The 144,179-nt window shown below is 44.1% G+C and overlaps 5 protein-coding genes and 1 pseudogene across 7 annotated transcripts; 3 read left to right on the top strand and 3 right to left on the bottom strand.

Moving 5' to 3' along the window:
• Positions 1–5,518: 5,518 nt before the first annotated feature.
• LOC146062510 (phosphatidylethanolamine-binding protein 4 pseudogene) lies at positions 5,519–6,497 on the bottom strand (annotated as a pseudogene).
• A 10,426-nt stretch (positions 6,498–16,923) lies between these two features.
• PET117 (PET117 cytochrome c oxidase chaperone) lies at positions 16,924–24,693 on the top strand. The gene is made up of 2 exons (XM_083175951.1): positions 16,924–17,083; positions 24,375–24,693. The coding sequence occupies exons 1-2, from the start codon at positions 16,988–16,990 to the stop codon at positions 24,498–24,500; spliced, it is 222 nt and encodes a 73-aa protein (XP_083032077.1). The 5' UTR covers positions 16,924–16,987; the 3' UTR covers positions 24,501–24,693.
• A 140-nt stretch (positions 24,694–24,833) lies between these two features.
• KAT14 (lysine acetyltransferase 14) lies at positions 24,834–55,966 on the top strand. The gene is made up of 10 exons (XM_083175950.1): positions 24,834–25,102; positions 30,784–30,905; positions 32,092–32,213; positions 35,053–35,234; positions 38,101–38,523; positions 43,601–44,148; positions 44,789–44,925; positions 51,365–51,540; positions 52,454–52,644; positions 54,464–55,966. The coding sequence occupies exons 1-10, from the start codon at positions 24,850–24,852 to the stop codon at positions 54,635–54,637; spliced, it is 2,328 nt and encodes a 775-aa protein (XP_083032076.1). The 5' UTR covers positions 24,834–24,849; the 3' UTR covers positions 54,638–55,966.
• A 2,750-nt stretch (positions 55,967–58,716) lies between these two features.
• DZANK1 (double zinc ribbon and ankyrin repeat domains 1) lies at positions 58,717–115,901 on the bottom strand. 3 transcript variants are annotated; one of them, XM_083175945.1, is made up of 21 exons: positions 115,656–115,901; positions 114,849–114,974; positions 112,760–112,913; positions 111,878–111,995; positions 108,499–108,595; positions 106,773–106,897; positions 106,134–106,219; positions 99,115–99,232; positions 98,141–98,254; positions 97,756–97,848; positions 96,577–96,699; positions 96,252–96,416; positions 94,328–94,547; positions 89,099–89,202; positions 86,652–86,726; positions 83,208–83,307; positions 71,576–71,673; positions 70,710–70,790; positions 69,648–69,775; positions 61,359–61,433; positions 58,717–59,048 (listed from the first exon to the last, which is right to left on the bottom strand). In XM_083175945.1, the coding sequence occupies exons 2-21, from the start codon at positions 114,955–114,957 to the stop codon at positions 58,883–58,885; spliced, it is 2,349 nt and encodes a 782-aa protein (XP_083032071.1). In that variant the 5' UTR covers positions 114,958–114,974; positions 115,656–115,901; the 3' UTR covers positions 58,717–58,882. The 3 variants fall into 3 exon arrangements, 2 of the variants coding, with proteins under 2 accessions (XP_083032071.1, XP_083032072.1); XM_083175946.1 differs by lacking the exon at positions 86,652–86,726; XR_014471590.1 differs by lacking the exons at positions 58,717–59,048; positions 61,359–61,433; positions 69,648–69,775 and having other exon boundaries at positions 71,450–71,673.
• Positions 115,902–115,991: 90 nt separating this feature from the next.
• POLR3F (RNA polymerase III subunit F) lies at positions 115,992–128,250 on the top strand. Its single transcript, XM_083175948.1, has 9 exons — positions 115,992–116,295; positions 119,619–119,736; positions 122,030–122,097; positions 122,416–122,483; positions 124,519–124,631; positions 125,849–125,992; positions 126,159–126,266; positions 127,403–127,594; positions 127,812–128,250. Exons 1-9 carry the CDS (start codon positions 116,240–116,242, stop codon positions 127,887–127,889), a joined length of 945 nt encoding a protein of 314 aa, XP_083032074.1. The 5' UTR covers positions 115,992–116,239; the 3' UTR covers positions 127,890–128,250.
• Positions 128,251–129,664: 1,414 nt separating this feature from the next.
• Positions 129,665–143,591, bottom strand: RBBP9 (RB binding protein 9, serine hydrolase). Its single transcript, XM_083175949.1, has 5 exons — positions 143,432–143,591; positions 136,861–136,903; positions 135,934–136,039; positions 131,999–132,084; positions 129,665–130,216 (listed from the first exon to the last, which is right to left on the bottom strand). Exons 1-5 carry the CDS (start codon positions 143,546–143,548, stop codon positions 129,990–129,992), a joined length of 579 nt encoding a protein of 192 aa, XP_083032075.1. The 5' UTR covers positions 143,549–143,591; the 3' UTR covers positions 129,665–129,989.
• Between the last annotated feature and the right edge of the window lie 588 nt (positions 143,592–144,179).

Raw genomic sequence — 144,179 nt, 5'->3', positions numbered from 1 at the left:
GCCAAAATGCACATGGAATGTCGTAAAATTCACATTATGCCTAGGGTTACCACCTCATCCCTTTAATTCCGGACACATATTAATTACACAGGTTCTGTGGCAGTTTAAAACCAAGAGAAACGGAATTTTGAAGTCAGCCAGCCACAGAACCTGTGTTATTAATATGTGTCCGGAATTAAAGGGATGAGGTAGAAACCCTAATTATGCCACATGGAATGACACAAAATTCAAATTATTCCACATGGATTGTGCCAAAATTCACATTATGCCACACAGATTGAGGCAAAATTCAGGGACAGTGAGAGGAATGGTGGGGATGCAGGGAGAGAGATGGCGGGGACAAAGGTGCATAGAGCGGGATGGCGGGATGCAGGGACAGAGATGGTGGTGACGAAGGGCCAGAGGGTGGGGACAGAGATGGTGGGGACGCAGGGACAGAGACAAATTAGGTCTAGAAGGTCATTTCTATGTAAGGGATGGCAACAGAAATCTTGGGGCCAGTACACCAATATCACTGGGATTGAAAAATGCTCAATCCCGGGATCCTGGGATTGGCATCCGTAAAAGAAAATTGCCCCCTGTGCCCCCACACTTACTTTTTCTGAGCTGCGGAGGGGGACAGGCGTCCGCAGTGCATAGGCAGGCGTCAGGTAGACATGAGCAACGTGGGAGGCCCGGCGCCGAGCAGGTTCCGGCGTCGGGTATGATGTGGGAGGCCCGGCGGCAAGCAGGTTCCGGCGCTGGTGCTCAGCGCTGCAGCCTGCGTAGCTTGACCTATTATAGAGACACGCAGCGCAGGCCGCACGCCGGGTCGGGAACAGCCGGGCAGTGTCTGAGCGAGCAATACATTATGCCACACACCGCCATTTCTCTGAAACATGATGCAGCTCACCACAATGCCTATGATACTATGCTGCACACTGTAATGGCCCTGACACATTATGCCACACATTGCAATGCCCCTCACACCTAATGCATACCTCCCAACTTTTGCAGAGGAGAAAGGAATATATTTGCGTGCCAGAGGCACGCTGCAAAAATTTTTGGGCCCCGTTTTGTCTCTGTGAGGGCATGGCCAGTGCTGTGTGAACTGCTGGCCATGCCCTCAGCCTCCCTGCCTGCCTGCCTGCCTGTCTAATTAGACTCATGCAGTGTCTAATTCCCGCAGGACCGTCCCAAAAAAATGGGATGTCACACAAAAGTCGATACACACTGACTATACCACACCACATTGCCCCCCACAGTAAGGCTTCTAATAAATTATAATTTACCGGCTTGTTGCCAAGGGGGTTAATGTCCATTGCCAAGGGGGTTAATGTCCGTTGCCAAGGTGGTTAATGTCTGTTGCCAAGGGGGGTTAATGTCCGTTGCCAGGGGTTGTTGCTCGTTGCCAAGGGGGGGTTAATGTGCGTTGCCAGGGGTTCTTGCTCGTTGCCAAGGGGGGTTAATGTGCGTTGCCAGGGGTTCTTGCTCATTGCCAAGGGGGGGTTAATGTGCGTTGCCAGGGGTTCTTGCTCGTTGCCAAGGGATTAATATGCATTGCCAGGGGTTTTTGCTTGTTGCCAACGGGTTTATATTTGTTCCCAGGGGTTAATGCTCATTGCCAAGGGGGGGTTAATGTCCGTTTCCAGGGGTTCTTGCTCGTTGCCAAGGGGGGTTTATTGTCCATTGCCAGGGGTTATTGGATGTTGCCAAGGGGTTAATATTTTTTGCCCGGGGTTAATGCTCGTTGCCAAGGGGGATTTCCTTTGCCAAGGGTTCTAGCTCATTGCCAAGGGGTTAATATGTGCCCGTGTGTCCTGCCACCCACCCATCAGCTGTAGCTGCCCCTGCTGTACCCTGCCTTCCCCTGCGCACAGAGAGACAGACGCTAGAAGTCATTTTTCACTTCCAGCGTCTCTGACAGGAAGCACAGCTCTGCAGCGTTACCAGGAAGTGCAGAGCTGTGCTTCCTGTAAGACGCTAGAGGTGAACTATGACTTCTAGCATCTGTCTCTCTGTGTGCAGGGGAAGGACAGACAGGGGAAGGCTGGGGCAGCCGCAGCTGACGGGCGGGTGGCCGGACACATGGGCGGGCGGGTGGCCGGACACATGGGCGGGCGGGTGGACAGGTCCTTGTCATCCCGACGCACCCGCAGCCCAATAAATATTTTTTTTAAAGTGTGTGTCCGGACCCGGGCCCAAGTAAAATGTACCCGCCCCCCCCCTGCCTCTCGGCGGCCCTGATCACATTGTGGGGACTGGAATCTGTTAACACGGTCATGTTGTGGGGACCAAAAACCTGGGCCCTATAAAGGAAACCTTTTCAAATTAATACAGGGGGTATTCTTAATGTGCCATTGTGGTTTTTAGCATTGGCCCAGAATGCAGGTCTACTAGTCCGTTTGTGTGTGTAAGTGTGTTGCTTCATTGTGTCCCCTTATACAGTAGCTTCTGGCTGCGTAGTATGTATTAAATTTTTTTCATTTTTATTTTCTTTTTCTTACTGCACACCATGGTAACTGTGGACTGTGGATGTAATTGAGGATAATAATAATAAATTCAGTGATTTTAGCTGTTTTTAAGATTTTTTTGGTACTCTTTACCTAGAACGGCGCCCGCGATGCTAATCGGGGGTAAAAAATCACGGGCATCGCGGGTACATAAAAAACAGGTGCGACGCGATGCCCGCGATTTTTCCATAGGGATCAATGTTAAAAGTCAGATTGGACGCGATTTTAGTGTTAAATGCCTCAATGCCCGCGATTTTTACATAGGAAACAATGTTAAATGGGTCACAGAGCCCTAATAGTCCCCCTGAAGTCTTAAATGGCCCCCACAATTTTTAACGCCACCCCACGATCAACGTGAACCCGAAGCGTGGCGAGCGCAGCGAGCCCGCGAGGGGCGGCGGTACGCGTCCTCCGACCTTTTCATACCCCCACTATCCACGTCGGCGTGGAGTTGAGAATAGAATAGTGTGGCGAGCGCAGCGAGCCACCGAGCCCGAAGCGTGGCGAGGGGCCGCGGATACCTTCACAGTTATACGCGTCCCCTCGCGGGCTTCACAGGTGTCCGTGGCGACGCGGACACCTGTGAAGCCCGCGAGGGGACGCGTTTACCTGTGAAGGTATCCGCGGGGCTCGCCACGCTTCGGGCTCGGTGGCTCGCTGCGCTCGCCACACTATTCTATTCTCAACTCCACGCCGACGTGGATAGTGGGGGTATGAAAAGGTCGGAGGACGCGTGGCCCATTTAACATTGTTTCCTATGGAAATATCGCGGGCATTGAGGCATTGAACACTAAAATCGCGTCCAATCTCACTTTTAACATTGGTCCCTATGGGAAATCGCGGGCATCGCATCACACCCGTTTTTTAGTGCATTCGATGGTCGCGATGGTCGCCGTTCTAGGTAAAGAGTACCTTTTTTTTATAATATAGAACTAAAACCAGAAACACATTCTCACAAATGCACTATTGTAGGTGAGAGGTTGTGATTGAATCAACAAACAACATGTCTGGTCAGTGCTGAAGTAATGACAGTCTGCTGCTACTGTTTGTGTGTATATACAAGCATAGGCGCCAATTCTGTGGGTGCTCAAGGGCTTGAGCACCCTCGGAAATGGATAAACACCCACGGGGCCTGAGTCGTGCTCATACTACTCATACCCGCTATATTATACAGCACACTTCCGTCCTGCACGCCAATAAGCATAGCAACCCGGTCCCCACCACACCCCGTGCACTCTTACGTGACCTCAAGCACAGCCGCCGGGCGCCAGGGCAGACCTCCCCCCTCCCTCTCCCTCCACTGCGCGACCACCCACCGCCGGCGTCCGTCCAGTTCAGTGGTGCAGTGCTGTGCTGCATCAGTGTGGGGGTGACCTGTTGGGGTGACCTGCGATAGTCGAGGGTTGTTCCCGCGGACATTATGCTGGTGTGAATGGGGTATTACATACAGGCAAAATCCCATTATGATTTTTTACCACCATGTAATCTGGCTTTTCTCTAAGCTCAACTCTACACCAATAAGGTGATATCATATCTACAATAAGTACAGCAGACTGGGATAATCACCTTTTTAAGGCTCTGTTGAACGTAGGTTACTCCTGAAGAGCTATTACTTACTATTACCAAAAATTATGAGAACCTTACTATACAGGCCAATTCCAAACAGGTATTACTAAATGGCAGTCACGCTTCCCCAATCTAAACGAAACGACTATCTTAAAAGCTCTGCTATACTCCACTAAACAATATCAGCCACGTCCTACAAAGACATGCTTTTCAAAATATTTTACAGGGGCTACTTTTCTCCCCATCGCTGCACTTTAATGGGCCTAACCAACTCTTCGGTGTGTCCTTAATGCAATGGCTCTGATGCAGATTTATACCATTGTTTATGGGAATGTTCAGCTATTCAAAAATTTTGGACGACAGTCAGAAAATCATTTGGTAAATTATCTACTATTGACACCAGCATGGGCCATCTTGGGATATTTGCCAACCACCCCAAAAATTTCAGTAGGATGCAAAAAATTTTGTTGTACCTTTCTGCGGTAGCAAGAAAATGCATATTACCACAATGGATATCCAACATACCTCCCTCATTTCTTATGTTCGAAGAAAAATTATTCCAAATATTTAAACGTGAATGGACTGAAACAACATTACCTAAGGAATCTCAAACACAATTCTTCTTTGAGGTATGGGAGAGTTATATAGACGCCTTGCCAACGGACATCAAACAACAAATTCATAAATGTTTCCGTACAACTCTCTGGTATGAGACCAGAATACTTTTACAAGACCCACCAATAGCTTAATCAAAAAAGGAACGGATGGCTTGGACACGCATGGATTTCCCCTTCCCCCTCCCCCCCCCCTCTTTTTCTCTCCCCCTCCCACCATAAACTCCCCATTCAACCTGTTTTTACACTTATTTGACACTAATTATCTTTTATTCATCTGATTAATAATAATAAGATGATAACATCAATAATTGACAAATACAATTCTTTTAACCCAAGAAAAAACAATCAGTTACGCCAGGAGCTCAATTATAGATCTCATTTATTGAAATTTGTATTGAATAGAATATTGTATATTCTTTTGAAATAATTTCTTCATGTGTTCAAATGGTTTAATATTAATGTATACAGTTGACATATATACATCATCTTTGCTGTTTGATTTTCTAATCCATAGACATATCAATAATATTTCTGATGAATAGGAAATATAGAAAATGTTTGCAATACATATTGTTATTAATGACATTTCACATTGTAATGCTTATATTTTGCAATAAAAACAATTTGGAAAATTATTTTCATTAATTCATTAGGGGGTAGATATATGAAGCAGTGATAAGGGAGGAGAAGTGATAAAGTGTCTGGTACTTTATCACCAGACAATCGGCATCTAACTATCCCTTTTTACACCCAGTCCTGTACAGACTAGGTTTAAAAAGGGATAGTTAGAAGCCGATTGTCTGGTGATAAAGTACCAGGCACTTTATCACTTCTCCTCCCTTATCACTGCTTCATACATCTACCCCTAGATGTTTTATCATTAACAGCCTTCCAAACATTTGAATCTGTTTCTTGCTTCAGTTTAAAACCGCACAGTTATGGAATCCTACTGGAGCGGGTGAATGACCATGAATTGAGAGGTGGCTACAGGATCACCTAAGGCAGACCGTTGGACAAATTCGGTAACATCCCAACTTGCACGAGGCTCCTCCCCCGATAGGAGAACGGGAGAATATCCTGGATTTTGCACGTAGAGCAGGAACTGGTATCTGTGAAATCCTGTTTGTGTTGGTACATTTGGTCGATGGTAAGATGATAAGACATTTCCAGTTACGTCTACGTCTTCGCCTCTGAGGAGAACATCACCTGGTATATCAGTGACGAGCCAGTGTCTCCAGAATCTGTATATTGGCTTGAGTCTGTTTGGAACGTCTGGATCCACCATAATCAATGTATACATCATTTCTGGCTTGGCGTTGTCATATTTGATCAATGGAGGTCCCCAATTTTGTGTCAAGCCACTATGATATCCATTACATTTTGGTATATAAATACAGGAGGCATCACCCATCTTGGGGTATATAACATGAAGATCGTTACTGCAGAAACTGGTGTCATCTCCAAGGATAGGCTCAAAGTCGCATGAAATAGGCCTACAAGAAGTGATGGATAAGAATGAAAGCAGGAATCCAACCTGAAATAATAACCTTGACATATTAGCAAGTCTTGTCAAGAAGTCACCACTATGCGTTCTGGCCAGTGCTTGTCTGCAAACTCTTATGCTTTGCCCGAGTTCTATGATTCTATATCTGTGATGTCATAATTACTCAAATTTGAATGAAGCTTCAGTTAGCTCTGTCATTCTGTGATGTCATAATTACTCAAATTTGAATGAAGCTTCAGTTAGCTCTGTCATTCTGTGATGTCATAATTACTCAAATTTGAATGAAGCTTCAGTTAGCTCTGTGATTTCCCTGAGCTTACTATTTCAAGTGATGGTGGGTTGCATATTGGAATGCTATGCTATTATTCCAAGATGATGGAGGGGTCTAATTTTTTATATCCTTTCTTCCATCTAGTTCTGACTCGGGGGACCAATTTAAGGCCCTCCATCACTATGTCTTTCAAGAGGTGGTCACAGAATATGTCCAAAGCCACAACACTGAGTAATATTCATTGGTGTTTTTAAACTCGCCTTATTTTAATATGTGTTTGTTAATCACACTTTTGCTAAAAAAAAAAAAAAATTGTTTACAGAATAGTAATGTCCTTACAATTTAAGTACAATCTGACTTTTTCAAATATAGTATTTGGATGATATTGACATTTCTACAATTATTTCACCCAAACACACTCCATGGGCAGTGGTCACATTCCAAATGTTATGGTTTACACCTTATTAGCTCACTGCAATTCAGGACTGTCTCTTAACTTTAATGGTAGAGTCAATGATTGATTGTGTATTTATGGTATTTTTAAGTGTAATGTTATTACTTACACAAACTACTGGAACTGCATTTTGTCAGCACATTTAAAACTGCAAGACTCTATCATGACTGATGCTTGTATCGCCATCACATGTATTTATTTATACAGTAAGTAGGACCAGTTAGTGGCATTGAATAATTCAAACGGTACTTATATGTTAGTTGGGTGCCCACTAAGCTATTTGCTTAGTGGGCTATTCTGCGTAGGGAAATCGCATCGCATCGCATGGGCCATTTTAGTGTCATGTGCAATGCGATGGGATTTTTAATGTAATTTATTCACATCTCTGTGTACCCCCAAGGTATCGCATCGCACCTGACGCAAAATCGCATGCGATCGCATGCGATTTTATAGGGTGTGCGATGCCATTACATTAGGTATACAATAATATGATTGTATGTCCTAAAAATTGCTTTTACGCACCCCCCCACACTATCCACACCACCCCGAAGCATGGCTCGCTACGCTCGCCAAGCGACCTCCGTCCTTTTCATACCCCCTCTATCCACGTCAGCGTGGAGTTGATTTTATGTAGTGTTGCGAGCGCAGCAAGCCACCGAGCCCGAAGCGTGGCAAAGTAATCCGCGTTCGCTCGCCACGCTTCTGGGTCGGTGGCTTGCTGCGCTCGCCACACTATAGAAAGTTGACTCCACACTGACGTGGATAGTGGGGGTATGAAAAGTTTGGAGGACGCGTTCCGCTGCGCTCGCCATGCTTCGGGGTGGCGTGGATAGTAGGGGGGTGCGTAAAAGCTATTTTTAGGACATACAATCATATTATTGTATACCTAATGTAATGGCATCGCACACCCTATAAAATCGCATGCGATCACATGCGATTTTGCGGGAGGTGCGATGCGATTTGATGCGATCCCCCAGGGCTAAAAGAGCAGTGAATAAATTATGTAGGAAAATCGCATAGCATCGCATCGCATGTTAGCGTGTACATTGGGGACAACCCCTTTGGTAGCGGTGTGCCGGGGTGTGCGGTTTAGAAGCTCCGTTTGTGTCCTGTTTACACGGTACATTTCATTACATTACAGCTAAAGTGGCACGCGCAGCGCTACGTTACATTACATTACATTATAGCTAGAGCGGCACGCGAGCCTCTGGCAGGCTGCCAAGTTTCAGAGACAGACTGTGCGCGCGGCGGCGCCGTGAAACTGGCTGGGGTGGAGCGTTTGTGGGCTAAAAATTGTCACAGCTCAAAGTGAAAGTACATTGCAGAAGCTGTAATTCTGACTGGTTTTGAACTAGTTCTTTGATAAGATCTGGAGCCCCAGGCTTGCTTTTCAAAACTCTACCTATCAATTTGCATTAGGATCAGATTTCTCATCATCTAGATTGGTTTACTCCCATCCAGGGGCAGATCCAGGAGAAAATGACAGGGGGGGCACCATGATAGGGGAGGGGATGGGAGGGGGTGTTAGTGGTTCAAGTGTACATGCTCAGAGAGCGGGGAGAGAGAAGGAGAGCAGAGAGAGGGTGGGAATGGGATTAAAAATAGGCCCTGGCATTTAAAGTACACAGGCCCACCTTGGCATCGAAAGTGAAGGATGTAGTTCTGCACGCGCCATCGGCGCGCGCTTCGGATAAGGCGGTGTTGTCACTCAAAAGGGGGTGTGTAGTGTAACACTCCATATACCACTTCTACACATTATGCAACAAAATGACTCCATTATACTTGCCCCTTACACATGATGCCAAACGGAATGAGCCAAAATTCACATAATGCCACACGGATTGAGCCACCCCCCGTGATTCGCAGCCCCCCCTGCAAGAAGGAGGGATGCCATGCCGCCCCCAGGAGGTGCCGCCTATAGGCACATGCCTAGTAGGAAATCTGGCCCTGGTTGCATGCAACCGACGAACAGTTTGTTTGCAGTGGCCGCACGCACCCTGTGTCTGCACATATGCAGAATGAATAAGCCGATGCAAACAGACCACAATATGGTTTTAACTTTTCTTCTCAGGCAGAATAAAACACGAAGGCATAAATCCCTATTTATACCCCTCCTAATAGGTCTCAATTCCTGGCTAGATTTATTTATAGTATACTAAAACCAAGGACAACTTCATTTTAATTAGACAAGAAAAATTATCTTGGTGTCTCATCCTAAAGCAAACACAAATACAAAGCTATAGCTGAAATATACATACATTACACCAAAACATGTTCCATTATTACTTAATGTACAATCCAGGTCCATTTCACAATGAGCATTTAGCAGTCAGATATTCTAGCAGATGGTTGAAAACAATCTAGGTTGTAAGAAAAAGCAAACAGATAGCAGGGTTCAATGTCCTGTAACAGATAAATACATGATTGGAATTGATTAGTTTAATTGCTTCCCAACTACAAAAAGTGACCAGGTTATTTGCACTTGTAGCGACAACAGTCCATAAACTTAGTACTAGTGCTCAGTGGTGCACACATTGGGGGAAGGGTCTGAGTACCCTAAAATGCTACTTGATGAGGTGATGTTTATGTTTCTGGAGATAGAGACAGTTGGGTCTTCATCTCCGCCCAGTGTGCAACCTCACCCCAGGGCCGGCGCCACCACTAGGCAAATCTAGGCATTTGCCTAGGGCGCCGGCCACTGGAGGGCGGTATTTCGCCCCCCCTTGCCGCCCGGGTACCTGTCCTGCGGCGTATATGTGCGTAAAAGCTGGCGGCGGCGGCAGCGGGGGGTCCCTGCAGTCAATAACAAATAACGAGCGCTATCCGCCGGGCTATGCGGAAGCGCTTCTGTTTTGGAAACACTGGCCGCACGCTGATTGGCTGAGATTAGGGATGCCAATCCCGGGGCATTTTTTCAATCCCGGGAATCGGGATTGAAAAATGCTCAATCCCGGGATTCCCGGGATTCCGGGATTGGCATCTCTAATCAGTTTAGGCAAAAAAAATGCTACAAAGAAGCCCAGTCCCCCCCGCTACAGCCGCCCCGCACATTCATTTACTCACACCGGCGGCCGGGAGCAGGGCAGACAGGGCAGGAGCAGGAGGCGTCAGCGGCGGTAGCAGCAGCAGCAGAGCCGCCCGGAGGGCGAGCGGCCGACGCTGCCAGGTCCGGTCCAGGTCAGAGATGATTCTGGAGCGGGTATGGGCAGTCCGACCTGCGCAGCGTGATGGCCAGAGGTCACGCTGCGCAGGTCGGACTGCCCATACCCGCTCCAGACTGCAGTCTGGGGATCAGGAACTCCTGGGTAGCGTCTGAGCACTCGCTCAGACGCTGCCCGGCATTAGATATGCGCATGCGCCTATAATCCCGAAATCCCGGGATTGGAAGATCCAATCCCGGGATTAATATCCCAGCGTTTTTTAGGCCAAATCCCGGGATCCCGCCGATCCCGGGATTGGCCACCCTAGCTGAGATTCAGCCAATCAGCGTGCGCCGTGCGGCCAGTGTTTCCAAAACAGAAGCGCTTCCGCATAGCCCGGCGGATAGCGCTCGTTATTTCTTATTGACTGCAGGGACCCCCCGCTGCCGCCAGCTTTACAGCGCCGCAGGACAGGTACCCGGGCAGCAGACACCGGGGCGCCCCCACCCCGACTTGCCTGGGGCGCTCTGGTGCCTTGCACCGGCCCTGCCTCACCCTCTGCAGCCGGGGCTATAGAGTTCTGATTGGCAGCTCCCAGTGCCCCCATTTCTGTGGCCTCCTGTTTCCTATCATCCTCTCAGTCTTGGTGTATATATATATATATATATATATATATATATATATATATATATATATATATATATATATATATATATATATATATATATATATATATATATATATATATATATATATATATATATATATATATATATATATATATATAGACACTCGGTGCTATTTTTCAGCAGGCTCCAGCAGGAACTGAGGCCCTTATTCTAGTTCACTCTTTCTGACAAAATAGTTCTTAGATGGACAAAACCATGTGCACTGCAGGTGAGGCAGGTGTAAAACCCCACCCAAATATAATTATCTCTGCACAAGAAACACCTGCCTCCCCTGCAGTGCACATGGTTTTGTCCATCTAAGAAATATTTTGTCAGAAAGAGTGAACTAGAATAAGGGCCTCAGTTCCTGCTGGAGCCTGCTGAAAAATAGCCCTGTAGACACTTATCCATAATTGTAGCAAAATCAAGCATCTTGTGACAAGGAGCACTCACCAGTAATAGTAGTACAAAAATTCCTTTTAATTCAACATCTTAAAAAGTCGACGTTTCGACTAGAGATGTGCAGACTCGGATTCCAGAGATCCGAGCCCCCACGGACGTCATCATTCCGAGCCCGGTTCCGAGCAGCGTTCGGAGATTCCCGCCTGACTCGGGTCCGTCTGCGTGGTCAGAACGCCATCTCCCGGCGCCGGATTTCGCGAGGCTTTAAATAGCGGCTGCTGCGCCCGCCATCTTCACTCCAGTCTAGTAGTGGGTTGGGAGAGGGTGTGTTGGTGCTGCTGCTGGGGCTTAAACTTGAGCTTGACCTTGAACGCAATATTTTTTATTCGCTGGGGCTGTCTCTCAGTGCTGCTGTGTAGTCTAACTGTGTACTTGTAGTACTACTGTCTCCTCTGTGCGGTCTACCTCTGGTGTGCTGTGCTGTAATTATTTTATTCGCTGGGGCTGTCTCCCTCAGTGCTGCTGTGTACTCTGTTCTCCTCTCTGCTTAGGGTGGGCTCTCCCTAGCAAGGAGGACAGTCTAACTGTGTACTTGTAGTACTACTGTCTCCTCTGTGCTGGGGCTTACCTCTGGTGCTGTGCTGTTATATATATTATATGAATAACTAATTATATATATATATATATAGTCTACTGGTGCTGCCTGCACTGAATCTGCCAGTATTATTTAGTTACTCAGTCCACTGTTGCCACTGGCAGTGCTACTGCCTACCTAGTGTACCTACCTAGTACATACTAGGCTGCTATATCTAATTTAATTAAAAAATAAGGTACTTGTGAGTTATCTGGACGCCCGATTTTTTGATTGTATGCCTTAAGTTAAGGCATACAATCAGATACGATGCGATGCGATATCGCATCGCATCGCATCGCATCGCATGCGACCATCGGATGCGATGACCCGATTTTTCCATAGGAATCAATGTTAAAATGATTCCTATGGAAAAAGGGGTCCTTTTCATACCCCTACTATCCAAGTGGGCATGGAGTTGGATATAAACCTGTGGCGAGCGTAGCGAGCCACCGAGCCCGAAGCGTGGCGAGCGAAGCGAGCCCCGCGAGGGGACGGTATTCCGTGTCCCCTCGCGGGGCTCGCTACGCTCGCCACGCTTCGGGCTCGGTGGCTCGCTACGCTCGCCACAGGTTTATATCCAACTCCATGCCCACTTGGATAGTAGGGGTATGAAAAGGACCCCTTTTTCCCATTGAATTCCATGTTAAAATGGACTCAGTCCATTTTAACATTGATTCCTATGGAAAAATCGGGTCATCGCATCGCATCGCATCGCATCGCATCCGATGGTCGCATGCGATGCGATGCGATGTGCCCGATCCGACCCGATTTTGAAATCGGGCGTCCGGATAACTCACAAGTACCAAAAATAATACTTGTGAAGCGTGGCACTGTAAAAAATAATTCCATGCTGCTGGTGCACTGACGTGTGCCACTGACTGCCACTGCCAAGCAGTACCTAATAATAAAATAAATTATTATAAATTCTGCTGGTGCACATACTAGTATTGCTGACGTATCCACCTATCTGGTGCCTAGTACTGCCGTATCTACCTGTCTGGTGCCTAGTACTGCCGTATCTACCGCTGCAGTGCCACTCTTACATGTGTGGCTTAGCATAGTTATCCAGCTACCTCGGTGCAACCTTTTGCCCTAAAAACAATATTGTGAGGTGTGAGGTGTTCAGAATAGACTGGAAATGAATGTTATTGAGGTTAATATAGCGTAGGAGAAAAAAAAAAATCTGTGATTTTAACAGTTTTTATACTTTTTTTAACAAAAAAATCAGAACCCAAAACCCAAAAAATCCAAACACTTAGGAGGTGTTTTGCCAAAACCCATTAGAACCCAAAACTTAAGGTAATCAGAACCCAAAAAGAGAAAAGTGGCCGGTGCACATCCCTAGTTTCGACCCCATCAAGGTCTTTGTCAAGACAGCAACAGAGACAACTCTCGTGTTCCACTTGACAGAAAATGGGTGGCACCTGTCCACAGCTGATTTCTATGTGTAGAATAATTGTGCTGTGTATAAGGGAGTGAGGAGGCACATGTGTCAGTATTCCTATATTCTGCCTGATACATTAGAGTTGTCGCTGTTGCTGTCTTGACAAAGACCCTGATGGGGCCGAAACGTCAACTTTTTAAGATGTTGAATAAAAATAATTTTTGTACTACTATTACTGGTGAGTGCTCCTTGTCACAAGATGCTTGATTTTGCTACAATTATGGATATTGATTGGTGGCTCTGAAAATGGGACTACTCTATGGATGCACCCCTTGCTCTTTGACACCAGCTTCTGAGTGTGAGTGCGGATTACAACAAATATATATATACTTATGTATGTTGGTGACAGGGGATGCGGTCACTAGGTCTACAAGCATTAGGTCGACCTGTATTAATGTCGACCTGCATTAAGGTCAACATGCAGGAAGGTCAACATGACTGAAGGTTAGGTCAACAGGTCATTAGGTCAACACAAGCATTATGTCGATATGGAGAAGGTCGACAGTCAAAAGGTCGACATGGGGTTTTCACTTTTTTGTCTGAGCGGGCATGTGCCGACAGGCGGTATTTCATGCCCTACCATCCACTAGGGCGTGGTGGGAGAATAAAATAAGTCGACATGGACACTAAGTGTACCACGTCCCCTCACTACACTCGCCATGGTTTAGGCTCCGTGGCTCGCTGTGCTCGGCAAACTATTATATACTCCATCTGCGCCGTAGTGGATGGTAGGGTATGAAATACTGCCTGTCGGCACATGTCGGCTCAAAATTGCTCAAAAGAGCAATCCATTGACAAAAAAATAAAACTGTACACCAGACGTTTGGAGCTGGAGCAGGGACCGGCTGCTCGAAGGCTGATATCTCTGGTTCTGGGCAAGACAGAGACAAATCGCTAGTGTCCACAGAAAGGGGAGAGTCCCAGCTTTTGGTATACACTCTCAGAAAAACTCTATGTAAGAGAAAACCTGAGAAATATGACTGGGAATTACAATTAACAGGTCGGATGGGGACTGCTGCTTTGAAGTTGGATATCTCCAGTTCCCCAGGGCCGATTTTCAAAATTCTGGTATCCCTGGAAAAAGGAGATCCTCAGCTATCAGCATAGTGATTCCACTGGCCTAGGGGGGGGGGCGACCGCCCCGTTCGCCCCCCCCTTAAATCCGCCACTGCCTCACGGGAATAGCGGTAGGTATTACAAGGCTTGTTCAGACCTGGGGCCAAATGTAATAGTGTGAGTTAAGAAAGTGAGAGATTTTTCCCATGTTTTTTAAAGCAGCAATCAATTACATGGCAAAATCAACCTGGTTTTACAGTGTAATTGATTGCTGCTTTAAAAAAACATGGGAAAACTCTCCCAAAATCTCTCACTTTCTGAAACTCTCACCCTATTACATTTGGCCCCTGATTTCTGCTCTGCTACATTGCCAGAGTTAAATCCTGCCCCGTTCAAGCCTGCAAATTGCAAATTATCTGTATCGGTAATTCGGTGCAATTCAGTACGCAAGCCGCTCACTATTGAAAGATTTTTCCAGTGCTTGCAGTCTTTACTTAGGCCATGAATTACTAGGTGGCTGCGATAGAAGCAGTCAGATAGGGTCTGGAGCTGATGTCACATGACTTCTGACCAAACACCTGAGCACGTCTGTGTTTTTACTGGCGTGGTATAGAAAAATGGTATCCGATCCCTGGATACCACAGTGACTAGGTTGACACCTATAAATGGGCGGCATATCCTACGTTGTTTAGACCGACTCGGTTCAAAAGCTTCACTTTTTTTTTTTTAGTTTGGAACATAGGAATCACATTGTTATCCCCCTCATAATAATGGGGAGTGACGAGTGTGCAACCATTCCAAAAGCTCAGCCATTCTTTCCAATGCCCCTATTAGCAGCTGACCCATCTGTACTCTTATCCAGGCTGCTGGTCAGAGAAGGACCGTGAACTCCTGTCACCTGCACCTGCAGCGTGTGATGGAAGGGAGAGAGGCCCTAACTGCCTGAGGAGAAGGGAGGAGACCATGCTGCTGCCCTCCCACTACTACACACTTCCTACCGGGCAAGGCTGGAACAAGCAGCCTACTTCAGGCTGTCCCAGACAGAAAAGCAAAGCATCTACACATTAAATAACTTAAAGTGGGCAGGCACCATGTCAGATGCCCCCCTGCCCCCCACTGCAGATAAGTGTGGCCCAAGTGGCAGGGCCCCTGAAAGTCAAAGACGTATGGGAGGTGCCCGACATTAGAGAGTGCCTGTGCGCAAGAGGCACCATCCTGTGCGCACACCTATATCTCACACTTTTTTGCTTTCCAAAAATGCTAAGGGTAAAGCCCCCCATGCTCTACTGTGGTCTACTGTGACTTCTCCCCTAGAGAAGTTGCAGCCAATCTCCATTGAGCTGCCCTGGGACCTCCCTGGGTGACAGGATCGCATGCATGCAGTCTATTTGCATATACCATTGCCCTCTGCCAGGAAGCTGTCTGAGTCAGAGGTTGGACTGCAAACAGGTCCGATCCGCACAGGAATCCGATCAGATCTCAAACACCTGCGATTTCGCTACCTTTAATCCGATTTCTTGAACTGGTATGTGAGAAAGTGGGCAAACCGGACAAGTTTATTACATACCCCCTAACTTGGCTGTGGCAGGAGGAGGGGCACTCGCACGTCCGCTGGAAATTTTGGGGGCCTGGCCTATATTCACGATGCTTCAGCAAGGCCATGCCCCCCGTTTTTGCCACTGTGGGGCATGAATAGACGGCGTCTATTTGTGGGCAACAGGGGGGACTCCCAACTGCTCCCACACCGCTGGCCCCGGGCGGGATGTGGGAACATCCCCAAACACCGGGACGTTCCTGCGGAAAGCGGAACAGTTGGGAGGTATGGTATTACAGCTTACCATTATAGATTTTATTTTTATCATTGATTATTGTGCAGTATTGTGTTCCTTTTCTGTGGATTCTAAGCATTTTTCCCACTCTTGTTGCTCTAACTGTTGGTCAGTTTTGTATTGTTCTAGAAAAGTATCTACTACTGCAAAAAATTGTTTCTTGTGGATTAAGACTATGGGCCAGATGCACTAAGCATCAAACACAGTCTGTGACATGGCAGGTAGGAGCTGATTGGCTGGTGGTTTATCACTCTCCCTTTTATCACTTTTGAAGCTTAGTGATCTTTTATCCATGCGGTTCTGACTTTATGGAACTCACTTCCTTGCACAGTTCGAGAGTCCCCCATTCTAGAATGCTTCAAAAACAGACTAAAAACTTTCCTGTTTACTCAAGAATTTCCTTAATTCCCTTAATGGTCTCGACACAGAAAATGTAAATAAAAAACGTATGTCGATCTTTTCATATATCAACCTTTTTTCCATGTCGACCTTATCAATGTCGACATCATTGTGGTGTTTGACCAAAATCGCCCAGTGTGTATGGAACTTTGTAGAACAACTTTCGGGGGGGGGGGGGAAATCCCCCAAACACTCAATTGTAGTACCATATTGGTCTCTTGTTGACTGAACATCTTAGATAAGTAACTTGTGGCTATCTAGCTGTTGTTGAGCTACTGTAACTGTACCACTAATATGCCACGCTGCCAGTAACAGAGACAACCAGTGAGTTGCTACAGGTTTGACAGTAGCCGTGTAACCACGCCAGTAACCAATATGGCGACCTCAGCTTCCTCCCAGCATAAGCACAGATTTGTCTCGTGGCGTCTCCTGCTTATGTAGCGCCGCGTTCCAAATCCTCACTGCTGCGTTCCATGCCCATTCCGCCCCATCCGGTCGTGCCACAGTAGGCATGTCCGCCCGATCCAAAGTGGTCTTGGGCCTTTCGGTGGTCCTGACTGTGGGGACGGTAGTTGGGGTACACGCGAAGCAGACCCTGGAGAGAGAGGTCGGTGTGTGCGTCGTCCTATTGCGTTTCTGCCCGCTCTCCTGGGGGCACGGCTGAAGGTCATGCACGTGTTTTACTGCCAGTATGGTGCATGCACTGCTATTCACTTATAATATGCTTTTGGTTTATTGTAAAATACAAGTTGTTGTGAGTGGGGTTTTTTTCTTTATTTTTTTTTTAGTCGACTTTTAACTTATTTGTTTGTAAAGTGTTTTTTTTTTTTTTTTTTTTTATCCTGCAGATTACATTGCTGATACTGTAATTCTTTGTTATCTGTTTACATTTGTTGTAAATGCAAATGAATCTTAATTTTGACACCTGATGAGGAAAGTTATGATGTTGGTGCAATTCAATGAGAGAAGAATTGTGAGGATGCTCCCAATGCAATGTCGATACTCTAAACTGCATATTTTCATCTGCAGACCCATAGTCCCTGGGTCTACCAGTAATGGTCCGCAGTGACTCGGTCGACACCTATAAATGGTTAACATATTCTAGGTCAAAACAAGCAATAGGTCAACATTTACATTGTCAACACGGGTAATTCACTTTTTTTTTTTTTGACCGACTTGGTTCATACTTTACCATCCAAGTGGGAATAGAGTTAATTATAATCGTGTGCTGAGCACAGCATGGTGAGCTATGTGAGGAGATGCGGTACACTTATACAGTGTCCCTGTCACATGGACACCAAAAAAGTGTCCACCTTTTGCTTGTGTCAAACTGTCAATGTCAACCTATGGTATATTGTTCATTTCTAGGTGTCGACCCACTAGACTATACCATAATGTAAAAAAATGCAGCTATGTGCTGCATAGACGAGCTCTTAATCCTGGGCATCAACCCCTTTACCTTCTGTTGTTGCTGCCGATCTTACATCTTCATGCTGTATTTCTCCTACCGCAGCAGGGGACACTGCAGTACTGACGTATGAGATAGAGTGGGTGCATAGGAGGAGTCGGCACTTAAGTGAAAATTTTCGTCTGTGGCTGGCTCCTCCCCCCTCTATCTCCCTCCAGACACCAGTCTTAAAAAAGTGCCGGAGGAGTCGGTATCCTCGGCAAGGTCTCCTCAGGAGACTAGGTTTTTATTTGTGTTTTTTATTTTGTGATCAGTTTTTAGTGACACAGGCATCCCTGAACAGGGTGCCTGCTTCGTGGGAGGCTCTGGAGGGTCTGGTCGGTACTGCGTGCAGCTACCTTCCAGTACCCAGCCACCGGAGCATCGGCTCCGGGGACCCGCCGCAGCTGCTTGCGGCTAGCGTTACGGGTCCACGGCGGTTTTCCCCCTCATCCAGAGCAAGGTGCGTTGCACCATACAGGGGGCGGCCAGAGAGAGCGCGCTGGCCGGGCAGCATCGTCGCGGCGTCAGCGCGACGATGACGTCATCAGTCTCCGGCGGGCGCGGGAAGAGGTGGCTTGTGGGAGGTACTTCTTCCGCGCGGACGCCATTAAGAGAGGTGACTGCTGCTATTGAGAGGTTCTGCAGGCTGGTTTACTTTCCGGCAGTCTTCATTTCAGCGCTGTCCTCCGTTTTCTACAGGGGTACTGTAAGTAGCGGAGGTTTTTTACACACACACGCATTGGGAGGGTTTGTGGCTCCTCTCTCCCTGTTTGACACCCAGACTCTAGACTTTCTCTTTTGGGGGACTGGTCTCTAAGGGGTGTTTTTTGTGTGTGTGTGTGTGTGTGTGTGTCTGTAGGTGAGTTGTGTGTCTTTATATATACTGGGTCACCTGTACAGTTATGGCTGGAAAGGGTACTTCTTCCAAGGCAGCTGTTAAGCTGTATGCTTGTAAGAGCTGCAAGGGGCAATATACTCAGCACATGAAGGGTGTTTCACTCTGTGCTCCCTGCTATGATTTATCAAAGGCTTCTGCAGCTGTCCCTCAGACTCCTCAGTCTGCTGTGGATCCTATTCACAGTGTGTTAGCTAATCTTACTGCTGAATTAGTGGCCTCTAGGAAGGACAGGGAGCTGATGCAGTCTCAGCTTTCTAGCATGGCTGCAGCAGAGCCTGTTTGGGCCAGGACACTTATTTCTTCTGTGGATTCTCTGTCTCAGTCGCTGGCTGGCACTTCACAGAGGATGCCTACTTCACAGGTAGCTGCCAAGAGGAAGGCAGGGGTGTCCTTGGCTATCCCTCATCATTCAGATGATGATGATGGGCTAGAGGATTTAGAGGATGGTGAGTATGTAACGCCTCAGGTTCAGGAATCTCCTCAGGAGTTTTTGGAGGAAGAGGACGCTCAGGGAGTGGACGGCCTTATCAGGGCCGTTAGGTCTACTTTAAATCTAGAAGAGACACGGGCGCCGCCTCAGATTTCTATCTTTGGTCGGGTACAGAAGACGCCAGTGTATTTTCCAGACTCGGCTGAGCTGGATAACCCGCTGTTAGATATATGGAAGGTGCCGGATAAGAAATTTCAAATTTCTTCTCGCATTAAATCTCTCTATCCCTTCTCCCCTGAATCCAGGGAAAAATGGGAGGCTCCGCCTTCGCCAGATGTGTCTCTTTCTCGGCTTTCAAAGAAGTCGACTCTTCCAGTGCCGGGGGCGGTCGGCTTGAAGGAGGCGCCAGATCGGCGGTTAGATACTACCTTAAAAACTATTTTCTCCACAGCGGGGGTTTTGTTGAGACCAGCGCTGGCCTCTGCCTGGGTGGCTCGGGCCATGGAGGTATGGGCTTCTCAGCTGGTGTCTGGTTTGGAGCAGGACAGTCCTAAGGAGGATTTATTGTCCTTGGCTGAGTTTATCAGGGACGCTTCCACTTATATAGGGGAAGCATCTGCAGACGTGGCGTCTCTTGGAGCTAAGGTTTCGGCTTCAGCGGTTGTGGCCAGGAGGGCCGTTTGGTTGCGGCCGTGGCAGGCTGAGGCTGAAATTAAAAGGGCGGTCGAGGCTCTGCCTTTTTCAGGTGATGTGTTGTTTGGTGCGGAACTGGACAAACTTATCGCCCAGGCTACGGGGGGTAAGTCTGCATTTTTACCTTCCGCAGCTCCGCCTCCTAAGCGCCAGTTTGTGGCGCCGTCCTTTCGGGCCTTTCGTGGTCCATCAGGTTTCAGAGGTAAGACAAGAGGGGGCTTCTCTTCTTTCAGAGGCCGTAGAGGAAGAGGTGCCAGAGTGGCCCCTGCGGCACCCGCCACTGCCCGCAGGCCAGATCTCAAGGCCACTGACAAACCAGTGGCATGACGGTCTCGCAGCCCACATGGGGGATTCCATTGTGGGCGCGCGTCTGTTGCAGTTTGCAGGAATCTGGAGGTCCCACTGCAGGGATGCATGGGTTCTGGACAGCATTTCCCAGGGATACAAACTGCAATTCACGTCGACCCCCCCTCAAGATTTTTTCGGATAGCTTTGCCAAGGAAAGAGGAGGAAAGTCAGGCTCTGCGGGGATCCATCCAGGGTCTTTTAGACGCGAGAGTAGTGGTTTTAGTTCCGCCCTCACAGCAGGGCAGAGGTTTCTATTCCAGCGTCTTTGTGGTGCCCAAGCCGGACGGCTCGGTGCGGCCTATCCTGAATTTAAAGGATTTAAACCTCCATGTCTGTTATCAGCGGTTCAAGATGGAGTCCATTCGGTCCGTGGTGGCGTCCCTAGAAAAGGGAGAATTCTTGATGTCGTTAGACATCAAGGATGCTTACCTGCACGTGCCAATTTGGGAACCCCATCAGTGTTTTCTGAGGTTTGCAATAGACGATTGCCATTACCAGTTTCAGGCTCTTCCTTTTGGCCTGTCTTCGGCTCCCAGAGTCTTTACAAAGATCATGGCGTGTATGATTGCAGCTCTCAGGCTCCAAGGAATAACAGTTATTCCGTATTTGGACGATTTGCTAATCAAAGCGCCAAGTCGGGAGAAGCTGGTGGAGCACGCCATGGTAGCTTGCAAATTCTTGATAGACCATGGTTGGATTCTAAATCTCAAAAAGTCTCATCTAACACCGTCAAGGAAGTTAAAGTTCCTGGGACTCATTTTGGATACAGAAAACGAGACTGTCTCGCTTCCTTTGGACAAGGTGCGAGCAATTCAAAAGATGGTTAGACTCGTTTTGTCTTTACGAAGGGTGTCAGCGCACACTTGCACGCGTTTACTGGGAATGATGGTAGCCTCTTTCGAGGCTCTACCATATGGTCGTTTTCACGCAAGGACCTTTCAAGAAAATCTTCTGTCCCAGTGGTCGGGATCCCACTTGGAGATCCACAAAAGAATCCTTCTTTCAAGGGAAGCGCGTCTGTCTCTGAACTGGTGGCTGTCAACTTCTCATCTTTTGAAGGGCCGAAGTTTCAGACCATGCATTTGGACTATTCTGACGACGGATGCCAGCCTGAGAGGTTGGGGAGCTGTGACCCAAGGTTATACTTTTCAGGGCCGTTGGTCTGTCCAGGAGGCAAAGTTATCGATCAACATTCTGGAGCTCAGGGCCATCAGGTTGGCACTCCTCCAGGCCCAGGACCTGCTCAAGGGTCTGCCAATAATGATCCAGTCCGACAATGCGACCGCGGTTACTTATATAAACCGTCAGGGCGGGACGAAGAGCAGGGCAGCAATGAAGGAGGTTCGTCCAATTTTGCAATGGGCAGAGGCTTATGCGTCAAATCTCACAGCAGTCTTCCTGCCGGGAGTGGAGAACTGGCAGGCGGATTACCTAAGTCGCCAGGATTTTCATCCAGGAGAATGGGCCCTAAATCCGGAGGTTTTCCAGCTCATCACGCGGCGCTGGGGGACGCCTCAGATCGACTTGATGGCGTCCAGACTGAATCACCAACTTCCTCTTTACTGTGCCAGATCGAGAGATCCGGGAGCCTGGGCAGTGGATGCATTCTCGATTCATTGGAATTTCGACCTCATCTACATCTTTCCTCCGTTTCCCTTGTTAGCACAGGTACTCAAACGGATAAAAAGAGGGTCAGCTTCAGCGATATTAATAGCCCCAGATTGGCCGAGAAGGGCTTGGTATTCGGACTTGAAGCTTCTTCAGGCCGATGTTCCGTGGCGTCTTCCTCTCAGGGAGGATCTGTTGCAGCAAGGACCGTTCGACTACCCAGGCTTGACGCAGCTACGTTTGACGGCGTGGCTGTTGAAGCCGACCTGTTAAAAAGGCGGGGTGTTCCAGTGACAGTAATTCCCACCATGCTCAGGGCTAGGAAGGAGGTAACTTCCAAGCATTATCACCGTATTTGGAAATCTTATGTGGCATGGTGTCAGAGGAAGAAGGTGGAGAGAGCGGTTTTTCAGCTACCTCGCCTTTTGGAATTTCTTCAGGCAGGGCTGGATAAGGGCCTTCGGTTAGGTTCTATTAAGGTCCAAATTTCCGCCTTGTCTGTATTTTTCAACAGAAAATTGGCACTCATTTCGGAGGTTCAGACCTTTTTGAAGGGAGCTTTAAGGTTGCAGTCTCCATATGTTCCTCCGACTGAGCCTTGGGATTTGGGGCTCCTGTTGGAGTTTCTCAAATCTGAGTCTTTTGAACCACTGGATTCAGTAGACTTGAAATGGTTAACATGGAAGACTCTGATGCTCTTGGCATTGGCGTCAGCCAGGAGAGTGTCAGAGCTGGGGGCTCTGCTTTGCCGTCCTCCGTTTTTGGTTTTTCACAGAGACCGTGCAGAGCTAAGGACTAATCCTAAATTCCTTCCCAAGGTAGTCTCTTCCTTTCACGTGAACCAGCCGATCGTGGTTCCGGCCTTGTCTGGGGCTTCTGAAAGTTTGGATGTTGTAAGAGCTTTACGCATCTATGTGGATAGGACTGCTTCTTTTCGGAAGACGGAATCTTTATTTGTTTTGTTTGGGGCAGAAAAGAAGGGTTGGCCAGCGTCGAAGCAGACTCTGGCCAGGTGGTTGTGCCTTACTATTAAGGAGGCGTATGCAAAAGCCTGCATTCAGGTTCCTCCAAATGTTTCTGCCCATTCTACCAGATCGGTCAGTACTTCCTGGGCGGCTGCCAGGGGAGTATCACTGACTCAGGTTTGTAGAGCCGCCACGTGGGTAGGCTCCAACACCTTTGCTAGGTTATACAAGTTTGATAGGTTTGCCAGGGAAGATTCTTCCTTTGGCAGAGCTGTCTTACAGGATCCTCAGCGCTCGCCCTCCCGGGTGTAGTGGCTTTGGTATCATCTCATACGTCAGTACTGCAGTGTCCCCTGCTGCGGTAGGAGAAATAAGGAATTTGGTACTTACCGATAATTCCCTTTCACTGAGGCAGCAGGGGACACTGCACGCCCGCCCAGCGCTTTGGTTATTTTTTAGCAGTACCTTTCCTGCCGTGATTGTTTGGGGGTCCTGCTAGTTCTGTATTTTGACAGATTGAATTATTTATCTGTATTGTTTGGTTTCATGAATGTTGGTTGAAGGGTTTACCTAATATTCTTTGTTTACAGTCTGTGGCTCTACTTTGCCTGTCCCCTTCCTCTCTCGGTCACGTTTTTTAAGACTGGTGTCTGGAGGGAGATAGAGGGGGGAGGAGCCAGCCACAGACGAAAATTTTCACTTAAGTGCCGACTCCTCCTATGCACCCACTCTATCTCATACGTCAGTACTGCAGTGTCCCCTGCTGCCTCGGAGAAAGGGAATTATCGGTAAGTACCAAATTCCTTATTTTTGAAGCAAAAAGTTGCATGATAAATCTGTCGTTTTTCTACGATGCTCTTAAAAAATTGTCAGTAGTGATTTATTGACTACTCTATTACTAAAGATAGGAAATACTTTTGTGGCCTACCTTGCACTTTACACATGTTTCTTCCAAGGTCTCAGAACATTTTAACATATAAGGCATGAACATGCCGAAATTATTTTTGAATATATTATTTCTATTGAACTGTGGTAGTAAATAAAACCTGCTTTATGCATATGCTGACACTCGGCCAGACATTTCATCTGGGCTGGCATTTCAATTTGTATGCCCAGTTGTGATGTCTGTCAACAGTTTCAGCAACCAGGTAACAGGTCTGTCAATGGGTCGCTCATACACAGAGGCAGATGTACAAATATATAGGCCTTGGCTGTGCTGCGTTCTGACTTAATACAATGCTGTACACACATTAATATACTAGGGATATATCTGCTGTATGAATGTTATTGCATAGTGTGTACCTACTGTAGCCTTAGTTAAAGCATGCAATGAGACATGTCTGCAAAGAGAACCCGCCCAGGGAACTTGTAGGCATAGTAAGCAATAGGTCACCTTACTACCCTGCTGGATACGTATGCATGCTATAATATATATTTTTTATGATCAGGTTGGGTATTTGGAAATATGTCAGCAATCGGTCTAATCTGGATATTTTTCTATTTCAGAGACTGCGAGAAGGTGTTATCCATGACTTGGAGAGGCAGAGACGGAAACAGGATAACTTGCGTGTCCTGCAGGAGCAGATAGAACTGACCAAGCAACTGGAATCTGAACGCGATAAGAGTCTATAAGCGGTGAATCAACAAAACTTAAAGCCGAGAACATCTAGAACATGGGTTCACAATGTTTAACCTTTAGAACTTCTCATGAGTATATTTGCCCTTATCTACGTCATCACCTTGGCTGCTGTTTTACACCGTGGTCACAATCGGAACTTTCATTGTGAGAAACCTTGACTTAATAATAAAAGTGACTTAACCTATACTGAACGTTTAGTGTGGTCTCTACTGGGTGATCTGCTTTGATTGTTGCAAGACTGAATGCCAAATGGCACCTGCTGTTTATTCTTAGCAGCCAGATTTAAGTTAAAACAGACTTGATTTTTTCCCCCCGACAAGTATCTGCTGCTGTGTATAGACAATGGATACTTCTGCACATATCACCCCCGCAGATGATGATGCCACAAGGATGTCCGCCTCCGAGGGTTTGGAGGAGGGGGAAGTGGAGGGCGAGACTCTTCTATTGGTAGAATCTGAAGATCAGGCTTCTATTGACTTGTCTCATGAGCAGAGTGGTGATTCATTGAACAGTGACGTTGGTGATGAGATAGATCCACCATGGATGGAGGAGATGCCTTTTCATTGTGAAAAATGCCAAAAGTGGATTCCAGCAAGTAAGCGGTGGCTGCATTATTTCCTCAATGGGGTGAATTCAGTTCCCAAACATTGGTGTAGTGTGGTGTTCCTAAACAGCACATTGTGCCTGCTGCTGGCATTGCATGTTTTACCTTATGCCCAACAAAGGTGCCATGTTGGCGCTACCGTAAGTGACCTCTTTGTGCACGGCTATGGCCGTGAATTATTTCCTATGTTTAGTGTTTTTGTTTTCAAATTTAAACTCTTTAGATATGTGCAGCTGAATTTTCAAAAAGCATGTTCCTAGGGTTTTCCCCCAAAATATGGGATCTATAGAACTCTATACATTATACAACTAACTAAAAATGTTTATTTAGTTACAGCCATTATTCAGGATTTGTAATTGTCAGCTTTCACAAGGGGTTCAATGTGAAAGGTACAAAAACGGTAATTAACCAGTAATATACCGTTTACTACATGCAGTGGGAAAGGGGTTAAACCTGCTTTGACCTGTTTAAAAAACCGGGTCAAAGCAGGTTTGGCAGTGGGAAAGCAGCATAAGGGATCAGAAGCTGCTTCAGGTACCTTGGTCATGTTGAGTTAAAGGTTTATGTCCTATGGTGAGCGGTTCTGCCCGTATGTCCTTAAGATTTGGATAGAAAGCTGTCACTCACTTTGATTGAGGGAGGGGGTAGATCATCTGGGATGGGCTTATGGCCATGGTGATGGTCCTATTTGGAGTATGTCTGTATGTTCGTACTCAAGCGGAAACGACCCTATATGTTTGTCAATAAATGCAATTAAGTTTTAAAAGGTGCCTCAGATGTTGCAGTGTATTGTAAAATTAATATGTTAATGATAGTTAGGCCATTGGAAAATGATTGTGAGAAAGATATGAATGGGAAATAAAAGGTAGAAAAAATGGAAAAGACAGAAATATGAAGGATAAATAGAATATAAATAAAAATAAACAAATACAAATTATAAATATAAAAATATATGAACATAAAACAATAAAGGGTACTTGTTTCCTAGCACGGCCACACCGATTTGTATCGGGGTGATTGTGTCGGAAAAATCGCGTCGGTCGCATCGCATGCGACGCGACCGACGCGATTTTTACATTGAATCAAATGTGAATAGGGCCCCATGGACCCTATTTTATATTGGATTCAATGTAAAGTATTCCCCAGACCCCCAATTTTACCCCCTCAACGTCACCCCACGATTGACGCCAACCCGAAGCGTGGCGAGGGGCGGCGGTGCGCGTCCTCCGACCTTTTCATACCCCTACTATCCACGTCGGCGTGGAGTTGAGAATATAAAGTGTGGCGAGCCACCGAGCCCGAAGCGTGGCGAGCGTACGCGTATAACTTCACAGGTATACGCGTCCCCTCGCGGGGCACGCTGCGCTCGCCACGCTTCGGGCTCGGTGGCTCGCTGCGCTCGCCACACTTTATATTCTCAACTCCACGCCGACGTGGATAGTAGGGGTATGAAAAGGTCGGAGGACACGCTCGACACGCTTCGGGTTTCGGCCAATCGTGGGGTGACGCTCACAATGGGGTTGCGTTACTTTTACACCATGACGGGGCCATATACAATGTGAAATGGGTCATATTGGCCCATTTCACATTGTTTCCTATGTAAAATGGACTTAATCAAGTCCATCTCATCTTGTGCCATTATAATGGCACAAGACCGACGCGATGCTCCCGATTTTCAATGTTAAAAATATTTTAACATTGAAGCCTATGGCAAAATCGCGTCGGTCGCGTCGGGGGACATGTTAATGCACGCGACCGACGCAATGCCCCCGATTTTGCCTTTGCCGGCAAAATGGACCTGATTTCAAAGGAAATCGGGTCCATCGCATCAATCGTGTATCTTAACTTTAAGGTACACGATGGCCGCGATTGTGGCCGCACTAAGAAACAAGTACCCAATAAAGAATTGGATTATTGCCAGGTTAACCTGGGTCTTTGCTTTGGGGAGGTCACAGAAAGAAATAGCTGGTCCACTGACCCGGGAGTCCAACCCGTGTAGTGCGCAGGACCAGGATTAAGGTCCTGCTCACAACACAGCTAAATGTGTGACCTGAGAAATTTGACCCAGATTTACTTTACAGCATAACCTTCCAAAGTATTCATATCTAACTATGCTATAGATAGCTGCAGTGCCTATCCTTGTGTAGCCTTCCTGCTTCCTTTATAGATTGTAAACTTGCAAGCAAGGCCCTCCTACTCCTATGTCTGTCTGTGATTACCCAGTTTTTGTTATCACTGTTGATACCATTTGTAGCGCAATGGAATATGTTGCCCTATATAAGAGACATAATAAATAATAGTGGGAGACAGATCCATGATGTTTGCAGATGATGTCCTCTCCAAGCGCCAGCAGAACAGTTAATGCTGCACCTGTGTGAATCCACTGCATCTATCCCAGTTTGGAACAGCGTTCCTAAACCTGGGTCGGTCCCAGGATTTCGGTGTGAAAGGTGTATAAGAGGTGGGCTCTGGGAGGGTATATATAATCAGCCATATATTTCTGTGTGTCTAGGAAACACTGCCATCTGTTAGTGCTGAGTGAAACTACATCTTTCTCACACACATGCACAAACACAGAGGCAAGTGTTTGTACAAGGTAGCAGACTAGCTTTTAAAGGATTAGCGTCAAGCGGGCTTACTAGTTATTTTAATGTGGATACAGAAAGAATGGCAATCTACTGAATGTTATAATCTGCTAGAAAATTCGGAACAAAACATTGTTAACTTTCTATAAAATGAAATGCAAATAATGATGCAAAGTTACATATATTTAGTCAGAGTAAACAAAAAAATAAGCGCATCTTTAAATATTGGTATGTGCATAATGTTACACACAGAAGTAAGGCAAAATAGACTTGGGGCTAAATTAGTTAGGTATGAGTTCTGTATTACCAAGTCATCAAGTCATGCATTGCATTTTGCACATATCTTGGGATATTTTTACCCCCCCAAAAAAGACCGCTTTCACAGGTCATTTGAAAATGGACATCAAGCCACTGTTACGCATTAATTCTGAAGTGTGACAACTGTCTAGAGTTCATGCAAGAGTGTGGAAATCATTGTTATCCTCCAAAAGTGGAAAATAAGATAATAAGATAGGGGAACAGTGTGTGGGCTGTTGGGAGCCAAACGCTAAGTATTTGAGGATTTTAATAGTTGTCTAGTAGTTCATTTTTACCTCTTTTTATTAATGAATGAGCAATGGTAGACCGCAATTGTAGTTTAAAAAAAAAAGGGTGTTTACAGTATATTCTTTTGGGATATAATTTAAAGGGATATTTCAATCAGCTGTGCTAAATTTACTGTGGGCTAATTGACTTCCCCAGACTATCAAATTAGCTCTTAAGCCAGGTGTTAATGGAGTTATTTTATTTTTTGACCCGCCTCAGTTGCTCAAAAAGAAATCCTCTATAACTAGTGGTTTAACAGGTGCCATGACCCTGATAATACGGAAATCTGTGAGCTTTTCGCAGATTCTGAGTGTAAACCCTTTTTCACGTCTAGTTGAATCCCCCCACTAATTGTCAGCTGGGCTTTTAAGTTTGAGACACTTTGATAAATAAAAATGTAAAGAAACACCTGCAATGACCATCTTCCAGGTTCAAATCTAATTTCTCATCAATAAAGCATTCTTTATATATACCCCACATAATTAAACCTGTTTTCATGCTTTTCAGACCTATTGCATTAAAAATGACTTTACTATTGAAATACTTATAAATCCTTTAATATACCTCAAATGGGGGATGCTAGAGGTACTGCACTATGTTCACCAATTTTATTTTTTTATATTAAAAGGAGTACTTTCTTTAATAGTCTGGAGGTGTAAACTAAAAGCCTCAATTTCTACTATTGAAACTGCGGTACTTGTGTAATAGCACGGCGCCTGGCTACGCTACGTTTTCAGCGTAGCCCAACGGTTGCCTAGCGTACTTAGCGTAGTGACTCCGCGGCAGCCCGGCTCTGTCCACGGCTCTGTCTCCGGCGTCCATGGCAAGCCTAGTGAGCGCCTCTCTCACAGCGCTGGTAACCGCCAGAACCCCTGTGCTGGCAGGTGCCGACGGAGAGGTGATCCAACTGTCTGAGACGCAGGTGCGTCTCAGAGGCTCCTGCGTCTCAGTAATTATAGCGGCAGGGTATGGCAACCCTGCCCGCGTCCGCTTCAGGGAGAGCCTCCTTTTCTAACACCCACTATCCACTTCAGCCTGAAGCGTGGCGAGCGGACGTGGATTACTTTACATGTATTCCGCGTCCCCTCGCGGGGCACGCTTCGGGCTCGGCGGCTTGCTGTGCTCGCCACACTTTATAAATTCAACGTCACGCCGACCTGGATAGTGGTTGTATAAACCGGTCGGGGGGGAGGGACACGTGAAGTGTAAGGCATCTCCTCGCGGGGCTTGCCACGCTTCGGGCTGGCGTGGATAGTGGGGGTGTTTCAGAAACACATATCTGACAGGGAAGCTGACTACGCTAGCCGCGGGAACACTTCGCTACTTCTGACTAACTACGCTGGCTGCGTGAATACTACGCAGGGCCGCTACGCTAACTACGTAACGGGTGCCGTGCTATTACACAAGCACCGAAACTTCCAATAAATGTACGTCGATTTCTAATAGGCTACAAAAAAGACGTGGCAGTGGGTTTTAAGTTGCACAACTTATTTTGTTTCTCATTGAATCTGCCCTGAGTCTTATGTAATAGTCTTTTATGACATGAAAACAAAAGGTTCACCCTCCTTTTCAAATGTCATGACATCACCAACAATCATCCAGTCCTCACCAACTGCTTTTTTAAATCTAATCTCTTGACAACATTACAGATTATACTTTGGCGTTATGTACTCACCGCCACCTGGTACCGAAGAGCAACAGGTGGCTTGGGTGGACACTGACACTGCAAGGCCATGGGCCTTGCTCCTCCTCCTGGACATGAACCATAGGCCTTGCTCCTCCCCCTGGCATGGAATGTCATTTAGCAACTGCCATTTGGGGAAAGGTGCTGCTAAGTAAGGTAGCTTCCTTATTTGTCATTAAAAATAAAACCAACTCAATGTAAAAGCAGGACTTTGTTCACATCATCCCACAGAAATAAAACCATCTACAATGACTTGAAAAGATGCAATGGTTGCTGATCATCCGTCTAGAAAGGGTAATAAAGCAATTTTCATACTACAGTACAAAGAGATATTATTTACACACAGCTCCAGTGTAGATTATACAATAAAGGTACTGTACTACCTCAGTGGTGGTGCTATAAAGAGGTTTACATGGAGGGGTAATGAGAAATAGGGGGTTGCTATAAGATGATGACATTCATCAGATCGACATTGTTATGTCAACAGTAACAAAATGTTGACAATGTGGTTTTAAGGTAAATCTAGCAATAACCCTGCGGCTAAACCTAACACTTGTCCTAATGTTAACATTCTTCCTATATTAACTTTTTCTAGTTGTTGACATTTATGATGTCAACATTTTAACCATGCTAATACTGCATCATAAATGCTGACAATATGAATGTCGACATTGACCGTATGACTGCATATCTGGAAATTGAATATGTACATTTTAACATACCTGGTGCTAATGGTATGAAGGGACATTGTACTATACTTCAGGAAGCTGTATGTGGATGGACTTTTTATCTATATATGTCATATTGTCCATTTGCAGGTCAACTCCAAAGTGACCCGCCAAGTCACCTAAAAGGTGACAACTTCTTCAAGTTTGCATGCAGTGACTGTTCTGAAGATGGCAAGGAGGAGTTTGAACGTTTAAGGCTGACTTGGCAGCAGGTAAGTGAACATGCTCCATCTAATAAGTACAGATAGCGCACTGTGTTCCAGGACTTTGGTAAGAACAATTCTAGCTTGCCCTTAAATCACAGTTTTGTGGGCTGGGCAGTAGCCTGACGTGGTCTAGGGACTAGTGCATCGTACCTAAAAAGGTAGGTATTTTGGCAGTGACTTAGTGGTGTCACATGTTCCTGGCAAAGTGATGGGCTGTATACTTAATCAGCCCACATGAATGGCTCATTTGTATAAAGATCTACTTTAAAAGACCTCCTGCCCAAGAAGCGCAGATGGGCTGTGGATTAAATACAGATTGGTTCGTTCCAAAGCAGAGTTTCTGGTTTTCTGTTTATGGGAGCCTGTATAGGTCAAAAAAACTTCTGCTAATCATTGTGGGTTTATTTTGTTAGTGAAGCACTTACCCTGCAACATGGTAACCTATTGGGGAAGATTGGAGTCACTTACCTAAATATAAATGTGTACATTTATTTAATGTTCTGTATATTTGGCCTAACTCGGCGATGTGCGCTAATAGCACAGCTGCAACAGCTAAAAAATTTTCAGAAGGCTTCGTAAGTGAAGAGACTCCCTCTGCCGGATTCTCTTATGCGCTCCTGCATCTGATCAACTATGTGAGCAGCAGACAAATGAATTACCCTCGGATTACTCAGGATGTGCAGCTAAATGACACTCAAGGGCCAGTGAATACTCCCTATTGCTGACCCCAAATGTCTGTAGCATGGCAATCCATAGTGTGTCTTTTGGGGCAATGCAATCAACATTGTAGTAGGACCACATTTGTGTTTATTGAATTATTTGTGCAGTTAACTAAATAATTAGGTATGTGCATTGTCTGGTATCTGTATGCTGTACTTAGCATGTGGCTGTCATCAAGTGGCAGATATCTGCCAAGGTCCTGCGACATCAAGGCCATGCTCCCCGCTGCTTCTCTTCTGGTATAGAAGAAAAAATATGGAAGGGGCAGGAGTTTCACCTTTTTATGCTAAATGTGCACTTTGCTATGTACTGTATCTACAGGGCCTCACTGTTACTTCAGCAGGGAGATGGTGCAGGGATGGGAGTTTACTAGTTCTAACTGTTGTTGGTTATATGAATGTTTATAAAATATTAGCCGAGAACTAATGACAATGGTGGCTGAGGCCTGACGGACATGTTTGTTATATTCCAGGTGGTCATGCTGGCTATGTACAACCTGTCGCTGGAAGGATCTGGCCGTCAGGGCTACTTCCGATGGAAAGAAGACATCTGCTCATTTATAGAGAAGCACTGGACCTTCTTACTGGGGAATAGGTGAGCTTATAGAAAATAGATTTCTAATTTTGTGGAACACACGATGAGTTTCCACCAGTGGACCAAATAGCTGCATCTAGTCAATTTGATGTGGCTGCTGTTCTACCAGAGTGAAGAACAGAAACAACATGGTCATCATAGTAAATTTTCAAATACGCCCTTCCTAAAGTGTTCCTCCCATTCCTCATAGCTTCGGTCAGGAATATGGTCTGTTCTCCTCTTTTGCTGATAACCATGCAAGCATGAGTGACTGGTTGCCCCATTACTGCTCTACATTCCAGAGAGAGGGTGTTGGGTAGCAGATCCCTTTGAATCTGACTCAAACCCTGCACAACCAGTGGAGTAGGGAAAAGACGAAGCATTTTGTCTACAGGTTGAGTATCCCTTATCCAAAATGCTCGGCACAGGAAAATTTTGGATACCAGATTATTCCGTATTTCAGAATATTTTTATATTTCAATGATGTATCTTGAAGTATCTTTAATTTATGTTGTATAAACACATCAACCACATGAAATACACACAAATATATTTTATTTGTGCATAAAACAAAGTTTCAATACATGAAACAAAGTTTGTGTACTATCTCACATACTGAATTTGAATGCCAAGCAATCATTTTCTTGCACATATTTAGTGACAGTTACATATCATGTCCTCTGTAGTGCCTTTTATATATCATGTCCTCAGTAGTGCCAGTTAAGGTGCCCATACACCTACTGATTACCCAGTACTTTTTGTGCTAAATTGAATCACATGCGTTGTGATCAAAAGACAGTACAAAAAGTATGTGCAGCACATACTTTTTGTACTGTGCGATGAGATGCCACGGGAGCGCCCATCTAATCGCATAGGATCGCACCGGGAAAATCGGTGCGTGTATGGGCACCTTTACATATCATGTCCTCAGTAGTGCCAGTACATATCATGTCCTCAGTAGTGCCAGTAACATATAATGTCCTCAGTAGTGCCAGTTACATATCATGTCCTCAGCAGTGCCAGTTACATATCATGTCCTCAGCAGTGCCAGTTACATATCATGTCCTCAGTAGTGCCAGTTACATATCATGTCCTCAGTAGTGCCAGTTACATATCATGTCCACAGTAGTGCCAGTTACATATCATGTCCACAGTAGTGCTGTTACAGATGTCCCAGTAGGTTTTAGCAAGAAAACAAAACATTTTCTTCACTTTCTGGAATGTATGTTCTGAATTATTTGGATACGGGATACTCAACCTGTATATATTATGTGGTGTACTGGTACTTTAAGGTTATAAGACTTGGTAAAACACTACCTTTTTACATTTCATGCTTAGTTGTGTATTGGACTCTGGTTTTAACCAACCTGTGGCTATGTATATATCATATAACTGATTACTGCATCCTGCTATAGCATAATACATGGCTTGTACTATTGTAGAGTCCTACTCTCCCTGAGTAATGAGGTTGCGTTCACTATAAATATGTATTATGTTTTTAAATGGCCACTGTTTAAGCTATTATCTCCAATGAAAAGGTGTCCTTGGGGTCTTGTGGTAGTAAAATCAACGGTACTTGTGTATTATCATGGCACCCGATTTCATCTAAATCGCATCCGATATCGCATCCGATTTATCGGCCGATTTGATCTGCGATGCGATTTTGCGTCCGATTTTCGGCCGATTTTTTTTGCCGATTTTCGGCCATCTCCTGATGATTTGCATGTTATTCCATCCTTGCACACCCCCAGGTACTATGCGATGGTATGCGATGTGATTTTCGGGAAAATGCCCCTGATTGTACAATTAAATATCGCATAGCAACGCATGCCAGCAAGTGGCATGCGATGCGATGTGATTCGCAATGTTAAATGCACCCCCATTGTTAACGCCACCCCCACTATCAACGCCAACCCAAAGTGTGGCGAGCGCAGCGGTACGCGTCCTCCGACCTTTTCATACCCCCACTATCCACGTCGGCGTGGAGTTGATTTTAGATAGTGTGGCGAGCGCAGCGAGCCACCGAGCCCGAAGCGTGGCGAGCGGACGCGGATTACTTTACATGTATTCCGCGTCCCCTCGCGGGGCTCGCCACGCTTCGGGCTCGGTGGCTCGCTGCGTTTGCCACACTATCTAAAATCAACTCCACGCTGACGTGGATAGTGGGGGTATGAAAAGGTCGGAGGACGCGTACCGCCGCCTCTCGCGGGCTCGCTACGCTCGTCTCGCTTTGGGTTGGCGTTGACTGTGGGGGTGGCGTTAACAATGGCGGTGCATTTAACATTGTAAGCACCCATCAGGGTGATTGTACAATTACAAATCGAATCACTTCACATGCATCGCATGGCATGCATCACATGCCACTATATTGCATGCGATGCACTACGATGGAAATCGGGGGTGTGCAAGGTGTGCAATGATGGAACAGCATGCAAATCGGCCGGAAAAAGTGAAAAATCGGCCAAAAATCGGCCGCAAAATCGCATCCGATTTTTCCGTGCGATTTTCGTCCGATTTCGTGGGCGCCGTGATAATACACAAGTACCAAATCAACATCATCCACACTATACAAAATCTACCATTACTATTGGGAACAATCACTAAAAATAGATTATGGAGAATGCTGTGTTGTAATGGACAGCCTTTAGCCAAAATTAATTTTTGAGCTTGAAAATAAGGATTAAAGGACAGGTAAGACGATCCTCCAAGTGGCTCAAATGTACTTTAATGAACAGGAGTCTCTCCCCTATGTGCTGATGCACCTGTCATATACATGGTGATGTACCTCATTCTCCAGTAGCAGAAGGTTATTGATGTCCACCTCTGTAACAGTTACTCATCCTGTGCTTCCGTTTCTCAGGAAGAAGACTTCTACCTGGTGGAGCACAGTTGCAGGATGTCTCTCTGTGGGGAGTCCCATGTTCTTCAGGTCTGGAGCTCAGGAGTTTGGAGAACCAGGCTGGTGGAAACTTGTTAACAACAAGCCACCAGCAATGAAACCTGAAGGAGACAAGTATTCTTCCCCTTCACAAAAGACAAAAGGTATGGATGCTGCAGTGTTCAGTTGAGGTTCTTTTGGGACAGGGGACAGGGTGCTGATCTGATTAAGGGGCATATTTTAATTTTAAGAGCCAAATTTTTGGATTGAAGTATATTGTGCCCATAATTCACATTATATCACATAGTAGTGTCACAACTCACATTCTGCCACCCACACTATAGTTCACACAATAATACATTGGCTTTAACTGCCCATACACCAAACAGTGCCTGCCTACTTCTCCTTGTTTTGTGTGGTGTATTGACAGTATGAGAACACTCTAATGACAGGAAGGGGTAGTAAAGCATATTTAGAGATGCCCAGCACCCACTAATAGAACCATCAAGTACCCGTTAACATAGCTGCCCAGCAGAGGTACAGATGCCTTTTACCTCTGTTCTAACCGCCCAGCACCCCCTAATATAGCCACGAGAACCCCTATTCTAACCGTCCAGCAACCCATATCCCAAATCCTGCATGTCATCCAGGGTGTGAAGATCTTAAGTGAGCTGCCTTTGCCCATACTGCTTCTGTGTTATATTTTCACCCAGCAGACTGACCTGGGTTTTGGGCAGATGTTCCATTATGCAGAGCATCAGATCTGTGGCTGCTGGGAGAGTACATGTGCTAGTACTGCTACTGCTGAGGGCAGAGTAAAAGGAGACCACGCTGACTGCGCTCTCGGCTCGGGGCTTCCCACCATGGAGAATTGTCTGCAGTTGGCTCTGTCCCCTTCATGCCAACAGTAGGATATTGGTGATTATTGGATGCTCCAGCATTTACGGCTCCTCTGATGCATGCTGTGGCCCTCAGGAGCACAGATGCCAGACAGGTGAGCATGGAGGGCAAATAGGTGCTGGTAGGATGAGGGTACAGGCTCACCCCTGGGACGGCAGGAGAGAGTGGACCACAGCTGTTCAACGTCTGCTGTCAAAACCAGAGCCAACTGTGGTAAAAGTAGGAAGACCCTGCCGGTTAGTGTCCGCCTACTTATTTACTAGAACAATTAATTGGGAAAATCAAAAAGGTTTGATTTTCCTAACGAGCCAGATAGTACCGTTTTATGGCATGTGGGAGTAAATGAATGTGGTAGTAAATGATGACCAGACTGCTGTATTATCATTCAAACCAGCCTACTAGTGGGTGGTTGAAACAATATCGTTCTGGTGTAAGGCCAGCATTATACCCAGGAACACAGGAGAAGTATTATTCTGGTGTTTTTTTATAACACTATTTTGCAGTCAGATGTCTGGTAAATGTTTTCAAAACCTAATGACTTCAGTTTCTCACCAGACATTCTGCACCACGGTGCATTGTAACAAAGGCTAAATTGTACATTATTCAGAGAGTCCTTTCATCTATCAAATGGGACTACCAGAGAATATGGCTGTCACTGGTCTCCGTCACCACGCATGGAGGGTCTGCTACTCACCAGTCCGTGCGCGGGGGGTGTCTCTGCAGGCCGTGGGGCATGTCAGGCGTGGAGTCCCTGAGTGTGCGGCAGGCGGTCAGCAGATGGTGTGTGGGTCCCAGAGGTAGCTCCTGAGGCCTTATTTCTGGTCCCAGCGCAGCCATCTTGAATATGTGCAAAAGTACTCTTCCAGACTCCTTTGCTGTCAGCCAATGGCAAATGTTGTCATGGCCTTTATGTTCACATCCTAGTGCCTTCAGGTACCATTTTCGGCCTCAACCTGTTACTCTGCCCAGTTAGCCTCAGCTGGGAATCCCAGCTGGTTCTTCAGCCATACCTCATACCACCTTCACTTCCCAGCCTTCTAGTGCTTCCAGTACATCTCTGCAATCCAGCCAAGGGGTAACCCTGAGTCCTCTTCTTCTTGACTCTTCATCGGTACCAACATCTTTCAGTATTTCCCTTGGATTATATTTTTCATCACATTCAGCTTTTACAGTATCTTCATTGGACTCTCTCCGTTATTTTATTCTAAGGACTCTCAAGAATTATTGGGACAGTTCTTGTTTATTTCGGTTCCTACCCAAAGTTATTTGGAATCTATTCGTTGTTATTTATTCACAAGAGTTTAATTAAACCAGCTCATTACAATCCTGAATCCTCTGACTGCAGATCCATTACAATCCTGAATCCTCTGACTGCAGAAATCCCTGATGCCCACGCAAACCCATCAAAACCAAAATATTTGACATAACCCTGTCTCAGAATAGGATAATTAAGGTAGGTCAGACCCAATAGACAGGGAAAATGTACAAATCTCATTGGGCAGTAAAGTTACATGCATGATCACATCGCCTGTTCTCCACAGCTATGGTCATTTGCTGTCTCTCTCCCCCACCAGAGGGCTATGGGCAATTCCTCTCTCTAGACAGATCATTTAGAAATGAAGGTAAAATCACCTTGTGTGTGTGTGTGTGCACATTTAGGAAGAGACCTTCTATCCCCGTTTCTTGGGGTTGCGGATTCAGTCTACCTTCTTCTTTCATTAAGGAATTTACGAAGGTAGCTCAGAAGTGAGCATTAGTGCTCTCTCTGCAAATGAAGTGTTTGTAGCTACTCCACCAGCCTTCGCTTAACCCTTGCCTCTAATTTGTCACAGAGGTGTACATATACAATGCAGAGCATTTTGATTTTAATATCATTGTCATTTTGAATTTCAGGCTTAAACATGCTTGAAATTGTACCCCTTTGTGATTTGAATTATTGGCAAGCTTTATAGTATAGTTTATTTGTGAAAATGTAAGCTATATACAATATTTACAGACAGAACTGTGTTTCTACTGTATTTTTCCCCCAAAAGTGTTTATCTCTATACATCATAGTATTTATGAATTTGCTCATTACTTGCTCCGTGTACGCTCAACTTGATTGAATAATAATGTTCACAATTTCTCCAGCTTCTGCCAAGTCTAACCTGGACCCGGTGATCACAGTAGAAGGCCTCAGAAAAAGGTCTAGGGGGAACCCTGTGGAGTCTGCTATAGAACTAAAGGAAAAGAGATCACGCACGCAAGAAGCAAAAGAGATCCGGAGAGCCCAGAAGGAAGCAGCCGGTTTCGTGGATCGTAGCACGTCCTCTACTCCAGTGAAGTTCTCCAGCAGCCGTAACCGTCGAGGAGATGTTGTGCTTGAGAAGGGAGAAGTTATAGACTTCTCGTCCATGAGCTCGTCAGATCGTACGCCCATGACTAGTCCCTCTCCTTCACCGTCCTTGGATTTCTCAGCTCCTGGCACACCAGCTTCTCACTCGGCAACGCCTAGTCTGCTTTCCGAAGCAGATCTAATTCCTGATGTTATGCCACCTCAAGCTCTTTTTCATGGTTAGTGTTGCTGCTTGGTTTTATTGTATAATCTCTTTATGTCAAGTACAAACAATAAGTAGGTAAATTGTCTCTTCTCCTTCTATATTCCTGGTAGCCAGAATAATAGAGTAACAAGTAGTGATGGGATTTAGGGGGTATTCCAACCATATGTCAAATGGCGCTTTAAAAGCATAATACCCGAGCTCCAGTAGGCAGATGGCAGTTGGGCTCTGTATGACCTCATCGTGACCTTCTAGTGTATTTTAAATTATTGAAACACTTTGGAAACTAAATATAAAAAGTTCTTATTGTTTATTGGCCAGCTGAAAATGAAGGTTTTTGCTCGAGGCTCCAACATGGTTGAGGGAGACGACAAGGTTAGGGTATGGATATTTCATGAGTAAATTTTAGATAAGCAAATTTGTATTTTGAATGGCTTAATTCAAGCACTAAATGCATCACTCTATCTAAATTGCTTACTTTCCCTAGAGAAAAAAGCAATTGTATAATTGGTTATAAATACATTATTCAAGATTAGGAAGTAGCAGCCTGTACTGCAATAGAAAGGGTTGGCAATAAGTTTACAGATGTGCAGTACGTAGGTAGAATAGACACGTTGTGAACTGGAATCTCTCAATAAAGTTTTTGTGAAATGTCAAGACACAGAACCGTACATAAGCAGCACTGCACACTGAAGACATCAGCATGTTCACTTCCTTGACAAACTCAATAAGGAGCTCAACAGAGACCACTGGAGAACCATGATCTTCTATGACTACAAGAGTAAAATTTCTGCACTCTTTTTGTGCCCAATCAGCTGACTCAAGAGCAGAAGAAGGCTGGGACGGCTTGGTGCCACGTTATGCTGGCCAGGATTAGATTGCGGTCGTTCACACTCTTTCTGTATGATCATCAGGGATGACTAATCCTGAATATACAGCTTCAACCAAACAGTTGGTCCAGTGGACCCCAGTTGGAGGCGTAGCTCCACAGAGGTTCCAACATGAGTGCAACATGGCCAAGCAGATTGTGGCTGTAATGTAACTACCATAGCACACAATTTTTGTTCAAGCTCAGGAGGTCCTTAAGTGTGGGTCACTGGATACAGCTGCAAACCTTAAGCAGTGTCGGTATATTCAAACCAACATCTGGACTCTTAACTTTGTAGCCCACTTGAAGAAACTTTTTTTTTTTTTGTCTAAATGGTTGATTTTCCACATGAGGCACCATGCAACTAGAGAGGACTTTCAACTTGAGGATTTTACATACATCTCACCTCCAGTGGTGACCCACTGAGTCTGTTACGATGGACTTCTTGTTGCTATTGGCAAGTGTTAATAACTATTTGTGGGCTCTTGTGCAGATATATTAGAAACAAGTAAACTATACTTTATGAATAGCTAGTTTTTATGGTCTATAACTGATTATTAAAACTAGATTTACAATCATTCACTTGTTAGTAATCATCCAGTGCTGCTACCACCTTTTGTTTTGTTCATATATTCGGGAATTGACTGCTCCCAAATTTTAAGCAGCAGGTTGGTCCCCTATGGAACCATCATTCTTCTTCTTTGCTGTAGAGTCTAGATCTGGCCCCCTGCAACTTCTTTGTGTTCCCACTAATCAAGCACGAGATGTGTGGGGTTCATTTTGAGTCACCAGAAGCTGCAGATTAGACCATCATCCAGCATGTACAAATTATTCCTGCTTCCGACTGGTCTAGATGCTTCACTAAGTGGTTTCATCACATAAAACATTGCCTATACTCCTCTGGAAAATACATGTTATGCATTTCAAACTTTTTGCACACCCCTCGTATTTAATGAAGCTCAATGGCAATAGCTGGGTCAGTGAGAAGAGCGGCACAAGGAGCCAGAATCCAAGTTCAGTAGTATTCAAGTAGTACTAGCTGGAGGTGGGCTTTAGGCTTGAGGACCAGTGGAAGCTAAATGTGTGGCAGGAGTCCAAAGTAGCCACTCTATGGAAAGTGGTATCTGAGAATCTACAGCCGCTCCCCTCAAGGCAGGAGTGAAGATATCCTGGCACCTGCAGCACTGGTGACGTGACTGGACCATGGGAAGTCAGTCATATTGGCAAGCAGAAGGAGCTGTTTAGTGGCCTATACATCTGAGAATCTACAGCCGCTCCCCTCAAGGCAGGAGTGAAGATATCCTGGCACCTGCAGCACTGGTGACGTGACTGGACCATGGGAAGTCAGTCATATTGGCAAGCAGAAGGAGCTGTTTAGTGGCCTATACAACCTCCTTGTTGCTGAGGGTGGTCTTGAAGAGTCAATCTAGGCACAAAGTGTGGGTTTACTAGCAGGTAGCGGTCTTCCACAAATTTAGCCTGCAACCTCAGGACCAACATGAATGCAAACAAACGACCGCCAATTTAAGTGGCCAAAAGGCTAGAGCAATAGTAGGTTTTGGGGGTCCGTTTAACTGCACAGGTTTAAGGGAAACCATATCAGGGGGCCCAATTAGTAACATGCTAGATGAGCCATAAAAGTATACTTCTCTCTCCTTTGTCTGCTGGGAAACACACCCACCCAGTGCTTGTTTCCTTAAGCAATATATATAGATAGATCTATAGCTTTATCTGTATATACATGGAGAAATACATATATACAGGTACACCACCCATAATCCAGAACCCTCGGTTCCAGTAGTGTGCCGGATTATCTGTTTTGCTGAATTATTAGTGGTATCTGCATAACGCAGCACAACTCACCCCCTGCAGCTCGTCTCATCGTTCGCAGCCCTTTTTTTTCCCAGCAGCATGGCAGTCGTCTGCTTAATGCAGCCCCTCTCATTACCAGAAGCACGGCTTCCTCTTCCTCCCTGCTACCCCAATTAAGCCTCCCGCAGCCTAATTTCCCCAGTCATCTGATGTGTACAGGTTAAAAGGGGTTCAGGACCATCAGGTGCCGGAAAATCGGGGGTTTAGCTGTTTGTTTTATTCAAGTCCACATGTAAGTGTGGCTATATGCTGCATATGTGGTGCGGCTGGACGTGTTTTCTTTTGTTTTTGCTCTCGGCCACAAAGATCCACAAGATCTAGACTGCAATGAGGGTCAATTTTCCTGTCCTTAATGGTAGCTATAGAATTAATTAAACTGATTAAAAAAAACTGATGTCAGTGTCATTATATAGACCAGTGGTTCCCAAACTGTGTGCCTTGGCACCCTGTGGTGCCTCAGGACCCTTGCAGGGGTGCCCCAGATTGGTGGACCAAGACCAAAACAGATTATTTTTTGTCATTGTAATAGGCAAAACTAGTGCTGTTAGCTGCACATCCTAAACTGCTGTATGTGGAAGAACAGAAGCAAATCCTGTCCCTCCCTACATCATTAGACCGAAGGATGACATATAAACATAATTTTCTAAATTTAATATCCTAAGGGTGCCGTGAAAAAAATTCTGATACTCCAGGGTGCCGTGATTCCAAAAAGTTTGGGATCCACTGATAAAGACTGTGAAGATACTGATAGTGTTGTATCTGGATGCCTCAGTCAACTGTACTTATGCTTTTTTTAATTGGCCTGAACCTCCTGTATTCTGGAAGGATTATCACACACAAATAAAATGAAAAGAGAATCATGACGGATTTTCAGATTAAAGGCCTGCATTAGTAACTACTTGTTGATCCAGGGACTGGCTGAAGGCCAGACACCATCCTGGCTAAATGCACTGTGGAAGCTGGAGCATGTCTCCTCTTTGTTCACAACAAACGAGAAGTGCACTGTCTGTGACTGACCGCTCCATTGCATTGTGGCAACATTAGTAATATCCTTGTCCGCAGTAATAGCATAGTGGCTTATACAGAGGAGATAAAGGGCAGGTACAGTTTTAGGGTGGACATCACGACGCTGGTGTCATTGTAATAGTGGGCATCACAAGGCTTATGTATCATGTTGGTCTTTCAACTGCAGAAAATGTCCATAACAGTCTATGTTCATATACTGTGAAGTCATGTAGTTAAATACATCTGATCAAGCTTACAGCGAACACACAGGCCCATTAGGTCATTCAAATGAAACTGCTGTGATAACGTACTGATTTTAAGTATAGGATTGATTTAAGGGCCACAATAATGAAAGCTGACTATTCTTAAGCCCGCTATATATCTAGGGATAATTCCCAGATGCCAATCCTATGCAGTCAAAAAAGTGATCCCGTTCGCCGGTCATCAGATGCTGATGATCAGTGATTTCTCCAGGGACTCTGCAAAAGCAACTTTTTAAAAAATTCCTGACTCAACAATTTTGGTAATTTTTGTATCGGAAACAATAATTCAAGATTATCCAACATGCTGGATTTTGCTGGTCACCCAACCCAAACCTCGGTAGGCGGTGTTACTCTAATACAGTGGTTCTCAAACTCTGTCCTCAGGATCCCAAACCGTTCACGTTTTCCAGGTCACCATTACACTCATTACTGACTATCACATTTTAAAAGATCCACAGGTGGAGCTAATTATTTCACTTGATTCTGTGATCAGACCTGCAAAACATGCACTGTGTGGGGTCCTGAGGACCGACTTTGAGAACCTGTGCTCTAATAGATGCCTAATGTATGGGCCTCATTAGCAGTTGTAGTTCAATATTGTTGGCATTATGTGTAACCTAGCATTGATCTGCGAGTCAGGGGTATTTAACCATGTAGGATTTTGCTGAATCTCCCAAAATAAAACCCCATAAAAGCAAAATGCAGGTAAGAGTCCATAGATCATCTGAACTAGGAATTGCTGGTTAGATGTATGACCAAAGTGAGGTGAAGAAAGATGTGGGAGATAAATAGTTGGAGAGATGCCGGGAACAGGTAGCGATCCGGAAAATGATTGGGATAGAATTACTATATGTATACTATATGTATATGTGTGTGTGTGTGTGTGTGTGTGTATGTATATGTGTGTATATATATATATATATATATATATATATATATATATATATATATATATATATATATATATATATATATATATTTCCTTAGGCATTATTCTTAAATAATACCAATACAGACAAATGCTCCTTTGTGCAGGAAGGGTTCTCCTAGATTCCTTGCCATTAATTAATAATATCTTATTCCAGATGACGAGGAGATGGATGCAGATGGTGTAATTGATCCTGGGATTGAGTACATACCTTCACCAAATGCCCAGCTCTCTACCCCTATTTGTCGGAAAAGCTTCAAGCCTTCTGTGCATGTAAAACAGGAGATAGAGAGTGAGGAGGAGAGGTTGGAGCGGCTGGAGGCGGACATGCATGAGGGCCCATCAGTTGAAAGAGTGCGTGACAAGAGGAGGTCTCAGCCCATCGGGAGGGATAAAACCAAAAACTCTTCTTACCGCGCTTTAAGCCTGTATGAAGAAAAGTTGCTTTTAAAGCGCCTTGAAGCTTGCCCCAATGCTGTAGCCGTGATGCCGGATGCCAGGAGACTCAGACAGAAGCTGCTTGTCCATAAAGCAAAGCGAGAAAGGGGATTGCCCATTTTTGACTTGGATCAGGCAGTGAATGCAGCCCTAATGCTGGTTGGTGGGGTGTATGGAGTTAGGGATGGGTCTGTTTCTAGGCCATTAGACTCTGGCCCAGAGTATACTGCTACAAGCAAGGACCTAAGAATCCTGGACAGATATCAGGTGAGTGACTTCTATGTAAGCCAATAACTGTGCTGCTTTTATACATGACCTGCGCAGTGATAGAAAAGCAAGATTCGATGCTAATACAATTAACCGTTAAGGTGTTGCAAAGGGTTACCATAAAACATATTTATTACCAGTTATTTATATAGCGTAAACATATTCCGCAGCTCTATACAGAGAATATTTGAGCATTCACATCAGTACTTGCCCCAGTGGAGCTTACAATCTATATTCCCTACAACATATACATAATAAGCATTTATTCTAGGGTTAATTTTTGTTGGAAGCCAATTAACCTACCAGTATATTTTTGGATTGTGGGAGGAAACCGGAGTACCTGGAGGAAACCCACGCAAGCACGGGGAGAATATATAAAACTATGTAAGATATAGGGAAAAACATTGCATAATGGCAAAGTATAGTATATTAGTCCCTTGGAAATTTCATTTTTGGAAATGATTTTGATTGATTTAAACAAATTATAATGTGTTTACAGTCTGCTTAAAATAAAAACCACACAAGTTGCTTTTCATTTTGTTAAAGGTAAAATATGTTGGCATCAGCTCAACTTTACATCGTGATTTCTACACCTTTTTGAAGGCATTCTGTTTTTCTAATCCATTGTCTTGCCCAATAGAGTAGCATACCAGTCACAAAAGGAGTCCGTTACTCTAATATGCGCTTCTTGCATCGCCTGGGGGCAGCGGAAGACAAGGAAGTGGATCTTAGCATAGTGAGTCCCTACACCGCTCGCATCCTAAAGCCGTACATAAGGTAAGTTCTTATATTTGTACTCTTGTTGTGTTTCTAACCTTTTTATGGCTGTTTTATTCTACAAACGTTAGCAGAAAAATGCATTTTTTGGATATGTGTACTTTTTTGTGTGTGGCTTTCCATCTATATTAACTGTAACCCACCGTTCTCAGATGTGACCGATTGCTGTTGCCTTTCATAGTTCAATCATGAGAATTGCGATAAAGACAGAAATGAAAAAAAAATATTAAAAGTGGTAATACCTGTATAATTTATTTATTAACAGTTTTTTATATAGCGCACACATATTCCGCAGCGCTTTGCAGATATTATTTTAACATTCACATCAGTCCCTGCCCCAGTGGAGCTTACAATCTATATTCCCTACCACATGTACACGCACACACAGATAGTCTAGGGTTAATTTTGTTAGGAGCCAAATAACCTACCAGTATATTTTTGGATTGTGGGAGGAAACCGGAGTACCCGGAGGAAACCCACGCAAGTACAGGGAGAATATACAAACTCTGCACAGTTATGGCCATGGTGGGAATCAAACCCATGACCTCAGCGCTGTGAGGCAGTAATGCTAACATTACACCATCCGTACTGCCCCGATCTGTGCTTTATTGTGGGATCCCCTTAGTATTTTTTTTTTTTTAAATTCTGACAAAATCAGGATCCATTTTTAAATCATAATTAGATAAAAAATGGGAAAAAGTCCATAATCTCTCCCACTCATCGGCACTTTACCCTCTGCCTTCAAGCATGTCCTTGCCTCCCATATTCTCAACCCTTGGAGTGCCAACAGCTCTTTTGAGAACTATATTACAACCATTGCCTCTAATAGAACTTTATGGATAAATATACGGATTCAGTATTGAATCCCAGCGGTCGGGATCCCGGCGTTCAGAATCCCGACAGCCGAAATGCTGACAAGGGGGGGACGTGGATCGCCCCCCTTGCGGGCTCGCTGCACTCGCCACGCAGAGGGCCCGGTGCCTCGCTACGCTCGGCACACTAATTTATTCTCCCTCCAGGGGTGTCGTGGACACCCCAGGAGGGAGAAAGTGTCTGCATTTCGGCGGTCGGAATTCCGGCGTCGGGATTCTGAATGCCGGGATCCCGACCGCCGGGATTGTAACTGCATCCCAAATATACAGCCTCATATATTGATTTCTAAAAGCCGCAATCTAAAGTCATTATCTTTATATGTTATATGTTGTATGTCATGTCTGTCTGCTCATTGTGCACAATTGATACATATTTAATATGAATTATTTTATGTATTGTTTTAATAAATGCAATTTTTTGGGACATAACCAGTATGGACATTTAATTTACTGAGCAGGACTGCGCTTCTTAAAGTGACAGACACCTCGTTGGTTCCTGTCAGAATCCTCTAGCGCTTTTGAGAGATGTGCAAATTATCTGCTAAAAAAAGACAGCTTTGCTCACATTTGTTATATAAATTCAAATAAAAAATGTTGTGTAAAGATTATATTTCCTGTATAAGGTAAACATTACAGGTCATTATGATGAATAAAAAATGTTTGCTTGCCAATTATCACACCAATTTTGACAAATTCACTTTGCACTCAAAGAGTTAAAAACCTACCCTTAATCTTAACACACGCTCTCTCCAACTACCAGCCAGGGCCGGTGTTAGGCTCTCGGCACCCTAGGAAAAACATCAACTACAGCCGACCCCCCAAACCCCACACTATGACCAAATACTCACTTTCGAGCACCTTTATGCCCCTTTCAGACCGCACTTTTTAACCGTTATTTAGGCGTTTTGTTTTTTTTACCATTTTAAAACGGTAATTTGTGCAGTCTGAAAGGTGCAGAGTAAATTTACCGGTTCTATTGAACTGGTATTTCTAAACGGTATTAAAGCAGGGTCCTACCCGTTTCAGACCCGTTTTTTTTTTTCATCCACTGTTTTCTATGGGTTAAAACGGGTTCAGTGTTGTGAAGGAACTAAAATACCGTTTAAAGACATTCTGTGTGAAAGGGGTTTTAGCTGGCAGACCTGTTTTTAGAAACATTTTAAAATACCTGGTCAAAGCCAGTTTTGCGGTCTGAAAGCGGCATAAGTCAAAGCTTAGAGGTGTCATTTTTTAATTGAGACATTATAGACAAAGAAAACAAACAAATCAAAAAGAAGCAACAGCAAGGATAGTAAATTCACAAATTGTGGCGGTGTCATTTTAAAAGTTTCACAGCCAGCACCTGCATTAAGTACAACAAGGCTGTCTTCCTCATAGACCTTCTTAATTTTTTGATCTGCCCACTTTGTGCCCCCTCCCTCCCTAGATTCTGAAGCCTTAGCAGCTGCTTATAGCTTTCTTTGCTTTCAAACTCTTCTGGTGATTGTCTACAACCACCTCACTACCTTTCTATCCTCCAACTCGCTGGCTCTGGCTTCTGACCTTTCCACTCCACTGGAACTGCCCTCACGAAAGTCTTTAATGACTTTCATGCTGCCAAATCTAAAGGTCTCCATACATAGAGCCGACTTGTCCTAAGGACAAGTTGGACAAAATTCTCCTCCGAGCCGCCCAGCAGCTCCCCGGGAGGCTCACATACGATTAGGACTTTGATGGGCCATTTTTTACATGTGATAAATCGCATGCGATTTATCACATGTAAAAAAATAACAGGGAGCTGCAGGGCGGTGAGGAGCAGTGGGGGCAGGCGGCTGGGGAGGAAGCATCGGGGCGCAGCAGTGCGTTACCAGATCAGTGCTGGGGCGGGCGGCATTGACAGTCATTCTCCACTGTCTACTATAGCGCTGTAGCGGGCGGGCAGCCGCGGCAATTACAACTTTTAAATAACATGTCAAATGACTGCCCGGCTAATGATTGGCTGAGATAGAGCACTCTCAGCCAATCAGCGATGCGGAGGGAGGCCACTGATTGGCTGAGAGTGCTCTATCTCAGCCAATCAAATGCCGGAGAGTCATTTGACACATTATTTTAAAGATGTAATAGCCGCCGCTGCCCGCCCTCTACAGCGCTATATTAGACAGTGGAGACTGACTGTCACCACCGCCCGCCCCAGCACTGATCTGGTAACGCACTGCTGCGCCCTGCTGCTTCCTCCCCAGCCACCCGCCCCCACTGCTCCTCACCGCTACGGCGCTGGACAGTGGAGAGAGACTGACTGTCCAGCACCGACTGATCTTATTAAACATTGTATGTCCCGCCGGTCCAACCCCTGGGGCCGGGTCCGATACGCACGGGACCGCGCATCGGACCCGACCCCATGTCATGAAGAACCGATTTGGTCCGATTTATCGGGCCGATTGATCGCAATCGGCCGAAATCGGTCCAAATCGGCTCGATGTATGCCCACCTTAAGGGCCACTACTATCTGCCCATTCTTCTTGACTTCTCTGCTGCTTCTGACACTAGACCATTCTCTCCTTCTCCAAATCCTTTACTCCCTTGGTCTGCGTGATACTGCTCTCTCCTGGCTACCTCTCTGACACACTAGGTGTCCCCCCTAATTGCACCTCTTCCTGTGTGCCCTGGCTGCAGGAAATATGGGTGAAATATGGGTGTGCGTGCGCGCACACACACTTAAGGTATATGCCTCAAAGGTGTCCTAGTGTGACCAACTACTCTATCAACAACAGCCATTATTGCAGGTTAGACCAGTTGGAGCTACAATCCTTACAGCGCTGCACGCTCAAATTTTAAATAAGAAAGTAAAATAGAGCTTGGGATTGCCTCAAAACAATCCACTGACAAAACCCATGCACCAGCTTCCTGCTGGTACCAAAAAAAAAAAAAAAAGATGTCCAGAGCGTGGAGGCGGGGTTATAGGGGACACGAGCAGAGCATCCTGGGATACATAAAAGCTTTACTGATTGGTACCCAGTCCTCTGGATCCGCCTACAACCGCAAGGGGTTAACCCTGTGGAGCCCATGAATCCCGGAGAAGAAATGTGATTATTTCCATGATTACACTGCTTTTTATCTTTTGCATACAAGTTTTATATTTACTAATACATCACATTCCTTATCATTTAATTTCTACTTTACTTTTTAAATGACTAAGGGTGCATACACACTGTACAATTTTTTTGACCAATTTGGTTGAAAGACATTTCCATTGAACCCAGTGTCCTGGACTAAAGATGTTGACAAAGATATTGACGACAGACGAAAGAAGAAAGATCTAGCTACAGTTTATAGGTTCTTTTTGAAAGATATTCAAATTGAGCTGCATGCACAGTTGACGAACAATCTTGATGAACAACTGGCGGGTATGTGCATCATCATTCATCGTTTGTTTGTTGACAATATCTTTTGTCAACATCTTTTGTCCAGGACACTGGGTTCAATGGAAATGTCTTTCAACCAAATTGGTCAAAAAAATTGTACAGTGTGTATGCACCTTAAAGCTGCGTGTTGTTAATCAGGTCTGCATCAGATAGCAAAAGGTGACCTCTTTAAGATTTACATTCATCATACATGACATATATTCTGTTTGCTATTCACAGTCAAACTCATATAAAAGCTGATATTTGCACAGGCACAAAAACTGCAGATTGCATAAGGCTTTTTTTATGTTCGTTTCACGGTCTTGTGCCTTAAGATTAAATGGCTTTCGTCTTTCTGTTCTATTTTTAGCGCTTATCAATTTACAGTATGTTTGGCATCTTTCTTGATAAGCGGTTAAAGGTGTGTTTATGGCATAATGGTGTTGCCTGGTTGTATCAGTTTATGAAAAACGCATTGCGTGTCGATTTACTAGCTCATGTATTTACGCAATTTACAGGATGTGCGCAAGAAAAACCTGAATGTGTTTGTAGGTTTGTACATCGGTGCTTTCCAGTGTGTGTTAGCTTTATATTTGTATACAGGAAAGAACCTCAGCTGGGCAGTTGTCCCATAATAACACTGCTTAGATCATCGCTGTGCTCAGAATCCTCTGACACTGCGCACTGATCGCAAGACCAGCCATTGAAACTGACACCTGGAATATAACGTCACTTGGTGCTTGTAAAATGGGTGATTTTAAGGGGTCAAAACTGAAGAGGCCTACAGTATGTATGTATGTATGTATGTATGTATATGTGTATATATATATATATATATATATATATATATATATATATATATATATATATATATATATATATATATATATATATATATACATACATACATACATACATACATACATATATATATATATATATATATATATATATATATATATATATATATATATATATATATATATATATATATATATATATATATATATATATATATATATATATATATATATATATATATATACCATAGTGGTCTCTGCAATTTAACTGGTCTTTTTCCAATTGGTGACCAGTTAAATCGCAGAGACCACTATTGTATGTTTTTATTCAATTTCCATTCAATCTGTCTACATCTTATTAATTTGTATTTCATGTCACTCAATAGGTTTTTAACAATAAAAATTGTCTTATTTACTCCCATAAAGAGAGTATTGGAACATTTTTTTTATTGCGACTGCGCCAGAACAAGTGCATATTCTGCTTTTTCCATATTCCAGTATAGTAAGTCAGAATTAACTGTGTAGTAGTAGTACTAGGAGTAGATGCCGGCACATCCCAGAGTCACTCATAGGGCTTCCAGAATGTCAGTTGTGTTTGTAGTCCACTTGTCCACCCTGCCATGACATGAATGGCTGATCTCTGAATGTGTGTGGGTAACTGGCAGCCATACTTGATTGTCGCCATAAGGCGTTTGAAAAGAGATGATGATGTGAATTAGCATAGTTTCAATCTTAAAATAGGTACATTACTTGCTCATTATGGGAAAAAATAAATGACTACTGTTAGTTGTAGAGAATGCGTTTGTGCATTAGATCAACCAAAACAATTCGATATCACCAAAATAATAATAATAATCTCCCCTTAATCTCATGTGAAGTTCCAGAATCCTCTCATTATACTATAGATGCTTGTGAAGTTTGGCAGGCAGCAGGGGATATGATATAAGGGGCTTTGCCAGGTCAGAGCAGGAACAGGCAAAGGGGATGGCAGCCTGAGGGGTAGATGTATGGAGCAATGAATAGGGAGGAGAAGTGATAAAGTGCCTGGTACTGACCAATCAGCTACTGACTGTTAAATTACAGGCTGGGTTTAAAAAGGGCTGATTGGCCGGTGATAAAGTACCAGGCACTTAATCACTTCTCCTCCCCTATCACGGCTTCATAGATCTACCCCTGAGTTTGCTAATAGTCTTCGCAGTGAGATAACATAAACCTGAGCATAATGTTGACCAGCACATGAGAATCTATACTGTAGACAAACACACGTTTCAGATTTCCGTATATAATTATCTATTGCTGATTAATATGGTGCCATTTGTTTTTATTGACTTGCATAAATTAGAATAGACTATGTACATATTTAAATATATTTCCCTTATTCTGCCAGACGTGACTATGAGACCAGACCTTGCAGACTGCAGCTGTTGGCTCAGATCCGAGCGTACGCCCACAGAAATGATACCGGCTGGGAACCAGAACCAGAGTCTCCCATTGACTATTGCTATGTCCGCCCTGGACACATCCCTACAATTAATTCAATATGCCAGGAATTCTTCTGGCCAGGTAAGAAAGGATTGCTATACACATGCCGATTATGGGCAGCACACAAACAAAATGTTGCAGTAAGTCAATGTTTTTACAGATGATTTGGTGCTGCGGATCACAGAAACAAGAGGGAACTATTCACACAGAATCCATCCCTCAGCATCATCATATTCACACAGGATGCGTCCCTCAGCATCATCATATTCACACAGGATGCGTCCCGCAGCATCATCAGATTTACACAGAATGCATCCCGCAGCATCATCAGATTTACACAGGATGCGTCCCGCAGCATCATCAGATTTACACAGGATGCGTCCCGCAGCATCATCAAATTTACACAGGATGCGTCCCGCAGCATCATCAGATTTACTCAGGATGCGTCCCACAGCATCATCAGATTTACACAGGATGTATCCCACAGCATCATCAGATTTACACAGGATGCGTCCCGCAGCATCATCAGATTTACACAGGATGCGTCCCGCAGCATCATCAGATTTACACAGGATGCGTCCCGCAGCATCATCAGATTTACACAGGATGCGTCCCACAGCATCATCAGATTTACACAGGATGCGTCCCACAGCATCATCAGATTTAGACAAAGTAGCTGCATTCAGCACTGATTCAGGCCCAGAGTTGCCTTGTTCCTCTCTACTATACATTGAGAGTACCTGCTTTCCCCATCAGCACATGCCCAGCGGAATGTCGACGTACCTTTTGACCTTGTTGACCTAATGCATGGCTACCTTTCCCATGTGTCGACCAATTGCCTATCGACCAATAGTGGTCGACCTTTTGACTGTCAACCTAATTACTGTTGACCCTATGACCCATACCCCTTTAGGAAATAGGGGTCAAAGTACAGTGTATGCTTAGAATCTGTTCTGCGGTGTAGTAGTCTAACACGGTTTGCCCACATTTGCAGGCATTGACATTTCCGAATGTTTGCAGTATCCGGATTTCAGTGTTGTTGTCCTGTACAAAAAGGTTATTATTGCATTCGGCTTCATGGTGCCCGACGTGAAGTATAATGAAGCTTACATTTCATTCCTGTTTGTCCATCCGGAATGGAGGCGAGCCGGCATCGCTACATTTATGATCTATCATCTAATTCAGGTAACAGAAGTCTATTTCTTAGTATATAAATCCAGTGATGTGCATACTTATACTCAGAGATCTGCAGCATATTCATTCTGGCCCTGCAGTCTAGTTAATCAATAAGCTGATCAGTGGTTCCTAAATGTGGTCCTCAAAAATTCCCAAGTTCAGGTTTTAGAAATATCAGTGATTGTGCTCAGATGGCATAATCAAACTGAGGTACTAATTAAGTCACCTGTAGCTTAACCACTTGAGTGGTATGCTTGGAAGTTTTCCGGGCTCAGCTACCACTAAGGGCAGTATTCAATGTGAATACTGGCGACGTGCAGCGAATCCTGTTTAGGATTCGCTGCACATTCGCCACTGCTCGCTGCGTTCCGGAGCCTCGCCGGCTCCGGTATTCAACGAGTCAGGGGCTCGCTGCCCCTGACCGGCGAATTTTAGCTCCTGCGGCGGACGCCGCAGGGAGCCTGAGGACGGTGGCAGGCAGGGAGATGGAAGTCTCCCTGCCTGCCCCAGAACGTTTGTGGGGGGGAGGTGGGCTCCCCGGGTGCCAGGCAGCACAGGCTGCCCCCCGGGGGTGCCAGCAGGGGACTGGGTATATTCACTACACCCGATCATGCATATGTAATGATCGGGTGAAGTGAATATATGAATATGTAATGAGCGGCTCGGCTCCGGCCCCCTGCTGGCTGGTCTGTGTAAAAAAAAAAAAAATATATATATATATATATATATATATATATATATTCATGTGCTTACAGCACATGAATAAAAATAGCATGCCCCTGCTCAGAATAAAATTCCTGATTTTTTTACAGCAATTGTAAAAAACAAAACACTTTATTTTAAAAGTTCACCTTCCACTTCACCATAAAAAGATAGCGATTGCTACTTGGTGAATCATGGCGAAAGAAACCTTGAAATGTATTCGCCATCTGGTCATTGAATAGGGTGATTCACCGTTTTAGTCCGAAATTCGCCTTACAGCACAAAATCGCCATAAAAGCCTGGCGAATCAGGCTCATTGAATACCGCCCTAAGATGAATGTGTGCGGCTGTGGTGCCTGCAGCTGTGCATCACTGGCGCATCACCTGTCCGGCACCCTCCCCAGTGGCCGCTCTCCCCTCCCATCGCTCCACCTCACCTCTCGTACTCCCTTGCCCCCACCGCTATTAGTTCTAGTAAGCAGGCGGCAGGCTTGGGGATGTTCGGCACAGCTCGGGGGACTCGGGATTTCAGGCACCCGAGATCTCCCGAGCCGCCCAGAACATCCACGAGCCTGCCACCTGTTATGAACGGCTGCTGGGGAAGCAGCAGGTCTCGGGAGCACCGGCGTACAATTGCCGGAGAAGAGATGAGGGGGAGCGAACGGGGGTAGCCCACAGCTCTGTGGTGCGTTTTGCTGGGGCAGGACAAACCTGCCCTGGTAGGTTTCTCCTGCCCCGGCAAAACCCACCACTTAAGGGGTTAAGCATGGGTATCCTTCAAACCTGAACTTTTAGATTGCCTTGAGGTAGACATTCTTCAAAGGAAGAGAAGTACTAGAACTCTATGTTAAAGTTAATCTATCTGCCTTTCTGTGTGGGTGGGACTTGTACATTTTAAGAATATTAAACATTTCAATTGCTTAAATGAGCAAGAATAATCATCTCTTCAGTGGGATGTTTTATTTTGATATATCTTTATAGAATGGTGATGTACCCTCTGCATGTTCCAACACTGTTGGTTTTTTGTTCATTTAAAGTTATTACCATTTCTACACCTCCCTTTTGCCTCAAGTCATTCTCTTCTTCTAAATAAAAGTACTTTCCTCCCTTGTATTCCTCCTGGCAGACCTGTATGGGGAAAGATGTTACACTACACGTTTCTGCAAACAGTCCTGCAATGTTGCTTTACCAGAAGTTTGGATTCAAGACTGAAGAATATATCCTAGATTTTTACGACAAGTACTACCCGTTTGACAGCAAGGAGTGTAAACATGCCTTTTTCCTGCGTCTACGGAGGTGATGGCATGGGATGTTGTATTCGCCAGCGATGGTTCTCCCCTCTTATTGGAGAATATTCTGACAAAACTTTTCACATTGGACACTGCAAAGAAACAACTGTAAAAAAAAAGCTCCTTTTTCATTCACCCCTTTGCACCTCCTGAAATAATAATGTAAATATAAGTAGTTTGGTAAAGTTTTTGCTAGTGACGGTGGTCTTGGTTTATAGATTGAGAATAGGTCATGCAGATATGGATTAATATGGTGAAATGTAGAGTGCAGTAATTGTGAGTCAAAATGAAGGTACATCCTACTGTCCATTCTAGTAATGGAATCGTTTTTGTGGCTTTCGGTTAGTCCGATATCAGTCATACTGTAAAACCGCTTTAAACTTCACAGGACCCATTGTAGCCATCTTTCAGATGTTAGGACACGTGAACATGTTACACATGAAAGGGAATGGTCAAGGACAAACTGTACTCACTCAGGACATTAGAACATCAGCAGCAGCACAGAGTATATAAGCGTAGCCAGCTCCAGTCTATATAAAAGCTTCATCAGTATGCAGCCCATCTTGAATATTTAGTAACATTGAGGTGTCGTCTCTGCATAAAATAAAATGCATGAATACGACCTATTAGAGGTACAGATGTGTTCTCCTACATCTAGCCGCAATACGCCATGCAGCGCAAAATGCCAGGATGTGTGAGCCGCCAGCTCTTGTGCAACTCAAACAGCGGACATCTTTTTTTGGGGATCCGAAAATATCTTTGTTACTATGTGATGTGACTAGGACACATAAGGGGACTGTGCTGATAACTTTAATATGACCCTTGTGCATTTTATGAGACAGTCTGTGTATGGAGCAGGACAGTACTTTTATTGTAAACAAGTATCACTTTGTGTACAATTTAGGAGAGTCAATCACACATTCATAATCCGCATAGCCACTGAGACACGTTTTCGGAAGAACAGACGCCCAGCGCCATCAGATTCTCACGTGACCTTGAGAGTCAAGAGGGGCTGTTTGGGGTGACTATATGAGGACATATCTTATATCCCTGGAATATATAGCAGATGAATAAGGACATATCGGTTTATCCGTTTTGACTTTTCCAAAACCAGAGTTGAACCGCATTGTGGTAAGAGATGGGAGGTACAGCGTACTTGTGCATTTCAGCAAAAATAGATTAAGCAATATGAAGTAATCCAGTGATGGGGGGAATTGTTGTATAGAAATGTGACAAAAGGTAAAGCACTGTGCTTATTTTTTTTAATCCATTTAATGTTATCTCAGTGTTCATGAAATACCCTCTTATGAACAGTGTAATAAACAATCATTTTTCCAGAATCCATATTTATTTTGTCACCAAGTGCTCTGAAAGCTCAGCAATATAATGTGTGCAGGTTGTTTCATGGCCGGTCAGTGTTGGGGCACTGAGAACACAGCAGTATAATGTGTGCAGGTTGTCTCCTGGACGGTCAGTGTTGGGGCACTGAGAACACAGCAATATAATGTGTGCAGGTTGTTTCATGGCCGGTCAGTGTTGGGGCACTGAGAACACAGCAGTATAATGTGTGCAGGTTGTTTCATGGCCGGTCAGTGTTGGGGCACTGAGAACACAGCAAAATAATGTGTGCAGGTTGTCTCATGGCCGATCAGTGTTGGGGCACTGAGAACACAGCAGTATAATGTGTGCAGGTTGTCTCCTGGCCGGTCAGTGTTGGGGCACTGAGAACACAGCAGTATAATGTGTGCAGGTTGTCTCCTGGCCGGTCAGTGTTGGGGCACTGAGAACACAGCAGTAGCAGGTTGTCTCCTGGCCGGTCAGTGTTGGGGCACTGAGAACACAGCAGTATAATGTGTGCAGGTTGTCTCATGGCCGGTCAGTGTTGGGGCACTGAGAACACAGCAGTATAATGTGTGCAGGTTGTCTCATGGCCGGTCAGTGTTGGGGCACTGAGAACACAGCAGTATAATGTGTGCAGGTTGTCTCATGGCCGGTCAGTGTTGGGGCACTGAGAACACAGCAGTATAATGTGTGCAGGTTGTCTCATGGCCGATCAGTGTTGGGGCACTGAGAACACAGCAGTATAATGTGTGCAGGTTGTCTCATGGCCGATCAGTGTTGGGGCACTGAGAACACAGCAGTATAATGTGTGCAGGTTGTCTCCTGGCCGGTCAGTGTTGGGGCACTGAGAACACAGCAGTATAATGTGTGCAGGTTGTCTCCTGGCCGGTCAGTGTTGGGGCACTGAGAACACAGCAGTAGCAGGTTGTCTCCTGGCCGGTCAGTGTTGGGGCACTGAGAACACAGCAGTATAATGTGTGCAGGTTGTCTCCTGGCCGGTCAGTGTTGGGGCACTGAGAACACAGCAGTATAATGTGTGCAGGTTGTCTCCTGGCCGGTCAGTGTTGGGGCACTGAGAACACAGCAGTATAATGTGTGCAGGTTGTCTCCTGGCCGGTCAGTGTTGGGGCACTGAGAACACAGCAATATAATGTGTGCAGGTTGTCTCATGGCCGGTCAGTGTTGGGGCACTGAGAACACAGCAGTATAATGTGTGCAGGTTGTCTCATGGCCGGTCAGTGTTGGGGGACTGAGAACACAGCAGTATAATGTGTGCAGGTTGTCTCATGGCCGGTCAGTGTTGGGGCACTGAGAACACAGCAGTATAATGGGGGAAATTTACTAAAGAAAATTTGTAAAAAATAGGTGTATTTGTATCCAGAAATACACTTATTTTTGACATTTACTATCCCGAAAATACGGCAATTCGTATTGATAGCACATAAATACGAATCCTTATCGGTGCCCTGCGCATGTGCAGTGCACTGTCAACCCCCCCCCCAGGGCGGCTCTGATTGGCATGCGCGAGATCTCGCTAAAACCGCAAGATCTCCAGCGCAGCCTGAGCCAGAAGCAGGGCTAGCGTTGTCCCCATAGTGGGGGATAGGACAGCGCTAGCCCTGAGCTGGTGAAGCGGCCGCTAAACACTGGGGGGGATTGTAGGGGGACAGCCCCGCCGAGCGTAACTCGGCGGGCTGTCACTAGCGCACGTTAGGTGCGCTAGTAATACATTAGGGAAATCGTAATCCCCCCCGCCCCCCAGTTAACCAGCGTTAAGTGCATTTCTGCACTTAACGCTGGTTCATACATCTGCCCCATTGTGTGCGAAATACAGACATTTTGCTAAAGTTATCCCGTTGTTTCGCTAATTTTTCTTTTACAGACTATCCAAGTTTGACACCTGTGTGTTTTTACTATGTAAAAAAAAAACTTTTTGTTAAAAAATTGGGCTGTTTTGGGGGTTTTGCTTTGCCTGCCAGAGACTAATAGAATAGTCCAAGGTGAGACAATTACCCCTGCTCAATGCTGACCTATATGTCTAATTGATGGCATTTTTGTTATCTGATTTTGTTGCATTAAAACATGTATTTGAAGATGCTGGTTGTTTATTAGTTTAAAATGTGTTCATTATTAATAATTTAGTAAAAATTCAGCTGCTAGACCAGGGCTGGGCAACACCGGCCCTCCAGATGTTAATGAACTACACATCCCAGGATGCTTTGCATTAGTTTTGCTATGTGGCCATGCTGAAACTGATGCAAGGCATGCTGGGATGTGTAGTTCATCAACATCTGGAGGGCCAGTGTTGCCCAGCCCTGTGCTACACTTTACCGAATGCTAATCTCCATATATTCACTGGGGACTTACCTTTTCATTGGCTCCTGATCTTAATCCTCGCTGAATGTATATAGAAAGATCACCTGAGCACCTGATTCAGTCCATCTTTTACTTCTATGTTTGGGAAAGTGTTTTGCTTATAATAGGAAGTAGTACTGTAAAGGAAATTGGGGGTAATAGCAGTCACAGGGTCTTGGCTTTATCAAGACTTTCCATTAGTTTCATATGATCAATGAGACACACAGAGGTCTGTTCTGTAACCAACCATGTATCGTTTCCCTTTTATCAAAGCATTGCAGGAAATGGTCAGTTACAGTTCAGTGCTTGAGAGCTAATGGTACTCTGCTAAATCCCCTCTTACGTGTACTGAACTGTTGTCCTTTAGAAAAGGTTCAAATCAACATTCACAAAGTCAAACAAATTATCTCCTTTATTATCATTTTTTGAAAGCACAAATAAAAGTTTTATCTGATTGTTGTAAGCGAAATCAAAGCAGAGCATTTTCAGAAGTTATCATTTGTTATAGAACTGATTGGTAAATGCAGCCGTGCACAGTGATTGGAGATTTCAGTATCTTCTCAGAACACATCCAGACTGATAGACCTTGGCTTAGTCAGCTTGTCCAGCATGCCTTGCCCCAGCTTGGAAGCAAAGAGCGAGGTCATCTGGTCGTTCCCACTCTTCAGAGCCAGGTCATAGGCTGTCACACCTTTATCGTTTTTCTTTTTTATACTTGCGTTGCATCTGGATAGGACACAGTGTAAGAGTCAGCATTTTACAACAATGAGACCTATGGTTAGGATTAGCTCACATGGTTTACAAGGCAACATAATACATTGTTTTACATTATACGTTCAATTTAGTGTCTTTTTCAAAACCAACTGAAAATGAACATTGTGTTTGTCTAAAGAATGTCTGTTTACTATGATACTTCTATAAAAGTATAAGAGGGGGAGTGGGGGTGTGTGGGGTTTACCCCTTCCAAATCTATAACCAGCCCTGGACCTCTGATACTGGTCTAGTATTGGGAAAATGGCATGGGGTTTTTCCTATTTTCTAAAGCCCAACAGCAGGTTGTACCAGCCAGACAGGTAACATTATAGCAGGGAGACACACAGCATGGGACCCCCTGCCATAACAGCAACAAGCCCCAAACTGATCTTCACAGGGTCTCTGGTTTGGGTGGGTTTGCCATCGGTTTATGGCGATTGTTAAACTGACCATTTTAACATTTGATAGGCCCGATGTTCTAAAGGGGTGCCGGACGTCTCTCCGACAGTCGGGTTCCGACAGTCATTACTCCGACGTTGGAATCCTGTCTGCTTCCTCGTGGGGGTCCACGACCCCCATAGAGGGAGCAATAAATAGGTGGCGAGCGCAGCGAGGCCTCAAGGGGCTATCATGCCTTGCTACAGTTTTGCTACTAGGAAATGCTAAAACCAGTGGCGTAACAATGGAGGGTGCAAGGGATGCAGTTGCTATGGGGCCCGGCGCCAAGGCTAAGTTAGCAATCCCCTGCACCCTTTACATTTTTTGAAATAGCGCTGCTGTGCCAGTTTGACGTGACCCGTGCCCCCAGTGAAGTCCGTTCTGTATTAGAATGGAATGAATTTAAGGGGCTTACAGGAGAATTACAACAGATTGCTGGAGGAGGTGGTCCACTCTGCTGACCAGTCAGCAAGCATCAGCGTGAAATAGAAGTGCGCCTGACCTGTCTGTCCAGCTGCCGGCACTGATGATATTACAACCAGCGGGGTGGTGCGTGGACCCGGCGGCATGCAGAGAAGACAGGCGCAGCACTGCGAAGACCCGCCGATGTGCAGTGTGACAGGCACAGCAGTGCGGGTCTCTCGGCGGTGTGGGGACCCGATGGTGTGGAGCGGAGATCCGACAGTTTGGGCAGGTACCCAGCGCACCTGTATTAGGGGGGTGGCTTTGAGGAGGTACACACACAGCAGCACCTTTATTGGGAGGGGTTGAGGAGGTGGGGGGGGGAGGTACGCAGCTGCACCTTTACTGGGAGGGTTGCTGGTGGTTTAGGAGGTACGCAGCTGCACCGCTACCAGGAGAGTTGGGTGACGTGGAATGTACATAGCACCATATATACTGCCCTCTCTCTTTTCTCCCCTGCCACCACTTTTTTTGCCACCCAATCTCTCACTCCAACTCCGTCTCACCTTTTTATCCTCTCTGTTTTCCATCCCTCTCTCTACCTGCGCTGTATCTCTTTCTTGACACCCTCTCTCTTTAGCCCTGTCTTTCTGCAACACTCTGACAGTTTTCTGCACCCCCCCCCCCCAAATATGGGCATTATAGTGACAATTGGGGGGGCCCTTCCGATATTTTGCTATGGGGCCCACATCCTTCTAGTTACATCTCTGGCAAAAACTATGGCAAGGCATGATATGATTTGTAGTTTCGCAACAGCTGGAGGGCCATAGTTTGCACATGCCTGGCCTAGCTGGATAGTAACATCTGTTGAGATTGAACCATTTTGTAGCCATTTTAGGTATGTCATAGTACCCAATGTCGCTTTGTGAGATTGCTATTCTTTAAGCAAACCTGTCCTTAACGTTTCCCCATTTAGAGCTGTCTGTAGTTCTAATAGGCAGAATGTCACCAAATGCAATAAATTCTAAAATCTGCCAATAGAGCACATATGGTTCTGTACAAGGTACAGTGTAGGAAAGGTGCCAACAAATGAATAACCAAAACCTAAAATTTATTTTCACAAAATGATTTTTCTTCTTTGTAAAAACTGAAAAAGAAATTAAGTTTACATGAAATTTAATTAAAAATTGACAAAAGTGTGTACATTGTTACCTTCGGTTTTAAAAGCAGTGCACACCGTTTTTAATTTTGGAATTAAACTTTCAGGATTCAGTTTTTCTGTAGACCGCAGCACCATAAAATGACTTATCGGTAACAAGTTATTTGGTCAAATTCATGTTAAATGGTTAAAAAAATTATTTAGTTCAAATTACATTTACAAATAGCCATGTGACTCGAATATAATTAACACCAAACGGATCACTTAATCATCGTTGTTCTTACCCAAGTAATACTTCAGTACATTTCTTCCCATCCAAGCCCAGCAAGACTGCCTCGTGCAAAGCGGTGTTATTGTGCCTGCAGAGGAAATCCATTCTTATTAGATCATTTCTGCAGAGCACAGCTTATATATGGCCAACAAATCTAGCCATTTCACCAAATTGGAACACTCTGATTGCAACTGAAAAACAAATACCTCTTTTAATATCAGAAGGAAAACTTTCCTATTTTTATGATGCTATTGCCTGAGCAGGACACATCATATACCAAATTAAAGTTCTTTGTAGATTTGCAGGAAATATTGGCGTTGTAATTGTAACAGCACCCGCCATTTATAATGCATCACCATTGTGCTCTGGAAAATAAGACTGTTAGTGATCTTTCCCTGTGACCTGCTGGAAACTGGGACCGTTATTTGCAGCTATATACAATATACTGTAGAATCAAGAGCTTTAAAGCAGAGACATACACATACAGTAAAATGTGAACCTGCAATCCTCTATGGATGGTAATCTTTAAGTCCATATGAAAGAATAAACTCCTACAGTCTTTAATTCCTTAATGTCACTCCAAGCACATCATTATAAAAGATAAATAAATTCAATAGTTTTGTATCTTCAATATTTCTATTTACGATCAATCAGGGATTTCTACATCATTCCCCAATAACACTGAATATACAGTATGAATACCTCCCAACATGACCCATACCAGGAGGGCTGCAATACTCTGCTTCTGGACTTTCCTCTTAATGTATGATTGCCATAACCAGTGTTGAACAGGTTTACCAACACTGCTTTCACATTGCCTAAACGTTTAAGACACGGTATTTTGAAATGGTATTTAAAACGGGTCTGAGCCACTAAACCCCTTTCACATTGCAGTTGAAAGCTGGTATATTACCGTTTTAAACCCCTTTCACACCGCACATAAATACCGGGTCTCAAACAGGTTTGCAGTGTGAAAGCAGGACAGACAGTAGCTATAAGACAGCGCAGTGCATATTTAATGAGCCACAAATTACATATGCGCATATTTAATGAGCTGATCCTGCTCATTACATACGTGCATATGAATGAGCCGGTCATTACATATGTGCATATGTAATGAGTGGGACCCGGTCATTATATATGCATATATGTAATGATTGGCATATTACATATGTAATGAGTGGCTCCCGCTAATTAAATATTCACTGCGCTGATAACCAGCTCACTGCTGCTTGAGTCCCATATACCGGTTCAGAGCCATTCACACTAAAAAACGTCTCTGAACCGTGTAGGACTCTGCTTTTTACCCGTTTGCATATACCGGTTATTTGTAACCGGTAAATGCAGACTGGTGCTTTCACACTGCATGCTCTAACCGTTTTAAAAGTCTAAAAAATCGGCAATTTACCGGTTAAGAGCTGCAGTGTGAAAGGGGTATCATAAGAAAGGTGTTTCACCACAGGTGAAGGCAATCATACATTAAGAGGAAAGTCCAGGACCAGATCATTGTATCCTTCTGGAGAGGGTCATGTTGGGAGTTGTGTGTATGTATGATTACCTTCATCTGTTTTGAACTAGTTAATTGATAAGAAAGATGTTCCACCACAGGTGATGACAATCATACATTACCAGGAAAGTGCAGGAGCAGAGCAATGTGTCCCTCCTGGAGAGGGTAATGTTGGGAGGTAGGTTACTACACTATGAATTTTTTTTTTTTTTTTTTTTTTTTTTTTCAATAACTGTTTATTAAAAAAATTTTGTTAGAAGTATACAATGTTTCCATATCATTTTGCGTGCAATGATTGTATAAACATCTTAGGTGGGAACAGACAGTTACAGAAATAGCGATGCCTTGAGTTTCTCATGGCGTAATAAGAGTTTTTTTTTTTTTTTCAAAACTTTGCAACCATATATAGTCATCAGAAATACAGAATTAAGATATGGAGTGTACAGTAGTATTTCTACTGTCAAACTTGCAAAAACCTGTGTGTGTAAGTACGTTTACAATGCAATACGACAAAACATGACAAAGGGAAGAGACAATAATCTGTAGGGGAGGGGGGGGGGGAGGGGGGGGGGGGTACAGCCCCGAAGTGTTACATCTTGATCTTCATACTAGTGTTATATTACATTATGAGAGAGCTTAATTACACATGTTGTATTATACATAAAAATCATGAAACATACATTTAATATATATGATAGATGTGTCGTGTGCCAGCCATCCTATCGCATGGTTTGGCATCATAAGCCAGAATTATTAAGTATCACAACTCAGAAGTTTCTCCTATTTGCCAGTGTTATTTTTACGTAGAAGGGCCCAAGTGGTGTTATCAAAAAGGCGTAGGATATGTTGTCGGACAGATTCATCTAGTGATTCTAAATATATTCCCCACTTTTTGTAAAAGGTAATAACTCCATTTTCAACATCTGGCATAATGGCTTGCCTCTCGTAATAAATTATTCTCAATATCATATTCGTTAGGTCAGATAGCCTAGGGGTAGACTTGTTAATCCAATGAAGTAGTATACATTTTTGAGCAACCACTAAAATAAGTGGCAGTACCCTTTCAATTTCTTTCTGTCTGGGACCCAAGTCCCACCCTTTAAAGTTGAGTAACAAACATGCCTGAGGGAGCCTCGCCAGAGAGATGTGAAAGGTTTTGTTGATGAATTGAATTACTTTGTTCCAGAAGAGGGCTACTTTGCCACATTTCCACACATTATGGAAAAAATCCGCTATCTTTATTTTGCATTTTGGGCAACTCTGCGAGGCATCCTGCACCATGTGTGCCCTCTGGGCCTGCGACACAAAGGCTCTGTTTAGCATTTTGACATATGTTTCCTGTAACGATGCAGAAGACAAAGCCTTTGTGCCCGTATTTATAAATCTGAGCATATCTTCTATACTATTGAGGTCAGGGATGTCTTCTCTCCAGGCCCTGTATGATCTTCCCCAAATTTTGTGGACAGGAGGCTTATTAACGTAGCTGTAATAGTATTTTACTTTAAAGGGAACAGTGCGGGTTAAGGCGATCAGGCTTTCAATTGGGTCTTGTGATCCTAATGTCTCGAATGCTTTGGGCATGCTTGAAATAAAGTGCCTAATTTGGATGTATAAAAAATGGTGTTTCGTGGAGAGATTCAGTTTTTCCTTTAAGGTCTGGAAGCTCATTAGTTTGCCTCCTGGATCAAAGACATCTCTGATAGCACTAATGCCAGCCGATCGCCACTGACCGAACAAGGTGTTATTAAAAGCAGGCAGAAAACCAGGGTTTCCCCATAACGTTGTATGCCTAGACACTGAGGGGTTTCTCCCTAGTCGCCTGTTAGTGCACATCCATACTCTGTATGTTTCTTTGAATAGTATATGATGTAATATATGTAGTGGGATATCTTTCTTAGGCATGTGCAACAATGCTACAGGGGAGAAGGGATAAAATGCTTCCATTTCCAGCTCATAATTCACATATACAGACCTCTGCCAGATCCAGTCCATAATATATTTAAAATGGATTGCTTTTCCGAAGGTACCAGGATCAGGAATTGTCAGCCCTCCCTCCGTTTTAGGCAGTTTTAACTTAGAGTAAGCTATGCGGGGTTTTCTACCTGCCCACAAAAAGGATCTAAAAGCCCTTTCTATAGTTTTCAAGTCTGAATTAGTAAGAGATAAAGGCAGCATTTGTAATACATACGATATCTTTGGGAATAATACAGATTTTATCACCGTCGCTCTGCCTAGCAAAGAGAGAGGTAACAGTTGCCAGTTTCTAATGGTCTGCATGATCGCGGTAATCTTTGGTGTTACATTTTCCTTATATAAATTAGCTAGGGAGAGTGGTATATTAATCCCTAAATATTTCAGCTTACTTTTGACCACTTGAAAGGCCGACACAGTTGGGCATGCATGTAATCTTGTTTGGAGTCCCGGCACTGGTCCCTTTAGAGGGAGGATCTCAGATTTTGAATAATTAATTTTGTAGCCAGCAAAAGATCCGAATTGATCTAATAGTTGGGTTATAGCTGGCACCGAGGTAGTCGGATTGGAGACAAATAATAACATGTCATCCGCAAACATGGATAATTTACATTCCTGTCCTCTGATTTTAACACCCCTATACAATGTAGATTGCCTTAGGGAGACGGCAAGAGGCTCAAGCGCGAGAGCAAACAAGAGAGGGGACAGCGGGCACCCCTGTCTGGTGCCTCTCTTAATGTAAAACGGGGGGGATAAATATGAATTACCCAGGACCTGTGTCGTTGGGTTGTGGTATAAGTTTTTGAGTAAAGTTACAAACTCCTTGTTTGCTCCAAATCTGTGTACTGTGTTAAAAAGATGATCCCAAGCTACCAGGTCAAATGCTTTTTCCGCATCTAAGGAAATCACTATGTCATCCTCCTCCCCATCTCGCTGCTCCCGCCACTGCTTCACCAACAGTAGCTTACGTATGTTAGCCACCGATTGTCTGCCCCAGATGAACCCGGTCTGATCCGGGTGTATCAATGAGGGCATCAATAATTTGAGGCGATTGGCAATTATTTTTGTTAGTAGCTTATAGTCAGAGTTAAGCAGCGAGATGGGTCGGTAAGACCCTGGCAGCTCGGGATCTCTGCCTGGCTTAGGCAATACTTTAATTATGGCGGAATTAAAGTGTAGCGGTAGCTCTCGACCTTCCAATATAAGATTAAAGGCTTTCGACAAAGGTTCCGCAATCGATTTGGACAGAATCTTATAGAATTCATTTGTGTATCCGTCAGGCCCTGGCGCCTTGCCGGCTTTTAGCTCCTTAATAGTGAGCTGTAACTCGTCTACAGATATTGGAGCAGTCAGTGAGGCCGCCTGGGTGTCCGTCATCTTAGGAAGTTGGACATCATCCCAGAAAGTGTCTCTCTGTGCTGTATCCAACTCCTGCTCTGAGTATAACGTCTGGTAATATGATTTTAGCACTTCTGCTATTTGAGCATTAGCTCTTACCATCCTACCGTATTCCTGCCTAAGGGTTTTAATCACAGAGGACTGATGCTTGCCTTTCAGAAGGGCAGAAAGTAGTTTACTGCTTCTGTTTCCATGTTTGAAAAATCTGGACTCCTTATGGAATGAGTATCGAGACTCCATCCTACTTAGGATATTATCAAAGATACATTTGCGTTGGTTATAATGGGATCTAGTAGTCTGGGAGGGGAATCTAATAAAGTCCTGATATGCTTTAGATACCTCCGCCTGAGCTGTCATATAGTCCGAGTTTAACTGTTTGTGTAGGGCAGCTGTATAGGATGAGATTACTCCTGTCAAGACCGCCTTGGCGGCCTGCCAGTATATTATGGGGTTATTTAGTGCTGTTTCTGAGTTATGAAATTTATAATCTTCCCATGCTGCCTCCAGCATTTCACGGAATTTGATCGAGGATGCAAGGTGTGTCGGAAAACGCCATCTGCGAGTTGGGCCAGTCAGGGTTCGCTGCCATCTTAACCCAGCAGAGGGCGTGGTCCGATAGCAAAATTGGCTCGATTGCTGTGTCAATCACCCTTGTGAATAAGTGGTCGGATATTAACAAAAAGTCTAGCCTAGAGAGTGTACCATGGGCGGCAGATAAGCATGTATACTCCCGCTCCACGGGATGACACGCCCTCCATACATCTGTGGTCTTTAAGTTATCTATGAAGGTATGTATTCCTACTTTGGGTAAGTTCGAGCGTCGCCTATGGGATGTATTTCGGTCCAAGGTGGGTGATGCAACTAAATTAAAATCCCCTCCAATAACCAATGAGGAGTTCTTATGAGTCGTCAGTTTAGTTATAATGTCTAAATAGAATGATTTCGTATATTTATTGGGTGCATATAAATTACACAGTATCATCCTTTGCACCCCTATGGTGACATCAACTATGCAAAGGCGACCCTCAGTGTCCGACATAACAGAATGGATTACGTGGGGTAGAGAGCTTCTAATTAGGGTTACGACACCTCTAGCTTTTGACGTATATATGGAGCTAGCTATTACTGTCCATCCTAGGGTGTTGAGCTTAGCGGTCTCAACTGCATTAAGATGCGATTCTTGCAGCAATGCTACGTCTATGCCCGTCTTCTTCAGATAGATTAGCACCTTCTTTCTTTTAATAGGGGAATTGAATCCCCCTATGTTCCATGTTCCTATTTTAACAGTGGACATGTAGCACCTTGGATAAGTTGAAACATGCTCTCTGCACTAACACTTCTAAGGGTTGGGAGGGCACACCGGGGGACAAAAGACAAACGTGGGGAGACAACATCAACACAATTGTCACAAGTGACAGAACCCATTAAAGCCTTAGGTGTCTTTTGCACCTTCTGGCTAACCTGTGAATTCGGGCTTCCAGTAAAGTATTTAGACATATAACTTTCAAAACCTGGAGTTAGCTCTCTTGCCACTCCCGACCAGTCTGAGATAGTCAACAGTGACTAGGCATTCAGACGGAACCGATAACATAAATCTATTAACCATAACGTCCAATATATAAACTGCAGAGCTATTACTATCTTGCGCAACTTGCATTATACATTAAGCTACAAGCCTGAGACGCCTACACATTATGAGCAGCATAGCAGTGGCATGTATGTATCACTTATCGTGAAAGGAAATTATGGTTATTGAGCCGCATTATCTAGCTGATACTAGGCGAACAAGGCAAATGCTGGGGGAAGGTGTTGTAAGGGAAAGTTCAACTTCAAGGCATATAAGTCCCCAGAACATAAATGGACGACCTGCCTCGCCAATGCGGCCTCCAAAACATCGTTCAAGGAGCCTGTGCAGACGACTCAGCAAGTCCCTCTTCTACGTACGCTTCTGCGTCTTCCACCCTGGAGAATTCCTTGTAAGTATCTCCTTCAAAGACCCTCAGTTTTGCAGGGTATATCAGTGCAAACCGACGGGACGCCTTGTATAGCCTTGTGCACAGGGGAGAAAAGGCTTTCCTAGCCCTCGTTACTTCAGAAGAATAGTCCTGAAACATCCTCAAACGGGCTCCTTTCCAGGACAAGTCAGGCAACTTCCTCGATGCCCTCCATAACTCCTCTTTGTGCGTGTAGTTTAAGACTTTGAATATTACAATTCTCGGTCTGGTTTCAGAGTCTCTGTTAGGCGGGCCCAGCCTATGTGCTCGTTCCACCACCATTCCCTCACAAGCATCTTTAACCCCCAGTAAATCAGGGAGAGTGTCCCGAATAAAGGTGTGTAGCGCCTGGCCCTTTAAGGACTCCTCTAACCCTGAGATCCTCAGATTGCATCTCCTGGACCGATTCTCCAAATCGTCCAATTTGTTAATCATCTGGAGGTGATCTTTTTGAAGTGTTTCATGTGCCTGCTTCAATGTGGCCAAATCGTGGAACATATCGCCCACTCTGTTATCCACAACGGTGATGCGCTGTGAGAGCCCCTTAACTTGAGACTTGATGTCCAAAACAGCTCTATCTAGTTTGGCAGCTTGCGCCTCCATTAAAGGACCCATGGTTTCCTGGATCGCGTGTACTACTTCCCTGTAGGTGACAGGGGTGTCCCCTGGGGTAAGGGGGTCCAGTACTGACCTGCGACTGTCCTGTGATGAGGGCAGAGAAGACGCGGTGGCTGAGGAATCCTCCTCGCGGCTGGGCTGCGCATTCAGTTCTGCCGGCGCCATATTGGATTCGGTGGCGCGGCGTTCCGTTCGGGTTTTACTTGATTTCCCCGGCATCTGGGCAGTCAGAAATCGGTCCATCTACTGGTAACAGGTACCGGGCACTCTGCGGTGGCTATTACAGCCTGTTGTGACCGCCGCAGCGGCACTGTAACGGTGGGTTGGTCGGGGTATGCACGGAGCTCTCTCAGTCAGCTTCTGCACGCATCCAAGGCGGAACCGGAAGCCTACACTATGAATTTTATTAATTTTTTATATTGTTTTGCTCGGAGTGACATTAAGGAATTGAAAGATAATCAGGAGTGAGGACTTTCATAAGGGCTTTAAGATTAACATCCCATAGAGCAAAGGATCTCAAACTCAGCCCTCGGGACCTCACACAATGTTTTGCAGGTCTCCTCACAGAATTACAGGTGAAATAATTAGCTCCACCTGTGGATCTTTTCAAATGTGTCCACGAGTAATGAATGCAGCTTTGCACATGCCGGGTGACTTGGAAAACGTGAACTGTGTGGGGTCCTGAGGACGAGTTTGATAACCCCTGGCATATAGGATTGCAGGTTAACATTTTATTGTATATATATTTCTGCAAAATCTTTAGTGTCATTTTATTATCATTTTACAAAAGTTGAAAATATTAAAATATACTTACTGTCCAGACTGCTGGTCTATGTCTGCTCCTTTCTGCACCAAGACTGGTATGACTTTGTCATGTTTATTGAGTACTGCCACTGTCAGTACAGGACGGTCATCATTGTCATTGCAATTAGGATCTGCACCCTATGAACAAGCAGAATGTATTATATTAAATACTTAGGGGTGTATTCAATGCCAAATGGGGAGCTATGACGGCGAGCACTGCCAATAGCTCACCATCATAGCTCACAGGTTATTCAACAGCCTCCCCCCCCCCCCCCCCCCCCCCCCCTTCACTTGCGGTTTTTACCACGCTGGATCTTTTCAGCGAGGTGGAAACGGCAAGTGCTATATGCAGCAGGCTCACTGTTGCGGCGAACCTCCCTGTTCTGGGAAAATCTCGCCGTTTATCTGATGGGAAGGATTTCCCCAGAACATAGAATACGGAGAGCAGCCGGTGAGAGGGCTGGATGGCAAGGATGGCTTTTCCTCACCAAAAAAGCCATCCTCCCCATACAAACCCCCCTTGCCACTGCTCCCGAGCAGCATTGAACACACCTTTTAATGCATGGAACCTTTAGCCCTCCAGCTGCTGCTGAACTACACATCCCAGCATGCACTGCTACAGTTTTTCTATTTGGCCATGCTAAAACTGTAGCACAGCATTCTGGTATGTGTAGTTCAACAGCAGCTGGAGGGCCGAAGGTTCCCCATCCCTGCTTTAATGTGACCATCAATGCTTAGGGATATTCTGACCGTGCTGAAGCAAGTGCACAGGCTACAGGAATTGTCACCATTCTATATCGTTCAGTATCTCTCTAATCTGAAATATTGATTTGAAATTAAATAAGTAAAACTTTTTCAGTTTTCTAAGCTACTTACTATTGAGGCCAGTTCTCATACACTGGCCTCAGTCGTGCCAAACAGCCTCTGCGGCTCAGCTGTGCCAAGCATCATTTCTGATCAAAATGTGTTTAAATAATCCAACTGGTCGACAGTCAAGAGATTGACATGCAGTAGGTCAACCATTGAAGGTTGACAGGCCTTATGTTGACACATGAAAAAGGTTTCACTGTACCTCATCCAAGAGCTCCTCTACAGCAGAAATCCTCCCTTCACCCTGCGGTCCAACTTCCTTGAGAAGCTTGCGGTCTTCAGGCTGTATTTCATATTGTGGTTAAAATATTGGGGAAGAAGACTACGTAAACATGATTATGTAAATGCACAATTTCAATAAAATTCCATTCTAAAAGAAACCAATTCAAATTCTATCTCCAAAAAGTTGTTCTAAGTCAAGTACACAACAGACTGATGATGATATTCTTGTTTCAGCAACATTTGACAATCAGAACATCATGACCCCCAAAACTATGCCTTATGCTGCTCTCCCACTGCCAAACCTGCTTTGACCCTTTTTTTGAAACGTTTCTTTAAGCGGGTCAAAGCAGGGTTTAACCCCTTTCCCACTGCATGTAGTAAACGGTATATTACTGGTTAATTACCGTTTTTGTAACTTTCACATTGAACCTGTTGTGAAAAGTACAAAACTGTAATTAACCAGTAATATACCCCCCCCCCCCCCCTCGTATATGGGGGCAGGGCTTTGCAGATGTCGGGGGTGGAGCTATGCTCCGTGTCCTGACCCCTTGGGGAAAAAGCAAAAACAAAACTATTCGTTTAAGCTTGACATTGATGGTGGGAAACCATCTGGTTCTCGATGGAAAAACTATTCGACATTGGCCAAAAACCATCGATGGCCATCCCTATGTGAAATCAGACTAACAGTATAAAACAAGACAACCATACAGAAGGAACTACCTTACATCTCTGTTACCAGCTCTATAACTGCCCTAGGGTTGTAAAACATCTCATGTGGTTCATTGTAGATTACTATTCATTTTTGATTGGCTCTTGTTTGGTCATCATCACTTATCTGATACATACAGGAAGTCGAGCTTCTTTCTGTAGAGGTTTCCTGTTCTTCCTCTTGGATCGTTTTGCTTTTATACCGTTGCTTCTGGCACTTAGCCCATCCTCACTTGCTGTAGGGAATACATGTATGTTACACAATGCTACTTCTACATATTAGTGGCAGGCCGAGAAGGGGAGTAATGGGAAAACATTACATTCAGATTCTACTTATTTTAAATCAGTTACTCAAGAAGACTTAATGAACAAACAAAAACCAATGTACATATCTTACAATGCCCCTGTAGCCTGCGCGCAATGGTGGTGGTTGTGCTGTTGCTATTTATAACACCACAGCCTGGCTTCTAATGAGATGTTGTAGCCAATCTTCATAGCTGCAAAAGTGTGACCAAGCAGCGTAAATGCCAGTAGGGACACATGCGATATATCCTTCTAACGTGTTCAATTGGGGGTTTCAGGTGGGCACAACCTCCAATTCACAAGTACTTTACATTTACCTTAACTCAAGTGACCAGAAGCTCCTACCCTCTTGGATCATGTTATGTCCCTTGCCAATATTGCCTGTATGGGCGTTAAAGAATCTTAAGGACTGCACCTCCTCAAACATCTGCCCACTCCTTCTCTTCTATCCATAAATGTTTTTGTTGAATTGATCAGTTATTAATAACTCGTGGTTTACTCCCAGGGCATTGGCAGAATCTTCCCAAGGGGTTAAAATAGAATACAGCCTATGAGACCAGAAACAGCTGATTTTCTGGGGACTAAGGGGATTTGACAATTACTTTACTATTATTTGGTACATTGCCTCTCCGCTTATAGGGGGATATGTAATAGGGTCTGATGTTTGCCGGATGTGTGGGATGCCAGACAATATATATATATATATATATATATATATATATATATATATATATATATATATTTTTTTTTTCCATTTACAAGGCAAAACCAGGTTTTAAGTGATTGCCTCTTTAAAATACTAAATGACCAAGATCAGCCATTATCCCGCTCCTCTGGTCAACTCAGACCCCATTACATATGCCAAATTGTCTGTCAAGTTTTTTTTTTTTGTGGAACTACACATCCCAGAAAGCCATGCCACATGGCATGATAAAACTGTGGCAAGGCATGTGGGGAAGTATAGTTCCAGAGCATCTGGAGTACCACATTCCCCACTCCTGCTCTACTCGTGGATGCTGACCTTTATTTCTCAATTACAAAATCACATTGATCTAGCTATAGGGTGAGAAGTCTTATCCTTCATTTTATTTGAGGTGTTTGATGCTGCACTACACTAGAAGGTTCTTTATTTGAGACTATGGGGTACATTTACTAAGCTGCTCATGTTTTTTATTTTATATTACAGACAAACCTGCTGAAGAAGCGGCGACTTTGAGTATAGCAACTTGTACCCCTTTTACACTGCAATACTGGGTCCAGCCTAGGTCACTGAACACAGGTTTCCAACTGTATCACAGTGACTTGAACCTGTTCACACTGCAGGGTGGACCCGGGATATTGCTGGCGCAAGATGATGACATCACCAAGGCCACGTTGAGCTCGCTCTCTATAGCTACAGGTCGGATGACCCCCAGTTCACCTGGTCATATTACTCAGTAACCCGAGTAGCTCAGATGTTTGTGGGCCCCATAGCAATATGTACCGGGCTCCCTAAGTCTTCTAGCGAGACACTTCTCTGCAGTTTTACCCTTGTGTAGCGCTTACTATAGTTTTCATCAGGGGGCAGTTTAATAGAGGACAGGGTCTTTTGCGAGGAAAATATCTTCCACGCCCTTTCCTGGTGATTTCTGCTGACATGGGACTATGGACTGGTAAGGTGCAATGTGTGTATTTGGGTGCACCTGGCCCCTGGGGCCCTGTACGGCTCCCTTTCCACATGCGCTCTAGTCATATTCAGCAGTGCTTAATTTCAGTGCTTTAAAAGTAGCGGTGATGGGGATCACTGGGGCCTCCACACTAGAGCAATACTGAGTTGCCCCAGTGTTTTAGTAACCACTGCTGCTACTCACAGTGAGTTGGGGACTAAAGCAGCGCTGCTGACATGTAGAGCACCGCTTCTTATCATATTTATATAAAGCATTATAAGGGAATTTCTCGCATTATGGGGGTACTCAATCCGTGATTTCCACTGTCGGAAAATCCCATCAGTCGGAATCCCGGGCCGTATTTGCTCAGCTGAATTGTAACTCCAAAGCCGGAATTCAATGTTCCGGCTGAAATAAAATGTTGTGTCACTGCGCTGAAAAAATTGTGGGATAAACAATGTTCCGGCTGTCAAGTGTTGGAAAGTGGGCGTGTTGGGCAAAAACGGCTGCGGATTGTCGGAAAAAAAACCCAGCTGTGAATTCAGCAATCCGCGGCTGTTTCCGACAAAACAGATCCGAGCTGTTTTAAAGTCGGATCTGTTTTGTCTTACTCTGCCTTCAATGCTGTCGGAAATGGAAGCATTGAATAGGCGGCAGGCGCTATTTCCGCAGGTGGAAATAGTGGGCGGGATTAACTACCGCCCTATGGCTCATCAACAAATGATAATCTGGAAGAACTATAGAGACACAGGGAGCTAAAAAAATGTTATGTACATACCTGTATTAGTTTCTAAACATCTCACACCCTCCGCAGGAGGTTTATCCCTAGTGCTCAGAGCAGACATATCCAGAATAATGCCCAAGTCAATATTTGCCATGGAAAAAACAATGTCACTAAAAGGGCACAAAGCTCTATAGTCAGCAAACACATTGTTAGAATAGCTCTTTGGTCTGTGATCGCCTATTGTGTTGTGTGATGGATTATTATGATCCCATAATTATTTATTTACAGCAAACACAATTAATGGGCCAAATCTATTCCAAAGCATTGCTTTGATATAGTAGGTTCATAAACATACCATTCATAATAGAACATTTTATAAAATACAGTTGCTTTTTGAAGCGTCTTCGGGAAAAGGAAAGTGAAAGAAAGTTGTCTTTAATGCTTTCAGTGCTGAAGGCGCTTGGTACTGGTCCTTCCCAGATAACTAAACATTGGTAAGGAGGCGTTTCAATTGTCCTTAAGGCCCATACACACACAACAATGTGTCATTAACGACACACCGTTAGCGACCATCGTTCACTTTCTCCCTTCAAGGGGAAAGTGTACTACCACTCTAATTCAGAAGAACGGCGGCGATCGATGCTGGACGATGAACCCCTGGCAACCCCCTTCACCCTGTACGATGTTAACGACCATAGCCAAATTGACCTGCATGCATGGACGATGGTTATGGTTGTTAACAATCCGTGGGTACGCGCAACGTCGGTCATCGTTGAAAGCATACATATTAGACAATATAAAACGATTCACAACTACTCGTTCAGGGTGGTGAATTATAATGGATCGTTCATCGTCGTCTGCCGGACATCAGTGTGTGTGTGTGTGTGGACCTAGTGTACATGGTGTGCTACCAGGAAAACAATACTTACAGATCCATCACCAGTATTTCCTATCACTGAGCGCACCAGTACTCAACCACTACACTACAGAAAATATGCTAAAACAAGGGGGATGATGAGAGGGCACCATATCCCAAATCCTTCAGTCTGTCCGAAAACTGTACTGCCTATGTAATATTTTCTCTCTCATCGCTCATTGTCGCCTTATAACACTCAGAATATCATACAAACTAACCTAACCCCAACTACAAAGCTCTCAGCCTCTCCGCTTCTCCTTCTATCACCAGCCTTATTATTAACAAATATTAATTCAGCCCACAAAATGCCTATTTTTTTTAACAGGAAAAAAAAAACCAGCCAAAGTGTGGTACAAAATCCCATTTGGCAGTGCTGTGTATGTAGACATACTCCAATAAGTATGGGTTTGCTAAGCTACATGGGATGATTTTATAGTATTATGTCACTGCAGCTGTGCAGATAGTCAGCATAAGCTGCGCTCTTACTCACTGCCATACTGCGCTCTTACTGCCATACTGCGCTCTTACTCACTCCCATACTGTAACTATTGTGGAGCTTATTCTCACATGTGAGTTTTGCAGTGCAGACTGAGAGCCTCACATCTATCCTCACAGGGTCTCACAGTACTGAGGAATGGCATCAGTACAAAGGGTTTCCTTTTTATAGTTAATTCTATATGCTTTACATTTTTTTAGAATATTAAAATGATCTTGCGGCACTCCTAATTTAGGAGCTTAGTACAAAAGAAAGGCATTTTATGGCACCCATCCAGGGGTGTGCCCAGAGAATTATTGCCCAGCCACACCCTGCAGATTTGGATGCATCTTGCACTTATGCCTCATTGCAGATAGGTTGCGCTTGCACTTCATCTCCTTCTACATTTGAAGTACAATAAGGGTGTATGCACATCATTTGTTCCATGCAGACAAGAAAAATGCTCCTGACTGAAGACATATAACTTGTGAGTGCACAATACGCATTGAGTATGACAGCTTGTTGTTGCTTCTGATTGGCTGACTGTGTCTATCCCTCCCACTGATACTACAACTACACTGCTCAAAAAAATAAATAAAGGGATAACTTAAACAACACAATGTAACTTCTGTGAAATCAAATTGTCCACTTAGGAAGCAACACTGATTGACAATCAATTCCGCATGCTGTTGTGCAATAGACAACAGTTGGAAATTATAGGCAATTAGCAAGACACCCCCAATAAAGGAGTTGTTCTGCAGGTGGTGACCACAGACCACTTCTCAGCTCCTATGCTTTCTGGCTGATGTTTTGGTCACTTCTGAAAGCTGGCGGTGCTTTCACTCTAGTGGTAGCATGAGACGGAATCTACAACCCACACAAGTGGCTCAGGTAGTGCAGCTCATCCAGGATGGCACATCAATGCGAGCTGTGGCAAGAAGGTTTACTGTATCTGTCAGCGTAGTGTTCAGAGTATGGAGGCGGTACCAGGAGACAGGCCAGTACATCAGGAGAAGTGGAGGAGGCCGTAGGAGGGTAACAACCCAGCAGCAGGACCGCTACCTCCGCCTTTGTGCAAGGAGGAACAAGAGGAGCACTGCCAGAGTCCTGCAAAATGACCTCCAGCAGGCCACAAATGTGCATGTGACTACTCAAACAGTCAGAAACAGACTCAATGAGGGTGGTATGAGGGCCCGACATCCACAGGGGGACGTTTGGCATTTGCCAGAGAACACCAAGATTGACAAATTTGCCACTGACACTAGAGCAAAAATTCTGAAAGTTATTGAATGGTGCGCTTAGGGGCTGCCCGAGGTGGGTGACCAACTAGAAGGTTGGTCATATATACCAGGACAAATCCTGGTATATATTAATGAAGTACTCACACAAGTGGATGACAAAACCACTTACCACAAATTAAGGGGAGATCCCACTGATAATATGTTAAAGAAATTAGGGACCTTGCTAGATAAATTTAAACAAAAGGGGACATTGGATGAAAATACCTATAAATTTATTTTAAATATGGAACCATCCATTCCCGTCATTTATCTATTGCCCAAGGTACATAAGAGTATCTCACATCCACCGGGACGACCTTTAGTGTCGGGCACAAACTCTTTAACAGCTAATTTATCAGAATATATAGATTTCCACCTACAACCGTTGGCTTTAAATAATCAGTCCCACTTAAAAGATACCAAAACTCTTTTAAATATCCTACCCACAATAAGAGTCACAGAGGAGATAATGGTCACTGCGGATGTTAAGTCTCTGTATACCATCATAGAACATCAAGACGGGATACATGCCATCAACGAATATTTACAAACCAGTGACCTAAATCAAAATTTACAAAAAATGTTATCGGAAGGAGTCAGTTTTATTTTAAATAATAATTACTTTTTAGGTACTCTTTACCTAGAAGGGCGCCAGCGATTGAAATCGCGGTGATCGGGTGTAAAAATCGCGGTCATCGCGGGTAAATCGGGATGACCGCGATCACCGCGATTTTCCCATAGGGAACAATGTTAAAACGGCTGATTGACCGCGATTTTACTGTTAAATGCCTCAATGGACCCGATTTGGGACCAAATAGGCCAAATTAACCCTTAAATGTCCCCCCAAATGTTTAACGCCACCCCACGATCCACGCCAACCCGAAGCGTGGCGAGCGCAGCGAGCCCGCGAGGGGCGGCGGTACGCGTCCTCCGACCTTTTCATGCCCTACTATCCACTAGGGCGTGGTGTGAGAATATAATAGTGTGGCGAGCGCAGCGAGCCACCGAGCCCGAAGCGTGGCGAGCGCAGCGCGCCCCGCGAGGGGACGCGGATACCCTTCACAGGTAGACGAGTCCCCTCGCGGGCTTCACAGGTGTCCACCTCGCCACGAACACCTGTGAAGCCCGCGAGGGGACGCGTCTACCTGTGAAGGTATCCGCGTCCGCTCGCCACGCTTCGGGCTCGGTGGCTCGCTGCGCTCGCCACACTATTATATTCTCACACCACGCCCTAGTGGATAGTAGGGCATGAAAAGGTCGGAGGACGCGTACCGCCGCCCCTCGCGGGCTCGCTGCGCTCGCCACGCTTCGGGTTGGCGTGGATCGTGGGGTGGCGTTAAAAATTTGGGGGGACATTTAAGGGTTAATGGGCTCTGTGGCCCATTTAACATTGATTCCTATGGCCAAATCGGGTGGATTGAGCCATTTAACAGTAAAATCGGGTCCATCGCGCCTTTTAACATTGATTCCTATGGGAAATCGGGAGCATCGCGTCGCGGGCATCGCGGGTACATTTATGGACGGCCGCGACGCGACCGACACGATTTCAAAGTTTAACATTGGTTTCAATGGGAAATCGCGGGCATCGCGTCGGTCGCGTCGCGGCCATACATAAATGTACCCGCGATGCCCGCGACGGGCGCCCTTCTAGGTAAAGAGTACCACTTTTTATTCCAGGACTGTTTTTATCTTCAGAAAACAGGGACTGCCATGGGCACCAGATTCGCCCCAAGCTACGCGAATATTTTTATGGGGTTGTGGGAGCGTGATTTTATTTGGACTAACAATCCTTATGGGGGAATCTGGTGTCCTGGAAACGTTATATTGATGACATTATCTTTTTTTGGAATGGCAGCGAATCTGAACTGGACTCCTTCTGTCAGTATTTAAATACCAATGGACGTAATATAGAACTCACTTTTAATGTTAGCAAAAATACAGTAGACTTTTTACACACCACTGTTTTTATTGAAGATGGCCTTTTAAAAACAAAAACTTTTACTAAGCCCACCGACTGCTTAGCCTATATTCCACACGACAGCTGTCATCATTCCCAATGGCTTAATGCCATACCTGGTGGTCAGTTTAAACGATTAAAAAGAAACTGCACAGATGACACTATCTATAAGGAGCAAGCAACCAATATGGCTCAAAGATTTATTAAGAGTGGGTATGATTCTGATTTTATTAGAGAAAAAATTGAGATCACTGATCAGATTAATCGTAATGACCTTTTGAGTAATAACACAAAAGAAATACCCACAAATAACTATTTCAAATGGGCATTTATTACAGGCTTTAATGCCCAACATAAATCAATTGAGAAGGCTTTCAAAAAGAATTGGAACATCCTGAAGAAAGACCCTATTTTAGGGACTCACCTCCCAACACACCCCAAATTTGTATATAGAAAAGCACCAACTATCAGGACTAAAGTTGAACAAAGTGCACTGATTTCTATTAAACCGAAAGGGACTATTGGCACCAAAGGTTTCCACAGATGTGGTGGGTGCATTGTATGCAAGACCATCAAAAACAATGGCATGACCAAATATGAAAAATTTGAGATCAATGGCACCAGTCATACCTTTGAGCAATTTATGACGTGTAATAGTAGGAACGTAATCTACGCCATTGAGTGCTCCTGCCACCTGTTTTACATTGGTAGGACTTCCAGACCCTTCAAAGTTCGACTGGGAGAACATTTGAATAACATCAAGAAGGGCCTGGAATCCCATTCCCTGTCCTACCATTTTAAAAATACACATAACTCTTCACCCAATTCAATAGTCAGGTTTTTCTATATGAAACAAATATCAGTCAATATCAGAAATAGGAATCTGCCTACAATTTTAGCACAAGAAGAGATGAAATGTATTTATAACTATAATACCCTCAAACCAGGAGGCCTCAATAGTGACTTTGAGGTTAAATGTTTTTTATGAGTATTACTCAAGGTTTTAAATTTTCAGTTTCCTCCTGCTGCTATATATGTTTTTTGCTGCTATATGATTTTATATGTTTTTTAAAGGAACTTTTTTAATTATATTGTTTGTTTTTTAATTGTTTTTATGTGTTTTACTAATTGTTGTCATCCCTTTATTATGGGGATTTTTTAATCATTAGGCAATGACCAATGATTGATCCATCGAACACTGAAAATGATCCGGGATCCTGTACACTGGGCACCTAAACCATTTTCAAATATTGATGCCCACATATCTTATATAAAGACCAGGCCCGGAATCACTATGTGAAGGAACACAAGTACAACTGTGCTCTGTTATCCACGGACAAATAAAGGGTTACGCAAAGACCGGAAGTGACGTCTGGACGCGATGCCTACAGACCGCGTCCAGCGCTAGACACACATCACGGAAGTCCGGGGAACTTGTTCCCTCTAGGAACCACACAGCCGGTGCCTTGTTGGGGACGCTGACCGGAGGTACACGAGCCGCTGACCGGAAGTGAGGTCACACGCCGGACTTCAACTTCCGGTCATAACACGTGGTTTTACGGCCGGAATTTCTATTTTGATCGGTGCCATTATGTATTAACCATACCCCGCCCACTAGCCCTTTAAGATTGGAGGAAAGGAGTGTCAATCTTCATAATGAAAAGATCTGATTGGGACACCCAGGTATATATACGGATGAGGATTGGACCTAAGCACATTCTTCTTGAGAAAGACCTCAGTGGAGGTCGAAAGCGCTTGAAGCTTGGACTCTACAGATTGGACTAAGGCACTGTGGACTGGCATCTGGACCTTTTACCTGACCATCTCGAAGGCCACTTGGTGAAATCCGGATTCACCTTTGGTTCTTATGCGTGATTGAGGGCTGGATTTATTCCATGTACCTCCACCAGAACGGGTAATAGGCCATTTGCATCCATTTGTCTGCTTACTGTGTTCGTTTATGTTTATGTCTATTGTACAATAAAATTGTGTTACACTATACGTCCACAATTTTTTTTTTTGGGAACCGTCTTCATATTCCATGAGGCTTAATTCTGAGAGAGGACTGACCAGTGATTTTTTGGTTGGATACTAAAACGTGGTACGGAGGCGGAGAAGAGGATCATGACCCCATGAAAAGGGTCGTTTGGTATTTACTTATATTTATGCAGTGATATCCCCCTATTCGGAGAAGAGGATCCTAATCCTAATAGGAGGGATGTATATTTCTTTGTTCTTGGCGCCAGTGGAGGGGACTTACTACTTCTTCTTGTTAAATTTGCCACTGGCGCCCTGTGCTCTTCACAGATGAAAGCAGGTTCACACTGAGCACGTGACAGACGTGACAGAGTCTGGAGATGCCAAGGAGAACGTTCTGCTGCCTGCAGCATCCTCCAGCCTGACCGGTTTGGCAGTGGGTCAGTAATGGTGTGGGGTAGAATTTCTTTGAGGGGCCGCACAGCCCTCCATGTGCTCACCAGAGGTAGCATGACTGCCATTAGGGGATTCAGTATTAAATCCCGGCGGTCGAAATGCCGACAAGGGGGTGGACGTGGATCGCCTCCCCTTGCGGGCTCGATGCGCTCGCCACGCAGTGGGCCCGGTGCCTCGCTACGCTTGGCACACTAATTAATTCTCCCTCCGGGGGTGTCTTGGACACCCCCGGAGGGAGAAAGTGTTGGGATTTTGGCGATCGGGATTTCGGCGATCGGGATTCTGAACGCCGGGATCCCGACCGCCGAGATTTACACTGCATCCCGCCATTAGGTACCGAGATGTAATCCTCAGACCCCTTGTGAGACCATATTCTGGTGTGGGTGGCCCTGGGTTCCTCCTAATGCAAGACCTCATGTTGCTGGAGTGTGTCAGCAGTTCCTGCAAAACAAAGGCATTGATGCTATGGACTGGCCCACCCGTTCACCAGACCTGAATCCAATTGAGCACATCTGGGACATCATGTTTCGTTCCATCCACCAACGCCACATTGCACCACAGACTTCCAGGAGTTGGCGGATGCATTAGTCCAGGTCTGGGAGGAGATCCCTCAGGAGACCATCCTCCACCTCATCAGGAGCATGCCCAGGCATTGTAGGGAGGTCATACAGGCACGTGGAGGCCACACACACTACTGAGCCTCATTTTGACTTGTTTTAAGAACATTACATCAAAATTGGATCAGCCTGCAGTGTGTTTTTACACTTTAATTTTGAGTGTGACTCCAAATCCAGACCTCCATGGGTTAATATTTGATTTCCATTGATAATTTTTGTGTGACTTAGTTGTCAGCACATTCAACTATGTAAAGAACAAAGTGTTTAATAAGAATATTTCATTCAGTCAGATCTAGGATGTGTTATGTTAGTGTTCCCTTTATTTTTTTGAGCAGTGTATATTATTAGTGTGGCTGTAGCTAATTAACCACATTAGTTAATATTTGCAAATAGTCTACAGCTTTAAAGCAGATTGCCATTTAATTTTATTTTTTTAAAGGGGAAGATATGTTTGTATTTAATTGCCCTTAATTAGTACCCTTGTTTTTAAGTTTATTTTGCATGGTGAAGAGACTTTATTAGTTCTAAGTAACACTGTGCAGGGACCATGCATGTATTACGCATATAACATATCATTAAATGAATATTCTTTGCTGTACATTTCACATTAACCACCGCATGCAGTTGGCAGGTTGACAGGCCATAAGTCAACACATGAAAAAGTTCGATATACTTTAGGTCGACATGGTCAAAAGGTCACACACAAGCAATATGTCGATGATGAGTGTCCACCGTGTCAAAAAAGGGTGTTTTATCATACTTTACTATCCAAGTGGACGTAGAGATAGATTCTATTAATATGCCGAGCGCAGCGTGGCATGTGCCCGGAGCATGGCGAGCGAAGCGATCCATGCGCAAGGAAACGCAGTACACTTATAGAGTGTCCTGTTGACCCATTGCATGTGTTGACCATGTCAACCTAAGGCATGTCGGCATTTTCAATGTGTCGACCTATGGCCAGTTAACCAATAGTGGCCGAACCTATGAACCATACCCACAGCCACGGGCCATGCATATATAACCATTAGTTGTGGAGGTGGCATTATGCACCTGTGTTTTTGGCTTGAACGGGTCCAGCTCTACAGAAGTCTGCTTTGTACATGTGCCCTCTTGGTTAGGGGTACACTTAAGGTTATGTGAAAAGTCTGCAGACATTGGGTGGACATTTGGGACAACTGGAAATACTGGCACACATCTATTCAATGCAGCCATCTCTGACCCAATTGAAGCCTCTCAGAATCTGCATGGTCACAAATACCTGCTATATTGGGAATTTGCAGCCGTTTTCAATCAAATACACTTACATTTGGAAAATCCACCTGTATTCCGACTGTCGGAGCGCTTCCGGAGGTCAGAACTATGAATAATGGCCAAATGAATCCCTGTATCACATCCTACATGCACCACGGCACAGCTTACCCACACTGGAGTGACTTTCATAGTGCTCATCCCTGCCTTCTGTCACATTGCTCAGGAAGTGGTCGCTGGACAGTCTCATCGGCTTCCCAGTCACAGCGTCCTAGAACATGGACATGGGATGTGTTTTACTATAGAAATCTCAGAAAATAACATCTACAATATCACAGCTTTCTGCACCGGCAGTAATTAGGTGGACCACTAATAGTCAAGAGTCAATAGGTCGACACAAAAAAAGGTTGACATGCATTATGCCGACATGGTCGAAAGGTCGACATGGAAAAGGTTCCCGTGTGTTTTTTGTTTTTATGTCTGTTGACATTAGTCGACATGGGCACTGTATAAGTGTACCGCGGGCCGTGCTTCGGGCATGGTGCCTCGCTATGCTTGGAATACTATTATAATATCACTCTATTCCCATCTGGATAGTAAAGTATGAAAACCCACCTTTTTTTGAGAAAAAAAGTGAAAAACACATGTCAACCTTTTTCATGTCGACATACAGATGTAGACCCGCTCATCCAGCGCCGGGGCTCGCCAGACCTGGCGAGCGGACGCTACATCTGACTGGGTCGGCGGGGGACGGGAACCCTGCCCGTCTCTGCTTCAGGAAGACGGCCAGGGTTAGGGGGGGGGGGGGGGGGGGGGGGGGGGGGGCGGGGAGGTGGGTGGAAGCGTCTGAGTGAGGCAGCGGTGACCCGGGGGGAGCTCTGTTGCATGTCCCCTTCCGAATGCTGGCGGGGGCTGGCGTGTGGCGAATCCACCGCCAGCCCCTGCAATGACGAGCAGCGCTACATCTGTATTGCTCGTGTGGAAATTTTTACCATGTCGACCTTTATCACGTGTCAACCTTTTGCCTGCCGACCAATAGTGGTCAACCTATTAAACACATCCTTCTGTTCCTATACTAATATACATACATATTATTAATTATGTCCTATTCATGGTCTGGCCACACTCGCTCTAAAATAAAGAATTTGGAAACAACCTAGAAATCCCGCACTTGCCTTTGACATGCAGTAGTACATGCAGGGTGGGTTTCTATGCATCTGGAAACCCCCACTGACTGACCACATTCGCTACACAGCAAACGCTTGTACATCAACGGCTGCCCCCATGTTCCGAGTTGCAGGAGCTGCGTGCGACGTCATGCAGCCACCCCCCCCCCCCCCCCCCGAGCTGTCCAGTCCAATCCAACACCACAGCAACACCACGTCACCGACCCAACTCTGCCCCCGGCCAGCACTGAAGCTGCGATCTCCTGTGATTGCAGTTTCAGGGCTCCAGCATGCGCGCTTCTGCGTGTGCATGTGCAGGAGTCTGGAGATCGCTGAATAGCAATTTCAGCACTTCTGAATCGTGCCCTTAGTATGCACTTCAGTGTTAAAAATGATCACTATAGGTGGAGTATACAGTGATACCATAACTCGTTCTTATAGAACATAGGTCCTCAAACTATTTTGCTCTGGAACCCCATCACACAATTAAAATAATGACAGGACCCCAGCAAGTTACTGCAGAAGGTCATCACATCACATGTGTAGTCAGCAGAAAGCACATACATGGCAGCATTGTGGAGGCACACAATGATGGGAGGAGTCTGACCTAACAGACAATTCAACTGATTATTCAGACTCCTGGAATCCCTGACTGACATTAGAAAAGTCATCAGTCTGATGGTCAGCAACATTGAGTCGCAACCCCATGCCGAGAAGGTTGGGACCCACTTTGGGGTCAGGACCCACCATTTGAGAACCGCTGCTCTAGAACCAAACGACTAGATGTTTTTTTCTACACTACAATGAGACTGTAGGCATCATGGCTTACAGTTGGTCGTCCTTTATGTTAACTAGTGTTTTATGCCACTGTTACAGTAAAAGAGCAGCTGTTCTACTTAACTACTGTGGATGTGAACTATGTTATTTGTATCCTGCAATTGTAATGGTCACCTACACTGTTCAGTAGCAATTGGTGAGTGGATTTTTACTATAGTCATAAATAAAGAAAATAATAGTTAAAAAAAAATATGGCATCTGCTCATATTGTAGGATGCAATAGAGAAAAGATAGACAGAATCTGATTGCTAATGGACAAGGCTGGCCTGAATCAGCCTGTATCCGTCGCAGACTTATGGACGGGTCAGAGCTTCTCACATGCACAGACTGGGAAAATCATTTGCTGGTGAGTGACGATGGCATATGGATTTGCAGATAATAGCGATCCATTTGAAATACTCTCATAGATTTGCACAAGGATGGGTTTCTATCTGTCTGGGCAGTGGCTATGTACTCGCAGTCATCTGCAAATTCCAGATAAACGATCGGGTCTGAACGATATCTCTCAGAACGTCTGAAATGAGCGATATCGTTGGTAATTGTGTCAGTATTACGCTGGCCATACACTGCCTCGCATGCGATACCTTGGTAACTGCCTGCCGGGGAGCCGCCATCGTATGCGACCCTTTTAGCATACCATGTATTGTATGCGGATCCTCCCAGATCTGATAAAACTAATGTGCAGTACTTGCGATCTCCGGATAAGATTTGCATGGGACCGTGCATCCAATCGGAGGTTAGGCACATAGGATTTGAGCACTTTTCCAACAATTTATTTTCTGTTGTAAAATTGTATTTTGTGTGTCTGCCCAGATAATATTTTTCTATAATCTAACATATATATTATATATCTACACATACATACATACATAGAAACATAGAAACATAGAAACATAGAATTTGACGGCAGATAAGAACCATTTGGCCCATCTAGTCTGCCCCTTTTTTACCCTTCAGGTAAACTCAACCCTTTTTAATCCTTATTTCTTTGTAAGGATATTCATATGCCTATCCCAAGCATGTTTAAATTGTTCTACTGTCTTAGCCTCTACCACCTCTGATGGGAGGCTATTCCACTTATCCACTACCCTTTCTGTGAAGTAATTCTTTCTAACATTTCCCCTGAACCTACCTCCCTCCAGTTTCAGTGCATGTCCTCGTGTTTTATTACTTGTTTTCCTTTGAAGAAAATTTCCCACCTGTACTATGTTAAAACCCTTGATATATTTGAAGATTTCTATCATGTCCCCCCTTTCCCTTCTCTGCTCCAAACTATACATGTTAAGATCTTTTAGTCTATCCAGGTAAGTTTTGTGATGTAGGCCATGAACCATTTTAGTTGCCCTTCTTTGTACACTCTCCAATGTATTTATATCCTTCTGAAGATATGGCCTCCAGAACTGGACACAGTATTCCAGATGAGGTCGTACCAATGACCTATAAAGTGGCATTATTACGTCTTTTTTTCTGCTACTGATTCCTCTCCCTATGCAACCAAGCATCTGACTAGCCTTCCTCATTGCTTTGTTACATTGCCTCCCTGCCTTTAAGTCACTTATACATACATACATCATTAATGCCACTGCTGGTGATGTACAAACATGTTACTGACCTTGTCTGTTACTAAAACATAATTTAACCTCAAACTGACTTCATAACCATCTTCATGCATTGTTGCTGATATAATCTGTAACAGAAAGACATGAAAGCAATTTTACTGGGTGTGGGTTGTTAGGTCTACAACAACTAGGTCGACACGGGTCTAGGTTGACATGGGTCAAGGTCGACAGGACATATGGTCAACACAAGCATTAGGTCGACATGGGCAAAGTCGACAGCCAAAAGGTGGACATGGGGTTTTTCACTGTTTTTTTTACCCCGAATGTCGACACAGTCGACATGGACACAGTTTGAAGTGCACCGCATCCCCTCACATCGCTCACTATGCTTCGCTACACTATTTTATTCTTCCACCACGCCCTAGTGAATGGTAGAGCATGAAATACCGCCTGTCGGCACATGTCGGCTCAAAGAACAGTGAAAAAGCCCACGTCGACCTTTTGACTGTTGACCTTGCCCATGTTGACCTAATGCTTGTGTCAACCTAAGGACCTGTCGACCTTGACCCATTTTGACCTTGTCGCCTGTCGACCTAGTTTCTGTAGACCTAATGACCGTATCCCATTTTAATTACGTCTTAAATCACAAATGTAATACATGATCAGTGGGAGTTTCCTACAAGAATTATTATTTTAATGTAAAAGGAAAAGGAATTAGTGACAAAGGCCGTATTGCAATACACAAATGGATTACATTAGTAATCTATTGGAAAACAAATGAGGATTTAAAAAGGTATAAGAAGTATCATGTACGCAACATATATAGATCATAAACCGCTCTACCCATGATACTAATTTCTCCTAACTCATTAGTGCACTATGTACATACATACAGTAATTACATGGTTTACTTCTTTAGGGCAGAGGTGGCTGAAGGAACGTATTGAAGTAAAACACATAGTGCATAATGACAGCATTGAGCCTGTTCATTGATTGTAAAGTTTTTAAAAACTGAGTAAGGGCCTTATTAGATGGTCGCAGTTTTTATGTTGAACACAGTGGAGGGATTTTATTGCCAGTGGGCATGTGTCTTCTTAACACCGCACATGTGTGAGGATATATAATTGCTAAGTGACGGACAATCAGGGAGTGTTTGTGGGCGCTAATAAGGGACTGATGACTCAAACAGATGTGTGTCACAATCGTGTGTGTGTGTGGGGGGGGGGGGGGGGGGTAGTCACAGCTTGCAACTGCAGTTCACATGTGCAGTTAAAATGTAATACCCAGAGAGATTCTGGCACTGATATGAATATCCTTACAAAGAACTTCAGGGGCCTACACACAGGGAGATGCTGAGGCGTTCTGAGCAATGCTAGATCACTAATGCTTCAGCAAGATGGCTCAGCACACAGCAGTCAGCGCTGTGTGCTAAGCCATCTATCAGGGCCAGTGTTCTCCGGTGAGAACAGTGGTCCTGACACTGGCGATTATAGATTAATTTAGCGTGCTGGATATTACTTGCTAGGCCAGTGGTTCCCAACCCTGGTCCTCAAGTATCCCCAACAGTGCACGTTTTCCAGGTCACCCAGCAGGTGCACTCATTATTCAGGCACATTTGAAAAGATCCACAGGTGGAGCTAATTATAGCACTTGTGATTCTGTGTGGAAACCTGCAAAACATGCACTGTTGGGGGTACTTGAGGACCAGGGTTGGGAACCACTGTGCTAGGCGATAGTGACGGGCGGGGCCCCGCATCGCTATGGCCCCTACACATGGAGCCATCCGTGTGTAGGCCCCATAAAGACCAAATAGGTTTGAGGTTATTAAGACTTGATGGTCCAAGTGGTTCTTATCTGCCCCCAATTTCTAGGAGTGCCAGTCTATTCCTGCATTTTTCAGGGAGATCATGTCTCTCATTACTGGTCCTCTAACACCATTTTAACCATGCCCCATTTCAATTATTTTGCATGGACTACTCCTTGAGCTCCCTATAAACTCAGACATGTTTTAAATGTTGCCAAACTTTACTGTTACTGTGGTTATTGGTCTTTCATTTCCATCACCTCTTATTCTCTTGCACTAGCCGGTTGTCCTTCCCTTCCTTTCAGGGTGCTACCCTTATGCCCACCAGTACAACTGTTTCGCTTCATTCTGTTCCTTTATCTTAGTTAACTCATTGACAATGTCTGTAGTATTACATTTGGCAGTTTGGCCTCCCGATTTCTCTATTTGCTGTAAAATCGCGCTATTTCCTTAACTGCTTTCAGTATGGTGCGGTTTTATATTCACTGTTATTACTTTGTTGTATTATGTACTCTGCTTCCAAAATGACAATCTTAAAAGAGAACAAAGGAAAATATGTTTTATCAGTGTTATGTATCTAAAACAGTGCACGTAATGGCTAAACTACATTGTATTATATTACAGGACCATGATAACTCGAATACATACATTTTAGGTAACACAATACCATTCAGTGGCATTGTTGTGTCTCCTTACCCTTCCCATCCGAGGTTTTCCAATTAAAGCCTTAAAATCAGAGTCATTCTGTGTGTAGCAACGTAGGTGAGCGCAAATATGATCCAACTGCTGCCTCCAATAGCCTGCAAAGGTATAGTTATAGTCTATAATAACTCTTTCTGATGACAATCCTTGTACACAGGGGCATAACTAGAACTTTAAGGGCCCCATAGCAAAATTTATAATGGGGCCCCCCCTGGCAATGCCCATTACACATGGGTCCTGGATGTGGTCCCGACAGTCGTGATCCTGATAGTCATTTACCCGACGTGGGAGAATAGAATAGGAGGCTCGCATAGCGAGCCACTGTGTCCGCAGCGTGGCGAGCGCAGCGAGCCCGCAAAGGGCTTTGTTCACTCGCAATGCTGTCTGAGTCCGGGCAGTCGGGATCCCGACGTCGGGCTAATGACTGTCAGGATCCCGACTGTCGGAACCCCATACCACACCCATTACAAATTATGCGACACACCGTAATGCCCCTTGCACATTATGTGACACACCGCAATGCCCCATACAACACACCGTAGTGTCCCTTACACAATATCAGAACACCGGGGCTGGAACTTAAAGAGAAATGGGAGGAGGGGCGGGCGGAGTCTCACGGCACAGCAAGCCCCATGTGTCTGCAGCTGGCGCAACATCATCCTAGCAAAGCCGCTTCCCGCAGACCCTGCTGGCTCCCCCAAGCCTCTGTGTGGTCTGCAGGACAATGTACTGTAGCCATGTTAATGTTTGCTGCGATGCGGCATGCTGCGCCGGCCTGTGACTATTTGTAACTGGTGATCGCTCCATTCGTTTCTAATGGAACGATCACCCATCACCGACTGTGAATAGTCACAGCCCGGCGCAGCATGCCGCATCGCAGCAAACATTACATTTGGATAAGACAGATTCAACACATTTAAAAAAACTTTTAAATAAAACATTTGACACTTATGTACAGTAGTACATCTCACCAGCAGCAGCCATGCTTTCTGTCCCAGGCAGGCACTTAGCTGGCATCGTGGGTGGATGGCCCATCTGTCAATCAGGAAGCGGGCGGGCACCAGGAGGCTCCGTGCGTGTCACTCCTGCTTCTTTACAAGCCCATCATCTCCCACACGGCACCACCTCCCACCCCCCGCCCCGTCTTCTTCCGCACTGTGCACCACCTCTCACCCCACGCACGGCTCCTTCTGCGTGGGGCTGCCCCCCCTCCCGCTAGAATTACACTGCACGCCGCTACACTCCCCAGCCGATTATTCATCACGGCGCCACCCCCTTCTGCATTGCGCCGCCGCCCGCCTGGCTCCTTCTTCATGGCACCACCCCCCCGCTCGGCTCCTTGTACATGGTGCCACCCCCTACCTGCCCTGCAGTGGCGGAGGCGTGGTGAAGCACAGACGGCCAGTGGCTGCGGCGGCTTCTCTGAGTCTCCAACTAAATATTAAAACTACGGAGGGTGCAGGGGATTGCTTGCTCTCCATGGGGCCCCCCTAGCCGCCGGGCCCCATAGCAGCTGCACCCCCTGCACCCTCGGTAGTTCCGCCACTGCTTGTACACAAAGCAGAAAGCACACTATACAAGTAAGGCATCTATTTCCTGTTACAGAAAGACATTTCTTAAATATGTCTAAACTGTTGCCTCTCCTCTACCCTGGTCACTACATCCCATGTGCATATCCAAGATTTTGCCCCCCTTCAATGGAACAAGCTCCGGTGCTTTGACTTTCCCGGACTTTACAATGCTTCAAATGTTCACTGAAAACCCACCCGTTCATCAAAGCGTACCATCCTATTTATTATTTATTTATTAACAGTTTCTTATATAGCGCAGCATTTTCCGTTGCGCTTTACAAAGGGGACAGTGATACAACAAAACAGGGTATTTACAGACAGTCAAAATGTAGGAGGGCCCTGCTCGCAAGCTTACAATCTATAGGGAAAATAGCCTAGTACCAAGGCCGCTCTCCTTACCTGCCGCCTTATGTCCTGGCCATGCTCACTTCCTGCCTTCTGCACCTCATGTCACCTGTCTGCCTCCCCCTCCATCTAGACTGTAAGCTCCTTGGAGCAGGGCCCTCTTCTCGCCTGTTCTCCCCACCCTCTTATTGCATTTCAATTACAGCTCTCTTACTCACCTACCATCTTTTCTCACCTGTGTTCATTCATCTCTACCACTGACAACCTGCCCCTGGTAGCTTGTGGACAACTCTCATGCTTCCCTTTATCTTAGCTGTATTATGTACTAAGAATTGTGCTGCTAGATGTTACCTGTGCTCTGCATTAGTTCTTCAGTTACAGTTCTGTTCAGTCCTGTGTACCTGGATTGTTCTAATGTGTGCTATATATACAGCACTGCGAACCAGTGTATTAATAAAGAGTGTAAATAAATATATGTTCAGGGGTTCCACGCTCTCATGTTCAAACTATCACCATCGGGGTGCACTACAACAGTCGCCAATGTTCAACTGACTCCAAAATAATATGATACAAAGAATGGGCACTCTCCAAATCTTTAGATGCATCATATTTAACAGTGCTTAGGCTCAAGACATATACTTGTAATAATTGGATGTTTTGGTCATGTAAGACATTTATCAAGTGTCATCTCATTGCACTTGTCATGAGTCAGGCCACATCTGTATACTTAACGTATATCTTGATACGGCAGCATCTATATATATATATATATATATATATATATATATATATTTTGAGTTGCACATATATTCACATAGGCATATCTATGCCCACCTAGAACAGTCATTCTGCAGCCATATAATTATGCTTATGTTCTATGTCCAGCATGCAAAATTGCAGCATACTCTATGGCCATAAACAGTCACCAGGGGGTAGATTTACTAGGTGTGGGTCATTAGATTGATATTGTCTAGGTTGACACAAAAAACTTAACATGCACAAGGTCGACGGTGACAAAAAGTTGACACAGAAAAGGTTGGCATGAGTTTTTCACTTTTTTTTTGTGTCAATGTAGAACCTGGGCATGTGGACCCCTAATTAGTGTACCGTTCCGCTGACCATGTTACGGTACACTTTACCATACCCAATGGTAAGAAAAAATTTTAATAAATCACAAAAAAAGTTTTTTTATTTTTTGTGTCGACCATAATCATGTCAACCTTTTGCTTGTGTCAACATTTTGACCATATGGTGTGTTGACCTATTAACTGTGAACTAAACACTGTCAACCTACCATCCTGATCCAATGTCTGCTAAAGCTTCTAAACATGGAAAGTCAGATTTTGTCTGATTTTCTAGTAGCTTATCTAGACTTTAGTAAAGCTTTTGACACTGTCCCACATCGCAGACTGTTAAATAAACTTGAAAGCTTGGGATTGGATTCTAAGATAGTTGAATGGATAAGAGCGTGGTTGCAGGACAGAAAACAGAGAGTTGTAGTAAACGGAGTACAGTCAAAGGAGGGAAAGGTTACAAGTGGAGTACCCCAGGGATCTGTACTTGGACTGGTGCTTTTTAATATCTATATTGGTGATATTGCAAATGGAATTAAGGGTAAAATGTGCCTTTTTGCAGATGACACAAAGGTATGCAACAGGGTAGACACACCAGGAGGGGTAAAACAAATGATTGAGGATCTAGGCAGATTAGAGAAATGGTCAAGAGAATGGCAACTACAGTTTAATGCCAAAAAATGCAAAATCATGCACTTGGGTCTCAGAAATCCAAAGACTCAATATAGTATAAATGGCACTATAATGGAAACTACTGAGGAAGAGAGGGATCTAGGTGTCACTATTTCAGGGGACTTAAAAGCAGGTAGGCAATGTAACAAAGCAATGAAGAAGGCAAGTCAGATGCTTGGTTGCATAGGGAGAGGTATCAGCAGTAGAAAGAAAGAAGTAATAAGGGGGCAGATGTATCATAGCAGCGCTTATCGCGCCGCTATGATACTTCCTGCTTCGCCTCAATAGCGAGGCGAAGCAGGAAGGGACATCGACAAGATAACTCCCCCCCGTTAACTCCCCCCTTCGGCGATGTCCCTTTCTGGAGATAGCGCATCAGTTAATACTGATGCGCTATCTCCTGTCCCCCGGACGGCCGCACTGGGCATGCGCGAGATCTCGCAAAAACCGCGAGATCTCCAGCGCAGCCCAAGCCAGACGCAGGGCTAGCGTTGTCCCCATAGTGGGGGATAGGACAACGCTAGCCCTGAGCTGGCGAAGCGTCCGGGGCGAATTAACGCCTTGAAGGCTGTTAATACATCGCCCCGGCCGTTAATCCCTGGGGGGGATTGCAGGGACAGCCCCGCCGAGCGTAACTCGGCGGGCTGTCACTAGCGCACGTTAGGTGCGCTAGTAATACATTAGCAAAATCGTAATCCCCCCAGTTAACCAGCGTTAAGTGCATTTTTGCACTTAACGCTGGTTAATACATCTGCCCCAATGCCACTGTATAGGTCATTGGTACGACCTCACCTAGAGTATTGTGTTCAGTTCTGGAGGCCAAATCTCCAGAAGGATATAAATACATTAGAGACTGTACAAAGAAGAGCAACTAAAATGGTGCATGGCCTACATCACAAAACGTACCAGGAAAGACTAAAAGATCTTAATATGTATACTTTAGAGCAGAGAAGGGAAAGGGGGGACATGATAGAAACTTTCAAATATATCAAGGGCTTTAACAAGGTACAGGTGGGAGACATTCTTCACAGGAAGAGGAGCAACAGAACATGAGGACATGCACTGAAACTAGAGGGAGGAAGATTCAGGGGAAATGCGAGGAAGAATTTTTTCACAAAAAGAGTAGTAGATAAGTGGAATAGCCTCCCAACATAGGTGGTAGACGCAAATACAGTAGTACAATTTAAACATGCTTGGGATAAGCATATTGATATCCTTACAAAAAAATAAGGATCAAATATGGTTTGAGGTAACATGTTTAAAAAAAAGGGGCAGACTAGATGGGCCAAGTGGTTCTTATCTGCCGTCAAATTCTATGTTTCTATGTTTCTAATAGAGAAATGATAGGTAGAATCTGATTGGTTGATATGGACAATACCACCACTTTTCATTTTTAGAAGTTTTAATACATGTACACCAAGGAATCCTTTCTTCTAGCTGTTTCCTACATCGCTCTGCAGTATAGGAAATAACAATCAGTTCCTAATAAGAGTATGTCATGATTGGGACTTCCCAGCCCTGTAATTATATATGTATGCAATACAGATAATGGCATGTCTCACCTCGGCCTGGACTGATCGCTGTGACAAGGGGTTTGCGATCACTCATCTTCTCCTTCTTCTCCTTCACGGACAACAATTCCAGCTCCTTCTTCTCCATTAGTTTGCTGGATGGGTAAAATAAGCCGATTGTCTGGGTTCCTTGGTCCATTTTCTCTGTATACAGCCTTGGATCTGGCAATGACACTGACAGAGGCTGCCAAGAAGCACGGCCATCTATATCCTATGAGAAAAGATTTTAAAAGATTTTGGAACATGTTCAATTCCTCTTCCCTTGTTTTCTTCATCAATTAGTACTTGTTCATATATCCAGAACATTACATGGTCTGATTTAATGCTCTTTATTCTCAGTTTGTCAATACACATAAATATAAGCAAAATAAATGAAAACCATAACTAGAGAGACCAGTCACCCAGGGCATCAGGATGGTGATATATAGAGTGCGTAATGGTGACTGGCCCAACTCCTCACCCTTCCCTGACTTGTAACAAGAATTCGCACTAGAACAAAAATGCATCTTTCTGGTCAAATTTTGGCAACTGAAAAATTAGGCTCTGATGAATTAAATCAAGTGTGAACATTTCAGATTTGGATGTTATGTAATGTATTAATATGTGTGTATTAATGATAATCCTAAAACTGCACCCAGCAATTACCCGGTATTTAGAGTGCCGGGTTATTTTCCTGGGAGCAACCTGACCCCCCTCTTGCAATGAACAGCAAATTACTGGGTTAAAAATGTCAACCCGGTAATTTGATGAATAACACAAGTATTACTTCTGTGTGAAAGGGTCATAAAGGTCGTAAATCCCACGTCCTCGACCCTGTTAAATTCTAGGGTTGAAGACACGGGATTTACGAACCGGGTTCGTCTGGAAGCAGGATATTTTTGGGTCCGAAAAGAAATCCATTAAGTGCAGACTTCAGGCTGACTTCAGGGACTAACTGAATTTTCCTTGAGAATCAATTAACCAGTAGTAAAGTACAACGGCTAAATGATTCGCATCCTAAGATGATAAGGGCCAGATTCATAAACGTAAACAAACCCAATGGTTTATGTACATTTCTGTTGTATTCTGATCTGCACATGTGCAAATCCGTGCGCTGGTCGCAGTGCCGCCTAAGCTACTGCGTGATTGACATGCTGCACCCATTTGGGGGCAAGAAAGGAGCAGCGACGGTCAGTTTTCCAGAACATAGGGATTGTGTCTGCACCTTTTTGATGTGTGCCAAATCCACTGGCTGCATCCTCAGATGCATCTTTAATTTCCTCAGCAGCATGAAATCATTGTGCATCCTGAGTAACCTGAAGGTTACTCAGATGTCTGATTTTCATGCAGATGATTGGATGCTGCGTTTCCAGATGCAGCAGCCGATCAGAGAAGCCGGCAAGAGGTGTCTATTTACAAAATTGCATATTATCACACTGCCATTACGTACAGACCATATTGCAGCCCGAATTCGCAACCCTGACAATTACCGAATTACAGCGCATGTGCCTGGTGCACACTTGATTTGCAAAGGGAAGGAGTCCCCTCTTGCGAAAAAAGCCGCTGTTGGCAAGTTTATCAACAGCAGGGAAGGGGGGGGGGGCGTCTGTAGGCGGCAGATCATTGTAATCAAAACAATGATCACAAGACTCGGGACCCATCTAATGTTGCTAAAGGGCTGCAATTTGTTTTAGATAAACATTTCACTGTATAATTAACTACCACAAAATAAACATCAATTATACTTTCTGTCGTATTTAATCCCTTATTTGCATTGACTGTCATTCTGTAACCTCGTGATGTCACTAGTTCCTAATGCTATAACTGGCTGCATTCTCATGACTAGTGGTTCAGCTGAATAAATGTCTGCCTCTCCATTGTAACCATATTGGTGATCATTGTGAAAGAGAAGATGATATTGAGTCAGTGGTCTTACCCCAGATAATGTCAGACGGTCTGCAGTCCTCATCATTCTGCTGGGCTGGGAGTAAGGTCGTCCAGGAGGCTCCAGGTAGACCCCGCAGGACACACAGAAGTGGGCATATGGGTGGTTGCTTGCACTGCACTTGGAGCAGGTCAGGTAACTCACAGAGGGACCAGGCTACAAAACATAATGTGCATTATGTGTCATTCACATGTATGCGTCAATCACTTGCAGTCAATATACCAAAGTTTAGACTTTTAAAGGCAAACACGACTACTGTATGTGCAGCAGTATAATTACTGCAGGCGTTTACTGAATATCATTAGGATGATGTTACCTTTGCCCCACACCAATCACAGAACCGAGCATCTGCCAGGTTTACTCGCCCACATTTGGAACAGGACTGCATTTTGCCCATCTGGTTAGGTATTGGCGGTGCAGAATCTCCACTGTATATTGGCTGCCAGAAGGAAACATGCAGGTACAGTATAGTCATTGCTGAAGTCTATATAGTCGATCACAGAATCACAAAGCTAGCAGGAATTACAATTAGGCAGGAAATAGGGTATATGGTTGTTAGGTCGACATACATTGGGTCGACCACTGAAGTTCGACACACGGAAAAGGTCAACATGGCTAAGTTGACAGGGTCAAAAGGTCAAAACAAGCATTAGGTCGACAGTCAAAAGGTTGACGTGGGTTTTTTCAAGCCGATTTTTCATGCCCTACCATCCGCTGGGGTGTGGAGGGAGAATATAACCATGTGCCGAGTGTAGCGAGGCACTGAGCCCAAAGCAGCAAGCCTTGCGGGGGGTCGCAGTGCACTTTTTCAGTGTCCATGTTGACTGCGTTGACATTCGGGACAAAAAGAACGTGAAAAACTAATGTCGACCTTTTGACTGTCAACCTTTCCAATGTTGACCTAATGCTTGTGTCGACCCTTTGACCTTAGCCATGTCGACCTTTTTCATGGGTCGACCTAAGGCCTGTCGACCTTCAGTGATTGACCCAATGTAGTGTTACCTTAATTTGGTCGACCCAATGACCCATACCACCGATCACAGAATCAAAGCTAGCAGGAATCATAACATCATAACAAATAGCTATTCCCCAGACATAAGGCCACATGCACTAAGCTTCAAAAGTGATCAAATGGAGAGTGATAAACAGCCAGCCAATCAGCTCCTACCTGCCATATCACAGACTGTGTTTGCAAAATGTCAGGCAGGAGCTGATTGGTTGGTTGTTTATAACTCTCCATTTTATCACTTTTGAAGCTAAGTGCATCTGTCCCATAATCTCATCCCATAACAAGTCTTCCCTTATACATACATCCCTTGGTTTGTACACTCCGTTCTTCCATTCTCCCACCAGTACCTTGTCCCTGCTTCTAAGTAATAATGGTGACTATGAACTGAACCGGGGCAGGTCACATTACCGGCTTCCATACAGACATCTCCGTATCTGGTTTCCCAGACATATATACAATAACATAAGCTCATAGAACAGGATATACCGTCTGTGTCTCTGGCAGCTTGGCCTCACAGGTCACACAATGCTTTAGATTTATGGGATTTCCAGTTCCACAGAAACGGCAGAGTGTTTTATCCTTTAAATAAATACAAATACTGATATCAGTGACCACAGGTGATGTAATAGCACAAACTGCATTGCTATTCAGAACAGTTTCAAATAAAGACAACTGGTATTGGGAACTTCCATATGTAGTGTCGAGTATTACTTTGTTTTCCAGTTATCACAGCCGCAACTGCTAATTATCAATGAAAAGACAGAAAAATCAGATATGGATGTATACAATTCACCTTCAGTACATTGGAGACTCATTTTCCTTATACAGTGTTATCGATTGGAATAAAAAATAAAACATCATCAAAGCTGACCTTAAGGTGTATAGTAGCCTGTGGCTGCATCTGTGGGAACAGTGGTGCCTCACACACAATACAAGATGGCGTATTCATAGGGACCATAGTCCGGCACTCCACACACATCCCCATCTGCAAGGATATAAGACGTCATTGATGCCAAAATATAAACATAGCATAACAGTGGTGTAGCTAGAATTATTATATTTACACATTGTACTGTAGATGAATTTATTTTATTTTCTCAAGAGGATCCTGAATTCATAACCAAGGCAGTCATTATGTTGGGAAGGAGAACCATATTTATGAGGAATTTATTATGAACCAGTGACATCACTGAGGCATGAGACAAGAATATTTCACAAGGTCACACAACGCCTGCTCTGCTGTATGTAATCCACGATAATGGTCACATTTACAACCATCATAATAAAACTGAGTCGGCTTGCCCAACGTTTAGCAGTGTGGAATGCCTGCAAGACAGGTTCCTTATATTAGGGCAGACAGTCTTAAACATATATTTAATTTCACTTAAGCATTAAATTAATTTGAATGATTCTTATGTTTGCCATTATAAACAAAAGGAAGTTTAAGTACAATTATCACTTTGCATCAGTTATATAATAAGTATTGTCATTCTTTATTTATACAATTTTGGGAAATATGGCGGGAAATTTACTAAAGGAAATTTGTAAAAATGAGGTGTATTTGTATCCAGAAATACACTTATTTTTGACATTTACTATCCCGAAAATACGTCAATTCGTATTCGTATTGATAGCACATCAATACAACTACGAATTGCTGTATTTTTGGGATAGTAAATGTCGAAAATAAGTGTATTTCTGGATACAAATACACCTATTTTTTTTTTACAAATTTCCTTTAGTAAATTTCCCCCTTGATGTCAACTCATAGAAGATCTAATAAATATATGGTACAAGATTACTGTAATACAACAACAATTAGAATGTAACCATTTCAATATCAACCTGAGCGCCCTCTGGTGGTGGTAGGCGACGTCCAGGCACAGGTGGCACAGGAGAACCACATTCTTGGCAGAATCGGGCAAACGGGTCAGATGGGCGAGAGGCTAAGCAGTGAGCACACCTAAAACATAACAGTAAAGTCAGGAGTGAGTTTACCTGTTACACATTCCCTCATAAGACGGAAAACTGTCAAATAAAGATTACAGGGAATATATAGAAAGGGAAAGGCTTCTGTATAGGGCAATTGGTCGTGAATCGGAATGTGTGGCTGGACAGACCATTTTGATGGAGAGCGAAGTTGTAGAGACATAATGATAAAGGTTCCATTTTGGTTTACTACTCTGCATAATGCTGTTCCGCACTGCATTGGCAAATTCATATATCATGCAATGTAATGTATTTATTGCTGTAGTTGGCTGCAGTTGCTAACAGCAGTAAACATTTGCATTTACATTGCCCCAGGGTAGGGGGGATTGGGAACAGAGATACGAGAGACTGGCAGAGGGGAAGGTGCTGGGGATAGAAATCAGAGAGGCTGCTATTAAGGACAATGTCACAAGGATGTTGGAAAAACGAACATAGAGGGAGACGGACAGATATAAATGAAAGGGGGGGGAGTGAGAGGGAGAGAGATAAGAGATAAATGAGGATTTCAGGGGCAGAGGAACAGAGATGAGGAGTGAGGGTGAAACAAATTACAGGACAGAAATGAGATACAGGGAGAAAGAGGGGGACAGAGAGAGAGATGATGAGATATGGACACACAAAAACAGGGCCAGATACAACCATAGGCGTGTGCACATTGAGTGGTAAGGGTGCACAGGCACCCCCTAATGCTGTGCCCCCACTCCCACACTTATTGCTGCTAGTAATACCAGCAATACCTTTTACCAAAGACTTTTGCTTTTTAGACCTGTATTACATTAAAAGAAGTGCCCATCAATCAATTATGTGTGTTTTGCATTATTAATTGTATTACACCATTGTCATATCACTACATATCTGTGTCATCCAGATATGATTATGACTTTATTTGCATGTACTGTTACACAGAGTATTTAGAATATTAAAACTGAAATAGGCAGGATATAATGGTGTGGCTGAGAGATGTTTTATATTGTAGTGAGTGCACGCCTGATTGGCGGTGTTAGACAGACCCAATGGCGGTGTTAGACATGCCCAATAGGTGGTGCTAGGCACACCGCTTTGACAGAGCACCCCCTAATAATATGTGCTGCGCACGCCTATGGATACAACGCACCATAGGATGGATTCAAGATAATTGCATACTTGCCTACATGACGCTCTCCATGCGGGAGAAAATGCTCTGTTCCCGGACTTCCCTGGTAATGTAGGATTGCCATCACCTGTGGTGAGCAAGGTAATTGATAAGAAAGGTGTTTCACCACAGGTGATGGCAATCATACATTACCAGGAAAGTCCAGGAACAGAGCATTTTCTCCTCATGGAGAGGGTCAGGTAGGAAAGTATGGATAATAGTCATTAACTTCACAACCATATCAAATAGTGATACATACAATCTATATTTTTGTATTATACTGCCATCTACAGGTACATTTCTAAAATGCAACCAACATCAGTATACAGTGTGTTAAACTGTGAAAGGACTTCAATTTAACTAGCTTTCATCCCATAAAAAAAGAAGGGAATTCTAAATTGTTTACATATTATATAACGTAACTTGCTGTAATAATAATAATAATAATAATAATAATAATGTCATAGAGATATTCTGCTCAGAATACTGATACATTGCACCTAATTATATTTTATTTTCATTTATCCCTGATAATGCTGATGCTAATATATTGAGACAATGATGGCATTTGTTAAAAGAAACAATACTGAAATCTTCCCTAATGTAAATAATAATTAATATAATGAAAGATCAGTGCAAACATAAATAATGCTGTTTGGAACATTTGAGGTACAGACAGAAAAGTATAGAGGAAATTACAGAGGATCTAGGAACCTTGCATCTATGAACAGGGAACACAGCAGGTTTATGAAGTCATTACATAACTATGATCCATTCTCCTGTCCCTGCTGGGCACCACTATTGCAGTAGAGGAATACGGCTGTTCTGTCAGCTCTCTGCTAACCCTGTCCTTTAATCAGACGCCCTCTCCCCAGCTACCCAGACATTTTGAAATAAGATCATAGTTTGATTTTTACTTACTTCTAATGGGTTCCAGACGATGCCAACCGCATATGCTCAACATGCATTCGGTCGACCAGTACAAAGGGTCAACATGGTCAATATGTCAACATGTATAAAGTAGACAGGTTCAAATGGTGGACATACTTTAAAAAAAATGTCATCATTGGACATCACTGTGGGCAATGGTTGGGAAACTGTAACCTGTGCCAATCACAGCTGTAGAGGAGTAAGACACCTTGCCTGGAGCATGACGAGCAAAAAGGTACACTAATTGGGGTCTTATATCATTTAATATGGTAAATGGTTGCAGGAAAACCCCCAAATTGTACCAATATTTTCTGTGTCAACCATTCCCATTTTGACCTTTTAAGATGTCTACCTTTTCCATTTTGACCATATGGAGTTGACGTTTTGACTGTCGATCTAATTATGGTGAACCTAATTATTCACACCCCTAATTAACAGGGATCTAACAGATCGTTTGTCGATATGTCTATTACATATGGACATACAGAGGTGGTAAAGAAGCTTAGACTCCACTCAACTCTAGACCACTCCACTCTACAAACTCTGGTTTCTCTTTAACAGTAATAATTAGCTCAATCTGGTTTGTTCTAGGTCTGGTTATAGAATTTATTTTGTGAACATGAAGATATTTTATCATCAGTATGAACTCTCGACTCACATCCACCTTTACAAGTCCTACAGCCACCACAACACTAGTCAGCTCCAGGCCCCCTCCTCTCTGCTGGCACCAGTGCCACACTGTAGGAGTCCGAACACTAGAGTGCTCAGACCCTACTGAGCATGCACAGATCTTTTGAAAAATGGCATGGCGGACATTTTTCCGGATATTTCAACAGCGCTGCGGCCTGTGCCACGAAACTCTGGAGGGTAAGTATTCAATTAAAATGGGTGTAGCATGTGCGGGGTGGGCCCTGCTAAGACTCAGGGTCTCATGTGCACCTCTCATATTGCATTCATTATAAATAAGCCACTAAAGGAGACCCTGCAGTTGGATATTTCCCATTATAAGGACAAACAGCTCCCAGACTAATAGTTCAGTTTGACCGTTGACTAGTACTAAGGTTGGATATAAAAACCAACATATGTGAACAAAACAAACAAGATCCTGGCACTTAACCCAAGCACAGACTGACAAACTTGGTCACACATGAAAGTGGCCGAATTGGATGACATCCATTTACCAGTGGTGTAGGGTGCAGCCAGCGCACCCGGAGCAGGCCCATGTCACGGCGCCCCCTCACTCTCCCCCCACACATTGCAGTGTAATGGCTAAAGTGAACTCCTCACTGTGCAGCCAACAGCCTGCTGTTACCTAAAGGAGGAGGGGTTCCCTTTCATTGTATTCTGTTGGCCAGCCGAAGTCAGAGGTATGAAACAGACATGCAGGCGGGTGGCCGCGGCAGTGAATAGGAATAGAAAGTTATACTGCACTTACCTACAAATGTGGACCTAAAATGGCTGCTGCTTAACCCGAAGGATGTCTCCCAATCCTTTTTAATAGTGCTGAAATGTATGAGAGTGAGCGCTGCCACCCTAGTTTGTATAAGATTCCTATCAGTGTCACAACTGTGTGTAAATATATCTATGTACTCGCCACCAGGTGGTGCTGTATCCAATAATGATATATAGAGAAATTGAAGTGCTATAATCACTTTTGTGATTTATTGAAATAATATTGCAAATAGTACAAAAGTAAATAAATGCCACAAAATACAAGGTAACTAAAATAATCACAAAGCATGTATAAAAGGTTTAAGAAATGGGGCACCGGTGGGGCTGATGGAGGCAATGAGTCTCCCCTTATGACAGGGTAACACCGGGCTGTGCTGTGATACACCAGGGGATGTGTTGCAGGGAGCTGGCATCCTTATTCCCTGCAGTGCACACCCCTGGTTTACCTTTAGGAATTTGCATCCACTGCCATGGAGTCGGTCCCTCGTCGGGGCTGGATGCCTGGCTCAGTCTGTGGTTTTCTCTGGCGCTTCCCGGCTTCTGTAAGCGCTGTCAGTGGGTGGCCTCCGGGGTTTCAGCTCACAACCCGGCAACTCCCCGGCCGTGCCTGGTGAGGACGTCACCAGGTGCCGTCGCGGCTGTGTAAGCTCCGTTTGCTGGCTGTTAGTACGGTGATGATCTTCTACCAGTCACCTCACACTCCCTACATCTCCCCAGCCCCGCCAGGTTGCGGCGTCACCGGGGGCTGTTCGGGCAGTGGAGACTGGTGTGCTGAATGTCTGTCTGCACCGCCGACCTGACAGACAAGCCGGGCAGTGAAGTAGGCAATTAATGGAATGGAATGTTAGGTATGCCCGCGGTGGTGAGCAGCAATTACTTACTGCAAGCTCTCCCTGGCACATACACGCGATGGCGCACAGGACACAGCAGGGGGGCGCCCTGGAAAACTTTGCGCCTGGAGCACACGCTCCACCGGCGCCACCCTAGCTACGCATCTGCCATTTACTAGTTGTAGCGGCCAGATCTTTTGTTCTCCACCTTGGAAGTTGTTTATGGGCTATAAACACTGCAGCCAGTTGCCAAATATAGTTACAGAAATTGCAGCGTATGGCCAGCATTAAATGTATACACTACCCAACTTCTGCTCAAATCTATACAGCCACCGTGTGGTGACTCCAATATTGTTCTATAGTGCTGCTAAGGTAAAGAACTTGGAGAACCATTTGCTCACAACAGGTATTGATTCGATACTAATCAGTCTATTGTTTTCACACAGATAACATCAAACAAAGCTGTATTAAAAGCAAACAACAGGGTGGTCCTTTTCATTGTGGTCTTATTGTAACTGATTTATATCAGATCGAAAGTGCGGACTTGCTCTACATATCTAGGGAAAACAATGGGAAAATGTTTCCTTTACCTTCAGGGTGCCCACACACTACAGTGAGTTTTTTCGGCTGATCGGCCAACAATTGGACGATTTTTACCACAAATTGTTACACCTTTAAGGGTGTACACACAGTGATATTTTAGCAGGAGATTTTAACTAGTCAAAATCTCCTAGAAGGTTAGCCAAAATCTCCCAGTTTTTCTCCTTAGATGACGACACAAAAGGGGTGTACACACGGGGTAATTCTTCTAAGCGATTTTGACTAATTTGTCAAAATCGCTTAGTAGGTTTGCCTGAATCGCCCAGAGTATACAAAGCGGGCAATAGCAATGCGTGGCCCCACAGGGTCGCTGTCACCCAGCCAAATAGACAGTGCAGGCAAGAATATTCTTGCTATACTGTGTTTGGCCACAAATCATGGGGCTGGCAGGATTCAGTTGGTCATCTCTCTGACAGCTTATCTACGGCTTATCTACATCTTGATACACACTCAGCTGAAATTGCCGGGACTGTGTACACAGCTTAAGCCAGTATCACCTAGCAGAGACTTTGCAGGCAAAGATCAAAAATATCATTAGTTAGACAAAATTGCTCAGTCAAAATCTTCAGTGCACCCAGCCAAAATCGCTTAGTCAAAATTGGCTATTAGCCAATATCTCCTAGCATAGATAGACAGGGGGGTGCAGGGGGTGGCAGAGGAGCACAAATCATGCTGCGGGGGTCATGCTGCGAGAGGCTCCCTTCTTTCAGATAGTACCATCAATAATCCGTCTCCAAAATCTGTAATCCGGCTCAGTGCTGGAACCAATGACCCCAGATAATCGGTGTTCAACCTGTATAAACTTTTCTTACGTTTTTACAAGACTAATTAAAGGAAATATCTTACATTAGGATATCATAATTCATACGTGAAAGGGTTCCAGCCCATAATAATGTATTAACACTATCATTAGACTGCATACAAATAGGGGTTTCGGTACTTGTGTACTAGCACTGCGCCCATCGCATCGCAGACCATAAGGCATGAGATGGTATGCGATGCGATGCGATGGCAGCCGATGTTATACAATTTTAAATTGTATACCATCGAATTGTATGGCATTGTATGCCATTCTATCGCATATACAATGGTATGCTCTTTAAAATTGTATAAGCACCCTAATGGGGGCTTACAATGTTAAATGCACCCCCACGCCACCCCCACTATGAACGTGAACCCGAAGCGTGGCGAGCGGCGGTGGTACGCGTCCTACGACCTTTTCATACCCCCACTATACACGTTGGCATGAAGTTGATCTTATATAGTGTGGCGAGTACAGCGAGCCACCGAGCACGAAGCGTGGCTAGCGCAGCGAGCCCCGCGAGGGGACGCGGAATACATGTAAAGTAATACGCGTCACCTCGCGGGGCTCGCTGCGCTCGGGCTCGGTGGCTCACCACGCTTTGGGCTCGGTGGCTCGCCACACTATATAAAATCAACTCCACGCCAACGTGGATAGTGGGGGTATGAAAAGGTCGTAGGACGCGTACCGCCGCCCCTCGCTGGCTCGCTGCGCTCGCCACGCTTTGGGTTCACGTTCATAGTGGGGGTGGCAAGGGGGTGCATTTAACATTGTAAGCCCCCATTAGGGTGCTTATACAATTAAACATTGCCTAGGGGGCTTATACTATTTTAAATCGCATCGCAGTGCATCGGGTGTATGGCATGCCATACGATGCGATTATATGTAGTGCGACCAAATATCGTGGGCGCCATGCTAGTACACAAGTACCAGGCTTTCCATTTCTTTCCATCAGGCATACATAGACATTGTAGTAAGTAGTACTCTTCTTGAACGGTTTATGTCACAAAACAACGCATATGCATCCACCTCCAAATAATCCCCTTTACTGTACATCTTGTCTGAGTGGCCTAATTACCCAGACTGAATAATACAAATATAGACACATCACAGTGCTGTCTGCACTTACTTCAGGAAGTCAGTTTCCCTCTGGATTCTCATGCTCTGAGTACTTGTCAGACTCTTCCTAAGAATCGGGTCTGCTGTATCATTCAGCTACAAGAAAGAAAACAATTGACAGAAATAAATGGCAGGAGTTCCTCCCTTCATATAAAACAAATATATTTAGGGGCCTATTCATCATCAGTAATGGGCCCACTCCAAATACACAAATGCTAGTTTCCACAGGTTTTATGTAACAGACTCATGTATTAGTAGGGGCTCGAAGGGGCTACTTAGTACTTAAGAAATTCAAAAGAAGTCACTGTTTGGGCATTTGCTTGCAAGAACCAACAGTTCCAAGAACTGCGCTCTTTCCTATAGACAGGAGCGCTAGGGCTGTGAAGAGGATCCCTCCGCCACTTCCGCACTCAGTGACCTTTGTCTGTGCCTCTGGTCACTGGTCACGCATGCACAGCTGGGTCCTCTCCGGTAAGTATCACTGCTTCTCTATAGCAGTATTGGGTGATAGAGGGGACTGCTGCCTTTGAGAGCAGATGCCCCCACACCAGAGCAATATTTAATTGTGATTTATGGAATACTCCTGAAAAGTGTGTGAGTCACTGGGAAATGTCCAGAATTCACTGCACAGTACTGGTCTGCAGTGTACCTGAGATCTCTGGGTCTGAGGCACAGACATTGGTTCCTCTCCATGGATTGGCTTCCCTAGGCGACTACTCATAAATCTTGGTCCAGTCAATGACCTGTGGCTGGTTCTCCCATCAAGTTCATGTCCTGAAAAGGGAAATGCAATAGCACAAATAGTATTCCGGAACACAATGTGCTATTACTACCAATGTGGTATTTTATATAGACATATATATACATACATATACACACACACACACACACACACATCTATATATATATATATATATATATATTTACAGAAAACACTGTTGTACGGATATTAGAATTGATGATTTATTAGTATTTCCACCAGCCAACAATAGTTACTGACCGGACATGTCCATTTCTGTTGAAAATGCCACAATAAACCCTACCCTTGAAACTCGCTGCCTTGATGACAAAGCCTCATACAAAATGTTTACTATATCGCTCATTCCCCCCACTTTTGAGTGATTTTGCTTAAAAATCACCTATGGTGCCCATACACTTGTGAGATCTCAGGTACAATCATGTGAATTCGATAAATCGCTGCGATGCGTGGGAACGTTGGTCGAATCTCACAGATCTCAACATATTATGTGCTGCACATAATCATTATTGCATCACATGTGGCTTTTAAACACATGCCATTTATCGCAATGCGAGGTGCGATCTGCCAGTTTATATACCCCCGAATAGCCCAGCCCTAATTCCATCACCCCGATTTCAGGTCACAAGGGGCATGTGATTTATTACATGATTGTATGCACATCGAATGCAAACAATGCTTGAGATGCGAGTTATGCCACAGGGAGCTTCAAGGGAAATCACAGCACGATATCACATTGCATACCATCGCACAAGTGTATGGGCACCATTAGTATGTCTGCTCAATATCGGCATAAATGCGCACTCCAACGAGTCTTAATGATGCCCTCCATCGCAGCCCTCGCCACTCCATAGGTACGGTTGCTTGCTGCTCTCGCCACAGGTTCTATTCTCGCTCTATGGAGGTCATAGAAGCCGATGAGAGAGAATAGCCCCGGACTGTCGGGCAATTGAACAGTTGGTATACTGACCGTCAGATCCCGACTGTAGGGCAGTCATACAGCACCCTATCTAGACTATTTCCCTGACAACCTGGTTAGTGTAAGTGATGAACCGGTGGAGCATTTCTACCCAAATATTCTGATAATGGTGCATAACAACCAAGGAGTTGGGGCTCTGTAATTATGGGGAATACTGCTACTTCCTTTTCAGAGAGACCAATAGTACAAATGGAAAGTGCCAACATCCTATTTCCCTAAACCAAAACTATTAACAATTACATTACAGTTCATTTGGATTGTTACATTCCTGAAGTCTCATTTTTGCAGTATTTAAGAGTTCCTGTAGTTTTATTCGTATTATATAAATGAATACCATGAGGATAACTAACTTCTTTAGAGATTAATTTAAATGTTCACTTATCTTACTTTTATCATTTTTAGCTATTATTGGTTTTGTTATTTGAGTGTATGTAATAAATGTGATGATAGAGAAATTCAGATTTGTACAATAAATTCAGCATCCCTAAATTCGGTGAGAACACATATTCACATTCAGATGTAGAGAACATTTCAGAATTTGTTGAGTGTGTTACCACGGCTCATTGTATCATTAGTGTACAGTTGCTTAACATTTTCTGGATTTAAAATGTTTCTCTAGTTATTATTATAAATAGTTACCTTTATAGCTTTGTGCAGTATCATCCCAAGCAAAACTTCTCTGTAAAACACCATCTTTCTTCTTCGTCTTGGCAGGAGATGAGACATTGTCAGTGTCCTAAAGGTTCAGATAATATTTACTGCTTTTTATTATGGTCTAAAAACCTTGGTGCTCACACACAGATAGATTTTCTGACCAGTCCTATCTTCTATACAATTTCCCTTGAAATCCAGAATACTCCAGGCCAAACAATATCATGTGCGCACACACACACACACACACACACACACACACACACAGAGCAACTACGTAAACGATTAGAGGATTAGATGGGTTGTTTAATGACTGAAAATAATATAACACATCAATTATCATGCCTACACATGCAGGGCCGGTCTGACAGAACACAGAATGGGAGGGGGTGACAGAAAACAGGAGGGTGTCACACGGTATCAAAACAGAGGAGGTGAAATAGTGACAGAACACAGGGGGGGGGGGGGGGTGATCTGACAGATCACAGGGAGAGGGGTTACATAACACAGATGGAGGGTGACCAAGTGTAGAACACAGAGGGGCAGGGGGTGACAGTGTGACCGCAAACAAGGGACAGATCACAGGGGGGGGGGCTGATAGAATACAGAAGGGGGGTGACAGAAAACAGTGCCTGATCATAGAGGGGGTGTAATAGAGTTACAGTCGGGGGTGTCACTGAACAAAGAGGGGCAGGGGGGTGACAGAACAAATGGGGGTGACAGAGTGACAGTGACCTCCCCCACCTAGTGACATGAACTGCTGCACAGCACTCAGAGAAGTGCTTGGGATGCTGGCTCTGGCGCTGCCAGTCTCTGTCCACGGTAGTCGCGATGCTGCCTTGTATAGGTGGGGACAGGATCACTGCAGCTGTGGGGAATGGAATCTTGGGGCTTTATGCCAGCTGCGAAGGGACATAGTGTGGTCGGCCGCAGCTGAAACTTGAAGCTTTGCACAGTGTAATGGGGCAGAGCTGTAACCTCACATGGGTCAGGTGGGGCAGTGGCGCTGTGTTCACACTGCAGCCTAGCCCGCCTACTGTGCTATAACCGAGGGAGGAGTCTCACTCCAAGAGTAGACCCGGTGCCTTGTTTTATGCCCATCCTATCATCCATACAGCTGCAAGCGCCTCTGTCTGGCAGGTGCAGCAGCAGCAACAGTTATATACAGTAGCAGGGATGCCGAGCAGGGAAAGCGCCTCTCCAGCCAGGTGCCTCCCTGCTTTGCAGGCTCTGCTGAGCGGGTAGCGCCGGCCCTGTACACTTGGAACGATGAGTAAATTGTGAACGACAGGCCATTAATCTCTCTGACTGCTGAAGGGATCAGTGAGCTAGATGAACAACTGGCAGGTACCTGGACTGGATCGTGAACATGCTCACACATGGGATGTTTTTAAATGATTGGTCATTCCGATCAGTCGAAAACAGCCACATAATTAAAAAAATGTTATGGTGTCCATACTGTGCAATTTGCAGTATCGATTTTAACTCTATAGTTAAAATCGCATAGCACAGTGCAAACCACACCATGTTATACAGCATTGGATTTCGAGTGGATCCCGATACACGGACCCATGTCATCGAATGTAGAAATAGACTATAACGCACAATCTATTTCTACTGGCTTGGAACAAATACTATGCTGCTCAGTGCAGCTTGGACCCTGTTCTGCAGCGCCGTCCCTCCCTCCCTGCCAGCTGATGCCGGCACCCCACTGGGTTCTGGCGGTCGGTGATATCGAATGGATATTGTCCCATGCGGATACACCATTACCGTGTGTGCAGCATTAGAAATCGATTTGCCTGTAATCCTTTACAAATGCTGTGGCTCAGAGGTACCCAGAGAAGTTTCCTGCACTGACATGATATCCTTTTATTAAGATTATTTTTTAGATAAATTCAGCATGAACGATGGTCAATATTGGACAGTCCAATTATAGGACCTGCTATTGCATGATAACACATGGGATCCAGGATAAGTTCCTGATCCCATATGTTATCGTGGCTCAGAGTGCTGATAATCAGGGATTACGATTCAAGTGCCTGAGACACCCGAAGCATAATCTCCGATAAATGCCGGTTCATTTTCTGTGAATCTATAAGCAGCTGCAAATTATAAACAGCAATTATAATAGGTTACCAACTATAACTTTATAAATTCATTCCAGGAGAAACAATTGTTACAAACTATCAATAACTCTTAAACATGATATTTTTCCAAAGATTCAGAGAGCCATTATGCACTGCAATTTGACCGATTAAAGCCTGATTGGATGTAATTGAAAACATCACGACTTTTGTAAGCCTGCACATTAGTAAATACTAAGCTAGTACACGCCATGCGACACAGCAATGTGCTGTAACAATAATTCCCATCCAGTGTCGGACTGGGGCATGAAGGGCCCAACGCGGGAATTCAGTGGTAAGGGCCCATGTTTAGAGGTGTGGTCAGCCGCCACAGAGTTTTGGCTAACCATTACAGAGTGTAATAGTAATGCACAGTGCAAAATGTATTATAGTTCTGTGCAGTATAAGGTAGCATGTATAATGTATAATTAAGGGGAACAGTCTGTAACCTATTCAGTGCTGGCTTACCAAGCTACAGAGATAAGGTGCACTCCCACGGTGATTGCAGCTCCAGCATTATCGATTCAAGCTCCTGAAAACGTCTTTGCTTTTCCAGCTGATTACCTGCAAAACCAAGGTCTCCCCAGCGCCGCCAGCACTGAACATGCTAGCCGGACATCGGCACAAGTCCTGGGTGAGTTACCTGCAGCATTCATTGGACCGCTCCAACCTCCCGGCAATTCAGCGTGCAACAACTTAGCTGATTGCCGGAGGCAGACAGCTCGCTCTCCGCCGACACACAAACTGGCTGGTCGTCAACAGGCGGCGACAGCCGGCGGATAAGCTAGAGCAGTCTGCTTAATAGACTGAGCATATCCACAACTATCAGCTACTACACCTTTCATGTGATGTGTTGTTCACACAAAAAATTCAACATCTATGATAATTGAGCTGGATCTGACGTACACTTTACCCCTAAAAGGAGATATCCAAATATTGGGACTACCACCTGTTGCTATATATCCCATGGGAGTGTAATGTACCTTTTTTAATACCATTCATTTTATTACATGTTGCATTTGATGCGATATATTTTATTGTTGTTTATTCAAATAAATTTATTACATTTATAATTATCCAATTGTCTGGCACTCTCTGGGTGTGTGTGATCAGTCATACACACTCCCCATTTCCCCTATTGTGTCTACCTTAACTGATAACAAGAAATATGCTTTGACCTTCATTAAACAGACTAGGATAAGCAGAACAAAGCCACAGTGGTTCAGCCTATTAACATACGTTACCTGTTTAGTGAGCTCTTTCATGAAGTTCTCACCATTGTCTTCATCTGATGAGTCTACATCTGGAGGAACGTATTCTACAATAAACACCTTTGTCACTATCCCACTTTCTCTGCCATCTCTATAAAGGGGATATACATAATGACATCAATACCCAATACAGCAGTGAACAATGTTTACACACTTTAACGCATTTAAATTAAACTAAAATAATGTGTAAAGAGATTTTGGATCAGTTGGAGTAAAAAAACTGCTCCAAACCCTGTAATTCACTTTATTTTAGTAAGCAGATCACATTTACCAATCTTTGGGAAAATTGTGAGAACATATCAGAGACAGGCCTGTGATAATAAGTAAAGGTTGCCTTCGATAGCTGTCTCTGTTCCCCAATCTGACAGGCAGAGCAGAGTTGGGAGCTAATTCCTGTGGTCAGCCATGTGGGTCTAACAACACCACAGACTGATAATTTTTTTTTTATTTCTACTTACTTTTATTACTATTATTATTTTATTTATAAGGCGCCAAAAGTTTTTTGCAGCGCTGTACAAAGGAAAAGTACAGGGAGACAAAGCTTAACATTACAGTAAATGAATAACAAAAATAGAGTACAGGTAAAATGAATGCCACAGCTCAATACACACTACAGCTTAGATGTAAGTAGTGAGGACTAGATCAATGTGCTACTAGGGGCTGGTGGCCATAGATGGAGATGAGTATGTGGACGAAGGGGGTCATTGAAATAAGAGCAGATGTATAGATTATTATATACTTTAATATGGCAATACACACAGATATACAATATGATACGATACGATATGTGGTTGTCCTGAAGGTTTTGTGTATGATTTTTGGTGGTAGTTTAATAATTACATAAGAATGACTTACCTACTTACAGCCAGGGCCTTAACAGTTATTTTACCATCAGGCAATGTTAATGGACCTCGATACTTCAAAGTGGTGTTTTCTAAGTAACCAACTTTCTTATGTAGCTCTGGCTTGCTTCCATCAAGTGTATAGTGTATGGACACATTTGGTGAGTCTGGAAATATAAGGAGCACAGTTATTAAAGAACTAACCTGGATCATTCCACCCAGTTAAACTTCTATGGAGAGCCGGCTCACCAGCACTCAGAGATGATGTTATCTCCAATGCAGGCTAAGGGAAGACCCACCACTAATCTGGGTCCAGCCTGCGGTATGTCAGGGTTTCAAGCCACAGTGAAATGGCTGTTACCCAGGTTGGAGCCTAGCAAGTGGAAAAGGGGTATTATTGTATTAAATGCTGCACATGAGGAATTGGAAACTAAATTCCGATGCGATCTCTTATCCACCGCTTGCATACAAAGACGCAACCATTGGACACACCTCATGCAAACAACAACCATATGAGTTGCAGTATGGCCAGTGGCGTAAGTTTATAACAGAAGCCTGAAGGTGAAAGTGTGAAAGCATACACCATATAAGCGGAATCGGTACTTGTGTAGTTTCACGGCGCCAGCTCGCCCACGCTGCGGGCTCGGTGGCTCGCTACGCTCGCCACGCTATTTAAAATCAACTCCATGCCAACATGGATAGTGGAGGTATGAACTGTCCATGTTGGCATGGAGTTAAGGACAGTTTTTGGACATATTTCGTGGCGAACTTACACCCGTACACCTGTGAAACTACACAAGTACCGCGGAATCTTTATTTTAACATTGTACGGATACCATATGTCATTTGCGGTTATAATAAATTAATTTTACAATATTGCACTAGTGTGTTCCTATACATTTCTTTTCCTATGTACTACCGGTGAGAACACCTGGGAGAGAAACAAGGACCATAAGAAGTGTTCCTGATAGCCAAGGGATACTAGATCTGACGAGCTCATAACACAGTGGTTGGATACCACTGAGAACGGTACTCCTTGATTTGTTGGGGTGTTATAACCTGTGGTGAAGGGTTCCACTTCATACCATCTATTAACTGCACTAGAAGACGCCTTTCTCACCCCTTTTATTTGAACAGAAGGGTTTAGCGCTAGTACCACCCAGTATATATATAACAGAGAATGACCCCTAGTGCACCCTATAAAGTACAGCAGCTACTCTATAAATCCCCCATTAGTGGGAGGTAGAATGAGGATAGAAATGGAGTGTATAGAGACCGCTCAAGTTATCCACCACCTAATAGTTTTTCACCTCTAGTTTTAGACTTAAACGAAGTGTACTGTTGATAATAAAAAACTACAACTGATAATAATAAAAATCTGATGTTTTTAATAAAATTCCATGATTCACAACTGAATTTTTCTGTTCAGAATGAAGTTTCAAAACCCAACGCGTTTTATCTTGAAAAAGACTTCATCAGGGGTTCAGACAAATAAGAAATGAATCATAAATATGATGTAACATGGATCTTTAAAACAGAGGTGTGATGTCTCATAAATCAATTAATGGTAAAGTGCGACTCTGAATTCAGGGCAATGTGCAATGTGTCAACATCGATTTCAGAACAGTAGATACTTAGAATTCGATGCCAAGATATGGGCAATCGGTCCCTTAGAATTCAAAAGAGAGATACGGGATGGGTGGCCCAATGGTAGTCAATATCTGGTGAGAAAGAACGTGGACTAGCTGGCTGCTAGAGGTACTCACACGAGGGGAGCAGGAATTAGCCGCAAATATTACATGATAAATGGGCCCCTTGGTGCAGAATGTAATGCCGCCCGAGTTCAGTGGCAGGGCGGGATGCCTGCCGAACTCAGATGTTTTTAAAGTGGCAATAACTTACAAGGCAAAACCATGCCTTGTAAGTGATTGCACCTTTAAAAAAAATGTTAGAGATAGGACAGTACCCCACAGTGCCGCCAAACTCTGGCGACATTACATGCACCCTTAGTTTTTAAAGTTTCATCTATTGAGATATCAATAGTGCTTTTCACTACATATGACTGTAGATATGGACTTTTGAGGCACATGCTTTTTTCATACCTGATTTGATTTCAATTGGGGTGTTTGTGTCTATTTCATATTTTCCTTTGCCAGGAAGAGGAACCCGAAGTGGAATAATCTGCGGTACAAATATGGAGCCAGCAGTCATTCTTTCTATGTGAGGACCTGTAGAGAATAATGTAGCATTACATACAGAGATGGGCTCTAACAAGCAATATTATTAGTGTTTTTGGGACACTGCTCAAGATATTATGAATTCCAATAAAAAGACACAAAGTTAAAATGAAACTTAAGGCACTTTTTGAAAGAGTAAAAAATTCAGTTGTGCCCCATACACACTAGAATTTAAAAGATATCACTCAAAAGGGCCGTTCTGAGCGATTTCTTTATTTAAATAAAAGTCTCCTGTGTACACTTAATATTGTTAACTATGTGTGCTCCTGTGCATCATTAACGACCCTCCGTCTGCTGAACATGCATGGCAACTTTGGCTATATAGCCAATGACCGGCATGCTCAGCAGGTCCCGGGTAAAACTATAGAAGCATGGAAGTAAAAATACAAAGTGAAACACGCATAAAGAGATATAAAACATGTAACATAGGCAGTAACATTATACATTATTACTTTCAGTTTAGCACTGAATTTGATTAGACATTTCAATTATTTACTAGTTAATAATAATAATTACTATGACAAGTCTATTATCACAACTATTTAAATATTTCCAAAGCATCCTTTTCAATATCTCAAACATCATGCAATATAACCTGTGATCACCTATGACAACCTGTGATCCCTGTACCTCTGTACTATGGTTAGATACACTCATCACAGGCGGACCCACCTCCTTATGGTGAAGATGCAGAAGGTCGCAGCGCCCTCCTGTCCTGCACACAGCTGGAAATGGTGCTCAGCAGCAGATTTACCTCCGGTCCCTCCTAGACCCCGTTACCACAGACGCTTTCCCGGTGATACGAGCAGCAGAAGCCTCCCAGCAACAAGCCTAAGGATTGGCAACCCCTCATTGCCTAGCAACTAAAGATGCGAGGAGATCTCTCCGCCCAGGGCCCTGCCTCCCAATGTGTGCGCTCCATCAGCGCACTGCTTCAGGTGACGCAAAATTCACGCGTATAAGTGCAGCGGCCATATTTGTTGTGGGCACAGCACACTTGATAAATAATTATGTAAAACAATAACTGGGCAGTAAATTAGGTGTCAGATAACGTGCTCTACATTTATTGACTACTGTATGTGCTAGTGTTTCGTTTTCTTTTGCCCTTAAACAAGATGTCCGCATGGGACTCATTTTCGATGTGACACAACGTTGTGTCCGGCGTCTGCATGTGAAGACTGAGAGGAGGACTAGGAGCATAGTGCTGCAGCTGGAGCAGGCAGCCGCCGTGTTGGTGGTGATACCTCCTTTTGGAGATGGCGGAGGTGAAAGTGAAGCAGGAGAGCGCAGAGGCTGCAGAGATAGAGAATAGGTGCGCTGTTGGGACATCTTCCTTCTCTCCCACCTCCTCTGTCCTTATTTACACTTAGCCATTACTAGTCTCTGATATTCAATACAGATCTATATATATATATATATATATATATATATATATATATATATATATATATTACACCACTTTCTTTACAGTTTAAAGGGGGGGGGGGGGTGTGAAAAATCATTACGTAGCGGTTAAGTAGCAGCAAATGTAATTGGTGTAGCGAAAGATGAGGAAGTCCCAATATATACAGTCAATGTTATGTTGGGTACACACTATGGCCCTTCATTCAGATCTGATCACAGTACAAATTTGTTTGGAAAATGGGCAAAACCATTTGCACTGCAAGTGGGGCAGATGTAACATGTGCAGAGAGAGTTCAATTTGGGTGGGGTGTGTTGAAACTGAAATCTAAATTGCAGTGTGAAATTAATGCAGTCAGTATTTACCCTGCACAGAAACAAAATAACTCACACAAATCTAACTCTCTCTGCACATGTTACATCTGCCCCCCTGCAGTGAACATGGTTTTGCCCATTTTCCAAACAAATTTGTACTGCGACCAGATCTGAATAAAGGCCTCTGTGATTACTTGAATGTTATATTGTTTTAGCAATGGTCTGTATGATACATTAGCAAAATCTCAGGTTGTCCTGGCAGGCGCGCTGAATGCATCGTGCAGTGTGGACCGTGGGGTGTATCCTGCTGTCGCATTGTTTTGTGTGTATCCAATGTTGACTTTGGGTAGTTGCTAAATTTTAGTGGGCTTAGGGACCTTTCATGCCAGGGGGAGGAGCAAGGCCGGTGGCACTGTACTCTCACTATACCTTTAGTAAGCAGGTGGAGGGTGTCCATTTGGGCTATCTACTGTCTGGCGAGCGCAGCGAGCCACCGAGCCCGAAGCGTGGCGAGCGCAGCGAGCCCTGCGGAGGGAAGCGGACACCTTCACAGGTATACGCGTCCCCTCGCGGGCTTCACAGGTGTCCGCGTCCGCTCGCCACACTTTCTATTCTCAACTCCACGCCGACGTGGATAGTGGGGGTATGAAAAGGTCGTAGGACGCGTACTGCCGCCCCTCGCGGGCTCGCTGAGCTCGCCACGCTTCGGGTTGACGTTGATCGTGGGGTGGCGTTAACAATTGGGGGGGCCATTTCACACTTCAGGGTGGCTATTTGGCCTCTGTGGGCCTTTTAACATTGTTCCCTATGGAAAATCGGGTCAATTGGGACTTTTAACATGGTTCCCTATGGGAAATCGCGGTAATCGCGTCGGTCGCATCGCATGCGATTTCTTGGTACATGACGCGATGGGCGCCCTTCTAGGTAAAGAGTACCAATGGTTTTCTTGTGATGGTAGTGATTTTTGATGGTAGCCATCATTGAATGGTGTGGTAGCGATGGTTTTTCTATGGTAGGAGCCAGATCCCCTTCGTAGAGAGGACCTGCACTGGATCCACCTCTACCTAGAGGGGGGGATATATAAATGTATGGCGAATGTTCACTTCAGCTAAACTAAAAGAAAATAAATTACAGACAAAATACAAAACGCTGTAAAAGGCATGTAACAACTTCTGTCCTCACCTTCCCTCACATCTTAGTCCTTTCCACGAAGGTAAAATAGTCACAACCATCATCCTATATATTACCATACAGCTGAACTTAGCTGTTTCCATGGAGAAAGGAAGTGGCTTCCTGTTGCACATGCAAGAACACTCAAAATGTTTTTCCTTTTTATCAAATTCTTTCATATTCTTTTGATGCAATAGTTAGTTATGATCACATCAAACGTTTTGATGCTGGAAGCCCAGCCATCATTTCATCCATCAGTATGCTGTTCACAATGAGATCTCATATCTGAAATGTTGCCCCATAGGAGCCGTATTGAATAGCATCAAGACTAGGCTATTGGCATGTTCTGATGCACTTACGTGGACTCTTATTATAAACATTTCAGGTGTATCCAATTATCGCAGATAATTGCTTCACTGGGGACTTTCCTATTCGCCTCGATAAGCTAGCAAAAGTCGGAACTTTGTTTCGCCTTCCTCAGGCATGCGCAGGGAAGTCCCTGATTAGCGCCAGCTTTTCAGGGCTGCAGGAGTGAAAACACACAGGTTCCACTGAACCTGTGTGTTTTCACACCAACAAAAGTTTGTATATACGGGAGATCTAAATGGATACCCTGTAAAAAAAAATTAACCAATATTTTATATGAAACATATAAAACATATTTTTTTATATCCCATTCTTGCTTCTGATGTTTCATTGCGCCTAAATGCATACCCTCCCCCCCTTGGAGTTATTTATTTTAAAGGGTTTTAGGTGTGTTTGTAAAGGTCCCCATACACTATGTGATTTGGGCCTCAATTCCAGCGGATCAGGCTGAAAAATCTGATGAAATAGACCCCAATCACATGTGTATGACAACCGATTTAATGTGCGGTCCTGTGCGCATCGGATCAGAGGTTGGATGGGCTGCATGTAAGATAACTTGCACGTGCAGCCACCAGCGGCACATCGTGGGTGCTTTTTAGCACCCGCGTTGTATTGCATCCGATACGGCCTGATACTAGGTGTGGCACACACCTACCTGCAGAGCGGGTAAGCACCAGGCAGGAGAGGCCCTCCCCCAGTTCTGCATCCTCTGCATTCCGTGGGCGGCGGGTTGGACAATAATATAAAAAAAAAAATGAAACAGAATGGGTGGCCGCTGAGAGAGCTCTGCCTAGAATTACATCCATATTGAAAGCCAGAGGTACAAAATGTATATTCAGCAGGTCAGTGCAGCAATCTTTAGCTTCCATGGAACACTAGAGTTTCCCTGTTAACACTAGAACTCTGGACACAGCACCTCACCTGACCTTGTGACGTTGCTGATGGGACCCTAGAGGACTGTCATAATGTATTGTGGTCCTATGAGTTAGTTACAGTTGTTTTGGGTGTTGCGCAGACCCCATGTGGCCATTGACCCCAGTTTTCAACAAGGCAGGATGCAGGCAAGAGGTTGTTCCATAATGGCATGGGATGTGTTCATGTGGCATGGGTTGGGTCCGCTGCTCTGCCTGAACATGCCATTGACATCACTCCACTGAGGGCAGGAAAGGAAGATGGCTAAATGAACATGGGAGAGCAGAGAAATGTTTACTGATGGGAAATTTACTGTTGTCAGCACAGGTCTAGGGAAAGGAATGACACTGTACATTTGCTACATAATAGGGATTGGCTGTGGAAATTAGGGAAAGTTGCTACAGGTAACTATATTATAGGTGAAGGATATTTTGTTGAAATGCAGAACTAAAGGTGTTGCTTCTGTTTTAGGATTATAGAGCTGTGCCAGCAGTTCCCCCATGGAATCACTGACCAAGTTATCCAGAATGAGATGCCTCAGATTGAAGCAAAGCAGAGAGCTATGGCGATCAACCGCTTACTGTCAGTTGTAAGTGCACTCATTCCTAACATGTCATGGCAAAAATGAATCTGTAAGATTAACCCACCAGTTTACATTTTCTTGTCTGTAACAGAGGAGATACATAGATGTTGTAAAATACTGTCATTCAAATTGATTACTTAAGCGATCTTAAAGTCTATTCTAGTTTGCAATACAATACAGAGAAGTGATTTATAAAGTGTTCTATTAGTAGTGTTGGATTTTTTTAGGGCAGGGTGCTGACCTCTGAGCAGGGCACATTTTTCAATCAGGAGGGCATACTTTACGTTCTAAATTTTACATTAGAAACCAAATAAAAATCATATTTAAAAAATTGCACACGTATCAGGATTACGACCATTTTACATTGTCACGCACACTGTAATGCCCATTATACATTATACTACAGACCGTAATGGCCATTACATATTATGCCACATAAGTGCACGGTACGGTCGTTAGGTCGACACATACAAGGTCAACATGCATTGAGTTAACCACTGAATGTCGACATGGCTTAGGTCGACACAGGAAAAATGTAAACTGTCAAAAGGTCGACACAGATCTTTCCCTTCTTTTTTTTTTTTTTTTTGCCGACATTTGGCCAAAGCATAGTGAGCGGACGTGGTACACATTGACGGTGTCAATGTCGACATTCGGGACAAAAATAAGTGAAAAACCCACGTTGACATTTTTTGACTATCGGCATTCACATTCTATGACTTTTCTGAGATGAGATCTTGCATTTACCCCAAACATCTGCAACAGTGGGGAAAAAAATTCAAATTAGTCAGGCATCCAGGGCTGGACCACTACACATGGATTGTTCCCGCTTCTTCTGTTCATCATTACTTCTCTCCTGCCCGTGGTCCAAATATGCCTTTTTTATTTTTTGTTGTTGTTTTTTTTCCTTTTTTTTTAATTAAGGGAATGTTAGCACTACACTAGGTATTGTATAGTGATCGTAACCACTGCTACCAGTTTGCTATATTGTGACATCTTCTTTGTATTACTTTATGGTTTTTACTTCAAAAACATAAAAAATATGGGTACTTGTGTATTATCTGGGCGCCTGGTTTTTTTGATTGTATGCCTTAACTTAAGGCATACAATCAGATGCGATGGACCCGTTTTTTTGGGGGGAAAAATCTGATCCATCGCATGCAACCAAATCACATGCGATGCGATGGACCCGATTTTTACATTGGATCCAATGTTAAATGGTCCCTGAGACCCTATTTTACATTGGGTCCAATGTTAAATGCACCCCAGACCCCATTTTCTATTGTATACCCACCCTGTTCATACCCCCACTATCCAAGTGGGCATGGAGTTGATTGTATATAGTGTGGCGAGCCACCGAGCCCGAAGCGTGGCGAGGGGACGCGGATTAGTTAACATGTATTCTGCGTCCCCTCGCGGGGCTCGCTGCGCTCGCCACACTGTATAAAATCAACTCCATGCCCACTTGGATAGTGGGGGTATGAACAGGGTGGGTATACAATAAAAAATGGGGTCTGGGGGGCATTTAACATTGGATCCAATGTAAAAATCGGGTCCATCGCATGCGATTTGGTTGCATGCGATGCGATCGACCCGATAAAAAAATCGGGCGCCCAGATATTACACAAGTACCATAATATGAATTCTGTTCCACTGGTTGCATTGATTATATTTAATAGAAATGTGATACGCTGGCAGAGGATATGGGTAGTTATAGCATGGAAGCAGCCGTTAGTGTGATTAAATTAATTGCTCTATAAACAAACACACACATATTTTTATATATATATATATATATATATATATCTCCTTGCTGGTACAGGTTGAGTATCCCTTACCTGAAATGCTCGCGACCGGGAGCATTTTGGATAAGGGGATTTTGGAATATATATATATATTTTTCCATACTTGCCTGGTCCCCTGGTGATGCCCCGGCGTCCACAGTGGCCTTCAGGATCCTCTTCAGCAGCATCTCCGGTCCCAGAGTTGCATTGCGCGAGTGCTGAAGAGGATTCTGGAGGCCGCCGTGGACATCGGAGAAGATGTAAGTATGCAAGAAAGGGGGGGGGGGGGAACCCCAAAATATTCGGGTTTTGAAATACAAGAATAAGGGAAACCCGACCTATACAGTACCTAGTGTATTGGTAAGTCACAGTCTCAGAAATATTGCTTCAGACGATTAAATGGCCACTTAGTGTAGACACTGTAATAATTCTATCCTCATATGATGATTGACTTACATTTTAATATTGCTAATATCTCACGTTGTCTGTACTTTTTTTCCCATTTGCGGGTAAAGGGTCAGCTGGATCTCCTTAGAAGCGGCACAGGCCTTCTGTACAGGATGAAGGACGCACAGACTGCCGGGTGAGGATTCTTTACTTTACTTCAGACAAACATGTTGAGGTCCAACATCAACACTTTGGCATCGATCCTATTCCGTCCGAAGGGTGCGAGGTGCCATTTTCATGTGTTTAAATGCTGGAAATGGCACCTGATTTAGCCGATCTCGCATCCTTTGCTGGGCTGAATTCAGTTAAAATTGCTCGCACCCCAGTTCTGTGATGATTTGCACTCGCGAATCATCCACACCCAATAGGATCGACCTGTTACTGTTGCATTTTGTTTTATGCTCCCGTCCTGTTTTCAAATAATTCTTAGTTTTTCCTCTGTTTCCGGTCACAGTAAAATGAAGGGGTCTGATAACCAGGAAAAATTAGTTTACCAGATTATTGAGGACGCAGGCAATAAAGGTATGTTTTGTTACTTCTATTTGTTTTATCAGTTCATTATTATCTACCCTCATGACTGTGTTATATTATGAGCATTGATCAATACAGAGTATTGGGGCCCTGATGCTCTGATAGTCTTGCAATGGCAGTCAGAGGAGGATTGTACAAAGTGATTGGCAGGGAGCAATTGGGTGTCTGTGCCATTGCCTGCAACCCCTTAAGCCATAACAGTGACTCCAGTGACTCACTTCCTGCAGCCATGCTGTGTGTACTTAGAATTTCAATAATCGACTAATCTATGAGCAACGCTTTAATCAATAAAGCAACCAGTGCATTTCTCCAGTTGGCTACATCAATAGCATAAGAAGTTCTCACATTAACTACAAACAAATCTGCAAATGCATAAAACATAACTCTGGATCCAGCCCCAAATCCTTCTACACATGGCTATTAAAACCAAGCACTGGTTGCTCATGTAATGTGTAAATAAAGCTTGGTTAACTTTTCTTCAGGGAAATAAACTTTGTGCCAAATTTGGATTACCACTAGTAATCGCGCTTCTGATATCTGTAGTATCAACTTAAAATATGGTTGTGGATATTCAACTGTAAAACCCCCATGGCGCATGGTCATCCTCCCATCTTCCTACAGGGGATAGGGGCTGGGAATTTCGGTGACTGCTTGGAAGCTCAAGGGCTGCTGGAAGATATAGGTGGCGTGGTGATTTCTATAGGGATCACTGCCTCTAAGTTACTCTTATGGTATTGATTATGAAAACATAGCGGTTGTGGGAAGAACCATGCCACAAGTTTTTTCAAATTTCCCACTGTCAATTGAATTCCCGTATATGTATAAACCACCTGCAGTGTATAGAAATAAGTTTTATTGTTATGTACAGTTACGGTACTGCAAGAATTTTTTTTTTTTTCCTTTCTTTTTTTGCAAGTTTTTTTTTTTTTTATAGCCCTTTCTGATACGTAGGCTCTCCAAATATTTCTCTCAGGGCAGATACTAGGTTGTGCTTCGCAGATCTACAGAGATTACAGAAAAGGCAACATAAGCTGCATTACCACCTACAGAACAGATTTCACTTATGTATTATATAGCTTCCCTTCTGGACTTGTAACTTGGTAGGACTGCTATGCTATTACTGGTGCCTGTCCTTGTGTTTCCCTCCTATGTCCCTATAGATTGTAAGCTTGCAGAAGGCCCCTCCTACCTCCAAGTCTGTCTGTTGTTAGCCAGTTTTTTTTATCACTGTCTACAATTTTAAAGCGCAACGAAATCTGCTGCGCTATATAAGAAAATGTAAATAAAATAAATGAGGAGGTTAAAATAGTATTCCGCCAACAGGCTGGTTATCTATATTTATTTGCTGGTGGAGTGATAATCCTTTTTTTTTTTTTTCTTCATATTTTATGCTTCACTTCTTGGGCACCAGAGTCATTATGTGTAAAGGCCCCTATACACCTGAAAGACATTGCACCCAGTCATACAATCGCAAGGTATTGTATCATGGATTGAATGCAGAGTGTATGCACATCGTGTGCACCCAATCGTGCAATGCGCGGTCCTGCGGGTTGGAGTATTGGTCCTCTGATTAAACGTGCTGCATGTCTGATGAGTTGGGATTGGGAGCTGATTGCTTGTTGCCGATATTCCAACGCTATCACATCCTGTACTGCTGGATTAAGTGACCATACAAGATGTATCCTAGTGCTGAGATAACTGATAATTATATTTTTCTCCTGGTATTACTGCACCAGCAAGCAAAAGTAAAATTGCTAGATGTAGCAGGGCCTGATGCTCAAGATAGGGGGATAGGCTCATTAGATCATTTATTTATTTGGATAATGCAGCTTTAAGAGCGATGACTCCACTGCTCTGCTCTCTTCCAAAAATCTGAATCCATATATAATAATAATAATGCAGTATATTAAGGTTATGTAAACCAATGTACTGCATATGGTAAGATCCACGTTTGTTGTTGATGTAACTATAATGTATTATTGCTCTAGTGTATAAATCATTTTAGACTGTGCCTGATTTCCTCTAGGTATATGGAGCAGAGATATACGATACAAAAGTAATCTTCCTCTCACCGAGATCAACAAAATCCTGAAGAACATGGAAAGCAAGAAACTGATTAAAGCTGTCAAATCCGTAGCGGTATGGTGTTCATTAATCTCTACCATATGCAGAGCTGACACATGGTGCTTTTGTAATATTAGACAAAAATCGCATTGTTAATGTGACTTGCTTTTTGCATGATAGGATCAGTTCTAGCTTTGAGGTTCTAGCCGGAACGCCTCTTTGATGGATGGTGAGTGTCTTGAGAGTAAGGAAAGTGTCTAGTTTGGTGGCGTACAGGTGGGGAGGGGGTGAAGGTGATGGGGAATGAATGTGGTGGGTTGAAAAGGATAAAGATGGAAGGTTTTGGAATGTATTTGTTCTGTAGTAACAGAGGAGAGTGTATGGCGGTTGTGTGGGAATGGAGTATGGTTGGGTTTGAATGATGGGAAGTTCTGATGGGTGAGGGATCAGGTGGTAGGAACAGTACCTCGGATAAGGGTAAGTCTTTACACATGGTGCTGCTAATTGGCGGGCTGGGTGCCGGCATCGGCTGGCATGAAGGAGGGATGCCACAGGGCCGCGCATCGGGACTGGATGCGGCCAAACACGGTGCAATTTTGACTATATAGTCAAAATCGATAGCCAAAATTGCACCGTGTGTACACCGCTTAAAAGTTAGGAAGTAGGGTGATTTCAAATATACAAAGATTAAAACATAAATAGGTATTGCAAAAAATTCTTAGTTACTTATGCTTGGCGGAAATTGGTTGAGGGTAATTTATTTTATTTATGTGTTTTTTAATTTAGTGCCATTGCAAAGCTTTTATTAAAAGCTATCTAGAAGATAATTGGTCATTGTGGCCAGCTTCTCCACTTGACAATCACTCCATTCATTAGAACATTGTTTCTCAACCTTTGTCCGTAACGCACACTAACCGTCCAGGTTTAGTGATATCCATGCAAGAGCACAGATGGTTTTTTGGTTGAACTTAGAAATTGGCCATCTTTCTGCCAATGGAAGGTCCCATGAGGGTAGATTTCTTGCAGCTTTTAAAACCGACAAAAGGAGATGTTGCCCATAGCAACCAACCAGAATTTTATCATTTTATAGGATGCTTTAGAGAAGGGATAACCAGTATCTTTATTGGTTCCTAATGACAACACCACAACCTTTCATTTTACCCCACAAAATCTAAATTTTGCTTCCAATAAGTCTTTAGCTACTTTTGGGTGTAAATAAATGTTCAGATCTTTATCAATCAACCTTATTTTATTAATCTAACAACAATATGTTTGTGTTTTTATACATTTAGGCTTCAAAAAAGAAAGTTTACATGCTGTACAATGTCCAACCAGACCGCTCAGTGACTGGCGGCGCATGGTATAGTGACCAGGACTTCGAGTCAGAATTTGTAGAAGTGTTAAACCAGCAGTGCTTTAAGTTCTTACAGTCCAAGGTAAATAGTAGCTTACTACGCTATGGTGTCTTCTGCGTGTATGTGACATTTTCTAACTAATGGAGGCCTGCAGATTTGTATTCTCACTGTTCTTGGTGCCTTCATAGAATAGAAACATTTTGCTTCCACTAAATCTGACTGTAGCCTTGTCCTTTTCTCATCAAAGGCAGAAGCAGCCAAAGACAGTAAGCAAAATCCCATGATCCAGAGAAACAGCTCGTTCGCCTCTTCACATGAAGTCTGGAAATACATATGTGAACTTGGCATCAGCAAGGTAAGAGCAGAGAAGTACCAATGGGCCATGTCTTATACATATAGGGGATATTCAATCTCCCGGCGCTATTCCCGATGGGGGAAATAGTGCGGGGCCCTATTCGGTGCTGTCTTCACAAGCAGTCGGGCACATTCTGCCAAGATCCCTGTTCAATGCTGTCGGGGCCCTGCCGCTATTTCCCCCATCAGGAATAGCTTCGGGGCCCTATTCGGTGCGGTCTTCCCTGAAGCATTGAACAGGGATCTCAGCAGAATGTGCCCAACTGCACAAGCAGTCGTTCTGCCGAGAATGGGCGAAAATTAACAAGCTCCCGGCTGCAGTTCGACAATTTCCGGCCACTTCTTGCGGCCACGCCCCCTTCTCGGTGCTCGGCAGGCGGGACATTTAAACCTCCATAGTATCTGCTTATATGGGTAAATCCCTCTGTAAATGGAAAAAATTATCATGGTTTTACAGTATCTTAGCTGGCGGATGTGTTGTGTAGGGAAGGTGATTTTTCTGTATTCTGAAAACTTGGATTGGATGATCATATAGTAATAGACCCACCCATGGTTATAATAGATTAAAACGGAAAAAAACAGCCTATACCAAGTTAATGTTACATTTTCGCCATGACTGCCATATTTAAATGATTTAACAATAACATCTATGTGATCATAAGGTAAAAAGGCTTATTAATATTCATAGCAGATTTCCTATACTTCAGTATTTGTGGACATTGCCAGAAGCCTCTCAGTATATAGTCTAGCTGATACAGCAATAGGTTTTGTACATACAGCATTAATGTCTTGTCAATGTAGCACAACTTTCACATATGAAATGTTACTATATTTTCTAGATCTGGGGTAGCCAACTCCAGTCCTCGTGAGCTACCAACAGTTAATGTTATCCAGATCTCCTCACAGAATCACAAGTGAAGTAATTAGCCCCACCTGTGGATCTTTTTAAAATGTGTCAGTGAGTAATGAGTGCACATGTGCAGCAGCTAGGTTGTCTGGAAAATGTGAACTGTTGGTAGCTCTCGAGGACTGGCGTTGGCTACCACTGTTCTAGATCAAGTTCTTTCAGATTTCTAGAGAGTACTTCCAACTGGTTATGGCGTCTTTCTTTTTAAAATGCTCTATTTATCCTATAAGGTTGAATTGTCAATGGAAGACATAGAAACTATCCTGAACACATTGATATATGATGGAAAGGTAGAAATGACCATAATCGCTGCTAAAGAGGGGACAGTGGGCAGTGTGGATGGGCAGCTGAAGCTTTACAGAGGAGTGAACCCAATCATACAGCCTGCAGGATTAGTGAGGACACCGTGTGGTCTGTGCCCGGTAAGCATTTATTATTTTATTTATTTATGCGGTTTAGATGTAATGCCATTGCCGTGCAGGCATCGGCCCACCTGCTTTCCCATGTGTGTCTTCTAGTATCTTATGTAAATGGTGCATTGTGGTAGCATAGTGACAAGGAATGAAACGTTTAGCCTGGAGATTCTTTAACCTACATTTTGGACAGAACGTTTAATGTTGTCATATTCTTTCCTACTAGGTCTTTTATGACTGTCATGAAGGTGGTGAAATTTCTCCGGCTAATTGTATATACATGACGGAGTGGATGGAATTTTAATGGTGCCTGCTGGTTCTGACTAGATCTCTGACTTGAAGTATAAAAAACTATTTGCATCTCAACTGACGTCGAGCAGCATGGAGTTCCAGACTGGATCGTTGTATGAAAGATATATTTATTTTAGACACAATTTTATCACATTTGGTATGTACCAAAGAGTCACCATGTGATCAAGGATGCATTCCACTATAGTTTTATTTAATTCATTACACGTCTCAGTTGCATTAAAGTTGTAAGGCAGCGGTCATGGGAATTGAAGATAACTGAAATAAACGAATTTCCTAAGATTGATTTGTTAAGTAATTATCATTGTTACATGATAAATAAAATAAATTATAAAGATACAGATCATAATATTTCACTCCGTGTATTCTCCAATTGTTTTCTTTTAAATTAGTGTCCCCATACCGTATGAAATATGTTGTGCAGGGGCAAATTCAGGAAAATATAATCCACTCTGCAGAACATTGGAGCAAGGGGGGTTATTCTGGTTGGTTTGCAAAAGCAAATTCTTTCTTTAATGGACAAAACCATGTGCACTGCAGGTGGGGCTGATGTAACGTGCAGAGAGAGTTACATTTGGGTGGGGTGTGTTCAAACTGAAATCTAAATTGCAGTGTAAAAATAAAGCAGCCAGTATTTACTCTGCACAGAAATAAAATAATTCACCCAAATATGACTCTCTCTGCACATGTTACATCTGCCCCACCTGCAGTGCACATGGTTTTGTCCATTAAAGAAGGAATCTGCTTTTTCAAACCAACCAGATTAACCCTCTAAGTGTGGCAGTGGTAGACGAACGTAGTATTCTACGTAGAAGTGTACACATTGGTATATTTATACACAGGATAAATGTGATTTGAAAAAGGTTAAACATTTTCTAAGCAGATATTCTCCTATTTCATGTTAAGGCTCCTGTCTCTTCTTCCTGGCAGCTACTCTCTGGTCCAGCTTCTTGTAAACTACTCTATGAATCTTTATTAAACAGTACATTAATGCAGCTCAGTTGTCATTTTAATGCATAAGCTATCTGCTAAAATACTACAATGCTATGTAACTGTACTTGTCTGTTATACTGAGTGATATGTTTACCATCATGTGTGGTATTAGTATATGGCTGGTAACTGAAGCTGCACAGAATAACAATTCTCAAACAGATTGGAAAGTCATGACCGTAAAGGTGCGTACACGCCGTATGATCCCCACCACCGCTGATATCTGGCAGTGGTCCATCATTGGCAAGTTTGACTGCGCACATCGGCAGTTGGGTACAGCGTACACACGGCGACAAAATGAACGATATCATTCAGAAGGGCTGAAATTAACGATAACGCCCAGTGTGTTCAGGGCTTAAACTGTTCATTTGTAAGCAAGATACTAATACCCCTTTCACATCGCACTTTTAAAACGGTATATTGCCGTTTTTTTCCCATTTTAAAACGTTTAAGGCTGCAATGTGAAAGTGCCAAAGTTGATTTACCGGTTAAAGTTAACTGGTATTTCAACACGTTTAAAAAGCAAAGTCCTACACGTTTTAAAGCCGTTTTTTAGGCAGTGTGAATGGCTCTATTTCAATGGCTTGAAACGTGTCCCTTGGGGGTTAAACGGGTTGAATGTTTGAATGGTATTAAATGATTTTTAAAATGGTTTTCACCTGCAATATGAAAGGTCTCAAGGCTCAGACCCGTTTTAAAGTCCCATTTAAGAATACCGGGTCATTACCCGTTTCTGCAATGTGAAAGCAGTATAAATAAAAACGTCAGTGATAACATCAGTAAACAGAGGCATAATTATTTACTAAGAGAAGCCATTCAAAATCAATTAAGAAATGTGTTCAGGGACATTTCATGTTATATCAGGCCTGGCCAACCTGTGGCTCTCCAGCTGTTGTGAAACTACACGTTCCAGCATGCACTGCCACAGTTTTGCTATTATGGAATGTTAGAACTGTGGCAAAGCATGCTGGGATATGTTGGAGAGCCACAGGTTGTCCAGGCCCGTGTTATATAAAACCCAGAAATAATGGCTTTTTTGATGTTCAGATGTTTTGTTCCAGACATATGCGATCTGCGTCATTCATTAGAAGTAGTTCTATGAAGATTATGCAGAACTGGGAAGCAGTTTCTTCACTGCATTTAGCAGGTCCTTGAACTCTGTATTCTGGAAATGTCCCCGGTCAGTGTACTTGTGCAGGTCTGCACTCAGATTGTCAGCCACATCTTGCTGCTCCTTCCATGGCAGGAATGGGTCATCCGTGGAACCAAACTGAATGATATGACGACAGTTGGATTTTATCTTCTCCCATTGCCAAGGACGATTAAAATACCCTAAGAATGAGGAGAGACAAATAGAGATCCTCTTATTACTATGGCATGCTAGAGAAATCCGTATTCCTGCAACATAGCGAAGGCTATTCCTCTTACAGTAGGATTTTCATGAGAGCAGTTTATATATAGGGTTACATGGAATATCCTCTGAGTTCCAGAGATGCGGGACTTTGTGTAAGTTTGTACCTTTTTTTTAAAAGCAGTAATCAATTTACAATGCCAAATAAATCACTTTTTGCCTTTATAAATGTATTTATTAACAGTTTCTTATATAGTGCACACATATTCCGCAGCGCTTTAGCGAGTATAGTTGTACATTCACATCAGTCCCTGCCCAAGCGGAGTTTACATTTTATATTGCCTACCACATGTACACAGACATTCTAGGGTTAATTTTATTGGGAACCAATTGACCTACCAATATATTTTTGGATTGAGGGGGGAAACCCACACAAACACAGGGAGAATATACACACTCCACACAGTTAGGGCCATGGTGGGAATCAAACCCACGACCTCAGCGCTCTGAGGCAGTAATGCTAACCACTACACCATCCGTACTGCTTCCAAAAATGGGCAAAATTCCAAACCTCAAGCAACAGCCGCTATTACATTTTGCCCATAATGTCTGAAATTACTGAGGCAGAAGGCCTGTGCTTTCTCACAGGATATTGTCTACCACCATATAATCTCTGGGTATTTAGACCTCATGCAATCTGTCATTGTACAACAGCAATATGATTGCATCAATTTAGATTTAGCCACAGATCAGGAATCAATATGTGTAGCCAGCGTTTGGGGTATATTTACTAAAGTGCAGTTTTTTAGTAGTAGCAATGTTGCCAGAGCAACCAGAGGTCTATTTATTTATCTAGCGCCTTCTAGAACAGGTTATCCCAACCATGGTTCAAGATGCACCAACAGTGAAGGTTTTAAGGATAGCCATAATTCAGCAAGGGCGAGCTCAGGGAGGACAGAAACCTCCCGGGTATCAGAAAGGGTTTCCAGCTTTTTCAAATCAAGGCTCACTATAGTGTCAAAAATGTTGGTGTGGCACCCCTAGGCCAAAAATGTCTTATTGAGTAATTTAGAAAAATCTATTAAAATCAAGTAAAGTGTGTTTATATGTCCTATTTAATGTCATTTCTATGGTGAGGGACGAGATTTGCTTCGGTTGTACCAAATAGTTTATTACTGAAAGCCACCAGCACTGGATTTACCTGTTACATTGGCTATAAATAAGTTTGGATTGGTCCTGGACTACCAAACTAGGGCACCCCTGCAAGTGCTCCAGGGCACTCCAGAGTGCCACAGCACACAGTTTGGGAACCACTGGGTTAGTTTAATTAGTACCTCATATTTTGATTTAACCACCTGTGCTCAAGCATGGATATAACTAAAGGTGACCATACACTACCTCAACATATCTATAGTTGATGTCGCATGTGATTTTCCTTTAACTCTCTGGGAATTAATTATGATTGTGTACACCACTGCTTATTTTCACTGACTATTTACTATACAATATAGATCGCATAAGATATCTACGGCTTTTACTTAAGCCCTGTACACACACATCGATTTGCTTTTGATTCGATGTTAGATTCGACTTTGTATTCGATATGGCATTAGATCTTTCCATTCGATATGGCATTATCCCCCCCCCCCTTGACGTGTTGCCTCTCCAAGTTTCTCCCGGAGAGGTGAAAATCAAAGTAGGAAAGTATGACCTACATGTACATTTCTTGGACAGACTACAGTTCACATACTCTGATAACATACCACTTTCTCTTTCATTTTCATCACCCAAGTCAGAGGTGTACGCTGCCACCAGAACTATTGCAAACACTTGATGTGTTTCAGCAAACCTGTAGTTCATGGGAAAAAGAAAACAAAATAAAGCTTGACAGAAATTCATTTACAAAAAAAAAATTACATCTCTATCGATCTCACACTTTCTTAATTTTTCTTGTTAACACTACTGATAAGTCCCAATCCTTGTGCAGATAAATCCAATACTCTCTTTGCCACATACTGTACACTGTTGGATACACATATTCAATCGCTGACTGATCAGGGCTGTGTTTTTATACAGCTGTGCCTTCCCAGTCCCAACCGATGCAGGAGCTGTCACACTGTTAAATGCACCCCCACTATCAACGCCAACCCGAAGCGTGGCGAGCACATCGGTACGCGTCCTCCGACCTTTTCATACCCCCACTATCCACGTCGGTGTGGAGTTGATTTTATATAGTGTGGCGAGCGCAGCGTGCCCCGCGGATTACTTTACATGTATTCCGCGTCCTCTCGCGGGGATCGCTGCGCTCGCCACACTATATAAAATCAACTCCACGCCGACGTGGACAGTGGGGTAGTGAAAAAGTCGGAGGACGCGTTCCGCCACCGCTCGCCACGCTTTGGGGTGGGGGGGTGCGTTAAACCTATTTTGGGACATACAATCATATTATTGTATACCTACTGTCATGGAATCACACACCCTATAAAATCGCATGCGATTTTACGGCTGATGCGATGCCCGGGCTGAGTGGGGCCGAGCGTAGCGAGCCACCGAGCCCGAAGCGTGGTGAGCGGCCGCGTATTACTTTACATGTATTCCGCGTCTGCTTGCCACGCTTCGGGCTCGATGCTCGGTTGGTGTTGATAGTACCGGTGGGGTGGGGGTGCTTTTTACATTGTAAGCACCCATTACAGTGCTTATATAATTATTTATCTTATAGGGGGCACATTTAACATTAAAAACACCCATTAGGGTGCTTATACAATTTAAATCATATGGCATACAATGCGATGGTATACAATTTAAAATTGTATAACATCGGCTGCCATCGCGTAATATTGCATCGCATACCATCGTATGCCTTATGGTATGCGATGCGATGGGCGCCGTGCTAGGAAACAAGTACCTTTTGTTTTAATTTTTATTATAGTCAGTATTGAAAAATAGGGACACATCTTCGCATCAGGGACTATCATTAGCAGCAGTTGGTATCTATCATTGTATAGAGAGGAGCAGTGGCGTAACTATGTACATGTGGGCCCCATAGCAAAAGTTTGTAAGGGCCCCTATTGATCAACTTATGCTGAAAAATGTATATAGCACATGATACTTTGACAGGCAAAGTGTGCCCCTCTCAGTTCTGGGCCCCATAGCAGCTGCACCACCTGCACCTACGGTAGTTACGCCCTTGGAGAGGAGATGTTTGCAGAGACCATGCAGAGGTAGCGCTCCCATACTGGGCCTGCTCCAGACTAGCGCACTACACCAACATACCCACAAATGGACAATGGTTATTGTTTTGCGCACATATCTCAGTCGCACTCCGCACATACATATTTAGACGCACAGTATAAGAAATGTATTGGGTGTTGCTGTGACTGGGAGCAGGTAAGCAGCTAAACATATGCACAGAGATATTGTATCTTATGGTAGTGTGGCAGGAATGTCGTTTTGTTGCTGAAAGCACCTGTGTACAAAGACTTAGCAAACTGAATCCGGCCATACCTTTGGGATACCTCTGTGACGCATCTGTCTGCCATAGTCGTCATACCTCCTCTAGGGCACTCTCCCTTGGAACCGCTGACCTGACTGATCATTATTGCCAGTGGCAGAATTGAACATCAGTAACATCCAGGAAGATTACATACTGAACACCTTTTTTAATTAGTTTCTAAAGAACTTTTGCTGATGTAAAGAAGTAGGTACACAGTTGCTGGCATACTACCCCCCCCCCCCCCCCATAGACGTTAGTAAATATATTGGTTATAAATGTGGTGTTAATATGTATGCTATACATATTAACAACTAAAGCAGTGATAATAAAATCAAGGCAGTACGGATGGTGTAATGGTTGGCATTACTGCCTCACAGCACTGAGGTCATAGGATCGTTTCCCGCCATGGCCCTAACTGTGCAGAGTTTGTATATTCTCCCCGTGCTTGCGTGGGTTTCCTCCGGGTACTCCGGTTTCCTCCCACAATCCAAAAATATACTGGTAGGTTAATTGACTCCCAACAAATTAACCCTAGAATGTCTGTGTGTGTGTGTGTACATGTGGTACGGAATATAGGAGTAGATTTATTAAGCTTGGTGAAGTGATAAAGTGTCTGTTTATTATCACCGGCCAATCAGCTCCTACCTGTCATTTTTCAAACCAAGCCTGTAACTCTCTTTGCCACATACTGTACACTGTTGCTTACACATATTCAATCGCTGACTGATCAGGGCTGTGTTTTTATACAGCTGTGCCTTCCCAGTCCCAACCGATGCAGGAGCTGTCAAAAGCCATTTATCTGCTAACACTGCTGAATTGGCAGCAGTTTACCGGCAGCCAAACATGGCCGACCCCGAAGCATCACACTGATTAGTCAAACCCATGCAATGCTTCTAAAGGTGTGACTGTACACACATATCCATTTACTTTAGTTTTGATTTGCTTTCGATTTCGCCTATTCCACCCTCCTTTCTATTTGTCATTTGCTTTTATATTCGATCTGCATTTTTGCATTCAATATCGAATTTAGTGTGCATTTAAGGCACAGTGTACACATCGATTTACTGGATCAAATTCAATATTTCCTTGCCTGCACATTTTTCGATATAGAGAAAAACAGGAGCGCGTGCCAAACCGAAAGCATCTTAAAACTATTCGATTTCGATTAAATTTTGCTTCTATAAGCAAAATTTAATCGAAAACCGGTCAAAATCGAAGAGTGTACACTCCTTATGTGTATAATATCCCTCCTCCTCAGCATAACCAGGACCGGTGGCCAGGGGTGCCCCTGTATTTTAAAGAATCAGCTCTGGGCTCTTGGACCAGTCCTGGTTCCAAAAATATGTGGGATAAAAGATGTAGGAGTCTCCTCCTGTAATTTTAAAACCAGTAATGGGCTCTAACAGTGAGTAAGGTAATGCCACAGCAGGGGGACACTTTTATATATGTTCCTACAACTGCAGCATTTACCTCGCAACCAATCAGCCCTGGCCGGCGGTTGGGATCCCGATGGTCAGTATACCATCCCAACTGTTCGTCTGCCCAACTGTCGGGGTTACGAGGAACAGGCTATTCTCCCTCATGGGGCACCACGACCCCCAATAAAGGGAGAATAGAACCTGTAGGTAGCGAGCGCAGCAAGCCCGCAAGGGGCTTCTTTGCGCTTGCCCCCCTGTCGGAGTACTGCCAGGATACTTGTTAGACCAGGAGTTCCCAACCACGGTCCTTAAGGCACATTAAAGCTGGCCATACACTTATGCAATTTTGCCCGATTTCACCCAATTCTGACGCATTGGGCTGAGAAACCTCATGTGTTTTAGATCTGATCCGATCAGAGCTTCAGTGTGTTTTTGCGAGAACATATGCTCGTTATTAAGAAATCCTAATTGGATATCCCAATTTAAAAAGCACATGTTCTCCAGAAAACACACAGGTTCAGTGAAATCTGTGTGGTTTCGTCAGCCACAGCTGCATTTTTGCTGAAAAACTGGGCTGCTTTTGTGGATTTCACTAATTTGATAGACCCACAATCACTGCTAAATGGAGAATGCCCATAATTTAAAAATAGTTTTAAAAAAGTGTGTCATTTGTAACTCAGGCAAATTGTAACCCTTGACATGATAAAATCTATTTCTGACAGGTGCATTTGGATTGCATTGATGAAATGAGGGGATAACCAGCCAATCCAGCACAAGTTACACATACCTCATAGCTGCAGCTGCGCCAGAGCTGTGTCCAATGATTATAGTGTTGCTGTCACACTGTAGTTCTGATTCCATGAATGGAAGCCATATTGATTCTCTTGCTGTAACTACATTACAAAGTGACAATGTGTAATATATTACATAGTAGACTGCAAGTAAATAAAAATCTATTATCACAAATTAAAATAAAGGATGGCCATAAATGGCAACAAAAGCAGGCGGTGGACAGCTTTACCCTTCAGCACCAGAGGTTTGAGGTGATTTGCTTACTACAAAAATGAAAAAGACCATCGATCTAAAGCAAACCAGTTTCCACTATGCACTTCAGGCCTGTAATGCACAACATATTGGTTTCATATGCAGTGGAAGGAATTTTTGCTGCTGCGCATGCCTGTGGCCCTGCACATGTGCAGTGATGGTCCTGCGTCGCAAAGTGATTCGCATGACGCATTTGGCACTGGTGACGTGAAGTGGTAGATCAAGTGCAGGTGTGTGTGTTGTAGGGATGGCCATCGACCATCAATGATTCAAAATCATCGATGGTTCATGGCAGATGTCAAATACTTTTGCCATCGATGGGGGAGAACCAGATGGTTTCCCTGCATCGATGGAATAGCAAAACAATGTTTTGCTTTTTTTTTTTCCTTCAAAGTGCCGGGACATGGAGCATAGCTCCGCCCTCCGACACTCGCGAAGCCCCGCCTTCCATGTTTTGATTGGCCCACAGGCCAATCAATCTAACACAATGGATGACCATCAATATGTAAAAATATCGATGGTCATCCATTGCATAGTTAAGCACTATCGATGGCCAGTTGCAGAATTACCATTGATGGCAATGGTAGCGATGGCCATCTCTAGTGTGTTGCAACCATTTTGGTGCAGTGGCAATAGTTTTTTAAACTATCATATTTAAAGATATACTTACATGGATCAGGCATGTTTCGAATCAAGCACTGGAAATTTGGAACCTGCATATATAAAACACACAATCACATTGAGAATACATGATATAGCACTAAGAGAGTTTGCATGTCGCCGGGTGACATCACTGCACGATATAATTACTTATATTGTTTAGTTTGGATGCACTATTTAGTTTGCCAGTGAGATCCAACATCGTCTAGCGTGTACCCAGCTTCTTCTATGGTCACTGCTGCAGTTGAATCGAAGCACATTTATTATTTATTTACAGTTTATGATATAGCGCAGCAGATTCCGTTGCGCTTTACAATTGGAAACAGAGATAAAACAAACTGGGTAACAACAGACAGACTTGGAGGTAAGAGGGCCCTGCTGCAAGCTTACAATCTATAGGGATATAGGAGGGAAACACAAGGACAGGAACCAGTAATAGCATAGCTTGTAGGTCCAGAGGGGAAGCTATATAATACATAAGTGCCTCAGAGGGTTATGCGTATGGAACTTAAATATCATAGGCTTGCCTGTAGAGGTGAGTTTTCAGGGAACGCTTGAAAGTTTGGAGGCTATTGGAGAGTCTTATTGTGACATGACATATGACATGTCCCCTGTATGCCCTTTTTGCATTTTAAATAATCCTCTTAAATATATATTAATGTATAAAGACTACTAACCAATAACCATTAGTACAAGCAGGAATATTTTGTTTGGTACTTGTTTTCTAGCACGGCGCTCACGATATTCAGTCGTACGGCATCGGATCGCATGCCATATGCGATGCGATTTTAAATTGTATAAGCACCCTATACAATTTTTAATTGTATAAGCACCATAATGGGTGCTTACAATGTTAAATGCACCCCCACTATCAACGCCAACCCGAAGCGTGGCGAGCACAGCGGTACGCGTCCTCCGACCTTTTCATACCCCCACTATCCACGTCGGTGGGGAGTTGATTTTATATAGTGTGGCGAGCGCAGCGTGCCCCGTGGATTACTTTACATGTATTCCGCGTCCCCTCGCGGGGATCGCTGCGCTCGCCACACTATATAAAATCAACTCCACGCCGACGTGGACAGTGGGGTAGTGAAAAAGTCGGAGGACGCGTTCCGCCACCGCTCACCACGCTTTGGGGTGGGGGGGTGCGTTAAACCTATTTTTGGGACATACAATCATATTATTGTATACCTACTGTCATGGCATCGCACACCCTATAAAATCGCATGCGATTTCACGGCCGATGCGATGCCCCAGGGCTGAGCGGGGCCGAGCGTAGCGAGCCACCAAGCCCGAAGCGTGGTGAGCGGCCGCGTATTACTTTACATGTATTCCGCATCTGCTCGCCATGCTTCGGGCTCGGTGCTCGGTTGGTGTTGATAGTACCGGTGGGGTGGGGGTGCTTTTTACATTGTAAGCACCCATTACAGTGCTTATACAATTATTTATCTTATAGGGGGCACATTTAACATTAAAAACACCCTTTAGGGTGCTTATACAATTTAAATCATATGGCATACAATGCGATGGTATACAATTTAAAACTGTATACCATCGGCTGCTATCGCATACCATCGTATGCCTTATGGTATGCGATGCGATGGGCGCCGTGCTAGGAAACAAGTACCTTTTTTTTTAAATTGTTATTGTAGTCAGTATTGAAAAATAGGGACACATCTTCGCATCAGGGACTATCATTAGCAGCAGTTGGTATCTATCATTGTATAGAGAGGAGCAGTGGCGTAACTATGTACAGGTGAGCCCCATAGCAAAAGTTTGTAAGGGCCCCTATTGATCAACTTATGCTGAAAAATGTATATAGCACATGATACTTTGACAGGCAAAGTAGGCCCCTCTCAGTTCTGGGCCCCATAGCAGCTGCACCCCCTGCACCTACAGTAGTTACGCCCTTGGAGAGAAGATGTTTGCAGAGGTAGCGCTCCCATACTGGGCCTGCTCCAGACTAGCGCACTACACCAACATACCCACAAATGGACAATGGTTATTGTTTTGCGCACATATCGTCATACTCCGCATGCATGCCGGTTGTACATACAGAGTCACAGTACATATTTAGACGCACAGTATAAGAAATGTATTGGGTGTTGCTGGACGGTGACTGGGAGCAGGTAAGCAGCTAAACATATGCACAGAGATATTGTATCTTATGGTAGTGTGGCAGGAATGTCGTTTTGTTGCTGAAAGAACTTGTGTACAAAGACTGAATCTGGCCATACCTTTGGGATACCTCTGTGACGCATCTGTCTGCCATAGTCGTCATACCTCCTCTAGGGCATTCTCCCTTGGAACCGCTGACCTGACTGATCATTATTGCCAGTGGCAGAATTGAACATCAGTGACATCCAGGGAGATTACATACTGAACACCTTTTTTAAATAGTTTCTAAAGAACTTTTGCTGATGTAAAGAAGTAGGTACACAGTTGCTGGCATACTACCCCCCCCCCCCCCTAGACGTTAGTAAATATATTGGTTATATATGTGGTGTTAATATGTATGCTATACATATTAACAACTAAAGCAGTGATAATAAAATCAAGGCAGTACGGATGGTGTAATGGTTGGCATTACTGCCTCACAGCACTGAGGTCATGGGATCGTTTCCCGCCATGACCCTAACTGTGCAGAGTTTGTATATTCTCCCCGTGCTTGCGTGGGTTTCCTCCGGGTACTCCGGTTTCCTCCCACAATCCAAAAATATACTGGTAGGTTAATTGACTCCCAACAAATTAACCCTAGAATGTCTGTGTGTGTGTGTACATGTGGTACGGAATATAGGAGTAGATTTATTAAGCTTGGTGAAGTGATAAAGTGTCTGTTTTTTATAACCGGCCAATCAGCTCCTACCTGTCATTTTTCAAACCAAGGGCGGGATGTTATAACATCCGCGGCCCCCCTTCGCCGGACATCGCATTTTTAATAACGGCATATGCTGTAACATATGCCGTTATTAACGCAAGGGACAGCTCTTGCGATGCGGTGCCGGTGCTGGACTTCCGGGTCTGTGACCCGGGAGTCCATCTGCGCATGCGCAGACCCCGGCGCCGGCCGCAGGGCACGCTGGGAGGGATCCGTGACGGATCCCTCAAACAGCGCTGCGGTAAGAAGCCCATAGGCTTCTGCAGGGATTCGCCAGCTTTTGCTGGCGATTCCCTCCGCAGCGCTGACACTGCGGAGGCACAATATAGCATATAGAGATGCGGTAGAAACCCCGAAAACGGGGTTTTTACCGCATCTCTGCTATATAGAATCTCGCCCCAAGCCTGTAACTTCACAGTTAGGAGCTGATTGGCTGGTGATAAAAAAAAAAACAGACACTTTATCAATTCACCAAGCTTAATAAATCTGCCCCATAGATTGTAAACTCCACTGGGGCAGCGACTGATGTGAATGTTCAAATATTCTCTGTAAAGCGCTGCGGAATATGTGTGCGCTATATAAGAAACGGTGAATAAATAATAACGATAAGTAGCTACATGTCTTCAATATTGGACAATTAGAATTGCACTTATCTCCTGGTCAGTTCTGAAAAATACAAAAGACAAACCTTTAAAACCAGGACTGTGAAGCCCCGTACACACTGGGCGACTTTCATGTGTGCATTTTCAGCATGAAAGCCGCCCAGTGTGTGCGGGGCAGCGATGAGCACTGCTGCGCGCTTCTGCATCATCTGCTGGTTACCAGTACGTAATATCGTAGCTGCGCTATGCCTCCTGCCCCACACTGCTGCACACTAGACACCCGCACAGCAGGTGTCATAGATCAGGGGAAGCGCTATACCCTGCAATAATTCACGGGGATAGCACACATTTCCCTAAATCTACCCCTCAGGACTGATTCAGACTTGATCGTAGCCTAGCGAACAGGTAAACACCACTGAAGGAGAAATGGTTACTTACCATCAAATGAATTCTCCTGCCTTCGCAAATAAAATTCAGCCTGGACTGACTTTTCCAGCACCTGCTTTCTGCCGAATTGAGGGAGGGCGTTGATGTCATGTGGCATCAGCAGCCTGTCCCAAGCAAGCATCGACATGCCTGCGTTCGCAGGTGTACACCCAGCATTTTCATGGGCGCACCGCTTTTGTGGGCACAACCCATGAAACGTTGAGCGGTCCCATGCGTCCACCCCCGCCATCTCGCTAAGTAGGTAACGGAGCCAAAGCTGTTCTATCCCGGGGTTTGCACATGATCAGGCATGCGCAAACCCGGAACATCGGGGATGGGGCCGAATTCGGCCCACTACAAGCGGGTCTGAATCAGTCCCTGCACACAGTGGTTTCTTTACTAAGATGCGAGTTCTTTTGAAGATGGTATATTGCTTTGGGCAACCAATCAGATTCTATTCTTTTTTAGAAGGTGCTAAATAAATAAGTAGATTCTGATAGGTTGCTATGGGCAACACCCCCTCTTCAATAAAACTCTCATCTTAGTAAATAAACCCCACAGTATCAGCATGCATGCCCCCTTTTTCCAAGGGGAGGCAGTTACAATCCCGGCGGTCGGGATCCCGGCGTTCAGAATCCAGACGCCGGAATCCCGACCGCCGAAATGCCGACACTTTCTCCCTCCTGGGGTGTCCACGAATAAATTAGTGTGCCGAGCGTAGCGAGGCACCGGGCCCGCTGCGCGGCGAGCGCAGCGAGCCCGCAAGGGGGGGCGATCCACGTCCCCCCCTTGTCGGCATTTCGGCTATCGGGATTCCGGCGTCGGGATTCTGAACGCCGGGATCCCGACCGCCGGGATTCAATACTGAATCCTTTCCAAGACCTGTTAGGTACGTTTTGCAGACATTACACTGATTACATAGTGACAGGCGGACAAGGACATTATTCATTCTCACTTTCTGCTTAGCTACCACCAAATAAGTTTTACACTAAATAAATCAGGTAAATGAAGAGTACTGATGTGGATATTTGATTCTCATAATTATTGTCTTGCTACCTATAATGGTGCGTGCACACTGGCCGATATACCAGCCGTTCTATTGAATGGCTGATATATCAATGCACCATCTGCCAGTGTGTACCATCACTATATCTGTGAACGTGGTTATTCACAGGTATATTGCATCGGCTGTGCAACACAGCCAATGCCCAATATATCTAAATATGTAATTGGCGCATCATGCTGCACGTACGGCAATCTGCTGACCGCCCGTACAGCTGCTCCAGGAGCCACCGGTGATTGACAGCTCACTGATGCAAATGTGCCTGCCCATTTGAGATGTCAGTCCCTATGGATCGGGCAGCATGTATGGAGAACACGCTGCCCAATCTGTCTGTAGATAAATCTGCAGATCGGCCCGATCTGTTGAAGTAAAGGTGCCCATACACGTTACAATTATTGTATACAATATTGCATCTCATCGCATCTCGGTTTTGCGATAAGATGAGATCTAGTACAAAAAGTATATGCTGCACATACTTTTTGTACTAGATCTCATCTCATCTGATCTCATCGCAAAACCGATATGCGATGAGATGTGATATTGTATACAATAATTGTAACGTGTATGGGCACCTTAAGCATTAAGAACATACTGGCAACCATACCATACAGTATGTTACTTGGCCACATGCCGACCACCAAATGTATATGAATGGTGACACAGACACACTTGGAAATGTATATACTTTACTACAATTCAATTGCGGCATTTGCCTTTGATCTCATACAGGTTGAGTATCCCCTATCCGAAATGCTCGGGACCACGAGCATTCCGGATAGGGGAATATTCCGGTTTTTAGAATAAATTGTTTTAGCCATACTTACCTGTCCCCTGATGGTGTCCGGTGGTCCCTCGGCGTCCACGCAGTCTCCGGGCGTCCACAGCAGGCCTCCGGCATCTTCTCCGGGTCTCCAGCGGTCCCAGGAATGCATTGCGCGAGTGTGTGCGCGCACCGGTGACGTCACCGGCGCGCGCGCACACTCGCGCAATGCATTCCTGGGACCGCTGGAGACCCTGGAGAAGATGCCGGAGGCCTGCTGTGGACGCCCTGGGACTTGGTAAGTATAAAAAGAGGGTTAGGGAGGGTAAAAAAAAAAAAAAATTCGAATGATTCCAAAAACCACGGTTTTTGGAATAATTCGGATAATAGATATACGGATACGGGATACTCAACCTGTATATATTTCACATATAACATATTTAGTTCACATTTCTATAAATAATGTTATGCCAGGAGTACAGAAACCCAACCAAAACCTGAATAAAAATAAACTCAGAAAGTGATTAAAACTTGCCAGTTGTATTAATTATTGTCTCCAGACCCTGAGCAATTAGAGATGTGCCTGAAACAAATAACCACTGATAAAAATCATGACATTTTTGCAAGGCAAATCTTCTGCAAGTTCTGATTTAAAACCCAAGTTCTGAACCAAGGGGAGATCCGAACCAGGTTTTGGTTCAGTTCAGATCCAGGTGGATTTGGAGTTGAACTGCACTTCTCTAATAGCAATAATTGGATTGAGACCCCTACTGTCACACTTTACACATTGTCTTGCAGCCAGCAGGAAGCATGCCGACTGCATTTTGTCCACTTTTATTTGTGTACTTTTACCTGGTCTAGTCTCCTTTTTGTCCATCCATACCATATACAGGACTCCACATTCCCTCCTCCATTCCCTGGTACTATAACAGCTTTCACAGGCACTGGCAGTGCTACACTCTCAGACATTGCTGCTGCTGCTGCTGCTCTTTACAGCTTCTCTTGTACAGGAAATGCTGGGCAGGAGGAAAGTGCATCATGGGAATTGTAGTTTTATCCTGTGACTGAGTTCTTTTTAAAACATTGCAAATACTGTGTTGCAAATGATAACACTAAATGATTATAATTTTTAATTAAAGCATAATAATAACAATTGCAGAAAGTGTTTAGTCATTTGTTTTTTCGAATTCTGAAATATTTCCAGGTACTCTTTACCTAGAAGGGCGCCAGCGATTGGAATCGCGGGCGTCGGGGGTAAAAATCGCGGGCATCGCGGGTACATAAAAATCTGCTACCCGCGATGACCGCGATTTTCCCATAGGGAACAATGTTAAAAAGGCTGATTGAGCGCGATTTTCATGTAAAATGCCTCAATGCCCGAGATTTGGCCATAGGAATCAATGTTAAATGGGCTACAGAGCCCAAATAGGCACAATTAACCCTTAAATGTCCCCCCAAATTTTTAACGCCACCCCACGATCCACGCCAACCCGAAGCATGGCGAGCGCAGCGAGCCCGCGAGGGGCGGCGGTACGCGTCCTCCGACCTTTTCATGCCCTACTATCCACGTCGGCGTGGAGTTGAGAATAGAATAGTGTGG

Source organism: Crinia signifera, chromosome 3 (genome assembly GCF_055691185.1).
Source record: "Crinia signifera chromosome 3, ASM5569118v1, whole genome shotgun sequence".
In the NCBI taxonomy this organism is placed as follows: Eukaryota; Metazoa; Chordata; class Amphibia; order Anura; family Myobatrachidae; genus Crinia; species Crinia signifera.
This window is presented reverse-complemented; position numbering and strand designations above follow the sequence as displayed.

Bases quoted from the DNA above. Each gene is read 5' to 3' on its own strand.
- PET117 (XM_083175951.1), top strand. From the start codon at position 16,988: ATGTCCGCCCGATCCAAAGTGGTCTTGGGCCTTTCGGTGGTCCTGACT. The intron at 17,084-24,374 runs GTCGGTGTGTGC...TTTCTATTTCAG, and splicing joins AGCAGACCCTGGAGAGAGAG to AGACTGCGAGAAGGTGTTAT.
- KAT14 (XM_083175950.1), top strand. From the start codon at position 24,850: ATGGATACTTCTGCACATATCACCCCCGCAGATGATGATGCCACAAGG. The intron at 25,103-30,783 runs GTAAGCGGTGGC...GTCCATTTGCAG, and splicing joins CCAAAAGTGGATTCCAGCAA to GTCAACTCCAAAGTGACCCG. The intron at 38,524-43,600 runs GTTAGTGTTGCT...ATCTTATTCCAG, and splicing joins ACCTCAAGCTCTTTTTCATG to ATGACGAGGAGATGGATGCA.
- DZANK1 (XM_083175945.1), bottom strand. From the start codon at position 114,957: ATGACTGCTGGCTCCATATTTGTACCGCAGATTATTCCACTTCGGGTT. The intron at 111,996-112,759 runs GTAAGTCATTCT...TCCCCTTTATAG, and splicing joins AAGGCCCTGGCTGTAAGTAG to AGATGGCAGAGAAAGTGGGA. The intron at 83,308-86,651 runs GTCAGTAACATG...TCCATGTTCTAG, and splicing joins ATGTTTTAGTAACAGACAAG to GACGCTGTGACTGGGAAGCC.
- POLR3F (XM_083175948.1), top strand. From the start codon at position 116,240: ATGGCGGAGGTGAAAGTGAAGCAGGAGAGCGCAGAGGCTGCAGAGATA. The intron at 122,484-124,518 runs GTATGTTTTGTT...GATTTCCTCTAG, and splicing joins TGAGGACGCAGGCAATAAAG to GTATATGGAGCAGAGATATA. The intron at 124,632-125,848 runs GTATGGTGTTCA...TTATACATTTAG, and splicing joins AAGCTGTCAAATCCGTAGCG to GCTTCAAAAAAGAAAGTTTA.
- RBBP9 (XM_083175949.1), bottom strand. From the start codon at position 143,548: ATGTCTGAGAGTGTAGCACTGCCAGTGCCTGTGAAAGCTGTTATAGTA. The intron at 132,085-135,933 runs GTATGTGTAACT...CATGAACTACAG, and splicing joins GGCGCAGCTGCAGCTATGAG to GTTTGCTGAAACACATCAAG. The intron at 130,217-131,998 runs GTATGTTATCAG...CCTCATTCTTAG, and splicing joins TGAAAATGAAAGAGAAAGTG to GGTATTTTAATCGTCCTTGG.